This window comes from Anastrepha obliqua, chromosome 1 (genome assembly GCF_027943255.1).
Source record: "Anastrepha obliqua isolate idAnaObli1 chromosome 1, idAnaObli1_1.0, whole genome shotgun sequence".
Lineage (NCBI taxonomy): Eukaryota > Metazoa > Arthropoda > Insecta > Diptera > Tephritidae > Anastrepha > Anastrepha obliqua.
Genome location: NC_072892.1, coordinates 64,076,781 through 64,198,676, shown reverse-complemented (window position 1 = coordinate 64,198,676; position 121,896 = coordinate 64,076,781). Strand labels below are relative to the sequence as shown.

General features: G+C 37.4%; 3 protein-coding genes across 4 annotated transcripts; 1 reads left to right on the top strand and 2 right to left on the bottom strand.

Annotated features, from left to right (window-relative positions):
• Positions 1–1,226: 1,226 nt before the first annotated feature.
• On the bottom strand, positions 1,227–3,654 carry LOC129245536 (tubulin alpha-1 chain). The gene is made up of 2 exons (XM_054883748.1): positions 3,526–3,654; positions 1,227–2,793 (listed from the first exon to the last, which is right to left on the bottom strand). The coding sequence occupies exons 1-2, from the start codon at positions 3,526–3,528 to the stop codon at positions 1,444–1,446; spliced, it is 1,353 nt and encodes a 450-aa protein (XP_054739723.1). The 5' UTR covers positions 3,529–3,654; the 3' UTR covers positions 1,227–1,443.
• A 4,993-nt stretch (positions 3,655–8,647) lies between these two features.
• LOC129253068 (40S ribosomal protein S3) lies at positions 8,648–9,900 on the top strand. Its single transcript, XM_054891309.1, has 2 exons — positions 8,648–8,782; positions 9,071–9,900. Exons 1-2 carry the CDS (start codon positions 8,753–8,755, stop codon positions 9,773–9,775), a joined length of 735 nt encoding a protein of 244 aa, XP_054747284.1. The 5' UTR covers positions 8,648–8,752; the 3' UTR covers positions 9,776–9,900.
• A 20,660-nt stretch (positions 9,901–30,560) lies between these two features.
• Positions 30,561–80,417, bottom strand: LOC129253313 (ankyrin repeat and sterile alpha motif domain-containing protein 1B). 2 transcript variants are annotated; one of them, XM_054891620.1, is made up of 14 exons: positions 79,801–80,417; positions 56,934–57,353; positions 56,221–56,860; positions 52,781–53,195; positions 46,364–46,443; positions 45,944–46,261; positions 45,676–45,868; positions 44,415–45,576; positions 43,930–44,174; positions 42,108–42,404; positions 41,889–42,036; positions 41,276–41,473; positions 38,835–38,966; positions 30,561–31,219 (listed from the first exon to the last, which is right to left on the bottom strand). In XM_054891620.1, exons 2-14 carry the CDS (start codon positions 57,273–57,275, stop codon positions 31,061–31,063), a joined length of 4,329 nt encoding a protein of 1,442 aa, XP_054747595.1. In that variant the 5' UTR covers positions 57,276–57,353; positions 79,801–80,417; the 3' UTR covers positions 30,561–31,060. The 2 variants fall into 2 exon arrangements, with proteins under 2 accessions (XP_054747595.1, XP_054747596.1); XM_054891621.1 differs by lacking the exons at positions 30,561–31,219; positions 38,835–38,966; positions 41,276–41,473; ... (5 more) ...; positions 45,944–46,261; positions 46,364–46,443 and having other exon boundaries at positions 52,600–53,195.
• Positions 80,418–121,896: the final 41,479 nt, after the last annotated feature.

The window sequence follows — 121,896 nt, the reverse complement described above, 5'->3', positions numbered from 1 at the left end:
ACTTGCAGCCTGTCGGTTAGTGCGTGGAGGAAAAGGACAATGCGGCAAAAAATCAAATGACTCATGCCGGCTGCCTAGCGACAGCAGTGCAGGATATACATACATACATACATATATATGTGCATGTATCCTTGTGAGTTTCAAGGGTGTGCGAGGTAAATAAGGGCGTATATACCTCATGGATACATATGTGCATATACATATACTTGCATGAAAACCGTTACCTATTTCGGTTACCTCGCCCAGTGCCATAACATAACAATAAATAAGCATATACATACATATGTAAGTATGCACATACAAATGAATCAGGCAACCAGGCCCTAGGCCAGACAAAAAATATCAAATATTATACATATAGGTATACGTACATACATACATATATGAATCAAATACTTATATATGTACATATATGCATGTAAAATACTAACTTTTGCTGCATTGGAAGCTAAACGATTTTTATCGATTTAAAGCACTATAGCAATAGATATAAAATATGAAAAAAACATGAATCCATATCTTAACGCAACGCCTACTTTGATGATGTCATAAGCGCACAAATAACGTTGGCGTCTTTAACTTTGCCGGTGCCAACGTCGGCTGCGCTGTTGACGTTATCTCTTATTTAACGAAAAATGGAAAATAACAAATATGTATGTATATGTATGCATGAGTAATGAAGGCTCCAACAACTAGGCTTATGCGATGATTCATTAGAAATAACACAATGCATACCAAAAATGACTTCATAAAAACATTTGAGAACTGCACTATAGTCGTAGTTCACTGCCCTACGCACGGATTGCTGAAAAGCACTCCAGAAATATGAGTGCATAATACCCACATGTAGGTGCATCTGTATTTGTGTAGAAATCTATTTAAAAAAAACTTAATGAAACCAACGGCGACACCACACGGCCTAGTGCACTAAAGCATGAAAGAAGCTACAAACATCTCCCCTCTAATTTCGAATGGCTCAATAGAAAGCGGATGATTATTGCTCTGTCTAGTCAATTAGAAAGCGTAAAATGCATCGCGCCCCATGTGGACTGCGCTATAATTAGCAACAATTATACTACTGGGAGCAATGAACTTGTATCCCATATATTACTAAAGCGGTAGTAAAATCTTAAACATTTGAGGCAATGCAACCAATTCTCACCCTTTTCGATTTTTTTTATTCCCTTCCCCCCGCCACACCATATAAATACAAATGGAAAAACATATTTTTGAACTTTCAAAGCAATTTTCATTTAATTATTTAACTCTTGTTTTTAGTATTCTGGTGCATTCCTTTCTTTTCAATGTTCAATTTCTTTTTTCATCTTATAATCTTCAAAACATTCATTCGTTTGTTCCTTGATTCGTACATCAGTTTTGTTCAACTTAAACAAAAAATTTTTCAGCAGCGATGATGCTTCTTCAATACGCTCTTCATTTCGTTTAATATTCTTCGGCACCTTCGCCCTCACCGTCGCCAGAGTCCATGCCGACTTCCTCGTAATCCTTCTCGAGGGCAGCCAAATCCTCACGGGCCTCGGAGAACTCACCTTCTTCCATACCCTCACCGACATACCAGTGCACGAAAGCACGCTTGGCGTACATCAAATCGAATTTATGATCCAAACGAGCCCAGGCCTCGGCAATGGCTGTGGTGTTGGACAACATGCAGACAGCGCGCTGCACCTTAGCCAAATCGCCACCAGGCACCACAGTAGGTGGCTGGTAGTTAATACCGACCTTGAAACCAGTGGGACACCAATCCACAAACTGAATGGTGCGCTTGGTCTTGATGGTAGCAATGGCGGCATTGACATCCTTGGGCACAACATCACCACGGTACAACATACAGCAGGCCATGTACTTGCCGTGACGTGGGTCACATTTTACCATCTGGTTGGCTGGTTCGAAGCAAGCGTTTGTAATTTCGGCAACCGACAATTGTTCGTGGTAGGCCTTCTCAGCAGAGATAACGGGAGCGTAGGTAACCAGTGGGAAGTGAATACGTGGGTAGGGCACCAAGTTAGTTTGGAATTCAGTCAAATCCACATTGAGGGCACCATCAAAACGAAGCGAGGCAGTAATTGATGAGACAATTTGACCAATCAGACGATTCAAGTTAGTGTAGGTTGGGCGTTCAATGTCCAAGTTGCGACGGCAGATATCGTAGATAGCCTCATTATCAACCATGAATGCGCAGTCCGAATGCTCCAGTGTTGTGTGGGTGGTCAAAATCGAGTTGTATGGTTCGACAACAGCGGTAGATACTTGAGGAGCTGGGTAGATAGCGAATTCCAATTTCGATTTCTTGCCATAATCGACGGAAAGACGTTCCATCAAAAGGGAAGTGAAACCGGAACCGGTGCCACCACCAAAGGAATGGAAGATAAGGAAACCTTGCAGGCCAGTACACTGATCGGCCAATTTACGGATGCGATCCAAAACCAAATCGACGATTTCCTTACCAATAGTGTAGTGGCCACGGGCGTAGTTGTTGGCAGCATCTTCCTTACCGGTAATCAACTGTTCAGGGTGGAACAGTTGGCGGTAGGTGCCAGTACGGACTTCATCAACGACAGTGGGTTCCAAATCGACGAAAACGGCACGAGGAACATGTTTGCCAGCACCAGTTTCGCTGAAGAAAGTGTTGAATGAATCATCACCACCGCCGACAGTCTTATCAGAAGGCATCTGGCCATCAGGCTGGATACCGTGTTCCAAGCAGTACAATTCCCAGCAGGCGTTACCAATCTGGACGCCAGCTTGACCGACATGGATGGAAATACATTCACGCTGTGGAAAGAAAGAAATAAGAAAAAGTTTGGCATTAGACAATAAATCTAGGCAAAAGTACAGAAATATTTTAGTGCATTTAAGGCGAACCACGAATATTTCCCTTTCGATCGTTAAAATAATTTCAACCGGTATCCAAGACCCTTCCCCATTATAATCAAGGAATACTTTTTCTTTTGATCTACTCTATTAATTTTTCAATTATTTCCACCCTTTCTCATATCAATCAAAAATAACCCTAGTAGCTAAATGACAAACTTTTTACCCATCTAAAAATACCTATTCAAAATTTCAATAAATATCGCTTATTCGCTTCCGTACAAACAAGTTTCCTAGACTTTTTTCTGAACATGGTGACACAGAGCATAATCGTTAACGTCAACGCCGACGCTAACAGCGACTGCAATTGGGTGCGGTCACCGGTAAGCGGCGTCAGACAGACATGTACAGAAAATTTTCAGCTTTCGCTAAAAGAAAGCTTGCTTTTAATTAATCTTTCTTGCTCACTTCTTGAAAAATCTTTCTACATTTAATTTTCTTCACATAGTTTATATTCTCCAAAATTTTATTGCCCACGTCATCAAATCACGTTTTTTTATAACCGCAATCAATACTTTCACACTATCACTCCAATTTTTACTAAGTCGCTATAAGAATCCTTTCGTTGCCAAACTTTTTTTTACACAACATTTCGAATTTTGCACTAATTTGTTTATAACTTATTTCACTTACCATTTTGAGTTTTTAGTTTTAATATACACAAAATCACAAAGAGATTGGACAATTTGTTTAATCGACGTTCGGTGTTGCCGGTTATGAAGCTTACCAAACTGATATCGAATGAGTCAAAATTTTCGTTACAACTTCTATTTATACGCTTAGAAAAACGAAGACGAAGACGAAAACGACGCCTACTGCGCGTCGGTTTCATTGGCAGACATTTTCGTTAAATAAAGTATGCATTTCGATAGGTTTATTTTCATAGGTTGGTACTGCAGCTGTGTCTATCGTGTATTTTGGATGTGTTTAGTACATTTATTGATTTTACACAAAATAATGTATTTTATATAACCATTTTATTGAATGAATATATTAAAGCATACCAAAGGAAATAGCCAGGAAATCTTTTATAGTTTTTCTTTGGTGAATATAACATAGCGTTTCCAGTGATTTACAGTAAGCATGTGCACTGGTATCTGAGTGATGGGTGAGGGCGAAATGTGGTATATAAAAATAACACAAGCATTTGAAACCTAAAAGAAGATTATCCTTTTTCATGTGAGATGTAGAGATTATAGGTATAAAAGCACGTAAAAAGGTAAGATTCTGTTGTCAAATATTAGGTTAGAAATACACGTATCATAAAATGTGTTATAAGATGTACCGTATGTGCACCCCTTTATGCAGATATCTATCTGACACATCAGTAACACCCATCCAATAATCCCATATTTGACGATCAATTCACTCACCATATGCATCTGTACAATGACCATATGTTAACAAACACAATTATAAATCGAGATATCATCACTATATAATATCAAATAATGTTTTCAATCAGGCAGACTGCAATAAAATAATATTTTCTTAAGGGCAATTAAAACATTTTTATCATAAAGTCATATATATATATATATTTTATTATAAAATCATATATAGTGGTACATAATTGAGGAGAGTGTCTCTAAGCCAGAGCAGAACTCTATAGATTGTTATATCGACCAACCGATTGTTGAACTAATAGAAGTTGGTTGTAAATATGCCGTTTGTGGACCAGTTGACTAACCGGTTTCTCTGTCTGTAGCGAATTTTGTAAGTTGGTAAACTATAGTAGAGGCCGCCGTAGCCGAAGGGGTTGGTGCGTGACTACCATTCGGAATACACAGAGAGAACGTAGGTTCGAATCTCGGTGAAACACCAAAATTAAGAAAAACATTTTTCTAATGGTCGGCGCTCGGCAGGCAATGGCAAACCTCCGAGTGTATTTCTGCCATGAAAAAGCTCCTCATAAAAATATCTGCCGTTCGGAGTCGGTTTAAACTGTAGGTCCCTCCATTTGTGGAACAACATCAAGACGCACACCGCAAATAGGAGGAGGAGCTCGGCCAAACACCCAAAAAGGGTGTACGCGCCAATTATATATGTATGTATATATAAACTATAGTATTTGAACAAGAGCAGAACAAAAAAAAACATAGCAAAATATTTTGTTTTTGCTTTTTGGTCCTTAAAATGTCAAAATCTACAAATATTTATAGTTTGTAGCCTAGACAGACGGCAGCGTTAATCAGGATTACAGGCGCAGTTAATTCTGATTAAAACTGTCATGTGACAGACGGTTCTTACGCGGATTAGTGAACAGCTGATTTGTTTATTGGATGGTTTTGACAGTAAAAGCTAGACAAATACGAGCATTAGTTGCCCTGATATTAAGGAATAATTATTTATTAAAAATATATTGCATTGTGATTTCTCAAGCTGCTCCGAAATATCAAAACAATTTATATAATTTCGAACGTGTTAGTGCAAATTAGCACTGCATTCAGTATTTTTTATTCTTCTCTTTAAATGTTTCATTATTTATTATTATCATACAAAATCCGGTTAAATTATGAGAATTAAGTCTAGTCTGTGGATTGACAAACATTAGTTGCACTTAATTCCTGAGATAATTCCAAATTAAGTCGTTATTAATCCCGATTAAGTCCGCCGACTGTCTAGGCTATAATCGGTTTCTCTGTCTTTAACCAATTTCCTAAATTGGTAAACTAGTTGAACAAAAGTAGAACAAAAACAGCTATAGCAAATTGTTTTACAGCTTTTGCTCCCTAGAATATCAAAATATACAAAGATTGATAGTTTTGAGTAAGTCAAACCAAATTTTATAATTTAGAGGCCAAAAGAATAGGAGAATATCAAAATTGTAGTCTTGCTGCTAAAGGGTGTTTTTTTAGGGGTTAGGTTTTCAAGTTGGCACTAGTTTTTTCGTAGATGGTCTTTTTGACAGCTGTCACTTGATTTATGCTCAGTTTGGTTTGCCATTTCATAATGAATAGACTTACACCTAAACAACATTAAATTATATACGTTTTATTTCATCTTGAAAACCTAACCTCTAAAAAACACCCTTTATAACCTGTTTATTGCACGGTATACAGAATAAGGAAGGTGACGCCTTCTGAAACCCATTACTTTATTTTTCGTGATTTGATAGCCGCATGTTCGGGGCGGTACAGATAAACAAATGAGAGGAAAAGAGGTTACTTGTTTGTGAATATTCAATTGTATTTGGGTTGGTAAACTAAGCAAACTTATAAAAATGTAGTGCCGCGAGTTAAGTTGTGAAAGCACGAATTATAACAAAATCTCCAAATGCATTTTTTTTTTGGTTTTTTTACCGCCGTGGGAAGAAAGGGTGTGGGTGTGTGTATGCTGTTGTTGTAGCATTTCACCCAATGCGATGTAGTCACCGATCGTCATTGTCTAAATCATCTAATGGTAGGGCCAGGAAGCATGCTGTTTTGACGGGTTGGGGATGTTTCCCGACTCATTCGGGAGGCGGTTCAGATTCTAATAAATGCCTGCAGAGGTGATTCCAACGGTAACAATTGAGCAGAAATTGATTGCTGAACATTTTACTTTGCCCCTTAACCGGGAGCATGGAAGACTCCTTGTAATGGTGTTGTAGAGGAGTGATCAGGAGACATCCCATAGTTGTAACAGGTGTGAAGTTTTGCCCACAGTGCCAGGTGACTAGACGGGCGCAGCGTAATTTAGAACCGACCGGGTAATTGCTGTAAATGTCGCCAGCATCATTTCTTTGCCTTTCTCCTAGTCCTACCGACTAGCGATTTGAGGAACTTGTTACGGTTTTGAATCGACTGTTACTAGCACAGTCCTCTTATAGGGGCGCTTTTGATTAATCTGTTTATGGCGGTGAGTGCTGTGGTGGTACTGCGCACTCTACGGAAACCATGTGATGCGTAGTTGGAGCCAAGTGTTTCGTAAAGAGTGAGAGTAAGATGATCTCAAGTGTGCTTACTATTGGGGAAGGGAGAGTTATCGGGCGCTAAGACTCCCATTGGTTTGCTGGTTTCCCAGGTCTCAATAGGGAGATAACTCACCCTGCTTTCCACTTGTGGGAAGTTATGAGAGTGCCCAAGGACAGATTGAGGACCTTTGTGTGATATCCTACTGCCAATGGGCCCAAGTTTTTCAGTATCAACATGTTAAATCTCTTCGGGGTCAAAGATTTTGGAAGATTTCGCTTTGCTGATGACCTGCACTTCATTGTTGGAAAAACAAGTGGCACACACGACGCTTAAACCTATCGATCGGAGAATGCAAAATAAATTGTCGGCTAAAAAAACCGCGCATTTTATTACGGGATCTCCGGGATCGACCTGACGTAAGTAGTCACGCTCATTTGCTCGAGCAGCTGCTTCAGTTGGAAATTGGACGTATGTTCGGGATCCTTCCAACTGGGATGAAGCGAGCCCTACTGAATATTCGTAATTCACTTTGGATACTCTTTCTCTTCTTATTTTTCTTTCTCTTCTTCTTCTTATTCTTTGCTTAATAAGAAAAATTGCCAGCAAATGGCGGCAGACCGACCAAAAGGCCTTAATAAATTAGTTGCGTGGTTGCCGGAAAAACAGCCACATACTATAGTTACATTTTCCTTCAATAAAATGCCCCTCTATAATTCCTATTAGTCCGATTATTGGATTGCTAAAGAAAAGTCAAAAATGAATGGCTACATAACTTAATTAGTTCATTTAATTTCAATGCTTAATCATTTTACTTTACGTTTACACGTTCACACGTTACACTTAAGACTGAATAATTTGTTTGCATGAACCTCAACTTATATACATGTGCTTAACATGTATCGTAATTTCTAAATGTGGCAACTCGTATTTTTTGGCCACTTTTGTCTAACATCTGGCATTAATTTTTTTTGGTTTGACAGCTAATTTCGATAAATTTCTTATAAAAACTAGGAAGGCCAAGATTTGTTGTGATTCACGTAATAATTGAGACTGAATTATTTACAAATTCGATAGGTATTCGATTTCAAAATTGTGTATGGTGAATTACGTAATTCGGAGGGCAATTAAGAAATGAATTACTAATGAGAAAATGAATTACAAAAGGGAGAACGAATTACGTGCCGTGGGAACATATCATAAATTTTAATGAAATGAAATGCCACAAATAAATTGAAGATCTGCTGGTAAGAGATTTCGTCTACCACGCTAATCACGGTAGTGAGGTGGTAAAATAAATGTAAGAAGACTTCTTCCCAGGAAGAAGTCATAAATAAGTCAGGCACTTACACCTTTATGTTGTTCCACGAATGGACGGAGCTTTTACATTGCAGAAATACATTTATAGGTTCGGCATTGCTTGCCGAGGGGCGACCGCTATTAAAGAAAACTTTTTTTATGATTTTGCTGTTTCATGCACGCAGACTTGAACCTACGCATTTCCGAAATATGATCATGCACCAACTTATTTAGCTACGGCGGCCGTCTACATATTATTATTCTTTAGTGTAAAAATAATTGTATTGTTTTATAAATAAATAAATTAATTAAAAAAATATCTTAATAAAACCTTCCGTTTTTGCTTTTTCCATTAAGTATTTTCTGTGTTTCAGTTTGTTTTCTTAAGGACGGCATCTTGAAAATAATTGACCAGCATGTTGCGTTCAGCATGCGTCAATGAGCTGTCAATTCAAATAAGCTGTGTGATCCATTCGAAAGCAAAATCTTGAACGTGTAACTTGTATTGTATTATTCACAATGCATCTCTGTGTTTAAAACCTATCGATAACTCATTTTGCAGTTCAAATAATGGTATAGCAGTTCAATGTGACTGCCATGGTGCTGGTAAGGCCGTGCCTCCTTCTTTCTGTTTGACCACGTTCTGTGCGAGACGTATATGATACAAAATGAGCCTTAATATCTCAAAAAAACGAAAGGTAACCAATTCCAGATGTGTTTATAAATATAGTAACCTTAATATTAAACCTGTGATATTGAGTGAATGTGAAAAAGAGTAAAAAATAATTCCTACCGCCGGATTGGAAGACAAATGTTGTAGCTAACCTCAAAATGCAAACGTCAACTGGTTGTCTTGGAGCTGAGCAATTGAATGAAGAAAAATGAGCACCGCACAGAAAACTATACTTATTTGCTTAATATGCATACATATTTCTGCTGCATTTTTTTTTTAAATATTCAACCGTTTTGTTTCTATGTTCTTCTAGTTCGTTGCCGACGGCATCTTCAAGGCTGAATTGAATGAGTTCCTGACTCGTGAGCTCGCCGAGGATGGTTACTCTGGTGTAGAGGTTCGCGTTACCCCTGCCCGCACTGAAATCATCATCATGGCCACCAAAACACAACAAGTGTTGGGTGAGAAGGGTCGTCGTATTCGTGAGCTGACCGCTATGGTGCAGAAGCGTTTCAATTTCGAGCCTGGTCGCATCGAATTGTACGCCGAGAAAGTGGCTACCCGTGGTTTGTGTGCTATAGCGCAAGCTGAATCTTTGCGTTATAAGTTGACTGGAGGATTGGCAGTGCGTCGTGCTTGCTATGGTGTATTGCGTTTCATTATGGAATCGGGCGCCAAGGGCTGTGAAGTTGTTGTGTCCGGCAAATTGCGTGGTCAACGTGCAAAGTCGATGAAATTCGTCGATGGTCTGATGATTCACTCTGGTGATCCATGCAACGATTACGTTGAAACCGCTACCCGTCACGTCTTGCTGCGTCAAGGTGTTTTGGGTATTAAGGTGAAAATCATGTTGCCTTACGATCCCAAGAACAAGATCGGCCCCAAGAAGCCATTGCCCGATAATGTGTCGGTTGTGGAGCCCAAGGAGGAGAAAATCTATGAGACCCCAGAGACAGAATACAAAATTCCACCACCCAAACCACTGGATGAATTGGCGGAGGTTCCAAAAGTTTTGTAAATTTTTAATTTAAAAAATGCTTTTATGAAAAAGTGAAGGTAGAAAATCAATAAAAAATTAAATATGACGTCTTCAAGGGACAACAAAAATTCCTATGGAGAATTTTTGTATAAAATAAGTAAAAATGCATTTTGGTATGTGGTATTTTAGAGGACGATGAAGGTAAAGTTATATCTAATATATATTAAATTTATACCTAACTTAAAATTAATTTTCGTAGTCAGGGATACTTCATCTGTATTCTTAAAGCAAAAAAGCGATAGTTTTGGAGTTGATTACCAATTCATCAATTTAGTTTGCCAAATATGAGGCACAATCACACATATCACCTTAGAAAATTCAACGGCTATAAGGAACAGTTCAAAGGTGCGAAATGTAACTAATAACATCTTTGTCAGAACAACAAATTCATCCAACCATCTTTCAATTGCAATGATTTAAAGTAAGTTTTTGCTTATTTTTAAAAAAAAACCATTGAAAGTAATCATGCATTTAAATTGGAAGGTATCAATTTGTAATAAAACGTAACTTTTAAACTTAGGTTTAGTATAAGTATCCAGTTTGTTTTTGTTGTAGCAGCATGAACAATGTTGCTGAGGTGACAGTCCTTGGTCGGATATAAATCCGGGTCGTTCCGGATAAGTATCCAGCCTACTATCCTTACACGTACGAGCATTTGTGTTACAAAATCAAGGAGGTTGAATTTTTTTGTTTACTTATTCACCAAATATATACACCTACACCATCTAACAAATCTTCATACCATTTTAGCAGCACTTTAGCAGCAGAAACTGTAATAACGGCAACTTTTGTGTTTTGGGTGACTTCAATCTCAGTAATATTGAATGGGCCAGTATAGATGATAGTACTGCTCTATGTCCAAAAAATGTTAGTGGTACAACTGAAACCTATTTGATTGTTAATTTTTTAATTAATTAATTAATTAATTAAGTTTCGGGCTGGTTCAGATAAATAATTTCGCAAATAGTCTTTTTCGACTTCTTGATTTCATTTTTATTAAAGAGTTTTTCTTTACTAGAGCGCGTAGACCCTCTGTATGCTCCTGGTCTGCATCATAGCACTTCATATAGAATTTTATGAGTTCAATGTATTTTGTCCTGATAATGTGTCTACTAGTTTTTGTTTTAGACATTTTGATTTTAATATAATTAATTTAGCAGTTGATTCCTTATTTACTGGGTTGAAGTTGCCTAGTTTTCGACATTTTTAAGCTTAAGATAAATTATATCTGTAAAAATAATATACCTGTGTTAAGAAAAAATTAGTTATAGAGCACCGTGACCATACTAAGGAACTGATGAAACTTAAAATACTGAGAAATACATATTTCAAAAAGTTTTAAGTTTTCACACTTCCACTCAAGAAGGATAAATATTTACATTTTTCTAGAGAACTCACATCTTTGGATAGGACATCAAAGCGACATTATATTGTCACGTTCGAATCGGACTTAAAATTAAATCCTAGTTTCTTCTGGCGATTTGTTAAATGTAGGAAATCAGGCTCAAGTATTCCTTCTGCTGTCTACTATAATTAAACTCAAGCATATTCTTCCATAGGTACAGCTAATGTTTTTGCAGATTTCCTCCGTTTAGATTTTCAAGCAGACTCGTATTTGATTTATGCGTTTCACTTGAGTATGAGTTCCTCAGTCCATATTGGTTAATGTTTACTGATGTTGTAGATGGAATTCGCCAACTTAAGACATCATCAAAATCTGATGTAGAGGCTCTATTGTCGTATCTTTTTTAGAACTACACTACAATCGCCTATCCACTTTTATTAATGTTTAACAAATTCCTTGATTGTGAAGAGTACGATAACAACCATTAATCCATCCAGTATTCAAAAGTGGTAATAAGAATAATATTGCCAATTATAGACCAATCGTCAAATTATCAATATTTTCAAAATTATCTGAACTTATAGTGAAAGATAAAATTTAGTTTGCAGTTAATCATTTTGTCTCTTTAGACCAACACGTTATCATGAAAGGTAGATCCACTGTTTCAAATCTTGCAGTGTTTTCTGAGTGGGGTACGGGATACAGTACTCTAGACAAGGCTAGTTTAGTGGGGCGGCAGCCCTTGGTCGGGAAGAACCCGAGTCATTCCGGTAACGTAGAACCAGCTGCCATGGGAATGGTGTTTTCTGAGTATTTTATAATTGCTTTTCAAAAAAAAAAAGTTTAAGTTGACACTGAGTTTCAGAAACATTTAACCCTTTAGCCTATAGCCACGAGTCTGACTCGTGGTAAAGAATTTGTGCCATAAGCGAAAACAACGAGTCTGACTCGTGTTAAAGACTTTGTGATCAATTGATTATGATTACTTCCTAGACATCTTAAAATTACTATTTGTACCTAAACATTGTTTATTATTTCACAATTCCTTTCGTTGCATTGAAATATATATGTTACGAAAAGTATACACTTTGCGCCAGTTCGGGTACACGGCTGAACAGTTGAATGGCACGGCGCGCGAACGAATTTCTTGCGTATTATAGCTCGAGCAATTGGTAGATATCGTGTAGGCTAAGGGGTTAATAGGGTTGATCACAACGGACTATATAAATCTTCAATCTGATTTATTGTAGATAACGTCCTTGCTTTCGAAATAAGTTAGATTTAAATACAAGCAAGTGTTTTTATGTTTCTTACACTAAATCTTGCTCTCTTATATCCACTTCCTATCTCATTGGTGGTTCTAGTTAGTCAAATCTAAGTGAAATTATTGAATTCGACTCTAAATTCTCCCCTCAAAGACATTTAAATTACAGCATTGCAAAGTCATATTCCTTACTTCTTTTATCCGCCGTTTTAGTTCGGATTTCGTTGATCCATATATTTTCAAGTTGTTATATATAACTCTCTGGTGCGTTTGGACCTGGAATACGCTGTTATGTTTGTCATATTAGTAGGCTTGAACGTGTCCAGGAAGCTTTTGTGCGTTCTTTGGATTTCACTGATCCAACTCCAAACTCAGTTATTATTCTAAAATCAGTAGATAGCAGAAGGACTATCCTTAATTTTCGTTTGTGATTTAATAAGTGGGGCAATTAATTCCCCATTGTTACTAGAGAAAACCATTTTCAATATTCCTCAGCGAAGGTTATGAAATAATAATGCTTTCTGGGTGGTGCTGGTCAGAACTACTTATGCTTCCAATACTCCGATTTCTAAAACTGTGAGAAAATTTAATTCGCTTTAAATCATATTGGCCTAGATTTTTCTTCAACAAAGAACCACTTCAAATTAGATCTGTTCATGCAAAAATTATCCAGTAACTTAATTTCCGAGAATTCGCCCGCAAAGAGAAAAATAGTTATTAAAAAAAGTAAACCAGTAACAATTTGCAAGTTTTACGAAAGGCTGAATAAATTTTTCGCGGGAAAAATCACAAAACTTATAATTTTTTCTGTTGAGCTACCTCGTATTAAATTAAAAAAAAGGAAATAAAATGGAAAATAACGAGCATAGCATCTCATGCTGTTATTTTGTCCACAGTAATTTGTTCCATTTCATCATCACTGCCCAATGAAGAATGTAATGAAGCACATTGGATGGCCTCTACGGACGCAAAACGTTTTCCTTTCATGGCCAAATGTAATTTTCCGAATAGGTCGATGTTACAGGGAGTCATATCAGGAAAATACAGCTTCCTTCTTCGCGGTATTTAGGGCGAATTCGACGAATGCGATACAACAAACGCTTCAAAACGCCAAAATAGAAAATTGCATTGACGGGTTGGCTCATTGGCACGAACTCCTTGTGGACAATTCCCTTGGAATCGTAAAAACAAATGAGCATCGACTTGATTTTTGATTTTTCCAAACGCGATTATTTGGGTGGTGGCTCGTCTTAGTTTCAGGTTTATGTTGGAAACACCACGTTTCGTCACCAGTTACAATGTTGTAAAGGAAGTTCTCGTCTTTTATCGCCCTTTAATGAGGTCTTTCGAATCTTTAATTCTGAGCAATTTTTAACTTGTGCGGAATGAAACGTGCATAGACCTTTCGAAACTCCAAATGATCAAATAAAATGCGATAAATCGTTTCAATGCTTTTGACTTATATTTCGGAGACTGCAGCAAGGGTGACTGGTGGCTGTGGTTCAGAAGTGCATACCTCTTTATCATTGGCTGAAACCTGCTGCATGATTTCAAATAAACCTTATATATTTTATTTACAGTATATTTACTGAACGATTCCAGTTAAATGACTTCAAATAAACTTTATACCTTTTTTCTAAAATGTATTTACAAATATTCGTTATTTTAATCATAATTTTTTTTTTTAGTTTAGAATTTTGACTCAATTCGCAATTTTAATTATGTATTTTAATTTGCAATCAATAAGCCAAATGCTTAATCAGAGGATTATTAAAGCCTCGTTAGGCCAAGCTGAACTTAATGTCACAAGAGTAAAGGGATGTCCGCAAGGAGGAGTTCTTTCTCCACTGCTATGGTCCCTACTAGTTGATGACTTGGTGCAGCACCTAAACAATAAGGGATTTATAACCATTGGTTATGCAGATGATATATCTGTTATAATAAAAGGCAACCATGAAAGGACACTAACAGACTTAATGCAAAATGCCTTGAGTGCAACATGGGAATGGTGCAAAAAGGAGGGGCTGTCGATCAACCCTAACAAAACCACAATAATTCCCTTCACAAGAAAAAGAAAGTTAGAGTTTCCTGCATTGAAAATAAATGAAACAGTGATAGAACTAAAGGAAGAGGTCAAATATCTAGGTTTAACCTTAGATAAAAAACTCACTTGGGAATCACATATAAATAATATAACAAAAAAGCCACGAAATCCTTGTGGACAACCAAACAATTACTAGGGAGATCCTGGGGCCTCAGCCCTAGCATGGCCCTCTGGATATACACCCAAATGGTTAGACCAATCATACTGTATGGGGCACTAGTATGGTGGAGCAAATCTATCCAACAAACAGCGATAACCAAACTGGGAAAAGTACAAAGGCTTGCTTGCCTATGCATCACAGGGGCTATGAGAACTACCTCAACAGCTGGCATGGAAGCACTCCTTAATCTCCCACCACTTCATATAGCAATCCAAGAGGAAGCAGCTACGCAAGCACTCATGCTACACATGAAAGTAAATTTCAAATTGGGCAACCTCACCGGTCACCTAAATATCCTAAATAAAATCAATAACACCATAAGCATGACTCAAGTTTCAGACCACATTGACCCAACCCTCTCTTTCACAAAAGGATACACAGTTACCTTTCCTGAGAGGATCGAGTGGAAAACAAACCCGAAATGGATGAATGATGATTCACAAAAATGGTACACTGATGGATAAAAAACACCTTATGGTGTAGGAGCAGGTGTAGTGGGGCCCAGAATCCACAAATCATACACTCTCACCAGGGACACCACTATCTTCCAAGCGGAACTATACGCAATAATGGAAGCAGTAAACATCATGCAACGCAGAAACCACAAGAGAGTAAGGATTAAAATACTCTCGGACAGCCAATCAGTCCTAAAAGCTTTAGATAGCTATACATACAACTCAAAAACCCTCTTAGAATGCCACAAGGCACTAAATAATCTGGCATCCAAAAACAATGTCTCATTAATTTGGGTACCGGGACATGAGGGATATGACGGCAACGAAAAGGCAGACTTTCAAGCCAAAAAAGGGGCAGATGTAAACTTCATCGGACCTAGTCCTATGTTCGGATTCAACAAAAACAACCTAAAACAAAAAGTAAAATACTGGGCCAAAACTCTATTAAATCAGTATTGGAACAATGTAGAGGGTCTTAGACACTCCAAAAAGTTCCTAAGTTTCAACGCTAAAAGAGCCAACATGGCCCTCACGTTAAACAAAAAGAGCATTCGCACTCTCACAGGCGCCCTCACGGGTCACTTCACCTGCAACAAACACTTACATAAATTAGGCATAACTAACACCAGCACCTGCAGATTCTGCTGCGAAGTTGAGGAGTCTATGGAACATCTCATTATCGAATGTCCGGGGTTGACGCATAGAAGGAAAAGGTTTTTAAACAAGTTCATGCTTACAGATGAAGACCTTCAATCACTCCCTCAGAAGGAGCTGGTACAATTCATAAGCATACTTAACAGTCAATAGACAGCATAGGGTGCACAATAGATCAATATGGTCGCAGTGCTAAAGGGCCACACCTTAACCCTTTACAACCATTAACCATTAACCATTAATTTGCAATCAGCTGATTTTCTCACTTGCAAATGCTTACAAGTAAAATTTTGTCCAGTAGAAACTCACTTGCAACATCCCCTCAAAATGAAATGCCTTTTTGCTCTCTCACTTTCCCCTACTTTGCAAGTTTTTTGGGTACATGAACATCAAAACGTGATAATTTGTAAAAATTGTTACCAACTATTTGCTTCATGAACCGACCTATTGTTCCTAAATGAATTGTTGCACCAAATTCCTAGTATTTCCTAATATTCTTTCTCTGTAAATCATAAGAAATGTTTACTTTCTTTCATTCATTGCAATGAAACAAGGAAATTTAAGTTTAATTTATTTGTGATGGAATTATTTAGCATTAATCTGTTTTTCATACTCTGTAAGAAATACTGCATTTTAAGACTATTAAATGAACGAAGAAATAAATCAAACGAGAAATAAATCCACTACACGCATTTTATATTTGTTTGCTCATTTCTCTTTATTAAATCGGTTTGCTGGAACTTGTTTAAACACGCAGAACACTTCAAATAGTTGTTTATTAAACTATGTTTTAATAATGTATAATACTTTGTAATATTGATATATCGTTTAATATTTATTGCAAATATTACGAATATGCATTTGTTGTATTTTATGCAATATATTTATATATGTATGTATATGTATATGTAGTTGTGTAAGTACATTGTATAAAACTGTATTGCAGCTGAGGAAGCAATGGGCTCAGTTTGGTGTTGTGACATTTCCATGTATTAGTAGGCAATAGTGTTGATAAATATTATTAGCTTGGAATTTATTTATGTATGTATGCATGTTTGCGTATGGTATGTGGATGCTAAACGAATTTTGAAGCTACATTTGTATTCTGTATTTGCGACTATTGCTTCCTTATTTTGTTCTATTTTTTATGCTTGTATGACAGTTTTGACCATGAATATATATGTATATATGTATGTGTATAAGTAAACCCGTAGGAAGCTAAATACATGAATATGTATCATTAAATGCATATTAGTTCATTTCCACTGCATGTTTTAAGTCTTTAATTAGCAATTCTTAACTGTTTTTTCTCATTATTAACTTATTTATGTATTTGAAGTCTTGTAACTGGGGGTTTATGTTTAACTTTGTAATATATCAATTAGATTGTATAAATTTATAAATTGTAAATGTTATAGAATTTAGAGGTACCACAATGAATGCCACTCATCAGTGAAACAAGCCGAACTAATCACATCTAAAGCTTAATTATAACAGCATAAATAAGTTTTTTTTTACACAACAATGAAAAGATTTTGTTTCCATACAAATCGCATAATTGGCTTTAACACATTTATGTACATGTATGTTAATCTATTATATGCATATGTATATGTTTGCTAACATTTTTCTTAGATTTTTTAACATCAACAATTTAATAACAATTTCGAATGAATTTTTGTAGCTTACAACTAAATTTTTATAATTCTATCAAAAGGTAATGCAGAGATTTAATTTGATTTGAATTTATGTTAATTTTATTATTTTTATTTTTGTTTTGCAACTGTTGGAGTTGGATATCCCAAAACACTGTTATTTTACATTCGAAATAATGCAGATGCTTGTTTTTTATGGATTTTTTTATAGTTTTTGTTTCGGTATTAGTCCGTAAAATGTTGCTTAGAAGTATTAGCAGAGAACGTTGTTTTAGAGAGAAGGTTCAGGGACGAATGAGAAGGTTAAATGTTAAGATTTTTTTCTGCCCACATAAATATGGTAGATGCTGTATGTATTCAACACTTCGTAGTGCATGAATATACATAACACAGTCCTGCGAGGGTGAGTTTCTAGAATGGCTGTACTTGTTTCTTGTAGTTTTTTATGCGCTGAAAACGAATCTGACCTTCAAAATGCTCCATCACGTCAGGATTTTTGGTAAATGAAGCCTAAAAGGTCAAATAATGGCCATTTTAGCCATTTTTGATAATTTTTTTTGGGATAGACAATTTTTTTTTCAATTTTCAACGAAAAGGTCGCATAGTACAACTCTTTAGCTTTAAAACCCATTTTTTAAAAATATTGTACGATTTAAAAAAAAAAAGTTATGACATTTTGAAATTAACAGTTTCAGTTACGCCAATAGACGTTATACCCAACGTATACGTAACTGAAACTGTTAATTTCAAAATGTCATAACTTTTGTTTAAAAAATCGTACAATAATTTAAAAAAATGGGTTTTAAAGCTAAAGAGTTGTACTATGCAACCTTTTCGTCGAAAATTGAAAAAAAAAAATTTTCTATCCCAAAAAAAATTATCAAAAATGGCTAAAATGGCCATTTTTTGACCTTTTAGGCTTCATTTACCAAAAATAATCCTGACGTGATGGAGCATTTTGAAGGTCAGATTCGTTTTCAGCGCATAAAAAACTACAAGAAACAAGTACAGCCATTCTAGAAACTGAAAAAAGTTAAATTTCGCAGGCCTGTGTAATCATTTGAATAGTACAATATATTGTTGAATAGTAACTCTTGATGTAAATTAATAGTTTACAAGGTTAATTAAGTTAATTTTTTATTTGGCTATTTTGAAATAATTTTGATAATACACTTAATATCAAAAGAATCTAGCTAATTAGATACTTAAAATTTCACATTCATATATGAAAAGTTATATATGTATTTAGAAATAATTTATTCATTTCACAAGAAATAATTCATTTTTGCATGCAAACTGCCGCAAATCATGGCATTTTACATTTCAATGCAAATGCTATACATATTCAATTCTGTTGATTGCGCTCAGCTATGTTAACTCTCGTATGTTAACTTTTTTCCTGTCGTGTTGGAATAATGGAGAGAAAAATGTACAAGTTCTGTTGTTGTTTTATTTTGCCTAATACCAAATCATGGCATTTAACATTTTAATGCAAACGCTATATTCAATTCTGTTGACTGCGCTCACCTCTGTTAACTCTCGTATGTTAACTTTTTCCCAGTCGTGTGGTAATAAAGGAGAGCAAAATGTACAAGTTCTGTTGTTGTTTTATTTTGCCTAATACCAAATCATGGCATTTTACATTTCAATGCAAATGCTATATTCAATTCTGTTGACTGCGCTCAGCTTTATTAACTCTCGTATGTCAACTTTTCCCAGTAGTGCTAGAATAATAAAAAATTCTTAGCCGCGTTTTGTTAGCATTTGAGATTTAAACATCTCATTTGTTCCTGAGCCTTCTCTATACATCAATGTCTCTGAATTATTGTAAAATTGCTAGCTTTAAGATACGCATGATTTCCGTTTGCTTGTTGCATTTGCACTCATTTGGATTAGTAAAGAAAAATTTTCGCTTTTGAATTTTCAAACTAAAATGTTATACATACAAATAATTTTGTATCTGTAGAAAAGTGTATTTAACTGTTTGTGCAACTACATCAGATGGTGTGCGCTTTTTAACATTATTACTTTTTATAATTTAATTATTTTATAATTTCATGTGTGTTGGGCATCTCGGTATTGCGCCCGTTGCTGCGGTAATCTCTCTCACAATGTTAATAGCGAAGCTTCAGCTCTCACCGATCGGAATGAGTGGAAAGAATGGTTGACGCGCCTCACGCAGTAGCCGACTACTTTCTGCAGAGCATCAAACCCTAAACAAATTGTTCGTTAGTTTAACTAGTTATTAACTAGTTACAATGAAAGTGTAAAGTGTGTTGGGCATGATTTAATTAGCGGTAGAAGGAAAAAGGTTATTTTAAAACTATTTTTGGTAAAAAATATATTTTCATCACACATTTGCAACTCTCAAGCCTCCTAAGAGATACAGGTGAGGAAATATGCACACACATACAACCTTGGCCAAAAGTGCTACGCAACTCACTAAAATACAAGTACATAATTTCAAATGTGGCTACCAAAGGGAACTCTGCTTTTTGTGTTTAACTTTTGATTACAACAATAAATTGTATTACGGGAAAAGCCATGACACACTTGGTGCGTAGAATTTAAAGAGTTTCATTTTTAAAGGTATACTTAAAATGTTTTGGCCTTTTAAATTTGGAATGTGTGAATAATCTTTAGTGCAAAATTATCAAGCGGATATAAATAATTTCTTTTCATTAAAAAAGTTGCCTAAAAAAGTGAAGAAGGGGGAATCCAAGCTTTAAGTGAGGAAGGGAAGTCTCATGTTGAGACTGGCAATTTGGTGGGAAGTTCGCAATGTTCAAATGTGTAATTAAACGATTTGCGGAGACAAAATCCCATCATAATAAGCTAAAAAAAAAAAGATAAAAAAAAACGCGGTAAGACCGAAAACATATACGCCAGTCTCTCAAGCATCGTAAAAAATCCTCTTCTTGAAGCTGTTCTGTCGAAAAAATTTGGAAAATCCGTTAGTGCTCGCACAGTTAGAAGAAAGCTTCTGAAAGCAGATTTGAAAGGATACGAACCCCGAAAGAAGCCGGAAAAAGCATTTGGAATGGTAAATCGAACTTCGAGGGAGGCTTAGTTTACATTGTTTTAAAATATCAACAGCCATAGCATCTTACCCAAGTCCACTTTCGAGGAAATAGCACAAATAATAATAAAATATAAAAATTAATAATTAGATAATAATTGGGGTAAATCCCTACAAAACAGAACTAATCATGTTCACCAGAAAACACAGGATACCTGTTCTAAGCCCCCTTGAGGGAATCACACTGTCACTTGGGGAAGAGATGAACTACCTATGACTAGTATTAGATAGGAAGCAGCCACAGAACTCTATACATACAAAAGAATGAGGGCAAAATGGGGCCTAACCCCAAAAGTAGTACACTGGCTATATACAGTAGTGGTACGGCCTATCATGTCTTAGTCTGGTGGCCAACACTTGAGAAAAGAACAACAGTAAAACGCCTAGAAAGTATTCAAATAGGTGCTAGTCTCTGCATAAGCGGGGCACTAAAGACTACGCCCATGGCAGCGATGAATGTCTTGCTGCACTTATTACCAATTGAGGCCTACAGCAAACAGCTGGCGGCGAAATCGGTTAGGTTAAGAGAATCTTCTAACTTAACCACTAACAGAAGGGGTCACGCAAGAATACTAGACGAATACCCCTTCCTACATCAAACGACAGACTTTTTAACTCAGTAGAGTTGCATTTAAACACATCTTTTACCACAACTTTTCCAACGAAAGAAGATTGGGGCAATGGCGTAATGGAAAATAGAAGCGGAATCAGCATCTATACTGATGGTTCCAAGCCCAATTGATCAAGTAGGTGGAGGCCTTCATTCTGAAGGAATGAATGCTAACATCTCATTCCGGTTACCGGATCACTGCAGTGTATTTCAAGCTGAAATTCTGGCTATCAGGGAAGGTCCGCTAGCGCTAAATAAAAGTTTCTCACCACAAGAGATATAAACACATATTCAGATAGCCAATCGGCCTTGAAAGCTTTAAATTCGCCTAATATTAACTCGAAGACAGTAAAAGAATGTATCGACGTTTTGACAGAACTATCACAGTAATTTGTAATAAACCTGCTCTGGGTGCCGGTTCATAGAGATATAGAAGGCAACTGCAAAGCAGATGAACTAGCGAGATTGGGTACTACATTCCCGATCCAACCAGACAAAGCGAACATACCAATACCTTTAGCAACTTGTAAGATGCTAATAGACAAACACACTATCAATGCTGCCAACAGGCTATCGTCTCAGTCCCTGACCTGTGCAACAAATATGATAGAACGACGTGGCCGGAATGGAACATGGGCCGCACAAACCGATTGTTGAAACTAAACAGAAAAAACATGAGAAATCTTCTCGGGGTCCTGACAGGGCATTGTCTGATTGGCAGGCATGCCAGTAGACTTGGAGTACCCTATAACGACTATTGCAGAAGCTGTAACGACATTGAAGAAGAAGAGACTATAGAACATTTCTATGCGGGTGCATGGCTCTGGTTAGAAGAAGGTTCAATATTTTAGGAAAAAGTTCCCTGAATAACTTAGCAGAAGTAGCCAATACAAAAATAACAAGCTTTGTTAGATATATTAAAGCCACAGGTTGGTTCAATGAGGACAATGTAGAGTCAGAGGGGACAGCCCTGGTGGTATCACAATGGGCCTACAGCAGGCCTAGGTGTGTCAACCGACAACCACTGCCTACATAATAAATAACAGACTTAAAAAAATTATAATAAAAAAGTAAAAATAAAGTATTTAGAGCAGTCATGTCTCATGCCGATATTAAAATAATAATAATAAAAATATATTAATAAATATGAAAAATGTATTATATTAAAAAAATAGTAATATTAACAATAGAAAGAACAAATAATAAATTATTTAGTGCAGAAATCTCTCTTGCGTATAAAATACATAACATATAAATAATTCCATATGAACCTATCTCCCTTGAAAATAAGTATCACTCAATTTTTAAAAGGAAATTAAGCCAACCTACATGTCTGTTTATTTACTTTATTTTATATGCGTCTTTTGCTTTTGAACTAAAAAATGTCGGCACTGTTTTCATAAATTTTGAATCGTAAACATTTTGCAGATTTTAAATTTACTTTGTTTTCTCGTACACATCCGACGAGTGTTGGTTCGCCATTACCATTATCGACTAACAAATGACTGCTGAATAGACTTGTTTATAGTTTTTCAAAGCCTTTTTTCTTTGAATTGTGAGTTAAACCAGATCTAATGGCTAATGACTGCTAAAAATTAAAATAGAAAATTTCGTATTGAAATCAAATAAATGTTTTCCATAAGATTTTGTCTGTACTTTCCAATAAAAATGTAAAAAAATTAAAACTTTTTTGGTAATTGTGTTTGTACTTTTTGTAATTTTAGCTTGTTTTTAAATCGTGTTCAATGAGCTTGGAGTTTTTCCTTTAAAATAACGCCAAAAATTGTTTGCGGAGGCTACATTTCGAGCTTGAATTTTGATCTTGAACGGACTTTCTTTTTTACTTTGACGAAATAAAATTGTTTAAAAAGTAAAAATAAATAAATTGGCGCTTACATGATTTTTGGGTGTTTGGCTGAGCCCTTCCTTCTAAAATTGTATACCGTTTTTAATTATTAAAAGCACAGCAACGAGCTGTTTTTACCCAATAGTGATAAATTTGTTCTATTCGAGTTAGCTTTCCAACGCGAATTCAAATGTGGGGAATTTTTAAAATACTACTGTGGGCAAAAAGTAAGGTGAATTTATTTGTCAAACTTCTGGGCCAACTTTCATGTGAATGTCATTATCAGTAATATATTTACGCTTGTGTTTACCAAACGACCAAGAGTGCATTTTTCGATTTTTACAATGTCTGATTTGATTGAGCAGAGAAGTGCCATCAAATTTTGTTTGCTGAATGAAATTTCGGCTGCGGAAACGTTTAGCATGTTGCAGAAGGCATTTGGTGATTCGACCATGTCGCAGAAAAATGTTTATAAGTGGTACACAGACTTCAGAGAGGGTCGAGAACGTGTTGATGACTTGGAGCGCTCCGGACGACCATCGACGTCAACAGATGGCCAACACGTCAATAAAGTGAAGGAGTTAGTGCTCAAAAATCGTCGGTTGACTGTTAAAGACCTTACTGATATGATCGGAATATCAGAAGGATCTGTGAAAACCATTTTGAAAAACCATTTGGGCCTACGAAAAGTCAAATCTCGTTTGGTACCGAAAACTCTCAATCTCTTAGAAAAAAGTCGTCGCTTTGATGTGTGTGAAACAATGCTTTCAGACTATCAGGACAAGCTCAAATGCATCATTACGGGAGATGAGTCTTGGATTTATGCTTGCGACTCTGAAACAACCGACCAATCAAGCGAATATCGTGCTAAAGGCGAGGCCAGACCGAAAAGAGCACGTCAAAGTCGTTCAAAAATAAAGATCATGATGACAGTTTTTTTCGATTTTCGTGGTGTGGTGCACTATGAATTCCTTCCACCTGGCCAAACTGATAATAAGGAATATTATTTGAGCGTTATGCGTCGTTTACGTGAAGAAATTCGTCTAAAAAGACCAGAATTATGGGCCAACAACTCTTGGCTTTTGTATCACGATAATGCACCGTCTCACACTGCACTCGTACTTCGTGACCATTTCGTCAAAAATTCCACGCATATCGTTCCGCAACCACCGTATTCGCCTGATTTGGCTCCGTGTGACTTCTGGCTATTCCCAAAACTCAAGAGACCACTCCGGGGAACGCGTTTCGAGTCGATTGAGGAGATAAAAGCTGAATCGAAGAAGGTGCTGATGGCTATACCGGAAATGGACTATTTGGCATGTTTCGGGGATTGAAAAAATCGTTGGCATAAGTGTATTTCATCGGGAGGGGATAATTTTGAACGGGATGAAATTGATTTACAAGAATAAATAAAGATTTTTTCATTTTACAACCAAATTCACCTTACTTTTTGCCCACAGTAGATCAGATGCAGAGAAACTCACAATTTCGAATGCTTGAAATTAGTTTCGTTGGAAAGCTGAGCTAAATTTTCTTATTTTGTGCATTTTTAATTCTCTTGCATTTGTTTTTTTTTTTTATTTTTTAATGTCATTATACAATAGTTATTATTTTTTACATATTTCATTTTGGTTTTTACTTTTTATTTATTGTAAGCAAATTGTTTGTCTTTGGAGTATATCGCTTGAATCGCTTAAACACATACATACATAAATATTCTCAGACTTAATATTTTGGCTTCTGTAGTTTTCTGAAGTAAATTCTTTAACCGCAAAATATGTTTCATAAATTTTTTTTAATGTAATGGTTATGGTTACTTAAGATTTCTATGTAAATAGAAGTGAGAAAATTTTGATTGCCAGCAGTGAAAAATAATTGGGGTGAGAAATTGAAGCAGAAGCGTGGGAAATTTTTTTTACCGCGCGTGGACTGCGTAGTCGCAATATCTCATTCTACTGAAAACTTGAACTGAGCTGATGCAAAAAAAACAAAATTTAAGAAGTATATGCAGCTACATGATTGAGAGATAGGCTACTTTAGAAGCATTAAGCTTTAACAAAATTTTTGACCAACTGATCGGAAATTTCATCAGATATATGGAAATCGCATCGAAATTCATAAATATTCATGTAGTGAAATTCGTAATGCAATGATCCCTGTGCTAAACATTTCTAGAAATTTCGAGATATCTATTTTAGATATGGCGCCCTGGGTGACCACTAATCCACCTGGCCGGGAAATCTATTATGCATATTTGTCTAAGCTTGAAAACGGTAGGTCAAGTGCGGACGTCTTTGGGCGGAACTATAAAATATTGATACCAATGAGCGATTATCCTAAGGTCTTTCAAGCGAAAAACTATGGCATAGAAATTTGCAGCAGAGAAATACGCTACTTCGCTAGGTAGCCCTATATTAGGTAGCCTGCAGTGGCTCACACAATAACATAATTGAGAAATCCTTTACTGTCCTCAATACCCTGGGAGCAAGAAACACCTTCTTGCTGGGCTGGGTACCAGGACATAAAAATTAGGCACGTCCGGGGACATCTCTTGAACTACACTGACGATATCCAGGACAAAAAATAATTACAACTAATAGATCGGACAGTATGCAGACAAACACTAAACGACATTCATGGGGAAACCCTTACCATCTTCCTAAACTTTCGACCCCTGAATGCCGTTATTGGAGTTCAACCATCACCTGTTGCAGACGAAGAGATTTAGCTGCCTCGCGAGATCCGCGTAACTTTGGCCTAATTGCGTTCTGGGTACTGTAGCAGGTTAAACTCCTACTTATCCAGAGTGCACCCCGACATACCCAACATATGTCTACCAACTAAAAGCACAACGCACGACACTAACCATCTATTCACATGTCCCATCAAACCTACTCATCTAACATCCCTCCCTCTCCCTCTGGACCCAACCTGTCGAAACAGCAAGTTTCCTGGGCCTATCGTTAGATGAGTTAGACGAAGATGACCGATGACTGCACCGCACTGACAGGGTTTAGTAAGCTGCTACCACAACAACAACAACATTAAGACGGCAACGAATAGGTGAAATACCCAGCGAAATTAGGCGCTACATAAAAGTTCCATGGATCGAAATTCTGTTGTGCGCTTACTAAAGCCACATAAAGGATGTTATCAAGGACTGGGAAGACACTATGACACCGGATGGTGAGTGAAGGATAAATTCAGCCTACACAGCTTAAACTTCCTCCCAGAAGAGCTCTGAGTAAGCTCTTAAACATGGATAGAAAGAACTTACGAACTCTCACTGAATACTACACTGAAATGATCCGGCAAACTAAGATTAGTAAATCCATTCAATACCAATTCTAAGTCCACCGAAATTAGAAACACTTTTGAATGTACACAAGTAAATTTAAATATTACACCTATTTGACCTCTTTTTTCGGGTAACGACATATGTTTTTGTGTACCCTTATTTTTGGGTAGTTTTATAGCTTTTCGATTCTGCACTTATTCTCATTGATCCAAAATGTTCGCTGTAATAAAAGATGCAGACCTATTGGGACGTAAGATGTAAAGGTTTTGAGCAGTTACAGTTTAAATTTGAAGAGAAATCACAAAATCAAGCCATTCTGACAGATGTCGATTCGTGTAAACACTTTGAAATAAATTCTTAAAGAAAAAGAGAAAACTTTTTTCATCTTTCTTCTCGTAGTTCTCCAGTGAAAAGAAAGTAAAGGGTTGCCTCTAAATTATTATTAAGCTGAGAGGGGTGAGAGAGAGAAAATTTACTCACAACGTAACGGGTTGAGGTGGACAAAAAAGATATTTCCCAAAATTTTGTAAGGACCTAGAGTGCTCAAGACCATATAGTACCATTATTTGGGCATGTATTGGTATTTTTAAGCCCAGTAATGTTCTTCTAATTAAGGCCAAGGCATTAGACCCAGAAAAGATGCTGCTTCGACTGTGCCAGACTAAGGAGAAATGAGCTGATTTAGCTTAAGAATATATGCATTTCCCAAGGTTCCCTTCGGATACACGTTCCCTTCAGGTACACACTCATTCGGCTATGACATTCCAAAAAGACAATTGCCTCCAATTGTCTGCAATTATTGTTAATTCGTTGCTAATAATGGCTGAGAGTGTTTGTAGAGCGCCTAATGGTGCAAATATCTGCATCGCTTAGACTTGGCGTAGTCCTTATTGCCCAGAATGATTGGAGGAAGAGGAAACTGTCGAACATGTGGCGTTTTATTACATAAGGTTCGCAAGGAACGCAACGACCTAGCAAACACAACTGACGTGTCTCTGACGTGCCCAATAATATAGTCCCACTCAAGCATTTGAGTCAGGTTAAAAAGGGAGGGTGGCGCAAGCTTTTGCAACCAGAATTATCATGGAACTGGCAACATTGATTGGAGGCGAAGGATGCTGGAACGTACGAGGTGTGTTCAAAAAGTTTTGCGAATTTTGAATTTTTGCAAGTTATGTATATTCAAATTTTGATTTTTTTGTGGCGATATGTTGGTACTCATGTCTCTCACTCATGCCGACGAGTTCGGCCTTTTTGAATGTTCAGTTAATTGTTCACATCTGCTTTGCTTGCACGTGTTTCGGCTCGTCTTCGCGCGGATGCACTCCGAATGTTGACTGTGCCATACGAGGAAGCTACTTTGGACCAAAGCAACGTTGATCGGTGGCACAAAATGTTCTCAGAAGGCCGAGAAGATGTGAACGACGAAAAGCAGGCCGGACGCCCGATCACTTTAACAACAGACGAAAAAATTGATGAAAATGGTATTGGCCAATCGTCGAATCACCGTTAGAGAAGTTGTTGAGGTCCTAGACATATCGATTGCCTCGTGCCCTTTGATTTTTTCCAATGATTTGGGCAGACATGAGACAGGTTGCCGCAAATTTCGTGCCAAAACTGCTCAATTTCGACCAAAAGCAGTATTGCATGAACATTGCAATTGAGATGTTGGACTCTGTCCGCGACGATCCAAATATGCTCCAGAGGATCACAACTGGTGACGAATCGTGGGTTTATGGTTATGACGTGGAAACCAAAGCTCAGTCATCTCAATGGAAGCTGCCGCACGAACCAAGACTGAAAAAAACGCGCCAAGTTCGGTCGTATGTAAAAGTTTTGCTTACCGTTTTCTTCGATTCCAGGGGCGTTGTGCATGATGAGTTCTTGCCACAGGGTAAAACGGTCAATAAGGAATATTACCTGCAAGTTGTGCTGAATTTGCGCGAAACAATCCGCCGGAAACGCCCGGATTTGTGGAAGAACAAAAATTGGCTCTGGCATCACGATAACGCCCCTGCTCACACATCGTGTCTTGTGCGCGACTTTTTGGCCAAAAACAATAAACTAATAATGCCGCCGTAGCCGAATGGGTTGGTGCGTGATTACCATTCGGAATTCACAGAGAGGTCGTTGGTTCGAATCTCGGTGAAAGCAAAATTAATAAAAACATTTTTCTAATAGCGGTCGCCCCTTGGCAGGCAATGGCAAACCTCCGAGTGTATTTCTGCCATGAAAAAGCTCCTCATAAAAATATCTGCCGTTCGGAGTCGGCTTGAAACTGTAGGTCCCTCCATTTGTGGAACAACATCAAGACGCACACCACAAATAGGAGGAGGAGCTCGGCCAAACACCTAACAGAAGTGTACGCGCCAATTATTTATTTATTTATTTTAATAATGCCACAGCCACCGTATTCCCCAGATCTGGTCTCCTGTGACTTTTTCTTGTTCCCGAAACTCAAGAGGCCTATGAAAGGACGACGCTACGCTACGATTGACGAAATAAAGACGACATCGAAGGAGGAGCTGAACAAGATAAAAAAAAAAAATGATTTTTTGAAGTGCTTCGAAGGTTGGAAAAAACGTTGGCACAAGTGCATACCCCATGGGGATTACTTTGAAGGGAACAAAATGATATTAATGAATAAATAAATAATTTTTGAAAAAAAAACAAAATTCGCGATACTTTTTGAGCACACCTCGTATGCTAGACGAACAAAGCAGTAAGAACAACTGCCGCGTTGATAAAATGTAGCAAGACGAACAGCAGACGTACATATGTAACTGACGATTGAGTTTACTGCTCACGAGGTTCTCCAGACGTAATTACCAAAACGGTATCCCTATCTCGAGGATATCAACAATGCCATTGCCATTTAGATTAAAGAAGCTCACTTCAATGCTTCTATGTATTGGAATGCTTAGTACTGGAATTACTAGCCTTTGAGAGGAAAAAGTTGTGGGCATTAAAGAACGAGAAGATCGAAGAAGGAGTTAGCAAACCTGCAGCGCACGAAATAAAGTACGAAACGATAAAACACCGTTGGAGAAACGAAACGCGTGGCAGATGGGCGGCTAGGCCAATAAAAGACATCGCTACATGGTACAGCAGGAAGCCTATTTTTATACAACCCAAATATTTTCGGGGTACGGATATTTCCAGAAATACCTGTTTAAAATAAGGAAATGATGCTACCGAAAATGACGCGGAACACATCTTTTTCCAATGCACGCGTTGGGGAAAATTAAGTTCGAACGCTGAAGAATGCAGTCGGTCACATAACCATGGAAAATGTAATCGACAAGCTGTTAAGCAGCGAGGAAACGTGAGAAATCATCAGTCGTTTCGAGGAAAAAATTCTCCGAATGAAGACGCAAGACCTGGAAGCAGGCACACAAGCACAGGCCTTGTAAATAGAAAAATGGAACGCCACTCTGAAGTAATGCGAAAGCGGTTCCTGGGTGGGCGACGGTTCCAAACGAGGCGGAGTTCTTCAGTCTCCGGACATACCATCGCAGCGACGACAGCTTTGCTTGTGCATTAGGCATTTTCAGCCTCCCCATCAGCAAAACATAAAGAATACAAAAATTTATTGGAGTGCCTTTGATTGGCAAGCCTCTTTAGATTGGCGAGCACTGGTTCGCGGAGTCAATAGCGGATCTTAGCCTTTTGATGTCTAGTCTATTTTTGATGGTTTATGATAACTTTTTTCGAATTATAAGATTAGCTCGCTTTTTTAAATATAACTACATAAATTCTATAAATAAAGTTCTACTGTCAAGTTGTCAAGCCTCGATTGTACAGAGATATATACAGAGTGGATCATGAGTAGGCACCCTATTTGAAGATGGGCACCCTAATTTTTAAGAATGACGCCATCTGTCATCTCGACACTATCCTTTTTTGGCCGCTCTTATTTTCTCTAATTTAAAATGAAAACAAAAAAACAAAAAAAAAAATACAACTTATTATTATACTTCTGCGCCACCTTGTATGTATGTTCGAATATAATATTTATGGGAAAGCATTAATGACTGTCTTTATATGGATACTCTTATAAACTGTCAGTCTTGCAAAAGTGTTCGAGGTTTAATTTAGTTTATTTAAAGATAATTTGATTATAACTTTTTGATGAGAGTTCAATAAAGGAAGCAACTTGAATGCAATAACTTGATTGTTTGATTATTAAATGTAAAAATTACTAGAAATTGGTTACAAATTTAATAAATATGTAGGTACATACACTATTACTCATATAACATTACTTTACATTTTTTTTTACATTGTATACAAATTTAGCAATTTCATAAAAAAAGAGATAACCAGCATAAATTCTCTTGGTGTTGGAACGGAAGTGTTTTTTCTGCTAAAATCGTGAATAAACAATTAAAATCCTATTTAAAATGTAAATTCTAGGCATTAAAAATAATGCAAAATTCGCTAAAATCTTTAATAAATACAAATAAAAATTTATTAAAATGCGTTTTTTTTTCTTTAAAACATTACAAGGTGAATTAAGAATGCTTTGAATGCTTCTACCTAAACCAACTTAGTACGTATGGTATTTTTTGTTTTTGGTATTCAAGCACAACACTTATGCACTTTTCTTATTACAACTATATTTTTTTTTTAATTTTTCAATTTTACCTTGCAGATTTTGGCTAAATAATTTACTTTTTCGTTTTGTTTTTTCTTTTTCTTTCATTTCAATTCATTTTTACACAACTTTAATTTGAGCTAAATAATTTAACAATTTGTCTTTTCTGTCTTCTCTGCTTTGTGTGTGTTTGTTTTTTATTCAGCTGTCACTGCGTCACCGGTGCTGATGCCACTTAGTAGTAAGTTGCCACTGAACGCTGCCGCCGAAGTTTGTGTTATGCCATCACGCAAAGCCAGCTGGTAGGCCACCTCAAAGGCTTGACCTAGCGTTAGTATGATATCGGTGGCCAGGTCCTAGGGAAAATTAAGAATATAGTTTGAGAGTTTAGAAAGTGAAGAAAAAAGCTGAGGAGTTTATAAATTAGTATTTTGAAATATCATTAACGGCGACAGCTTTTTGAGATGAAGTTATTAAAAAATATCTAAATTTTTTTGAACACGCAAACGACGTTATCATTGAAAATGATTTTTGCATGCTATTAGTACATAAAATTAAAAAGACAAAAATATGTAACTTGTTTTATATTTATTTTATTTTTATTTTAAAACTAGCTGACCCGGCGAACTTTATTCCGCCCTAGAGGCAATAAAAAAGCAGATTTTTGATTTTATTAAGTTAATTTTTTTCTTAATCAAGTATTTCAATGATTTTATAGCTTTAATAGATTGCACTCTTCAGTTAAGCACCTTGTGATACACGACATTTTTGAAGTGAAAACTTCTTTAGAATCGTTGGGAGTGATTTGAGAAAAAGTGAAACGAAAAAAGCGACACTGTTGGCTACGAATATTACATATACACGTAGCGACGAACTAAATAACTTTTAGGCCAGCGCCGACAGCATGGCGCGGTAGCCGAGCGACTAGCAATGTGAGCTTCCGATCCAAAATCCTTGGTTCGAATCACAAGAAAAAAATTTTTTTTATACAGTTATTTTATTTTATTTTATGATATGTTTATGAGGAGCTTTTTTTCATGGCAGAAATACACTCGGTGTTTTGCCATTGCCTGCTGAGGGGTGAGCGCTATTAGAAAAATAGTTTTCCTTAATTTTGGTGTTTTCACCGAGATTCGAACTGACGTTCTCTCTGTGAATTCTGAATAGTAGTCACGCACCAACCCATTCGGCTACGGCGTTTGTTTAATTTTACTGATGCAAAAATGAGGAAAAATATATGAATAAAGTTTGCTTACTGTTAACACATTTTCCAAAGGTGACGCAGAACCAAAAAAAAAGTCGATTTTCAAACAAATACGAGTGCACATGTGTAATTGTGTTAGAGTTTCGGTCACGCCCCAGCAAAACCTGCGTGCATATGTGTTTGTAACATTCAAAAAAATGTAATGTAGAGTTTCGGTCACGCAGGTTTTGCTGGGGACGCTCATAATAGCAACCGCGTGTGTATTTTTATATTCGTAAATATTTTCATTTTTAAATATTTACCGCAATTATGCCGAAAAATAATGCAGAAAAGTGTCGTGAATATCGACAGAAAAAGAAAAATCAATAAATAGCATCACGGAATTCATTCACGAAAATTTAATAAAGTATACACCAAACAATAAAGTTCCAATGATTTTAAGTGGCGATTTTAACGTAAATTTTGCATTGGACACAGCGGTTCCTTTAATTGACGTTCTCAATACAACATTCAATTTAAAAATGTGTAACAATCGCACTGAATCGACAACACGATCAAAAACAACCATTGACGCGGTATTTCAAAGATATGTTGACAACATCGAAACCAAAGCATTTGTATCATATTTTAGCTATCATAAGCCACTCGTATCATTTGTTGAAATTGAAAACATTGAGGATGAATAATAATAAAATGAAGAAAATAAAATATGAACTTTATAGCAATATTATAATGAACCTATAATAATCCCGCTCCTAATGCTGCTTTCGTCTTATTCTCTCTCAGTTTGTTTTACGGAAGGTTTCACTTCTATCGCGTCTAACCGTTAGACTGGTGTTTTTTTTTGTTTTATTATCAGGTGCAAGAACAAACAACGCAGATGGTTTTCAGACTCGTGAGCATGCCACATATAATTGACCATGTGAGAAACATTGATTTTCCAAATTCAGACCACAAACTTTCAAGGATTGGCCTTGTGATTTGTTAATGGTCATGGCGAATGTAGGACGGATCGGAAATTGAAGTCTGTTAAACTCAAACGGAAGATCGGTTGGGATCATCGGGATCCTCGGAATGAGAACTTCTTCACCTTCGAATTCTCCTTTGAGTATCGTTGCGTAAATCACATTGTTCATCAATTTATTTACCACCAAACGCGTACCGTTGCAAAGTTTTGGTTTATGTTTCGAAGCATAATTACTATGGAGCCAACTTTTAGGCGTAAATTGTGCGGTGGTAAGCCAGGCACATCCAAGGAGTTTAAAAATTCAATTGGATAGTTGGTGGCTTCGTCTTCATTTGTTACACAGTCAATGGATTTGAATGAATGCATTGATGCATGATTCCAATGATATAATTTTGAGTTCTGTAGCTTAGGTCATCTACATCTTTATTCTTAGCCGCTAAAATTGTTCGCTCACTCAACCATTCATTATTTTTGTAGTTATTAATGATGTTTGGGAATACTTTATTGATAAGGTCGTCTTTCGATGTGGCAAAGTTACAGAAATTCTGAGGAAATGAAATCAATCCGCTCGATTCGTCGACAGGTACTCGACCGATAGTCAGTAATTGCTCAGAGAAATCTTCAGTAGATGTATCATTAAGTAATGCAACTCTCATGCTTGTTGTCAGCTGAAGTTTCTTCACATAGCGCCATAGATTCGATTATTTGAAGCAAGCGTTTATTTCGTCAGCAGCCGTTGATCTTGGAATTACTGGCAGTGTTATTATTATCATCAAATTACTATTATGACACCGCGTTACACACATTCTGTCCGTCCTATGAACCAAATATAACTTTAAACGAGCAATTCTTGTATGCATATCTGTATAGCCACACGATCTCAGGATTAGCTTAACGGATTTGAATGAAATTGGGCACACAGATAGTGTATCACATTTCTAGACTTTTCACCTAGGTGTTGCCACTGACAATGTTTCACAGGGTTGCCACCTGTTCGAAATTAAAAAAAAAAATCGCATGAGATATGCCGATGTGGGTATCAAAAGAAAGGTATTTTACTCCGCATTACAATAGAGATATAAAACCCCGCATTTTTTTATTAATTTTATTATATTAAAATTAAAAATTGTTACATTAAACATTTTAATGCTTTTAAAGAACTTAGGCCTTTTATTTTTGCGTTCGTAAGCATTTGTGTCAGTATCGCGACAAATAGACCAACAGTATTCGCCAAGCATATGCGTAATGTCTTGTCCTTTAAAGCGCTTTTCAATAGCCGCAATGTCCTGATGGAACCCTTCGCCATTTTCATCGCTACAAGCTCCTAAATCACCAGGGAAACAATCTAAATGATTGTGAAGGAAATGGATCTTTAGCGACATTAATATGCCCATTCCGCCATATGCCGAAATCATTTCTGCAACAATATTTTTATAATTGTCAGCTCGTTCGTTGCCAAGAAACTGCTCAATAACGGCAACTGTGCCTTTCCATGCACGTTGTTCGATAGCATTCAATTTTGATGAAAATTCATAACTTGCAACTATTTTTTTTATCTGCGGACCACTGAAAACACCTTAAATTACACATATCATTAAAAAAATAAAGTTACCGTTGAAAAAAAAATACCTGCATGAATCTTTGCACCGCTCAGTTTCGGAAAAATATATATTTTTTTAATTTTACATAATAAAAACATTTCCACGAGTCTGCCTGCAGAAATTCAGCGCGATTGGATTACGGAAAAAGGGTTAAAAATTGATCCAAAGTTTTTCACACAGGCGGACTACGAGCTCTATATTTTATACATAAAAAAAAAATTCTGACGTGTACATGAAAATCGCCGATACACGTGTATTTTTATTTTTTCTCCTCTTTCCGAAAAAGTAAATTTGGTTCATAGGACAGAAAAAAAGTTCGTTTTTGTAACGCAGTGCTATTATCAAATTTTCTACTTACCCATAGACAAAATTACGTTTAGCTGTCATTTGCGTTTTGTTATTCCATATCAGATGCGTTTTTGTTATACCACATTTTATAGCGACTTCACGGAAACGCGTTCGAATGGGATAAAAAGTATCCTATGTCCGTCTCCTGGTTCTAAGCTACCTCTCCACCAGTTTTCAGCCAAATCGGTTCAGCCGTTCTCGAATTATAAATAGTGTAACTAACATGACTTTCTTTTATATATGTACAATATATAGATTTGAAAGGTTTTTAAATTGATATTCGGTATTTTCGTTACTGCTTTCATCGACATTTTTAATTTAAATTTTTCGGATGGTTGTACATACTCAGATGTCAGATATATAGATTTAAGTTTTTCAATATGAATATCTTTCAGCCGATCGTAGCCGCAGATATCAAGAGATAAGTCCAAAGTAAACAACGCTCAACGCGTGAATGTAAGAGTTTTTTTCTTTCAACCAAGTTTTTTCATTTTTTTTCAACCATTTTTTTCTTTTGAGTTGAACAGTTGGCGTAATTTTGGCCGGCGTTACTTGTGTCGTGAAAAATTTTATACCAATACATACATTTAGTTTGGTATTGTTCATATAAACACTCGAGCCTGTGATGTGCTTAGTGCGCAGTTTTTCCCAAAATACCTTTATCTTTATTGATTTTAATATTTTGCGATGCCATGTTAAGCTTAAATTCATTGGATTTTGTAGGCATAAAACCTTCGAATAATGCCTTAGCAACTCGGCACTTTCCGCGTGCCAGTTATATTGAACAGTTGGCAATAAAATGGCGACCCGATGTTTGCCTTCTAAAGCTTTGATATTATGCATAATTGTTTTTGTGATACGGAAAATATTTGAAGTTATACAAATTTAATTTTTTTTATAATTATTGAATACCATTGAATCTCTTGATTACTTTCTTATTACATTTTCTGCCTTCATTGCCTTGCACAAAATACGCTGCCACATCTGCCAAAATCATTTCCAATAACAAAATAAAAATCTTCACTGGCTTTATTACGTACTAGCAAACCCGGCCCGCTTCGCTGGGCAAAGACACGGCGGGTCCACGTTTTGGCATATATTTCGAGACCCTATTAAAGCACTTATCAACAGCTTTCATTTGATACCCATATTGTACATATACAACCAAAGGTTACCCGAGTCCACGTTTTGACCTATATCTCGAGACCCCAGTCACGGAGCGGCATGAAAAATACTCTGTACTAAAGCATGCACCAACAGCTTCAATTTGATATCCATATTGTACAAACACATTCTAGGGTCCACGTTTTGGTCTCTATCTCGAGACCCTAGTCACGGAGCGGCATGAAAAATACTCTGAACTACAGCATTCACCAACAGCTTCCATTTGATGCCCATATTGTACATACACAACCAAAGGTTACCCGCGTCCACGTTTTGACCTATATCTCGAGGCCCCAGTCACGGAGCGGCATGAAAAATACTCTGTACTAAAGCATTCACCAACAGCTTCAATTTGATATTCATATTGTACAAACACATTCTATGGTCCACGTTTTGGTCTCTATCTCGAGACCCTAGTCACGGAGCGGCATGAAAAATACTCTGAACTACAGCAGTCACCAACAGCTTCCATTTGATACTCATATTGTACATATACAACCAAAGGTTACCCGCGTCCACGTTTTGACCTATATCTCGAGGCCCCAGTCACGGAGCGGCATGTAAAATACTCTGTACTAAAGCATTCACCAACAGCTTCCAGTTGATATCCATATTGTACAAACACATTCTATGGTCCACGTTTTGGTCTCTATCTCGAGACCTTAGTCACGGAGCGGCATGAAAAATACTCTGAACTACAGCATTCACCAACAGCTTCCATTTGATACCCATATTGTATATACACATCCGAAGGTTACCCGGGTCCACGTTTTGACCTATAGCTCGAGACCCTTTTTTTTAATAAGAAGTATCCTATTTTACTTCTAACACCTCCAAAAACATGTGTACAAAGTTTCATAACAATCGGTTAAGTAGTTTTGGCGTGAAAGCGTAACAAACAAACTTACATTCACATTTATAATATTAGTAGGGATAGGGATAGGGATTTGTTATTGTTATTAACTTCACTGACTTCACTGGGCTCTCCATTTTCGCTTTCTGGTTCTCTTATCTACTCTCAAGGAGCATGTTCTTAGTAATTTAAAAAGTTTCAGCAATTTATCTCAAGAAATGAACGGTGTACTGAGTATGACTGAGAGTGAATCATAAAGAGAGTATAAGAAAGTGGTTGCATATTTCAAGGGGCCATATTTGTTTATTTTTTATTTTGTGTGTACTTTGACGTTCCTTCCGTAAAGAGCTTATCTGAGTGTAGCCTATGTGAAACCTTTGACCGAGTAATTTGCTGGAATATTTTATCCCACTAGCGATCCTTTAAAAGCTAGTTTATTTTAGGCTTTCAAAAAATGGAGGTATAAATTACCCTTTGGTGAGTGAGCTACTGGCTTAAAATGTTCTACAAAGTTATTCCTCGCGAAATTTTACTTTATGTACCCAAAGTAAATATTTCGCTCCAATATGAATTTTAATCCTGTTTTTCCGACTTATTCTAAAAAGACTCAGACAAAAAATTGCATATTTAATATGATAATCAAAATAAAACTTTACCTGAGAATGCAAAAAGATTTGGAGGTGAACTCTGAAATTCTAATAACAGTTTCATCTTTTTGGTATGCAGAGATTCGAACATTTTATCGGGCTTAGAATTCTCATTTCCCAATAGTAATTAAAAAAAATTAACTAAATTTGGTTGCAAGTGAATTAAAATGATTTGCGATGGATGTGTCGATGAGTCATGATTTACTTTCACACTATATACTCATATATAATTCGTCGAGCTTCTTCTCCCATTTGATGCTATTCCTCAAATGGAGAGACTCCGGCTCCGAACGGCAAATATTTTTTATGATATTTTTTATTTTTTCAAGGTAGAAATACACTCGGAGGTTTGCCATTGACGGCCGAGGGGTATCTGCTATTAGAAAAAACGTTTTCTATCATTTGGTGTTTTAAGCAAAGATTTTCGCATCTGCGCTTTTCCTCAGTAGAGTCGCACCCCATTCGGCTACAGCGACCAACGTTTTCACATTAGCTTTGGCTAATATTTCTATCCAATGTTTCGTGAAGTATCGATCAAACAATTTTAAGTTTATGTTCGTTGTCAAGGTGATATTTCACACTGAAAAAACTGTTCTGCTGTTGTTTCATTCTGGTGTGAGAGACAGGATGTTAAGAATGGAATGAAAGAGCTAAAATTCGGTACATTTTAAAGTTTTTCTTTGATAAAGGCGAAAATGCAAGCCAGGCCGCTAAAATTGTGAATGGTGTTTATAATGCTGGTACTGTGTAACAGCTAACAATTTTGGCTTCGGGGACTCCGTTCAGGCATTTTTGATGTTAAAGAAAATGTCAAAAATGTCGAATCGAAGTTGTCCTGCATATTAGTAGTCATAGCGTCGCCCAGAATCTAAAGATAAAAAAGTTTTAAACCATTTGCACAAAAATTTAACGCAAAAATAATGGATTTCATTTTCCCCATGTAGGATTTTCAAAAATGGTTAATGCACTTTTACTCAGCTATTATCTGCTTATTTCCGGCCAATATCGGAAAATTATGCCCTTTGAAAAATGTATCTTGAAACATTCTTGAAAATTTCAAATGAATTATTTTGAAAAAAATATGCTAAAGGTTAATATGTAGTAATACTTATGTACCTCAACTTCGCTCTACTTACTACTTTATAAAAATTTGAAAAAAGAGAAAGAGAGAAAAATGTTACACCCACCGTACTCTCGACATAGAAGACATGGCAGTAGTGGATATCCAGCTCCTTGGTGATGTAAGCAAAATGCCGTAAATCATCCGAATCCTGGCAGGCGCAGTTGATATTTTGTATTTCATGTTCACAAATTGTGTGCTGAAAGAATCGAAAGTAGAAAAAAAATGTAAACTAGTGGCTAAGTTTGGGCGACACCGAATTTTATTAAATATTGCCTCAAAATATGCATGAAATAGAAATACCTATGCCCTTTTAGAAAGATTTTTTGTACATGGAAGCGCGGTCTAATTTTATGAATTTCTCAACTGTACTTAGATAAGAGACAAATGTATTCCTACCTGAGGGTGAGTAAATGTGACAGAAATTTAAAAAATGAACACTTTATTCGGAAGAAAAACGCTTCATTTCTTAAACACAGCCTCCTTTTACCATGGTGAAAAGATTTTTTAAAGGTGTACTACGTACCAGACCGTTGTTCGGCTCTGAGCGAATTTGACAGATGTGCTAATGTGAGTTGGGATGTGTTTCACAAAATTTAGTTTGTGGTAGTGATAAAATGCTCATACCTTTGGTTTGTTTACGAATGCGGTGAATACAAACGTGCAAAGCGGCAAATTGTATTTTTTAAATTAATATTGATATTTTAATTGATATTCAAATATAGCTAAATTTGATTTAAAACACACAACTTTTCACAATTGGCCAATCACGCAGCAGTATTCGCCCACCATTTCGCACATTTGTATTCTTTGCATTCGTAAACAAACCAAAGGTATGAGCACTGACTGTGATGATTTTTATCCTATATCATTACAAGCTAAATTTTGTGAAAGATATAATAAGTGACGTGGAATCCAAAGTTTTCCTCAAAAATTAATTTTTCACCATACCTAACGAGCAAACCTGGTAATCTTTCACCTTTTCCCTTTTACCTCGTTGCGTAAAGTATCCAAGCAAATATTTGTATGCCCACTAAAAATACGATCTCTCGCGGCTCTCAAAATATTATATAAGTATGTTTGTTCCTCTTCACTTCATTTGACCCAAATTTTGTACCACCGAGCACAACAATTCACTTTGAACTGGGAAATAATCGCAGGAGGAGAAAACTGGAGAATATGCGGGATGAGAAAATAATTCGTAACTACTAGTGCAATTTCGCCATTGTAATTGTGAAGTTATGCTCCAGTGTCTTGTGTTGACGGGAGAGAATTTTTCTCCTGGCTAAACGCGATTGGCTAATCGCTCAATGCAAATGCTATTACAAAACGTGGTTTTTACTTCAAATCAGCGTCGAATTGATCAAACAGCTACGCATAAAAAAAAAAACCAATGATCGTTTTTCTCTTTTCTAATCGATGCAAATAAGAGCGCGCGTATCCAAAAAACTGTCGTCATGGCTTTGTTGGCCCGCAAACCCTCATTAGTCTTCTTTGTCTTCGGTTTATCATGCAAAGATTCATATTCCTCTTGCTCTGTTGCGTTGTGCTGACTCCTTGTTTCGTCCAAAATTATGAAATGGATTGTGTGCCGTTCGTTAAACTTCGTTGAACACTTTTCTGAAGTTGTGAAACCATTGGGGTTGTTTTCAATGGCCATTCATTTTTGGTATAGCTTTTTTACATCTCAATAAGTATGAAAACTGAAATAATGTGAGCCTGTATCCTCTTCAAGCCTTCGTAATTTTACTTCTCATAGTCCAACTTCATACTGATTTTATTAGCCGTTTCCGGTGCAGCCCGAAGTTGAGTAAACCACTGACGTATGATTAAAATCGATGGCGAAGAGTCTTCATAGTACTTATTAAGTGTTGGTTTGGTTTGTCAATAATGAGCACACGATGACTCGATTCCGTTTAGTTATTAACAAATGTACGTAACAGATGTATATGGTTTTTTATGCACAGCTTTTTCATGTCAGAAGTGCATTCGGGAGTTTGCCATTGCCTGCCGAGGGCGACCGCTATTAAAAAAAACTTTTTCTACCATTCATGCCGACCTCGGACCATACCAAATGATAGTTACGCAAGAACCCATGCGGATACGCCAGATTAAAATACCCTAATAATTAACCCCAATAACTAATCAAAAATAGAAGAAATTTTGATTTTAAACTAAATTCCCTTTAATTTTTTTTTTAATAATTATTCCATAATTTTCCAAGAAAATCTGGAATATTTGAGGCTCGGAAACTCATCTTGCCAATAATTTTTAAAATGAAATTTTCATACATAAGAGACGGCCATTTCACGGATACAAATTTCTTCTTTAAAAATAAAATAAAAAAGTCAAACAAGAAAGAAAAATTTTCACACAAAAAAAACCATAATTCACCAAACCCATTAGTAGTTCATAAATGATCTCTACAAGTTTCTCATATTGCTTTTCAAAACTTATTTGGGTGCTATATAAAAAGTATATATTTAGTACATAAAATTTGTATCTCACCTTACTATTCACATCAATGAATTCTACGCCCAAATGCGATATGGCCAAGCAAACTAGCGCTGGTTTTTTCTGTTGCAATTTCGCTGAACGATTTACTTTTTGTTGTTGTTCATCAATATCATTGCGTTTGAGTTTTTGTATTGATTTACGTGTCGACTCGGTGCCACGTAACTCCTTCACAACCGTCGAGCCCAGGTACTGCAGGAGTTTAAGAATATTTTAGTAAAATTTTAGCTAAGAATCGCAAGGTGTAGATTTATAAAAGGTTCCAAGGAACTAAATCTGAAAAAGTCTTATGAAGTTCATAAAAGATATCACGAACAGCTAACTTCACTTATGCTTAATATATTTCATGTTTTCCACAAATGGATGGACCTACAGTTTTACACCACCTCCGAACGGCAGATGGGTTTCGATGAGGAGGTTTTTTGTGGCAGAAATACATTCAGATGTTTGCCATTGTTTACTGGGAGCCGACCGCTATTAGAAAAAAAATTTTCTATAATTTTGTTATTTCGCGCCCACAGCGGGTTTCGAACCCAAGTACTACCGAATGGTACCATTTTATATAATACAAAAATATGTTTAGCAATCAAATCTTATAAATACTCACATAAACTTCATATTTGATTTGTTCGTTGAGCAAAACATTCGCCGAATGTCGCCATTTTGTGCGTAAATTTACTGGTAAACCGAGCAGCAGTTCGGAAGGTGCACGTATTTGCAATTGTGGCTTCTCAGTTGGTGGTTGAGGCGCGGGTCTGAAACGAAAGTGAGAGAGGTGAGAGCGATTTTACGAGAACCTCCAGAGAATCTCAATGAAATGGCTTACCGATTTTTTCTATAACCCGTAACTGAGGTTCTTTGCTGAGGCTGTGCCTGTTGTTGTTTTCTTGGTTGCGGTTCTTTGTTGCCACATTCGCCATTCGCGGATGGTTCGATTTTCGTGACTTCGTGGTTTTCGGCTTCTCCACTTTTGTCTGTTTTATTTGGCTCTCGTATTTGTCTTATGTAGGCTACCGATTGGAGTATGCGTCGTCGATGGCCGAGCTTGTTGATCTCCAAAACTGTTTGCAGCTCGACATCCCATACTCCACAAACACTATCGATAGTGTTGTACAGATGTTTGCTGGGGGTGGGGAAAGGGGACGTATTTTTTAATATTAAATATAGCAATTTATGAGAAATAATTCATGAAGAGTCGTGCGAGTTTTTTATTTGAAATACTAAGAGATATTTTTATGATTTCGTTTGTATGATGTCTGTTTGACTGTTGTCAAATGAGGTTTGGTTCGGTAAGATGGTTGGCCATATGAGGGCCCATTTAAATGCCCTTGTGAGGGTAAAGAGGAGAAAGGGAGGAAAGAAAGTGTGCTAGAGTTGAATTGCTAGAATGGCTCTCGATCCTCAAATTGTTCCCCTATGTTCCCAGGCAAGTGTAGCGCTTTCCAAGCTGAGATCTACGATATATAAAGCAGCAAAAAAGATAAGACTAATGGACTTACCTCCAGAAAACCCTACCATTTTTGTTGAGAGTTAAGCAGCGATCAATGCATTGGCCACCACGCGCATTAACTCAAGAATTGTTAAAGAATACAGAAGGTCGCTCTCGCTTATCTAACAACACAACACCACACTTTGTTGGGTTCCCGGCCACTCTGGAGTGGAGGGAAATGAAAGAGCGGATTGGTGTAAAAGGAAAGGCTCTGAGCTAAAACTTCAGCGAGTGGTACAGGACATAAGCATTCCTTTAAACGAACTGCGATTGAATTGAACGTAATCGCGGAAACCAATAGAAAATGGTCTCTGTTTATTAACTGCATGATCTTCTAAGCGCTTTGGCCAAAACTAAATCTTAAAAGTATAAAATGTTTGCTTGGATTCAACAGATGAACTACCAGCGTCCTCACAGGTGTTATTATGCGTATCTGCAATATTGGCATCCTAGCCAGTAGAATGGGTGTACCTCACAATGACTTCTGCAAAACTGTGGAGATGAAGAAGAAATTGAGTCCTTACGATACCTCCTCTATGAAAGCCCTGTACTTCAAAGACGCCGTGCCAAATATCTTAGGGACTATTTCTCCGATGACCTGGGAAATTTGTAAAATGCGTCACTGGTGGGACTAGTTACCTTCTTACCTTAATGATCTAAGTGGTTTAAGGAACTTAGTTAGGGGATGGAAATAAAATGCAGGTACCACAATGGGCCTTAGGGCCACCGAGTGTCTTGTCTTAGACAAGCAACCTGGCTAACTTAACTTGACTTTGTCCGCTAATAAGTGTTTAACGCATAAAATCTCTACTAAAACTCAGTACACAGGATGGCTGTTTTTACAACATACAAATTATTTGGTTCCTTATATGCAACCAGATTAGGAACTCATTGAAACTATTGCGTTCGGAGTTGTTGGTGAAAGAGGAGATCGTTGAGCAACCGTTTGGCAACTGCTAAGCACTGGTTAGACAAAGGGTTAAAGTGCTCGATATATATTTCTTTGAGAAGTCATATAATCTTAATTTCAATTGGGCTTAGGTGATATCATTCGCGGTATCCCGAGGAGTCTAGAAGCCTGGAGCTTAAGTGCTTCGCATTATGAACGATTACCTAGCTTAACTTCACCAAAACAAAGGTATCATAAAGTCGAGACTACCTGAACGATTCGATGTACTCCGGCAAGCTAATACTTTGCAGCCATTCACTTAGCGTCGTCACACCCCTCTTCTCTGCCGCTGTATCGCTATCCTTAGCTGTTTTACTCTCTTTTTCTTTATTTGCGGCAAGAATTTGCGGCTGAAACTCTGCCTTCGGTAGTGTTCGCACAAATGAGATCAATTTACTTGCATCTGGAGCTTGTATATCCATCAGTTGAGTGTCACTCGGCTCAAAGACGCCATTCTGGAAGAGGAGTAAAATAAGATAGTAAAATGCCAAAGCTATGGACTTCGCTTCCTAATAAAACTCTTGAAAATGGCAAGCGCAAACCAAGTTAGCAGCATCAACGATAAATTTTTCACTCACAATGAGTCACAAACTTAACACATTCATAAATTCCCATAGCTTGGATATCACATTTCTCGAGAGTTTTTCTTTTGCCGATTGCCATTTTTTGCTTACTAGCTGGATCTAACCACTCACCACAAATCTGAAGTTGTCGTAACCATTTTCGAAGAGCATGCGCTCCAAATGCAGCAATCCCACATTCCTTAGTCGCACGGCTAACTCACGCCGTTCGCCTGGTTCGATCGCTTCATCGAACTCTAGTTCAATATCGTTTGTCGGTGTTAAAGTCGAATTCAAGATGCCGCTGCCGAAGGACTCGATAATCTCCGAGATCTTCTTGCGCGCCTCTTCCGCATTGAAAGGACTAAGTATGCCACTGCTTTGGGTGGTGGATGCCGCGTCGATATCCTCATTTCCATTACTATTGCCGTTACTGGTACCATTACCATTACCATTATTCTCATCATTTTCGTTTTCATTTTCATTGCCATTTCCATTCTCACCCTCCAAGCAGATGCTCACATTTTGACTTACGTGACTAGAATTATCACCCCGTATTTCTCCTTCTTCACAACCTTCTTGAGTGGTGGATACTTTGGAATCCTTATTAGGGACTGTTAACGATTTGAGCACTTTATTACATTCAGGTAAAACGGGTTTGGTCGGTATAGGTGGTCGCATTCGTTGTTGCTTCTGCTGTTGTTGACCCTCCGCTGCCGAGGCGGATGCGCTGCGTGCTGCCAATGGGATCCCGAGCTTGCGATTGCCCATTGTACGTTTCTCATGGCGTAAATTAACACTCGATCCCTTGAAAAGACCCGCAAAGGGTGCATCGCCGACAAATTCCTCAACACAATCGGTGGAGATGCTGTGATCGGAAAGTGAAACGCTAGAACTTAGCGAACCTGAGGAACCTTGTATGCCAGTGCCGCTGCGCCGCGCATGCGATGGTGTCGTTGTGGGTGAGGCATTGGTGCTTGGCTTTGGGGATAAACTGCCAACGGGGTAATCGAATGTAGGCGTCGGTATTAATGCAGTCTGCCAATGCTTGGCAGGTGATGTGCTCGAATCGATCATGCTTTTACTGTGTTTCTGCTGCTGTTGTTGTAACTGTATGAGCGCCGATCGTCGCTTGTACTCCATGCTGAGCGGACGTATGCGCTCGTGTATAGTGCGTTCGGCATGACTGGAAGAGGGTGGCGGATGATCAGGTGTTGGTGGTTGTTGATAATTTGTCGGACTGAGCGGTATTTTCGGTTTGGCATCGTTCTCCTTGGTATCACTGATGCTGAGCGAACTGAAAGAGAGAGAGTAATGGAATAGTAAGAGTTCTAAGAAAAATTCTGTGTTTGATCAGCTCGGCTCTTATTCCATTCTTAACATGGCCATTACTTACTAACTGTTGCGATTCCTTTTAAGCTTCCTATTTGGATTGTACGACTTCAATGTGGGATTTTCGCAATTTATAATATCGGTGCTCACATCACGCGATTTGTTCAATGGGCGTTTCATAGAATTGGATGTAGCAACACCATCCGCGGAATCGGCGCGCTCTTCGCTGCTATAGTTCATGCGCTCCAACATGTCATCTAAAATAAATGAAAAGAGCGTACCGTTAAATTAATGTCATCACTAAACTAAGAACATTCAAAACTTTGCATTACTTGAACTCGATGTCAAGAGTGTACCCGTCGTCGAACTTGCACTCTCTCTAGTACTCGCATATAGACGATCACTTCGCTGACGCTCGCGCAACTGGGTTGTCTCATCAAAACTCATACCACCCACGCTGCTATGATGTTGCTGGCGCGTGCGCGCTTGTGGTTGTTGTTGATGATGGTTTGGTGAGGTGTAAGTAAATTGCTGCCCTGAGTGGGTAGGCGAAACGGACAAGTTGCGTCGCGGTGGTTTTTTGGGTGGCGCACCTGGTGCAAAAGTGCTCATATGCATCGGATTGTTGGCTGCCATAGCAATTATGCCGCCTATTGTGTAAGTGGTGGGTGTAGGGAGAGACAAGAGTTGCAAAGTGTGGTGAGTTTAAACTTGAGTATGTGTTTGTTTGGATCTATTTATTCTACAATTACCCGTTGAAGAACGTGAACGTGGTGACACCGAAACTGGCTCAAAACTACTCATCGACGATGACGGACTCACACCCATTTCACTACACACATACGTCAAGTGTACGAAGTGATGTGAAGTAAAGCAGTGAGGGGAAGTAAAAGAAGATTTGTGAAAGATATGCCAAAAAGAAAATTGAGAAACAAATTTACTAATATATTTATTATAAATTAAATAAAGCATTCGTAATGCATTTATCGATTTAAAAATAATTGAGCTAAGAAAATATTAATATTGAGGCATGCATGGAATTGCTGTGTGCTGTGCTTAAACTTTTAAAATTAAAAATAACAATCTTTTAAATACTAGTATTAGCTTTAGGAGGTCCGTTAGGAGATTTCGGGTCTTGAGTTTTTAGGGGGAAATAGCAACAAGCGTGCGTCGTTCTACAAATGGATGGATCTACAGTTTCAAGCCGATTTCGAACCGCAGATATTTTTTTATTTTCATGAGGAGCTTTTTCATGACAGAAATACACTCGGCGGGTTGCCATTGCCTGCCAATCTACGTTCTCTCTGAACTCCGAATGGTAGTCACGCATCAACTCATTCGGCTATGGCGGCCGCTGCTGGTGTTTAGCTCGTATTAATCCCGGGATCCCACCAAATTTCAAATATCGAATTGATAGAAGTAAAAATTGCTTATTACAACAATAATATAATAATAATTATTTTTTTTTAATATAACTTCTGTTTGTTTGTTCAAAATAATAGCAGTGATCTCAACATAAAACAAAAAGTTCGATTTATTAAAAAAAAAAAAAATTTTGTTCAGCAATTTTTTTAGCACAAATTGTTCATTTCATACAGTTCCTCCGTGTATTTAAACTATTTTATTAATATTAAGACCAATATTTCAATACAAAAACTCAATAATTCACTGTTCAAAATAAGAGGAGTGTAACACAAGACTCAGCCTCGGACAATCTCTCTTGCCAACAAATGCTACTGTGAACTAAGTAGACAAATGAGTAGTAAAGTTATCTCTCAACGAACAAAACTAACACTCTACAAGGCTCTCATCGGGCCTATCCTAAAATATAGCGCACAAACTTGAACGATGACAATATCCGAGGAGGCGTCCCTTGGGGTGTTTGAGAGAAAGATTCTGCGGAAGATTCTTGGATCTTTGCACGTTAGGGACGGTGAGTATCGCAGGTGATGGAACAAAGAGCTCTATGAGCTTTACGGCGACATAGACATAGTGCAGATCCAGCGGCTACGTAAGCTGGGTCATGTCGTTCGAATGGATACGAACTCTCTGGCTTTGAAAATATTCGATGCGGTAAAAGTTGGTGGTAGCAGAGGAAGAGTAAGGCCTCCATTGCGTTGGAAAGAAGATCACTTGGTGTGTCCAACTCGGTGTCCCGGTTAGCACGAGAAAGAAATCACTAGTGCGCTTCGTTAAACTCGGCACAAATCTCGTAAGCGGTTATTGCGCCAATTAAGAAGAGCACAGTTAACCCACAGTTAACCCGCAGAGCATTTAGTGTAGCGAATATATTGTGAATGTCCGCCGAGCTCACATTCGCTGCGAATTCGAAATTAAGTGACCGAATTAGATTAGACTTTTTTTGCATGGGATTTTTTGGCTACTGTACATGCGGGCTCTATGATCAATCTGTCAGTCGTCCTCCCAATGAAATTTCCTTTCAATCTCTCGTTTCCCTGCTTTTATTGCTTTCAGTGCAGCCGGTCTGTGAAAGAAGAAATTGACGTTTTTCCTTCGAGTTGTGCCTTCAAGCAGTGTATTGGAAGTGTTTGACCTTCAATAATTGCGGCGGTGTTAAGCTTTTCCTTATATAATATCTTGCTCTTGTTCGAACTCCGGCTACACTGGCCACATCATGCGTTCGGTTAAGAAAATGTTGACAATACGTTGTTCATCACTAGCATCTAAGGAAGAATGGAATAAGGGATTCTCTCTAAACAACTTCGACACTACATTCTATACAGATGGTTCTAAAATGGGTTGTGGTGTTGGAGCTGGTATATATTCTCATAGACTTAAAATTGAAAAATCTGTGCGTCTTCCGGCAATTGGGGAGACTGGGTTCGGCTACAACAACCTCTAAAGTGGTGGAACAAACTAGGAATAGCCTCACCGCCTCAAGTGAAAATCATAAAGGTACGAGAAAGCAGATGAACTTGCAAGAGAGGCATCTGGCGTGAATGACGCTCTTGCAGAACCGATATTCACACCATTAGATGCAGTTAAGAATGCAATTTCCTTAAAATACCTCCGAAGCGCGGAATGTAGATGGAGAGGCCAGACGAAATAAAAAATTAGCAGAACGTTATGGCTCACCTACAACCTCAAGCAATCGTCCACATTGATAAACATGAAACGACGCGACGCCTGTAGACTAACGGCAGTCTTAACTGGCTTTTGGTCTGTCGGAGAACAAGCCGCCAAAATGGTCATCCCTCACAACACATACTGTCACAGTTGCAATCAACCGGAGAAAAAGGAAACAATCTCCCACTTCCTCTGTGAATGCCTTGCCCTATGGAAGGCATTCCAGTTAACCCTGGGCCAACCGCGGTTCGAGAGTCTCGAACAACTGTCTGACTTAGACGGCAAGAACCTAATGAGGTTCTTAAACCGCACAGACGGGATATAGTCATGCTGTAAATAACCGTTAAACAAGTTGGTAACGAGGATGGTGCGGAAGTGTTAGTTGGATTCTGAAAGAATCACCACTTTAACCAGCCAACCAACCAAAACTTTCCCAGCGCAATTGAGATAGAGAACGAAGAGTGAAAGTTTGTTTTACCTAAGTGCAATTTTAATATTTAATAAAAATAAATGATTGTTTTTACGCAAAAATTAAACTCGATTGGAACCAAGATATTGGTTAGGTGTTGACTAGACTTAAAAGAAGATTATGATTTGACGAAGAAATCGGTTGTTTGAGACAAAATATTGGACAACATGATTTTCGCGCTTCAAAGAACCAACTCCAAAAGAAATTCAAAAGCATCGCCCCAGTCTATAGGGTTAGTCATGGCTGATGCGAATTTTATATGGCAGTAATTTTTTGTGATATGCTAATTTTTACTTTTTCCAGAAAATTTGTACCAACTTAGTCACGTAGCGATACTCAGTTGAATAAAGCACAAAAGTGATTCAAACGATTGTGCAAGAAGTTCATTTCGCGTATTGCGTGATTGCGTGATGAGGCACATTTTTACCTGAATAAGTAAAACTGATGCATTTAGGGTTCTGAACACATTCATGTTAAGAAAAAAAATATGCGCTTATTAATCATTGCTTGGTGGGGTTTTTGAGCTGGCGGAGTCATTGGACAGTATTTCTTCGAAAATGATGTTGGTAAAGTTTTTACGGTGAACATTATCGTGATATAGAACAAAAATTGTCATGGTTTGAATTAGATGATATGGACTTGGGTAATATGGTTTCAACAGGATGATGTTACTTGTCACAAAGCGTATGAAATAATGGGTCTATTGGGGGGAAAAATCGCAGGAGCGTGCATTGTAGTCTTCTGGGATTGTAGTCTTCTGGGATCTTACGAAGTAACGAGGCCAAATTGTCGCCGAGTTTTTGTGACTCGAAACCTTTATACTTCTTTTTCATGGGTTACGTGAAAAGTATGGCCCATGCCCATAAGCAGGAAACGATTCCAGCGTTGAAGTGTGAAACCATAAGCGTTTTAAACCGCTGAAACCATAAGCGTTTTAAAATATATACAGCCTGAACTAAGCCATGGAAAATCTTGATATGCGTGTTCTGTGTTACCAGAGGAGTCATGGTGAGCATTTTACTGATGTTGAGAAAAAAAGAAAAAAATAATAATTTCGATAGATGGTGGCGTGTTTTTTTTATAAAAAGAAAACCCCTGTGTTATTGAAGCACTTCTTACAAACTTCTGGCTGCCTTTCTTCCTTATCTCATCAGTTATTAAATAGGTTGAAACTTCCACACCTCTCAAAATTCTTTCAAATATTGCGTAGTGATAGGCGAGTTCGAGAGACTTAAGTTATTGTCTCGATTGTTGCAGCATCTCTATCAGATTTCGATTTAGATTTACATTTATTGGAGGTTTGCATTTCGCCCTCATGGTCTTTTATGTCCTCTACTCATCACAGTACTTCATCCGGGGAGGTTGGGCTGAGCTAAAGTGCCTTTCTTCTGGCTGCAAATGATCGAGATGTCTCAATCTTCTCCATGCTATAGCACTGCATTCAAGAAGAGCGTGCATTGTAGTCTTCTGGGATTAGTCACAGAAACGACAAGAGGCAGTGGATCATATCACGATCATATGCAGATGACTATGCAGTCTGCAATGGCGAGGAGGTCTATGGGATTTTTAAACCTCTCGGTTTTACTCTCCCAATAAGGGTTTCGTGTGGCGTAGCCCAATAGTTTGGTGCCAGCTAATCTCTTTTAGTTTTAGCTCTTCCCTCCTAAGCTTCTCCTTGAGGGTGTGTTGTCCCACAGCAAAGAAGCACACGGGTCCTATTAATGATGAGGCCGCAACCTCTCTTACCAATGCGTCCGCTACTTCGTTCCCAGTTATACCCCTGGGTCCTGGAACCCAAATTAACTGGATGCGATTGTGCATGGCTAAGAGATTCAGTTTCTCGATACACACAAGGACCAATGAGGACGTAATCTCACAATCTCATCTCCGCCGAGGGACAACTACTATCATTTCGTGTTCCATGCTCGGGAATTAGTAGTCCTTTCGGATACGGTGGTCGCCATACAAAGAGAACATAAAACGACGAGCTTTAATGTTACGAATAGTAATTAAAGAGAAAATCGATATTTTCAGTAAATTTTCTTTATCCCGTATACTTAGTATAGGAGTAAATAATGTAAAATTTATGGAGGTTAGCTGACTCGAAATAATCGAAAAACATCTCGATGGTACAGTCGGCTGGCGAGCGGATTATTGACTCGATTGTAAAGGGTTTTCAATAAGAGGTGTTATTTCCGTAAAATATCAATGGCTTCGTTGCTTGTGTGGCGCGTAGCGTCGTCTTGTTGAAAATAAACGTTGTCCATATCAGTGTCATCCAATTCCGGCCATAAAAAATAGTGATTCATCTCTCGATAGCGAAATTCATTCACCGTAACTATTGCTCCAGCTTTATTTTCGAAAAAGTAACGTCCAATGACTCCGCTGGACCATAAACCGCACCAAACAGTCACACGTTGATAATAGAGAGGCTTTTCAACAATAAATCTTGGATTTTCTGAGCCCCAGATACGGTGTTATGACGTTTGTGGAATGCCTAATTCCGAAGAACGACGAGGAATGGACAAACCTGGGTTTTCCTCACACTTTCGGCTACAACAGCAATATTTTCTTGTCCCAACAGCTCGATTTTTTTCACAAATTTCTGTATTGCGGTCCGACAAAGTGCTTCACGACGACACAAAAATATTCGAGTTTTACGAACCGTCTCTGCCAAATGTTCACCATTTTATAGTGAATTTTAATAACTTCAATGCATTGTTTAAGTGTGTATCGTTCCATTTTTATTAATGGCGTAGTTTCTATTTGTCAAATATTAAAAACTGACAGCTTCAAAAGTGGCATCTACCGAATAGCGGGCTATTCAAAATAGCACCTGTTATTGGGAAACCCTATACTTTTACATCGATGGCGAACGTTTAAAAATTTGCGACTCACTCGAGTATTAAGTCTGTAACAAAGTTGCAATACTGCGGTCTAAACTTTTACTTCTTCAAAATGTATCCCAGCATTGCCAATTAATGTTCTGTATGTGAAGAAGTCACGTTCGATTTTGAGAGCCTCTAAACATGTCCACTTAAGCCAATTCACCTAACACCCCTTTACTCTTGGACCGAACGCGCCGAAACGGCACGTTTCATGGGCTTGCGGATAACTTCAATGATACCAGTTAAGGCTCACCGAGTAGGCAGAGTTTCTTAATAAGGCTGGTGCAACAAAAACCAAGACTAGTACATAAAAGAAAAGCTTGAGGTAGTAAAATTATTCAGGCATTATTTATAAAATGGCACACAAATTTTAGTTAACGGTGAATAAATGGTGAGTAAACTTTTTGAGACATGCATATAAAATTAAATTGAAAAAACAAATATCCATAAAATATACAAAACATTTATTTTTGTTAAATACAAGTTTACATACAGTAAATAAATAAATAAATGAAAAATCTTAGAATTGTGAAACGAGTAAATCAAAGCGTGAATTATGGTTGCATAAAAAAATCAAATAGTGATGTGGTTATTATGCCTGCAAAATGATGTTAAACTGTGCGAAACGTTCCATTCCATTATTCATGCACAAAAAATGTTTATTTATTAAATAACAAAAAAAGAGAAAAATCAAATAAAACTCTTTCATTTCATGGTTGACATACTTCTGCGAGTTGTTGGATGTGCTGTGCACAGGAGAATTCACTTCGTGATAGCCACCGCGTCCACCGATGCCATACTGGTCCGGCTGTAGGCCACTGTCCAGTGATTTGCCACCATTGAGATTTGTGCCATAGCGTTGTTTACTGTTACTGTTATTGCCACCACTGCTACCGCCACCACCACCACCACCACCGCCGCTTCCGCTTCCACTATTGTTAGCGTACGGGGAAGACTGCTGCAGTGAGTGCGTGTGGTTAAGTAAATGATTATTTGAGTTAAAGTGGTAGTGATTATTGTGTTGCTGTTTCTGATAGTGACTGAGGCTGCTACTTTGTCGCTGGGGTGGCGGCGGCGGGTGCTGATGGCGAAATACCACCACATCGTCGTTATCATCTACGTCCATTTGATTGCGGAAATCTGCAAAGGATGCAAAAACAAAATAGTTAAAAATAAAATGCTTAAAGTCCATTGGTTACTATGATCTTATATTAAAATATTCGGCCGCCGTAGCCGAATGGGTTGGTACGTGATTACCATTCGGAATTCACAGATAGAACGTAGGTTCGAATCTCGGTGAAACACCAAAATTAAGAAAAACATTTTTCTAATAGCTGTCGCCTCTCGGCAGGCAATGGGAAACCTCCGAGTGCATTTCTGTCATAAAAAGGCTCCTCATAAAAATATCTGCCGTTCGGAGTCGGCTTGAAACTGTAGGTCCCTCCATTTGTGGAACATCATCAAGACCCACACCACAAATAGGAGGAGGAGCTCGGCCAAATACCCAAAAAGGGAGTACGCGCCAATTATATATATATATATAAATTGAGTGACGTTAAAAGTAAAGGGTCTTTTAAAAGAGGCGTCTAGATGTTGTTTTAATATAAAACATATAAAAGTTACACAATAGTGACGGCCACGGAAAGATCCTAACCGATATTTCGGAGCTCCCAGGAATGGTGGTATATGCGCTCCGACCTACCACTGTCATCATACGAGGGCGGTTGCATAAGTATCCGTGTTAGAAATACATTTTTTCAATTTTTTTTTAATTTTAAACATAGTCCGCTTTTAGGAAGATACGCTTCTCCGAACGCTCCGGCCTCGAAAAAATAGGATTTGTCGAACTCTCCAAAATATGCCTCAGTCTCGGCGATGAGTTCCCCGTTTGAACTAAATTTTTTTCCCACGAGCCATTTTTTCATATTAGGGAACAAGAAAAGGTCGCAGGGACCCAGATCGGGTGAATACGAGGGGTGCATTGGCAACTCATAGCGCAATCATGCAGTTTGGCGGCGACAACTTCGGATGAATGTGCTGGCAAATTTTTTCTTTCTTTCCGTTCCTTTTTCGTTCTTCATTTTTCTAAAAAGTCCATTGGGATGACGCCGTTCGCGTCACAAAAAATCGTCGCCATGAGCTTTCCGGCCGATGGGACTGTCTTCGCCTTTTTTGGAGCAGATTCACCGAGAGAAATCCATTCAGATCCAACGGAAGATTGTTACTTAGTTTCTGGTGTGTAATGATGAATCCAGGTTTCATTAACGGTGACAACTTGATGCAAAAATTCCTTCGAATCTCGCTTAAATTGCTCCAAACACTGCTTCGAGGTTAACAGCTGCATCCGCTTGTTGTTGCTTGTGAGCAATCGCGGCACCCATCGAGCGACATTTTTTTCATCGTCAACTTATCATGTAAAATATTAATTGCCGTTCCGATCGACATATCTATGACCTCTGTTACTTCACACGCTTTCGTTCGTCGATCAGCGAGAACCATGTCGTGGACTTTTTGAATGATTTGCTTGGTAAGCACATCTAAAGGGCGTCCTGGTCGGTCGTCATCAAAAACGGATGTTTGTCTATAATTAAATTCGTTGAACCAATATCCAACTATGATCATAGACGGTGAAGCGTCCCCATAAACAGCTGCCAACTTTGCTTTTATCACCTCGCATTTTTTCCATCCAAAAACAAAAAGCGGATTACCGAACGATATTACGCTTTTTCCATCTTAGCGAAAATCAGGAATCACGTTTTACTCGAATAGCTGCCAAATCCAAACTAACCAACAATCAGTCTTAAATTTGTTTTGCCGTCGTTTGTTAGATGGCAGCACACGATGCTCTTTGTTATCAAATACGGGTAGTTATTGAACCGCCCTCGTATAGTATAATATCCTTTATTTCCGGGTGAAGCTTAAGGCCACATACCACCATAACGCTTACGATCCTCATATCCTCGAGCGAAGAGTAGAAGCAGGACGTTGTGAAGCAATGCGAGGCCATTAATGTGTGCACAGATAGCTCACAGCTCGAGGGCAAGGTGGACGGGGGCGTATATCGTACTTCGTTGAAATGTCTGTAAAATTTTAAATATTTTCAATTCATTTAAGCTCTGCTCTCCCGAAGGTAATCGAATATTCGGTTTAAGTCCCCAGGTAAGCAAAACGTATTGGCCGCGTCAAAGAACACAGCGGAGGCGAGAAAACACCCGCGGTTAACTTTTGTGGCTTCACTACATACACTACAGCTACCCAGGGAAGAGGTGATATCACGCTCATCAACTCAGCACAGTGTGGAATTGTTTTTTTTTTTATAATCGGAAAAATGTTCATTAGATAGATCCATAGACAAGAGCTTGTCGAAGGCTCTTCTAATATCTGGGACGGCACACAAAGCGATTCCGTTACATTTGGTTAAATCTGCTATCATCTTTTTTTAATTTTTAAACTGAAGGAGATTCGATTTATTACTGGTGGGAAAGTACTTCTCCCCAGCCTCTTTTAAAGAACTTTACCACCTCCTCATAACTAATAGGAAGGCAGCCATCATAATCGTATGGGACGGTATGTAACTATCATTAGGTAGTGGACGGGTTCGAAATCTGCTGCCATCTCTCGGCGGGCAGTAGTAAGCCTCCGAGTGCAAAAACTCCTGATATAAAAAACCGTCTGGAATTCGACCAAATATTCAACAAATGACTTTTTCTATCGTGAAGACTTAGAAAGATTGGTCATGAAGCACTAAACAACTGAGAGTGGTCAATATGTCGGGTTATTTTTAGGAAGGCGATCCTCCTCACTTATTCTGATGCTACTAACTCCTAGGCGTGTACGGCCCATATCTTGCAGAACTCTTCGGCAGAAGTTGGTGCCTCTCTCCAAAGGAGGTCTTATAGACACATATTTTAAGCACATCTTCAGTAGAGATGCGCATACGCTACGTGTTCAATCAAACATTGAATTAATAAAGGGAGAAATCCGAACGAAAACACTGCGAGGGACAAGAGCTTCCGGCACAAAAACTAGAGCTGCTTGCGTCAGTTCGTTGTGTTTAAATTTATAGCCAGTTTAGTTTCAAAAGAAATGGATATCGGCACCACCCAGAGTGAGTTGAGACCTTTTGCATACAATTTCTCCAACATCCAATGACAATTTGACTTACTATTGATAACAGCAATAATATGCTTGGTCACATGCGGTGGAAATTCCTTGAGTATATCCAATGCAGTGCGTCCCTCTGCATCGGTCGCATTCAAATCGATGCCAGCCCTAAGCAGTGTACGCACCACCGACTCTTTGCCGCAGAGTGCCGCCTCGTGCAGCGCCGTACCAGATGGTGTGAGCAGATTAACACTAACCCCTGCAGCCAACAACACCTCAACCACGTTCTTATGTCCATTACGACTGGCCACATGGAGGCAGGTATGTGGAAAGATGTTCCGAGTTGGTGTCGCAGGCGAAGAAGTTATCGATGGTGATGAAGGCGAAGGAGTCGAAACTGAACCGGAGTGTGGTAATGGTGAAGAATGACGCGATTTCTGACTCTGTTGTCCAACGCAACCACCACTACTACTAGACACCCCCTCAATTGCCGCCACACTGTAGTGCGCGATCAGTTCGGGATGTGCGCGTATCAGCATCTGTACCGCCTGCAAACGGCCATATTGTGCCGCCAAATCGAGTGGTGTTTCGCCACGTGAATTGCGCATATTTGGATCGGCATTGTGTGCCAACAGTACCGCCAATGCGCCTGTGTGGCCATGTTGTGCGGCACAGTGCAATGGCGTCTCGTTTTCGATGGTCTGCAAGTGAATAAAAAAAAATAGTTTTATTAAAAAAAATGTTTGCTTAAAGCGTTTACTGATTTTTACGCACTTGCAAATTTGGCTGTGCCGGCTTATACGGATGTGTAAGCAACATTTTCAAAATCTCTTGATGGCCCGCCCAAGCGGCTAAGTGCAGTGGCGAAGAGCCACGTGAGTCAGGCAGATTCGGCGAAGCTTCATTGTTTAGTAGTAGTCGCACTATGTCGCTGTGCCCATTAAGGCAGGCGTGATGTAGCGCTGAGTAGCCGCCGCTGTCCTGCACATTGACGCCGGGTCCACGTCGTAAGCTGGCTAGTGGGCCGGCACGCTTGGCGCGCTGACTGAGCACCTTTTCGATATAGGTGATGTTGCCATTGCGTGCTGCGTCCAGAAATTCTTGATCCTTACCCATAATGACTAGAAGTTGTGAAGGTTGATGTGCGCTTGTGAAATTCTATTGCTGTGGTGGAGAAGTTGATGAACGTCAAACCTGAAAGTTAGTAGAAAAAAGCGTGCATGACTTATTCGAATGTTTAAAATTGAGGAAAGAGTTAATGTATTATAATGAAATTACAGTATTTAGAATTCGAAGCGATATGTGCATAATTCCTAAATATTGCTTTGGTTACATTTCTTCTCGGTTCACACTACGTATTCTGCTCTTACAACTTGGTGGCTTAAAACCATTCCTCATCTTTTAAAAACAGAGTAAGTCAGTTTTTTCGCTTCTGCACCCGACAGTTTTTATGTCACTACCATTCGTGAAGGTTCGGGCTTGAAACTCACTGGATGCATTAAACACCGAACGATAGAAAAGGTTTTTCTAAAGCGGCAGACCCTGGTCGATCTCTGAATATATTTCTGCCATGAAAAATCTTCTTATAAAAATTATTTGCTATTCGTAAGCGGCGTAAAACTGTTCGGGTCTTCATTTGTATGGCCTAAACTATCTGTGGCGTAAACTATGTTCAGCAATTTTATGAAGAATAATGCAAGGATCTTTTTTTTGCAACAAATTAATGCAAAAATTAAAATGATATTGTAATAATTTTTCAGTTTGAAGAAAATGTATGGAAAATTGTATACAAATCGTGAGAAAAAAAAATGATAATAAATAAGCTACAAATTTCATAATTTTTAATGCAAATTCAAATTTTTGACATTAATGTCATCAAAATGCAAAAACAAAGTTCATGGGGGTTTTTGCAGTTGTGCAGGTACATAATATCACGACGTAAAGAGTGCAGAATGTGAATCCTCCCGAAACCCGATACTTTATTTTTGGAGAATTTCACAATTGAGCGACGCAAGTAAAGAAAATAAACCAACCTTTGTGGCAGTTTAACTTATTTTTTCCATTTTTGTTTTTGAAGTGAAACTTCTTAGGCGTCGATGGACGAGCGAGAATGGAGAGTAAAATTTCAAGGCCAAGCAACGTTTTGGGCATTTTCGTTCCGCGAGAGAGAGAAAAGATATAGCGTAGAGGAAAAGGAGAGAGAGCTATATCTTATATAGGTATATCTTAGATACACTTTAGGCTATTTTTCATGAGTTTGTCTTTGTGGTTGCTAATAATACTGCCTACTTTTGGCGCTTGTTTGTTGTTTTTTTTGGAGCCTACTTTTTGGCGCTTATTTCCGATTTCTGGCTGGTACTTGTGCGGATTTAGTGCTATTGCCTTGCGATAATGTGTGCCGTTGCTGCGGTCCTGGAATCGCTGCGTTTATGCGGGTGCGTTAGTGCGCGTTGTTGCCACGGTTTGTGTCCTGTGTTTACCTACACCGGTCGACCATTCTCCGTGTTTTGTCTATACGGATTGTCTGCAAATGTTGTAAATTTATTTATATATATATTCTTTCTCTCTCTCTCTCTCATTCTCTCTCGGGTCTCTCCCTCTTTTTTTGGCTGCCTTGAAAGTTTCACTTCTGTTATGTGTACACGCTACACGCATTTCTTTTTTTTGCGTTATCTTGTATTCTATCATTCATGAAGTACAGGGTGATCATATTGGAGGAACTTTTTCCAATACAGTTTTTTGGACAGATCACGCGATCATAGTTGTTTTTTAGTATTCACTGATATTTTATCATTGCAAGACTTACGCCTTAACAAAGTTTACAAATCGTACAATCGTATTATCAAAATCGATGTTTTTTTTGGCTTAATGAATACACATAGTAGAAAAAGTCTGCGTTCACCTATGCAAATATTCTTTGCATTAGAAAAAGTTCAAAACAATAAATATTTCAGAAATTTTTTTTAATGAGTTTTATTTAGTTCACTTAACCGTAACTATCACACATATTTCGCTACCAATAACAAAATCAAATTTAAAATGAGATCACATAAAATTAAAAAGGCCATTCAAACTAAACGGAAAAAGTTTGCGTTCACTTCAATAATAATAAAATAAAAGGCTTAAGATCATAGAAATGTTTTAAAATTAATAGCTAGTTGGATATCCACGCCTTTTTATGACTTCTAGAATGCGTCTTTTCATTGATCCAACTAGTTTGGCTGTTATTTCTGGACTTATGGCTTCCCATTCCTCTTTAAGCGCGTTCTTAAGCATTTCCTTGCTAGTTATTGTACGCTCTCGTATTTTTTTTTCTAGAACGTCCCATAAGTGCTCAATGGGGTTAAGGTCAGGTGATTGTGGGGGTGTGCGAAGTTGTTTTGGAACATTATTATACATCGTTGTCCTGTTGGAAAACCAATCTTTCACCGAGTCCCAGTTTGATTGCACTTTCTCTCGAATTCGTTTTTAAAATATCGAGATAATCATGTCTGTTCATTATCGACTCAATAAACTGTATATTTCCAACGCCCGAACTAGCCATACACCCCCATATCATGGCACCTCCTCCCCCATGCTTTACCGTAGGTACCAGATTTTGCTTTCCAAGTGCAACCTACGACCTTTTATCCCGAAAATGCAAAAATTGCTCTCATCTGAAAAAATCACACTATTCCAAAACACAGGTGGCTTGTTTACGTATTCCTTGGTGAAAGCCATCCGCTTAAGTCGATTTACTCGCGATATGAAGGGTTTTTTTTTGGGCCACTCTGCCGTGAGATCCGATTCTTTTGAGAATTTTTCTTACTGTATCTGGATGTACTTTCTTTTGGTATTTTACTTCTATGTCTTTTGAAATTTGGCTTGCTGTTAGTCGTGGATTAGACTTCACAAGAATAGTTATGTTGCGTTCTTCTCTTTCCGTCAGTTTTTTTGGACGCCCTGAACGAGGCTTAGACTCCAAACAATTCGTTTGCTTGAAGTTGTTTATCACTCTTTGGGCCGGGGAGTATTGCCTCCCAACAATTTTCGCGATTTCACGATAGTTCTTCCTTTTTTGCCACGAACTTACAATGATTTTCCTTTCACCAATATCTATTTCTTTTCGCCTTTGGTCCATAGTAACAAAAAATTTATTTCTAATATCAATTTTTCCCTCTTTAGATTTGTTCTTAACCGCGTCAACTACATGAATGATTTAAAATTAAATTTAACGTAATTGCCATGCAAATAATCGTCACTATTCGAAATGAACGCACACTTTTTCTGCTCAGCCTATTTAAGTAACTGTACTACAATCCCGTTATCTGAACACGACGCAGCTCAAACTCCAAAAAAGTTTGTTCATACCCTCTACGAATAATTTTCTTTGAAATAAGTGAAAAGAAATAACTGAGAGTTTTAAGATAAACACGTTAAATTATTTTAATACTTTATAACAGTGGGTGAACGCAGACTTTTTCTATCATGTGTACGTCAATGAACGAAATTGACGCAATTGAGTTGAAGAGCAACCCAAAGCCATTAAATCCATTGAAAACAACCGTTTGGTGCAGCCTATGGGCTGGAGAAATCATCGATCCATATTCCTTAAAAAACGAGGCTGGTGCCAATGTAACATTGAATGGCAAACGCTATCGCGCCATGATAAACGACTTTTTGATGCCGGAAATTGAAGCCCGTGATTTCTACATTTCCTACAAAACGGCGCTACTTGCCATACAGCCTGTGAAACAATGGATTTACTGCGTCGTCGTTCCGGTTAGTAATTTATCTCTGGTCTCGGCCAAGTAGATTAGCCACAAAAATCGTGTGAGAGCACACCTTTGGGGTTTCATTTGTGGTTTCATTCAAATCTAAATGCTTTGTGGATAAATTAGCTTCGATTGAGGCATTGAAGTCAACATTACTAAATTCATTCAAGACATACCGACTGAAGTCCTCCAGTGAGTCAATCAACATTTGAAAGGGATTATCTTTAAAAAATAAATGTTATGAAAGGTTTTTCACAAAAATAATAAAGATTGCCTAATCAATTTGAATTTTCTCTAAATTATCACACTGTATATAATACCACGTTGATATATTCCCCCTAAATCTAATTGATTACATTGGATGAAATATGAATTACACCTACCATAACTACAGGGTCTCGAGGTGTACAATTTCAGACCCCTCGCGCAGCTGATGCATGGGCATGCAGCTGAACTGAAAATATCTGTCCGTAGCATCTACTGCATACTGAAAAATGATCTCAAAGTCAAACCTTACCAGCAGCTACAAGTGAAACTTGAGAGACCGAAGCGGCCAATTTCCGAATATTGTGTTTTCTGACGAGAAAATTGCTCAAATTGAGCAAATCGTAAACTCCCAAAACTATGGGGTTTATTTGACCGACCGTTCATATGAGAATTTGAGTCATCGATTGGTCACCAGGAGGCAGCACCCACCACAGGTAATGGTTTAGGCTGCTGTAACCGCAGATGGGCGCTCTCCAGTCATTATCATCGAGCCTGGTGCCAAGGTAAATGCGAAATATTATGGGGAAAGTATCCATGGACTCGGCACCGTCTGACATAGCTCGAGTGAACCAAGAATGGCTAAAAAACAACGTTCCGAACTTCATAACGTCCACACAATGGCTCTCAAATTCACCAGACTCGAATCCGATGGATTATTCTCTTTGAGCCATTTTGGAGAGCAAAGTCCGAACTAAAATATTTCCCTGCCTCATGGCGCTGAAAAAAGACATTGTCCGCGAGTGGGCCAAAATACCTGCAAGTCACATTCGGGCAGCTTCCGATTCATTTCTGGACCGTCTCAAGGCCATAGTTAAGGTAAAAGGTGGTCATATCGAGCAAGAGTAAGTTGATGCTTAATTTTGTATTATTTTCACACATTTTCACTTTGAATTGCATAAAAGTAATTTTTCAAATTTTTGAAATCCAATGTGCCTTTTACAAGCGCCCATATACATACAGTGGCCGACATAACTATGAATACCCCTTGAAGAAATATTTTGTTATGGAAATAAGTCTGTAAGCTGCTCCTCAAATTTAAGATTGTACACATTATTTTTCAAAGTGTGAGCTAGCAAACCAGCGCCGTTAAAAATGTGTCGTTATCTTTTCACATGGCACAACAATTTTCACTAATTGCGTCTCAGTTGCTTTTCGGATTCGACAAAAGTGTGCATACCACTAAAATATCCACGTGGGTTGTACTTCGTTGTAAATATTTCCCAAATTCGTAGTGAAAAGGTAATGGAAACAATGTTTTGGTGATTATTTTACCTTGTATTTTAAAACAAATATACTTTTAGCATATTGTAATGCCTAAGTCGAAGGAAATAAGCATTGATTTCAGAAAACTAATTGTTCAGGACCACAAAAATGGAATGGGATTTGGCAAAATTGCTAAAAAATATAATAGGTAGATGCAAGTCAACAATACAGAAAGTTATAAAAAGTTTCAGAAAAAATGGCGGCTTGGCGAGCGCTCCAAGAACAGGTCGGCCAAGGGTAAACAATTCTCGTGATGACACGCAAATAGTAAGGGAAATTAAGAAAGACCCGACAACTTCGGCAAGAAAGAAAGTCTTCAAATTAATGTAAGCGAGCGAACAATTCAGCGGAGAATTCGTGAAGAGGGGTTTTCTAGTCATTAAAAGATCAGGAAACCTTTCATCAGCAATAAAAACATGAAAGAGCGACTAGCATTTGTCAAAAAGTACTTCAATATGCCCTTGAGTTTCTGGGAGAGGGTTATATGGAGCGATGAGAGTAGGTTTGAGTTAAAAATACAAAAAGAAGAGAAAAAGTATGGCGAAAAAGTAATGAGAGGCTCCAATCAAAGTGCGTGCAAAGCACAATTAAGTTTGGCGGGGGAAGTGTGCTTATCTGGGGCTGTTTTTCCTATAGCGGTATATCAGATCTGGTAAATATTGAAGGAAAAATGATTGGGGAGTCCTACGTCAATATGCTAAGCACATTCCTAGAGCCCTCGGCACGAAGAATGGGTCTTGCACACAATTTCATCTATCAACAAGACAACGACCCCAAACATAACAGTCGCGTAGCAAAGGAATACTTTAGACAAAACTCAATAGAGCTTTTAGAATGGCCCGCTCAAAGCCCCGACTTAAATCCTATCGAGCACTTATGGCAATATTTAGACGAAAAAATCGATCGATCAAGTTGCCGCTCAAAGAAAGCAGAGTTTTTTCAGAAACTGCAAGAGACCTGGAATAAAATACCTGAATACCTTCTTAAGAGATTAGTTCACAGTATGCCACGCCGCCTTTTGGCTGTAACGTTATTACTTTTACTATTACTAGTAGGGTACAAGGGTACGCAAATTTTGTCGCTACGAGTTTCTGGGCATTTAGAAAAAAAAAATGAAAATATTATTTTATATTTTGAATTGAAATATTTTGATTTGTGTTTTTATAATGTTACTATATTATAAATAAATTAATAAGTTAATCGAAATTTAAATGATATAATAGAAAAAAATATTTGTGTTTGAATTTTCCCTTAGGTAGGGTATGAATAGTTATGTCGGCCACTGTATGTTTCTCTATATGTAGGTGTATGCATAAGTAAGTGGAAATTCCTCCTTTATGTTGATGATCTTCAAATTTACTCCACCATATCGAATGCTGAATATTCAGTTTTATTGCAATCTGACATAGACAGAGTTTATTCTTGGTGTGAGAAAAATTATTTGTATTTGAAAGCAGACAAATGCTTTCAAGTGGATTTTTTTCAATAAAAGCAAATACCATATATTATATCTATAGTATTTTGGGTACTAAACTGCAAACTGTAGACCAAATTAAAGATCCAGGGGTATTTTTTGACTCTAAAATATCATTCATTAACTATTTAAATTCCTTAAATCCGAATGCCTAGCCTTCGTCTGCTGTTATTGTACACTTTACTCAGATCTTTATATTCTCAAAAAGTTGGATGTAGAATTTTTTAGGCCTAATTTAGAATATGCTGATTTTATCTGGCGGCTCTTCCAAACTACTCACATAGACGTAATTGCACGTATGCAAACAAATTTTATAATATTATATTTGCGTAGCGGTCGCTAGTGTCCCCATACGATTTGCGGCATTGAAAAACTTAGTTTCATGTCATATACAAAGTCATAGCTCCTATTTAAAAGTGCATAGCCGGAAGGAATATGATTGCATTCTTTAGTTAAATAAATACAATATATAAATATTAACTTCGTGTTAAGGGGTTATATAATATACCTTGTGTTGGACTAAAAAATCGAACATTTTTTATGGCATACTCTAAAAGTACATCATCTTAAAGATATAAATTCAAAAAATCATAAAGATCGGAGCACTAGAACGAAAGTTACAGACCGTGAAAGCACGCAAATTATCCATAAATGAAGTGAACGCAAAACTTTAGATGCGATTATCTCGAAGTCGTGTTTTCTTTGAAAATTACCGTCGCTGTGATCAATATTTATCAAAAACTATTTGACCGATTTGCATAAACTTTTTTTTTAATTATTCGAAGTTACAACCTCATGAGTCTGAAGGGTTCACTTTTTATAAATATTTGCATAGTTCGCTGGAATTAATTATTTTTTTAATTTTTCAACCCCTCAAAAATCGGTTTTTGGAGCAAAGCGGTTTTCATATCGAGAAAAATCTTTTTTGGGTAAATATGTAAACCGTTCAGATTCACTAAAAAATATTTTTCTACAATAATCATTTAATTTTTTTGATTTCAGTTGAGCTGCTCATGCGCTACCCTGATCACCGCAAGCCTCTTCTAAAAAACGGCGTTTCGGTGGAGAGGCGATATCTACAATAAATAATAACATTTTTTAAAATAAAAACACCAAAATGTATTCTTCGAGAGTTACCCTTCAGTATGATATATGCCTCATTTGAATAACAGTTCTAAAACATATTGGAGGTTGAATTAGTTTTAAAGGTTTTTTTCGAAGATTTGGGGAGTTATTGTGAAAAAACGGTACAAAATATTTTATTCGAAGTATTGGCCATCGCTAGCTACAACTTTCGCCCATCTTTCGGGCAATTTCCGGAGGCCGTATCTCCAAAATTCTGGCCGCTGCTTGGCTATCCATGACTCAACCCATATTTTGGTAGCCTCGTACGAGGAGAACCGCTGGTCCGCCAAATCGAGACTCATATGCCGGAACAAATGATAATCGGAGGGAGCTATGTCTGGACTATACGGCGGGTGGGGTAACACTTCCCAGCCAAGCGTTCCAAGGTATTTTTTGACAGGTTGAGCAACATGCGGCCGAGCGTTGTCATGTTGCAAAATAACCTTGTCGCATCAATTGCAGTCGGTAACGATCCCCCGTGATTGTTTCGCCCGGTTGGAGCAGCTCAAAATATACGACGCCGACCTGATCCCACCAAATGCATAGCATGACTTTCTTGCCGTGAATATTCTGCTTGGCCGTCGACGTTGATGCGTGGCCGGGCAAACCCCATGATTTTTTGCGTTTTGGGTTATCGTAGTGGATCCATTTTTCCTCGCCAGTCACCACCCGATGCAAAAAACCCTTCCGATTTTGTCGCTCGATCAGCAATTCGCACGTAAAAAATCGCCGTTCGACGTCGCGCAGCTTCAACTCGTACGGGACCCAATGTCCTTGCTTTTGGATCATTCCCATCGCTTTTAGACGCTTGCAAACGGTTGATTTATCAACGCCCAATGATTCAGCAAGCTTTTCTTGGGTTTGGCACGAGTCCTCGTTTACCAATTCCCCCAATTCCGCGTCCTCGAACTTTTTGGGCTGGCCAAGACGCTCCTTGTCTTCGGTGTGAAAATCACCACTTTTGAATCGTCGAAACCAGTACTCACATGTTGAAATCGACGGAGTATGGTCTGGGTAGGCCTCCTGCAGCAATTCAAGGGCTTGAGCTGTATTTTTTTTCAAATTGAAGCAGAAAAGCAAAGCTTCCCGCAAATTGCGTTTCGACGGCACGAAAGTTGACATACTCGGAGCACGAAAACACTGCGTTGTTTATACTTCAGCGAAATGACAGATACTGATAAACAAAGCCTAGGGATGAGGCTTTGTCATGAATATATATTCAGTATTGCCAACGCGATAAAGTGATAAATAGCGCCATCTGTGTGTCACCTTTAAAACTAATTCAACCTCCCAATATTTAAAAAAAATTATGACAATCGTCCATTTTTTCGGGCTCACAAGGTGTATAACCCCTTAAATAAATTGACTTTAGAGCTATGCTTCAATGGACTTTTGTTTTTATAATTTTGTATACTAGAAGCCGAATCTGCTAACAACAATGCTGCGAAAAATTGACCCACCCTAATGTACATATATGTAAGCATATATTTTGATAATAAAGTAGTTTGTGCATCACGTAAAATTCCCATTCACAATCAATTAATTGCATGGAACACCCAAAAAATCCCTTCATTATTTTTTCTTTGTGAGTGTGTATTCGGCCTTCCTTTGAGATTAATACAAGCCGTCTGAAACGAAACAGCCGCCAAAAGAATTATCCTACAAATATTAGGCGGGCAAAAATAAATACATTGGAAGAATAAAATGTAAGCACAACGAATTCCACACTTTTTGGTGGCACCTATGGAGTGTTCCATAAATGCGTGCATGCCACAAAGCGACTAAATATTCGACATAATTATCGCATTCCATGGCATTCTAAGAATAAACAGATTAGACGATACAATAACAAAATAGCACGCGAGTTTTTGAAGAGGATTTTAAGTATTAATACACACAACACTTGTCTATGGGAATGCTGTAGGTGTGGTTTATTTAGAGTAGGTGTAAATATGCCGGCATACCATTGCAAGCATATTTATTTAACACCTCAAAAATAAAATATTTACTTAAAAGAAATGAGGAGTAGAAAGATAGGCACATCTGAGTTGCCTTTGCTAGCAGCTATTTACGGTTATGCTATGTCGCCATGGCAAGTGTAGGGTGGGCCATGTAAAATTTGCTTTTTGAATCGGCTATAAAAAAACAAAATTAATCAATATTTTTTCAAACTTTTTTTATTTTGAATATTGAACATTGTCATTTATGAATAAAAAATAGTACCGCTCAAATGACTGACACGACTGGCTTTACAGTAGGCCATTCGATCAACCCAATTTTTAAGCACATTTTCGAGTGTTTGGGCTCCAATTTCATGAATGGCAACTTCGATTTCGTGTTTTAAGGCATCAATCGTCTCTGGATGGTTCGCATAGCAGTTGTCCTTAGGGCTCCCCACAAAAAATAGACCAACGGGCTTAAATCACAGCTCCGAGACGGCCAATTGATATCGGAATTTCGGCTGATTATTCGGTTTTCAAAAACGGTAGCCAAAAGTTCGAGTGTAAGTTTGGCAGTGTGACAAGTTACACCGTCCTGTTGAAACGAAATGTCGTCCATGCCATCCTCTTCAATTTTTGGAAACAAAAAACTCGTTGAGCATGTCACGGTAACGCTCTCCATTTACTGTAACCGCGGAAGAAGAAGAAGACTCACCACTTTGGAAATAGGTTTTCAATATTTCCCAATTTTGTTCAAGCGTATAGCGTCCCATTTCGTAAATGTTAAACCGTTAAGTAAATTATGAACACATTTGACATGTCATTTGTGTTACCATTCTCAAAAAGCAAACGCTATATGGCCCACCCTGTATTTCGCTCTCCCATTCGCAATTGCCTCTCTCGTTCGCCTCGTTGCCTTCAATTACTCTTCGAATTACGTAATTCGAAATACAAGGTTTTGAGAGCGAATTACTTCATTTGAAGGTAATTTAGTGTCAATTTCTTTGTGAATTAATAAGAAATGGTTGCCTTCGCTAATTTTGATCGGAAACTTATTGGAAGCTTTATATGCGTCACTGTACTTCCTTCTCGTTGAAATGCAGCACAGCAGCACAGCATTAAGATTGAACACTTTAAAGAAGTGAACAAATAAGAGTTGCAGTCACGAAAATATCCTGATCGCTATTTCGGAACTCTCCGAAGTATTGGACTATACACTCCCACTTACCACTGCCACCACAACGTTCACGATCCTCCTACCCTCAAGCGAAGAGTATAAACAGGACGTTGTAGAAGAGGCTAGCCCATCCATGCACTTATATATACAAAATGGCTAAAAGCTCAAGAACAGGCTGAACGAAGGTGTATATTTCGGTACATCTGCGGTTCTGCTTTGGTTTTCGACTCCTTGACTATTGACGGATGGCAATAATTAAGGCCATGACACTGGTGCTTTGTGAAGAGATACGGAGAAATGGTATCTACATTTCCACTATCAGCCAGACGGCGATAAAATCCCTCACAAGGCAGTCGAGAACCCCCAAGGTAACCATGAAATACCGCACATAACTTAATGAGATGCCCGAGTCATCTCGCCCAAATGAAATTTGGGTTCCTGGCCATTGTGACATTGAGGAAAATTGTAGGGCCAATGAACTAGCGAGACTCGACACCACACTTTATAGTGGGAATATTGAAAAGTTTGTTGACTATAAACATGTAAGCTACTTATTTTAGCGAAATTTTTAAGAAAACCTTATGAAAGGTGGCGTAGCGAAACCACCTACAGAATCGTCCGACAATTGCGGCAGACTTTTAATGCGAAACGCACAGCATCTTTCTTAAGGAGGGAAGCTGGTCTAGAATTTAAAAAAAATCGAAAAATTTTTTTTGTCTTAAAAGGTGCTTTAGGGTCTTAGAAATAATATACCAAATGAGGGATGCCAGCAAAAATGTCTAAATGCCCAAATTTTTCATTCGACGGCAGTGCCTCGCAGGTATGCCCCGAACGCTATTTACAACTTTAAACGCGTTTTTCTCGAAATCACTTTTTTTAAACTGGCCGAAGACATAACTCGAACAAATCTTTACCGATTCTTACGAAATTTTGACAATACATTCGAAATACCTTTCTCCGGAGACGTACGTAGGATTTTTTATTTATATTACATAGTTTTTTTTTAATCAACAATTTTATGTCGTTCTTTATAGTGAAAATTGTAACTTTTTGTTCAAACGTGCACCATTTCGCGAAAAAACAAAATATCGAAAAAATCCTACGTACGTCTCTTTCTGTTGTTATATAGAAACTAAAAAAATTTTATTTTTTGATCCAGGACAAAAATTAAGGAGTTTACGTCTTCGGCAATGGACCCACTAGAAAAGGCGCCTTAGGAGAACTGCTGGACAGCGGCCATTTTGAAATTAATTCAGACGAAAAATTTTGTATTTGTACCATGAAAGCTATATTATTAAACCTATTTCACAGATTTTCGATTGATTCCTTTGTTGAGTCAAAATAAATTCATAAAATATGCCAATTTTTTGCGCTCTAGACCAGCTTCCCCCCTTAAACCGAAATAAGCATGGCTTTAGGTACTGATTTCTGTTATAATTGGGTATTGTTTTATAGGCAGACATACTAAGCATACAGACACATGACTTGTGCAGAAGCTTTCGAAAAGAAAAAGAGGAAGTGACGATCTTGCAGCTTCTCAAAGTCTGAAAATTTTATCTGCAAGAGAGTAAGCCCTTTGAAAAGTTTTTATCAATTTGTGAATATTTTTATAAAATATTTTTTAAAAACTATTTTAGAATTATCTGGGACTATCTGGGAGACGGACGGATGAATTTTGTTGTAAAAAGCACAGAACGAGAATAAGAAGAGCTACCAAAGTGAATGACGAGTGCCCGGTAGAAACAGGGATATTCGCGAATTACTTAGAGAGCGAATCACGTAACGTGGGAACATAACGTTAGTTAAACTTGGATCTTCACAAACAATATCAATAATTTGCCTACAGGTAATGATTTCTGACGTTGTACTTTTTGGACGTCCAAATGTTTAAACTCTGCCAACTATAGAGCAACACAGTTGGAAATGAAGGAACGATTCCCTTAACATATTTAATTTTTTTTTAAGTTTTTGCAAACAATTTTGTCACTGTACAATATTCGTTTCTTTCTTTTGTAAACAATCACTGACACGTCAACTTCAAATGGCTCGTAAATAAAGAATAAAGTTTAATTATTTTCTAGGTTGGTCCATCTTTTTTTATGCCACTTTTGCATAAAAATGAGTTGAATTGCGCGCAATCTGTCAGATAATCGATTTCATGAACTGTTGTCTGACTGACTGTCTTGACTCGAGACGACGTGGACAACGCTCCAGACCTGCCAAGGTACTGAAATCAGGACAGTCGCGAGATGAATTCTGATGGCCCCCTGCAACACCTTCACAACGAAACTTCCGTGCTCCCGATTAAGGAGTACAGCAGAATGCTCAGCAAGTAATTTCTACTTGGATGCTAAGGCCTGAGCCCCCTCCCAGGCGTGTCAGGAGGCATCTCTACAACTACACTGACGAGATCCAAGACAAAACATAACTACAACTACTGGACCGCGCAGTACCATATATAGACAGACACTAAACGACATTCATGGGGAGACTCTTACCATCTTCCTAAACTCCCAACCCCTGAATGCTGTTATCGGAGGCCAACCACCACCTCTTGCAGGCGAAGAGCTTCAGCTATCTCACGAGACACGCGTAACTTTGGCTCATTTACGTTCTGGATATTGTAATGGGTTAAACTTCCACTTATCCAGAATCGACTCAGAACGTGAAGGCAAACCGCACAATACTAACCACCTATACACATGTCCTTTTAAACCTACACACCTAACCACCTGTTCTTCGGGACACAACCTGTCGAAATGTGTTAGACGATGACGATACAACAACAATAATAATAATGAGTTGCAACCCAAGAACCAAGGCAAAGTCGAATTAAGGCAATCAAAAATTATAGTGTTGTCGAGCGTTTAAAAAAATATTTTAGTTTAACAATGAAGTGGCAACCCTATTCGAAAATATTTCTGAACTAAGATTTTATCAAATATTTTTTGCTGGCTATTCATGACGTAACACTTAATGTAACTTATTTAATTATTTTGCATTAATTTAGATAGGTGGCAACCCCATTCAAACTTTATAAAACTATATAAAAACTTTCTATCAAACTCTATAAAAACTTTCTATCAATGTTATTATATCTTTTTACTACTTAAATGCCGGAAGCGATTGAGATATCAAAATGAATTATTATCTCCCTCTTGAAATTGCATGATATTCGATTCATTAGTTCGCGAGTTATTGTGCTAAGAGTGATGCTACTTTTGTTATTTTCAAAACAATGAATCGAGAAGAATTTCGTGCTTTAATTTTACATTGCTTCTTTATAGGAAAAATACCATTCAAGCGAAGCAATGGCTTGAAAAGTGTTATGGGGACTCCGCTCATCAGAAACAACAATAAAACGATGGTTTGTTAACTTCAAACGTGGTTGTAGAGACACCGATGTTGCGCAACGCAGTGGACGTCTAAATGAGACGGTAACACCAGAAAACATCAAAAAGATCCACAACAAAATCGTTTTGAATGATCGAAAAGTAAAGTTGCGAGAGTTAGCTGACATCGTAAGGATATCAAAAGAAGGTGTTGGCTCTATCTTGCATGAGCATGTGACTATGAGAAAGCTCTGTTCAAAGTGGGTGCCGCGTGCCATGTTTAAATGTAATAAACTGGAAGTTTTGTATCGACATGTGACAATGGATGGAATATGGCTCCATCACTTCACTCCGAAATCAAAACGATCGTCATCTGAGTGGACAATAACTGGTAAACCTCGTCAGAAATCACAATAATCTGCTGGAAAGGTTATGTCCTCGATATTTAGGGCACGTGGTGTAATATACATCGACTATCATGAGAAGGAAAATACCATCAACAGAGAATATTATATAGTGTTATTGGAGCGCTTGAGGGCCGAAATTGCAAGGGAACGTCCGCATGTGGCAAAGAAAAAAAATTAATATATTTCTCCAAGACAACGCACCGTGTCACAAGTAAGTCAAAACAATCGCAAAACTGCATGAATTGAATTTCTAATTACTCCCACAGCCACCGTACTCGCTAGATTTGGCTCCCAGCGACTGCTGGTTGTTCGCAGATCTAAAAAAATGCTCGCCGGTAAGAATTTTCGCTCGAATGAAGAGGTTATCGCTGAAACTGAGGACTGAGGCCTATTGCGAGGCGAGAGATAAATCGGTCTACAAAAGTGGTACTGAAATACTAGAGCGGCGCTGGAATAATTGCGTTGTTCTGGATGGGATTTACGTTGATGAATAAAGCTAATTTAAAAAAAAAAAACATGTTTTCTTAGTTAGACCCAGGACTTTTAAGCGCATGTATTATATATATAGAGTAATTAGTAGTAGTAGAAACAAAAAAAATGTCGCTTTCAAAATGCATTATTAGCGCATTTGCTATCCTTTACTTTAACCGACATATGACAGCTATTTGGGAGATAAATGAAAATAGTTGGATTTTAGACGCCATACACACATACATCTTTTTATAATCTTTCACCATTTCATATCAGAAATATCATTCAAGCTTAAGCTATTTATTTGCAGAAACAACATAGAAAAAAATTAAATTTCATTGTCAAAGGGAATTTTTTTTGGGATACTCTATCTTTAACATATCTATAAGCCTTGCACACCTATATTATTTCACCCTGAATTTGAGAAATCGACTCTATAGATATCAAAAACAGTGTATGAAATAGAGAGATAAACACATCAAAGAATTTTTCTATGTATTTGTCTATAAATACATATAAATGTTTTGTGTTGTTGTATTTTTTAAGCCTACAAGAAAATAGAAAGATTAAGAACACACAAAAATAATCTTCTCAACACACCTTTGTAGTTTATTTTTGCCATTGGAAGCAATTTCTACAATCGTTGCATACAGCAAGGCGCTACAACGTATGCACAAAAATCGTATATGCGTGTGTAGTGAAGTGTAGATGTATCTGTTGTGCGTAAAACCTGCGCACACATACTCAAATTCGGCAAAGGGTAGGTTAGGTGTGCTTTGATAAAAGGAAATTCCAAATAAAATAACAACAATAACATCTAAAAGGCAACAAAAGCACATGAGGCAGGCTAACAAATACGAGGCATCAATGGGACAACTCCCAAAAATGTGATACTACAACACACGACAGACAATGGGACACGAGGTAATATAAAAGTGACAACAAATTGCATGCAACACGATTTTCTACGCTACGCTAGAATGAAGTGGACATTTACACGAACAATTTTGTGGCACTACGGAGGATAGGGAAGTAAACGAAATGTTGTTGAAAAGGACGCAATAGAGTGAGAGCGCGATTCAGAGAGAAAGAGTGTCAGAGAATTAGAGACGGAGGGAGTGTGGAGTCTGCGGCACTGAGCGTAAAATGGAAATTGATGTGTCTGTATGTATGTATAGATGGCGCTGTGCATGTTTTGATAAGAATAGTCATTCAGACAGCCAGCTGGGTAGGCAGAGCGGCAGACAGACAGACACTCGTATAGTCAGTTGGCATAATCGACGAACCATCAGATTGCCAGTTTGGTAAATAGTTGGCTGAATAAAAAATGAAGTAGGCAAATAACTATAGCATACTTTGCAGCGTTGTTTGCTTTTGTCAGACGGGCAGGCAGCCAAATTGACTGGTCACCGAAATCATGGTGCAGTCAAGCAGCTGCTAGTTCAAATATACTTTCCGTATACGAGCCATATCCGGTGACGAAGGCGGCAGGCAACGGTAATTTTGATTTATTGGACACGAACACTAATAGATATGTAATTTAAGCGCAAACGGTTTACTGTCATAAAATTATTTGTGACACGAAATTATTCTGAAATGCCCAGTGAATAACCACCAACCAATTTGACATCGGTTATGGCAAATAGTAAGCGGGGGAAAGCGGGGAAAACGAGTAAGGAACTCAGATGCGGAAAAGCATTGTTAGATCTGGGTCAAAGGATATTGACCTAGAGTAGGTACACAAACGCATTTGCACACACACAGGCATACATACACACTCCCACTAACAAATGTTACGCTCTGTTTATCAAAGAAAGAAATGGCATCCATAAAATTTGATGATTCGATAGTTGAGTCGAGAAAAACAATTTTTCACGATTATTTTGACAGAAAATAGTTTTTTTGTAAGGAAGTGATATTGTCTGTGGTATTTACATATATACGCAAACTAATGCATCTACATATATATGTATAAAAGCGTCAAGGCATATACCGGATTTGAAACATTCTGAATGTAGTGAAATTGAAACGAAATGGAATGAAATGTAATCTAATATGTAGAATGATAAATATTATAACAATTCAATAAAAAGATGTAATAAAAATAAGTTGAATTGAAGTGCAGAAGAATGAAATGGATTGGAATAGAATGGGATGGAATAAAATAGAATGGAATAGAATGGGTTGGAATGAAATAGAATGAAATATAATGGAATGGAATGAAATAGAATTAAATTTAATGGAAAGGAATGAAATATATGGAAAGCAATGAAATATAATGGAATTAAATGAAAGGTAATGGAGTGGAATGATGTATAATGGAATAAAATGCTGTGGAATAGATTATAATGACAAAATGGAACAGAACAAGATGCAATAAAGTCAAATATAACGAAATAGAATGAAAAATATTTTAATCAAATTGAATAGAATAGGATGGAATGAAGTGGAATATAATTAATTTTTTATTAAATGAAACAAAACATAAAAGGCTTGGAGTGTAATGAAGATAAAGCGGCCTGATTCTTAGGAGAGAGGAACGGAATGCTATGGAATGGAATGAGCATGGAAGTGAATGGAATAATAGCTTGGAATAGCATAAAATGGAAAGGATTATGACGCAATGAAGTGGATGACAACATATTCACTTAAATTATAGTGGAATAAAGTATGATGAAATGGAATAAAGCGGAATGGAATATAATTTTATTTAATAAAAGGAAGTACAATGATTTGGAATAGAATATGAAGAAAGAATGTGGGAAGAATCGGACTGGAATAGAACTGAATAGTATGGAATAGCGTGAAATAGAATGCTTTGGATTGGTATAAGATATGGCAGATAGAGGGGCATGGAGTGGAATGAATTATGATACGAGGGTTGCCTTTTATATTTTGCGCCTTTGCAACTGTGCGTGTGATGATGTAAAAGTGTAAGTGAGTAAAAAGTGATATGTAAAAGTTATTAAACATTTTTTTTTTTGTTTTCACTTAAGAGCTTTATCTGTTCTTTTTTTAGTGAGTTGCGAAATTCATCTAGCTCAAAAGATTTATTGCCAGTTCCGACGCAGATTATCAAGACAGGAGTGCATTGACTAACTTATAATACTTCGACTTTTGGTGTCGAAATACATCATCATCGTCAAACATAGCGCTACAGCTCGGTGTGAGCCTTAGCTTCCTCCACAATTTTGCCCCATGCATTTCGGTCCGTAGCTAGACTACGATAGTTGGCCACTCCTATGCTTCTTAGATCATCTTCAACGTCGTCTAACCACCTTTTCCGGGGTCGCCCTCATTGATTTCTTCCAATCATGCGAGTATCCAAAACTTTGCGAAGTATTCTCCCATCTGGCATTCTGAAAACTTGTCCTAGCTATTGGATGCGCTGCCATTTAACAAACCGCACAAAGTTTTCGCCTTGTAGGAATTCCTATAGCTCATTATTATTTCTGATGCGATATATATAATACTATTTTCTTCCCGTACTGGATCCAGCATTCTTCTTTCACATGTCCATAATTGTGTAATCGTATCTGCTTTTAGTGTACTCATTTGACATCCATATGTTGCCACTGGTCGATTCAGTGTTTTATATATTTTGATTTTCGTTCTTCTACTCAAGAGCTTGCTTTTTAACACTTTAACCCGGGTAGTCCGAGATACATATTTAATTTGATTCACGTACTCTAATTTATGTTTACCAGTTATAAAGTCTGGCGCTTTGCTCAGGGTGTTAAGGGGGGGGGGGGTAGGGTCACAAAATCGAAATTTTTTTTCTTCACTCATCTTATAGTAAATCATTTCAAGAATGTTGTGTCAAAATTTTAAGTGGATCGGAGCAGAACTCTCAAAGTTATAGCCTTTGTAGGCACTCTACCTCGAATGCGGAGCATCGATAGATGCTTGGCAATTCCCAAGGGCTCGGCTGTCGGCGTCATTTTTTCAAACGCGTTTTTCCCGAAACGACTTCTTAAAAGTCGGTGCCAATCACAACTCCGAAACTATTAAACCGATTCTTTTCAAATTTGGCACACGTTTTCTAAATCAAAAATACCTCCCTTCCACTGTTTTTTTTTATTTTTTTTTTTAAGGTTGTTTTTCACTTACAAATATGGCGAAATTTTTCGCTCGTTTTACGTTTTTTTGCCACCAAAACTATTACAAAAATGAAAAAAAAAAAAAAAATTTTATTAATGGGGGTGGGGGGGGGGAGCATTACGTCATACTTTAACTGAAAAATTCGACTTTTTTAATTTCAGATGATTCTACGACGAATGCCGATTGGTACCGCAGAGCACCTCTCGAAAAACATATCTCCAAAAAAACTTTGTCATGGGCTTATTTGTCAATATTTTATTATTAATATTTTTTAAAAACTTATTGAAAAGATGTACAATAACATGCAACTGATTTTATTAAAGTATCTTAAGCCATATTTCTGTAAAAAATTCAAAAAAAAAGTGTTGTTTTTTAGCGCTAAACCCTATCACCCCCTTAAGTCTTCTGAGACATTTCATTCTGCTTTCATTGGTCTTTAATTCAAAGAATTTTGATTTCATTTGGAGTGCTTGGAATACTTCTTGGAATACACTCAAATTTGCTCGCGCGGAAGACCGGGTCATCAGCGAAGCCACATATTTGGAAAGCTTTGGTAATTGTAGGCTTTTATGGATCAACTTCTTTAATTTCATGGCCTGGGGTCAGAGTAGACAACGTGTCTGCCTGCCTTACTCCTGTACCGCACTTAGGCACTGGGAACCCTTGCAGCAACGAGTTCCAACGTGGCCGTTGATCCTTGCAGGATGAGTTTCGTGAAGGTCACACGAAAACGGTTGTTGTGCCAGAAAAAATTGATACTGTGCGTCAATTGATAAAGTAAGATCGTCATGTGACATATCGCGAGATAGAGGCATCCTTAGACATTAATGGAACCAGAATACGCTCAATATTTCGTGAACATTTGGCCATCAACAAGATTTTTTTCTCATTGAATAGCGCAAAATTCGACAATTGCCCAAGAAAAAACACAATTCAGCCGCCGTGGTTCAAAGCATGTCTGAGATATCGTAACAGATAACGAATCTTAGACCTATGCAAATGAGTCCGAAACAAAACAGCAATCGAGAATACGGGGGTTCTAAGACGAGCTTATTCCAACCAAAGTGGTTCATGGACGAAACACTTCAAAGCAAAGAGGCGGCCATTTTTACGGAAAGTTTAGTTATATTGCAACTGTACCACTAGTATGGTATGTGAATTGTACATAACCATTTGTTTGCCGAAAGTTTTCGGAGAATTGAAGAGAAGCAACCGCTAAATACTAATCATCCTTCACCAAGACAATGCGAGCTCTCACGTATCGGCTCACACAAGAGGCTCGAATTAATGGGTCATCCGTTTTACAGCTCTAATTTCACACCTAATGATTTGCTTTTGTTCACGAACATCAAAAATAGAATGCTAGGTAAACGTTTTTCAACGCCTGAAGTAGCTGTTGAAGCCTTTAAAAAGGTTATTTTGTAGGTAATCTACTTCTGAATGACAAAAGAGCTTTGAAAATTGATTCGAGCCGAAAATTTTGATTATTTGAATATTTCGAAAAACAAGCCGTTTTCATTAATATTTTATTGTTTTCATTATTGGGCGCAAAAAAATATAAAAGGCAGCCCAAGTGGGATTCAAGTGGGATTATGCATTTGAACCTCAACCTAACCTCAAAAAGTAAGAAAAATTGAGAAACTGACGAAAATTTTTTCCTATATTTCATTTAATTCGAAATGTCATTAATTTTCTCAACCTAACCTCAAAAAGTAACAAAAATGCGAAAAATACCAGAAATGTTTCCTTAACTGAAAACATATTTCATTTCATTAAAAATTTCATTAATTTTCGGAAGTTTTCATTAAAATGCTAGTTTTATGAGACTGTAACTTAACCCCACCCACCTCATAAAATAGCAGAAATTACGAAAAAAGCAGGAATTTTAAAATAATTCATAAATGTTTAATGTTATTAAACATTTGGTTAAATTTCGGAAGTTTTTATTCAAATTCAAATTTTAAGAAATTATGATAAATGCAAACTGTCCGCCAACTTGAAAACTAGAAATATATTACTTATACGAGGGTCGTTTGAAAGTAAATAAAACAAATAAAAACTACTTGATTGTTTGGAGTACAAAAAAATTTGCGCGTTCACTTCTGTTAAGTGTTTGGCCGAGCTTCTCCTCCTATTTGTAGGCTTGCGTTTTAATGTTTAATTTACGGACCTACAGTTTTATCCGACTCCGAACAGCAAATGGTTTTTATGAGGAACTTTTTCATGGCAGAAATACACTCGGAGGTTTGCCATTGCCTGCCGAGCGGCGATAGCCCATACCCCATTCGGCTAAGGCGGGCCTCTATTGTTTAGGGTAAACCTTTTTATTTTTGGACACATTCTCCAACCCTGTTCAAGTTTGTTGAGGATTTGTCTAATTCTGAAAAATAGCCATTCGTTTCTGCAATCATCTCATCGTTTGAATAAAATCTTTTTCCCCGCCAGACGTTTCTTCAAATTGTGGAGCAAATAGTAGAGCGAGGGATCCGAGCGAGCCAATTCAGGAGAATAGGTGGGATGTGAAATAAGTTGGAACTCTATTTCCATTAATTTTCCAAACACAACTGCTGAGGCGAGAGCTGGTGCGTTGTTGCAATGGAAAAGGAAAATCACTCGCCTTCTTCGAATCAAACGAATGCTAAACACAAGGAAATTTACCGATTCGACTGAAACTTTGTGTTCGTTCTTCCAAGAGATGCTACTAACTAAACATAACCCCGGTGCGCGCCAGTAGTGCCATCTCTCTGACTTTGCACGGACTTTTCAAACGAACCTCGTATAAATTTTCTCTATTTTCTTAAGACTAAAACGTGCAATGGGTATATGAAGTTTACCTACACTCGAATTTTGGTACGTTTGATATTATAAAGTGTTGTAGTAGTGCTATCAGCGCTTAACGTACTGCCTCAACACCTGCTGCAATACCTTCGCCATCATGCATTGGGTATAACGCAGGCTACTACTTACTATTTATTAATTCAATTATTCAAATTTCCGTAGATAGTTCGCAAATTGTTCGTTTTAGGTTTTCTATTTTCAGTTTTTAGCAACCGCATATGCAAATAACTGTAAAATCCTCACTGATACTGACTCACTTGGGGGGCGGACAACAATAACAAGAATGCTACTATTTACACATCTAAAATAATTAGTAATAGAAAAATGTACAAAAATGCACAAACCGACTTATACTTTTCTACATTCACATATGTACATACATATATGTACACACATACATCTACATACTTGCCTAACTAACTACAAATGTATTCTATTATTTATTCTGTTGGCGATTTGAATTTTGCAGTTACTGTTTCTAGGCTGTCCTACCATTTAAGGCTGCGCTTGAAATTCCTGCTCGTTTTTGTTGTCCGTATTGCGCTTGGCAGTTATCGGTTGGGCGCTGCTTAGCTGGCTTAGCTGGAGCTAGCAAACTAGTGGCTGATGGCTGAAGGCTTTGCTGGCTTTAAAAGGCGTGTTCCCGTTTTCGTTTCACTTTCTGGCACATACACATTTTTTGCTTATACTACTCCACAACAACAACAGCAAGCACAATACGGTTCAAGCGCTTCAACTTCGTTGTTGTCGTTGTCGTTATTGTTGGCGTCGTTGTCGTCGTCGTCGGTGTCGTTGTCGCCGCCACCCAAAAGTGTATCCCAACAGCAGGCAGCTAGCAAAGATTTTCTTCAAGTACTTCAATTCTCAACGCGCATACACACACACACACATACGTATATACACACTCACGGAAAACATGAATTTTTCACGCTTTTGTTTGCTCTATAAGGGATTTGCATTTAATTAATTCAATTGAAATCAATTATTTAATTCACGTCTTTCACATTTCATTCAATTATTGCATTTTTATTTCACATTTCACATTTTCATTGTCATTGCATTATTTCACATTTATTTGAATGCTCGCCTGCACATTTTTCTCATTTCTTTCTTTCTGTTCTTATAACGCGACGCTACGCTTCTTAAAACTGACTGAATCTTGATTGCTCCACTAAAGTGTCAGGCTGCCCCAGCTTGGCGTGTCAGTGAGTGAGTGAATGAGCGAGCAAATGAGTAAATATCTACGCACACATACATGCACACTTCAGTGATTGAGTATCTCTGCGCCATAGCGCCACAAATTTGTTGTGCGTTCTATTGGATGGAAATTATACATACACACGCGCATATGTACATACTTAGAGTCGCTTGTACTCTTGTGCTGAGAGCAGTGGCTCGGTAGTGTTGACAGTAGTGATAGAGTCGGCGTCAGCGTAGAATTGTTCCGCTACTGGTGGCAAGTGCATTGGCGAGTTGGGGCGCACTCCAATCATTGTTGCTTTCCTATTTGTGTGTGCGTGTGTGTGAGGCAGAAACGCGTGTGGCGCTACGTTAACACCCACACATACTGCGAGAGCACGCGCCACGAATGGCTAGAATGACAAAATGTGGTAGAGAGCGAGAGTGTTTTGTTTACAAGTGTCTTCTTAGCTGGGGATTTACAAGTGAAAGATATTTGGGGTTGCCAAGTGGTTGCTTTCAATGCTAGAAGTATACATATATAAGGCTGAAGAAATATGTACCAGGTAGATTTCATAAGGGTAAGACTCCGTCACAAAGTAAGCAAAATGCCAGTAGTGTTTACATATTTTTAGATTTTTGAAAACTAAAGGATTAAAATTAAATTAATTAATTTGGCTAAACTTTCCATAACTACTACGATATATTTGAATGGGGTGCGGAAGGGGAGGGGGGCGTGGCACCACCCAACACGCCTAATAGAAAGAACAAGGTCATACCATTAAAACGATAAAAGTCCCAACCTCCTAGAGTTCCTATAGAACTCCCAGGAAAAGTTTAAAAATTAGGTTTTTTACGACCGTATTTGCATCTTGTACTGAAATATCGTTGAAGAGAAATGTATAAAGCAATTGTTAACCCAGCAAGCATTTAGCTTAGGTTTTATAACTTATGCTATTTATGATAATTTGCATTATCGTAAAATTTATAAGTGACTCTGGCGAAAAATTTATTATTTTTATAAAAGTTTTATTTGATTAACAATTTTTTGTTTTCTTCAGATTTAGAATAAAAATCGCACGATGCTACAAAAAAACAAAAAATTGTTTATCAAATAAAACTTTTATTAAAAAAAATAAATTTTTCGCCAAAGTCACTTATAAATTTTACGATAATACATACATATATTTAAAATTAAAGAGCGCTTTTTATATAAATATATATATATTTTTTAACATGTATATATACATATTGTAAATTCCCAAGTAAGAAAACGCGCAGGTGAAAATTTGGCAATTGGAAATTAGCGCGATTTTTTATTCCAAATTTTCAGTATTTGTGAAAATAATGATTTATCGATTCATCGTGTGATTTTTTAGTCCAAATATTAAATATTATGAGAATATCTTTTTATCGCGATTTTTTAGTCCAAATTTTCACTATTTTTGAAAATAATGATTTTATCGAAGGCCAGAGGTAAATTTAATACTTTTAAAAATTACAAAAGTTCTATTGAACCTCATTGTTGGTTGACTGGGTTGTTTCGGTTTCACTTTATTCTTTTCTCACTATCGCTCCTTTGACAGTTCGTCTCGCACGGAATTACAAACGTTTAGAAGAACAATTGTAATAATAGAATTTTAATAAAATTCATAGTATTATTGAGTAACAATAGCTTTAAATCAAATTTAGAATTAAAAAGAGTATTTCTAATGGAGTATTGTTACTTTCCTGTGCTTGTACAGGGTTTTCCAATAACAGGTGCTATTTTGAATAGCCTGCTATTTCAATAGATGCCACTTTTTATTAAAATTCACTATAAAAATGGTGAATATTTGGCAGACACAGTTCGTAAAACTCGAACATTTTTGGGTCATCGTGAAGCACCTTGTCGGACCGCAATACAGACATTGGTGCAAAAAATCGAGCAGTTAGGACAAATTAGTGATATTGCATGCAAAAATATTGCTGTTGTAGGCGAAATTGTTGAAGAAAACCCAGGTTTGTCCTTTCCTCGTCGTTCCTTGGAATTAGGCATTCCACAAACGTCATTACACCGTATATGGGCTCAGAAAATCCAAGAGTTATTGTTGAAAAGCCTCTCTATCCTCAACGTGTGACAGTTTGGTACGGTTTATGGTCCGGCGGAGTCACTAGACCTTACTTTTTCAAAATTAAAGCTGGAGCAACAGGTTCGGCGAATGAATTGCGATATCGAGAGACGATAAACGATTTTTTATGGCCGAAATTGGATGGTATTGATCTGGACAATGTTTATTTTCAACAAGACGGCGCTACGTGCCACATAAGTAACGAAACCATTGATCTTTTACGGGAATAATACCTCTTAATGGAAAAAAGTAAAATTAGCGTCTGTGATAGGGTATTTTTTTAAGCTTATGCAAAACCGGTTTTTATGATTTTTTGCAAATTTAGAAGGGCTGAAGCTTCTGCAATGAGGTGTTCCAACTTCAAGTCAATCAGAGCAAATCTGAGCGAGCTAAAGCACTTTTACTGAGATTTGACAGTTTTGTTGTTTGACAACCGGTTTTCATGATTTTTTGCAAATTTAGAAGGGCTGAAGCTTCTGCAATTACGTGTCGAAATTTCAAGCCAATCAGAGCAAAGCTGAGTGAGTTGTAGCACTTTTACTGGAAGGTGATATGTCAAAGTTTCAGGCCAATCAGAGCAAAGTTAAGGGAGTTACATCACTTTTTCCGAGAAGATTTGACAGTTTTGTTGACATTATCAGCGATAACGTGGTAGCAATGGAAAGCCTCAATAGGTTGGCTAATTTAAGTTAAAGATTTTTTGAAAAGAAAGACGGTGCTATTCAAAATTTAATGCATGGGTTTTAATGAAAATTATAGGCAACACTCAAAAGGCTAACTTCGAACTAACTACGAAAGCTGTGGGTCGTGAAATTACGAAAGGGTGAGAGGAGCAGCTGGTGTGGTGCCATGTAGGTTACTCTGCGCAGCGCAGTGCAGGGTCCGCCACTCGAAGTGTAACCAACTAAAAAAGCCATACTTTTATTCAATTAGTAAAAAAGTAAAAAATGTGTGAAAATAATACAAAATTAAGAATCCATTTACTTTTGCTCGATATGACCTTTTGCCTTGAGACGGTCCAGAAACGAGTCGGAAGCTGCCCAAATGTGATTTGCAAGTGTTTTGGCCCACTCGTGGACAATGGTTTGTTTCAGCGCCTCAAGACTGGTGAATATTTTAGTTCGGACCCTGCTTCCAAAATGGCCCAAAGAGAATAATCCATCGGATTCGTATCGTAGAAAAAATACAGGATATCATATTGAGAAATCGTTGAGTGACTGAAAGAGATTTAGTAGAAGCCCTAGGTATCTCATTCGGCAGTGTAAGCAGTATTGGGCTTCAGAATGGAACAATGGATCAAAAAACATTCGAATGCGATTTTCTCAGTAAAATTTAGAGCGTTCTCGAAAGAGTAAAGTGAATTATGTGCGCCGATTCAACACTATTCGCGTCTAGTGAATTTGAGAGCCATTGTGTGGACGTTATAAAGTTCTGAACTTTTTTTTAGCCATTCTTGGTTCACTCGAGCTTTGTGAGACGGTGCCGAGTCCTGTTGAAACGTCCATCGTCTGTCACCAAAATGTTTGTCTGCCCACTGCTTCAAAGCAATCTCCAGAATACTTTCCCGATAATATTTCGCATTTACCTTGACGCCAGGCTCGATGAAAACGATTGGAGAGTGCCCATAAGCGGTTCCAGCGGCCCAAACCATTACTTGTGTTGGGTGCCACCTCCTGATGGTTAATCGATGATTCAAATTCTCGTATGTACGGTTGGTAAAAATAAATCCTATCGTTTTGGGAGTTTACGAATTGCTCAATTTAAAAATTTTCCTCGTCAGAAAACACTATTTTCGGAAATTGACCGCTTTTGGCCAAGCGAAGCAACTCCTTCGCTCTCTCAAGTGTGGCTTGTTGCTGCTTTGATGGTGGATCATGCGCCTTTTGGATCTTGTAAGTTTGACTTTGAGATCATTTTTCAGTATGCGGCGGATGCTACGGTCAGATATTTTCAGTTCTTTCGCCCTTTGATTGACACTTCGTTGGGATTTAGCTCAAGTCGCTTCTTCACTTTTTAAACCATTTCACGTGACGTTTCACGATGCTACCAATTTCATTGTAACGAGAAATGGTGCGATAAACAAAAACTTTATTTACTTTAAGGTGCTCGAGCTCACGAACAATCGCTGGTGGTGATTTTCCAGTCAAATATAATGCCCCGGAACGAACGGTTTCAATAATATTAATGCTTAAGAAAATATTAAAAAAATGACCTCAAATATGTTTCATCAACAGTCAGTTTCGTCAGTCACTTGCCTTTTTTTTTAATGCATTATCCATTTGATGGGCAGGGACGTTGGGCACTCGTTAAGGACGTAGTTTCGAGCAGACTTTAGTAAAACTCAGTAATTACATTATTTTATATAGTTTTGGCATAAGACAGATTATCTGAGGCCTTTAAAATACGGACCAGACTTAGACAAGATGACACTCTTTCTTCAACCATTTTTAATCTTCTACAATGGGCGAAGTGACTGATGCAAAAAGAACTGGCCATCTAATATACTTAACATAACAACACAAATATACGCGTACGCGGATGATATTGCGATAATCGGCAAGAACTTGAATGCATTATCAAATACTTTCTGTGATATAGAAAAAGCAACCGGTAAAACTCGATTCAGAATAAACAAGGGGAGGCAAAGTATATGTTGATCTCCACAAAAAACGATGCGGTACTTGGTACAATCAAACTCGGGCATATGAATTTGAAGCGGTGAAAACTTTCACGTATTTGAGCTTTAATTTAGCCACGACAACCCAATGAGTATCACAATCCACGAAAGAATACAAGCAGCATATAGAGCATTCTACTCACTTATTAAACTTTTTAAATCAAACCTGTTGAATAGATTTTGCAAAATTTCGTTTTATAAATCTATAGCCCGACCAGTTCTTTGCTACGGAGTCTTGAACAAAAACAAAATCCAAGTATTCGAGAGAAAAATGTTGAGTCTAATCTTCGGTACAGTCAATGAAATGAATTGGACCAACTTATAAAAGGGGAAAATGTTGTGCGGTTCATCAAAGAGTGCTAGACTCTACCATAAAAATGGACCCCACGAGAGTTCAACGAAAAATAGTTGACGCTAAAGCACTTGCAACGAAAGCAAGAAGGAGGCCAAGATCAAGATGGATTGACGAACTAGAAGGCAACATTCAGAAACTCAAGGCCAGCAACTGGAAGAATTCTACCAAGGATCGGGGCAAATGGAGACATTTTGTGCAGCCGGCCAAAGTTCACACAGAGTTGTAGCGCCCAATGATGATTTCGTGAATACAAGAGATTTTTGAGGGATATATAAGCTTTGGCGTATTTTTGGGTTGATTTTGTTAGATTCTTCATATTAAAGCCTTTTTTAATGCCAATTGGAGAAGCTTACATACCAATTTTTTAAATTTGTTGGCAACTTTTGCACGAAACGCTCCCACTGTAGTCCAGTCAAAAGAGACAAAAAAAATAGCCAACTAAGTAATTTTAGGAGTATGCGAGTTTATGGTTTTATTATGTAAAACCCATCACTGTGAACTTAAATTTGAGTTTTCGGGGTCGGGGGTTGTGTCCCGCGGCCGCCATCTTGGAAATAAGGGTGCAACTGGTTTTTTGCGTTTATCTCGTGAATTATGAAAGTTACGAACATTTTGTAAGATACTTTTTTGTAGACAATATTATTATCTACAACTTTCATTCAAAACTTTTTATTGTAAAATTAATAATAAAAAAGTTATAAACAAAATTACGCGAAAAATTAAGGGATGAATTGTTTTAAAGCGTAATAACTTATTTTTTATAGATTTTATGGAAAATATACTTTAGAGCTTTTTTATAGAGCATTCTTTTGTGAACATTTTTGTCTGAAAGTTTTTTCCGCTATCTTTATTTAGTCGTATGATTTTGAGCTGCTAAGCGGAGCAACCAATACATTAGCGGAGCGCGTACATGATTACACAGGCCGACAAAATTTAACCAACATTCAGACCCAGAAACCAGACTATATATTTCCGAAGGTTTATGATGCGTTGAATCCAAATCTGGCCTCAGAATTGCTCTATCTGCTCTGGTTTTTGAGATATCCTAACCTAAAAGTGCAAAAAACACCATTTTTGACCATATTTGAGGTTATGTAGCCTTGCAGATGTTTTCTTTCACCAAAATTAAAGGATGGCATCTTTAAATACAAGCCGTTTTTTTTGAAATGGCGTTTTGTTTGCTCAAATATCATTTTTTTTCGCAGAGATATCGCATTTTGAAATTTTCATGTTTCTAAATTTTCCTACACCTGAAAATCGATTAAGATATATTAACATAGACATGATATAGTCGATTACTAATTTTCTTGGGTTTGAGGGCCTGAAATATATGGATTAATAGTTTGTAAATTTGGAGTTTGTGGGTAAACCTGCTTGCGATTAAGTGGGTTAGCCTGCTCGCGGTATGATAGGGGTGGTTTCTAGGGGTTAGGGCTGTGTGTGACTCGGTACCCAAAGGTTAGATAGTGTAGGGGTGTGGTGAGTCAGCACACTTATGGTGTGAGACAAAATTTTAAGAAAAATAAGACTCAATTCAAGAAAATTAGTAATCGACTATATCATGTCTATGTTAATATATCTTAATCGATTTTCAGGTGTAGGAAAATTTAGAAACATGAAAATTTCAAAATGCGATATCTCTGCGAAAAAAAATGATATTTGAGCAAACAAAACGCCATTTCAAAAAAAACGGCTTGTATTTAAAGATGCCATCCTTTAATTTTGGTGAAAGAAAACATCTGCAAGGCTACATAACCTCAAATATGGGCAAAAATGGTGTTTTTTGCACTTTTAGGTTAAGATATCTCGAAAACCAGAGCTGATAGAGCAATTCTGAGGCCAGATTTGGATTTAGCTCATCATAAACCTTTGGAAATATATAGTCTGGTTTCTGGGTCTGAATGTTGGTTAAATTTTGTCGGCCTGTGTAATCATGTACGCGCTTCGCTAATGTATTGGTTGCTCCGCTTGGCAGCTCAAAATCATACGACTAAATAAAGATAGCGGAAAAAACTTTCAGACAAAAATGTTCACAAAAGAATGCTCTATAAAAAAGCTCTAAAGTATATTTTCCATAAAATCTATAAAAAAGAAGTTATTACGCTTTAAAACAATTCATCCCTTAATTTTTCGCGTAATTTTGTTTATAACTTTTTTATTATTAATTTTACAATAAAAAGTTTTGAATGAAAGTTGTAGATAATAATATTGTCTACAAAAAAGTATCTTACAAAATGTTCGTAACTTTCGGAATTCACGAGATAAACGCAAAAAACCAGTTGCACCCTTATTTCCAAGATGGCGGCCGCGGGACACAACCCCCGACCCCGAAAACTCAAACTTAAGTTCACAGTGATGGGCTTTACATAATAAAACCATAAACTCGCATACTCCTAAAATTACTAAGTTAAATCTTCTTTTGACTGGACTACTGTGCGTAAAACAAAACTGAAACAAGATTTCTATAATATTAATGCCTTTGAATTGAGGTATGAAAAAGTAGTTGTGTCTTTATACCACTCACCATTGACTGCGATTTTCTTATTGTTATCAGTTTTAAGGCGGTATGAACCAATAAGGCTACCGAACTGAGGTGAAATGGGTTTTTAACAAATCTTGTGTTATATTGCGAAAATCGCTAATAATTTTTCGAAATAGTCGCTCGATAAAGGAACATGGACATAAAGTTCATTTGTTGCCCGATAAGCTCCTCGAGTTGAACAGTGTTTGAAAAAAGAAAACAATTTGTACATTAGAAAATATTGCTTTGGCGTGCAGAGTGAAACTGAAGGATCATTAAATGCCTCCAAAATATGACTGAAATTTTTGTTGCGTGGTATGTTTCTAGAGCACTGAAAGAGAGAAAATGTGGAACAGTCAGAATCCTTCCTACTAGTTTTTCCGAGAAATGGATATTTTCGTGTTGTATGGTAGTAAATAATCAATTCGGAACATAGAAGAATTAATTATATTTTCCCACTTTCAGACTAACCCAAGATCAACTAAAAGAACGTAGTGGTTATATGCACTCGTTTTTTTAATTTTTTTTTAATTTCTTTTCTATGTTTTCCCCTTTTTCATTCCAGAAGGAAAATAATCAAGCAGGGGGATTTGCTAGTTTTAGAAGTTCGCTCGGGCGCCCCCGATCTACCCGTGGTCAGAAGGATCCCGTGACTTTGCACGATTGCGCACTAGTCCAGCGCTCGTTGCGTTGACTTACTTTGTGGAAATATAATTTAATTTAACAGTTCGGCTGGTCTGCCCCTTTGTTATTCTTTTTTTTTGTTATTTGCTCATTCTGATATTTAATTTGACAGTGATTCCTTTCTCTATCAGTTGTTGTTGGTAAATACACCAATACCTCGCTTTGCGTGGTTTCGTTTTGCGTTTTCCCGAAGTTGCGTCGCTGCTTAATTAGTACTAATTTTCACTGTGCGTCGTTAAACTTTCGAGGTTGCGTTGTTTTGGGTTCGAGCCTTTAATTTCTTTTTTTTTTAATTTTCTTTTGTTTCTAAAAGATGGCAACACTGTTGTTTCTAATTGCGCCATGCCATCAAAACTCTGGGATCCCCTTTTTAAGTAAAAATCAATGCAATTTTAAAACAGTTTTATTTTCACTTTGTTTTGCTAATTTTAGAGTTCAGTTTCAATTACGTAGTGTGTTGTGCTTTTTTAAAGAGAATAATAAATTTATATAAATTTTTACGTGTTTTTTCTGGTTGCAAAAAAGGTAAACATTTTCTCAATTTATTTATTGGCATAGTTATATTATTTTTTTTACATTACACCCGCAATTTTTTTACCAAATGAGGGGAAAGTTCGCTGTTGGTAGAATTACAAAAAATAAAAAAAATATCATTTAAAAACTATTTCCGTATTTAGAAGTTATTACCTTCGACGAACATTTAAACTTCTTTTAAGTGAGACTAGCGGACAAGATAAGCCTACCATGCTAGGGTTTTGGAAAAAGTTCAACATCATTAAAGCCATAGAAATTATTTCCGATTCGTGGGAGGAAACAAAACCTTCTTGCATGAATGATGTTTGGCGCAAAATATGGCCTGATTATGTTCACCGAATATGCGCCTCAGAAGTTGATACATTAGCTGTTTGTCATGAAATTCCTAATTTAGTTAGAGAGTCTAATTTTGATGGTATGGAGAAGAGTGACATAAATGAATTGCTAACCTCGCACAACCAAGAATTCTCTATTGAAAAACTATTGCAACTGGAATTGCGATTTGCTAATGAAGAAGATGACAGTGACCATTCAAAAGAAATATCCAAAGAATAAAATTTAACCTCCAAACAAATTTCCAAAGCGATGTGTATGATTGACGAGATTAAAAAAAAAAGATCCTGATAGCGGAAGGAGTTTTAAAGTGTCCCAGGCGGTAGCTACGAATATTAGCTGCTGAAGAAAATTTATTTTATGTTGAAAAAAAGCTGTTAGCAAATATTGAACCAATTTGGTGTGAAAGAAAGCCGACGTACGACAACAGCCACTATGGATACATACATTTTAATTTTGTTTTTTATAAATTAATGGAATAGTTTATTTTGTTTTAATTGAATACGTTTTTTTTTGTTTTATGTAGGTATATATGTAATAAACTTTTATATTATTTTTAAATGTTTACTTTATTCAATTTTCTTCTTAAAAAGTAGTGTTTTCCTAACCCTGGAACCTATCTTCGAACTTTACATGGTTTGTTATAGAAAATCTTAATTCACTTTGAGTCGTTTCAATTTGCGTTGTGTGTTTTTGGAACGTAAGCACGACGCAAAGTGAGGTATTGGTGTAATATGTTTACGAAAATTTATCACTAATTTTTGAATTATTGCTGATGCTTTCCATTTCAATTCAACCGGGCTATTCGGGTCATGTTCTTCGATTTCGATGTAACTGAAATATGTTGCTCTCTGGTCAAAATAATGAGACACGTATTTTTTTGTTCGCCCGAAAAAATTTTTTTCAAGAGTTATCGGCAATTTTATTTTTCGGCTCAAAATCGATTTTTTTTTAATGTCCATAACTTAGTCAAAAATGAACCGATTTTAATAATTTTGGGTTCAAAATGATCGTCATTACTTACAGGAGCGATTTCATGTAGAAACAATTGCAAAAAAGTATTTGAAAATTTTTTATTTTGCAAAGAACAAAAAGTGCGAAACAGGTTTTTTACTCAAAAATTCATTACTCAAAAACAACTCATTTTAGCTACTGGGCATTCAGCTTAATTGAAGTTTGAAGTGTCCTCTTGATTTGGAAAAAGTTATAAAAAAAAAAAATACACTTTTTGAAATATTGAATTTCGAAAAAATCTCAATTTTTTTTCTTTTTTGCTAAATAAAAAATTTTCAACTACTTTTTTGCAATTTTACTACATTAAGTCGCTCCTGTAAGTAATGACGATCACTTTGAACCCAGAATTATTAAAATCGGTTCATTTTTGACTAAGTTATGGACATTTAAAAAAAAATTTTCTTATATAATTAAAAAAAATCGAGTTTGAGCCGAAAAACAAAATTGCCGATAACTCTTGAAAAAAATTTTTTTCGGGCGAACAAAAAAATACGTGTCTCATTATTTTGACCAGAGAGCAACATATTTGAGTTACATCGAAATCGAAGAACATGACCCGAATAGCCCGGTTGAATTGAAATGGAAAGCATCTGCTTTTATCTCGCTGGACCAATTTGGGTCACTAAAGTGAATTATTATCGCCTCCTTGACAATACTTATTTTGTTTAATTATGCGTTTATCAATAAATTTTTCCCAACTTTGTCGTCTAGGGCAACTTTGCCGAGCTCTGACTAAGAATTTCGTTAGCAATTTTTAGTAGTTTCCAAAGTTGTTTTTCGCAAGCTTCATTGTATTAAAAATATAATCTTTTAATGATATTTTCATTTATTAAATGTTAAAAATCTGTTAGGCAAATATTAATGTTTTATGAGTTCAACAAAGTAATTTTTAATAAAATAAATTTGATAAAAAAAAAATTGTTAAAAAATTCGTTAAAATTTATTTTTTTAGAGCTGTTAGACAAACATTTTGTTTTCTGGGCTCAACAGTTTATAAAAAAATAAAAATTTCTTAATTCTCTTAATAAATATTTACTACTAAAAATTCCTATTAATATTAATATTTACGAAGCACGCCACATGCAATTGTAATTGTAAACAAATGGAGAGTCAAATTGTGACATGCGCTTTTGTGCTTGCTTTACACCCTCAGATTATACACGTAAGTTAACGTGTGCTGGTGAATAGTGGTTGCCACATTTTCATTTCATTTGTTTACTGCGCCAAATATAAAGTTCACTTCTGGCAAAATGTGTTGCCGGAAATGCTTACAGTGGAGGCTAAAATATTTCGAATCCTGCTCCTTTCATAAAATTATATAGTTACAAATAAGGGCTGTTGCAATATTTGGAACTATTTCTACAGGTCAAAGTACTAGGTTGTTCAATAAGTTTTGCGGTTCGATAAGATAATTTTTTGCTATGTTGTTTTGTCGCTTTACATGAACGTTTGTGAAGTTTCATTGCAATCTGTCAATTTATTCTTTGTTTAAACGCCAATAAGTACCGACGTGCCACAGTATTTTCTACAATGGAAAAAATCAAGTATCATGCAGTGATTGAATTTTTATTTTTGGGAGGTTTAAAAGCAAAGCAAATTTATGACAGAACGTTGAAAGTGTATAAGAACTTTTCGCCATCACTGAGTACAGTAGAAAGATGGGTTGCTGAATTTAAACGTGGTCGTACACACTTTGAAGACAACCCACGTCGAGGACGTCCAAAAACAGCAACAAGACAAAAAATCGTAGAAAAAATACAGGATATCGTATTGGAGAATCGTCGAGTGATGGAAAGACCTTTAGTAGAAGCTCTAGGCATCTCATTGGGCAGTGCAAGTAATATTTATACTCAAGTATTGGGCTTCAGAATGGAACAATGGATCAAAAATCATTCGTTTAATCACTATTGATGAGACTTGGTTCTATCACCGCGATCCTAAATCAAACGAAGAGGCTAAATAGTAGTGTGAACCTGGTTCTTCGGTCCCGAAACGAGTTCGTGTCCAGATATCAACCAAGGAGATGTTAGCATCAGTGTTTTGGAATGCGAAAGAAATTTTATGTTTGCATTACTTGCAAACTGGTAAAACAGTAAATTCCGAATATTATTGTAATCTTTTAGACCAGATGAGGGAAAAAATTCGTAAAAAAATCCAGTTTGCAAAAGAAAAAAACTTTTTGTCATCAGCACAATGCCCCGAGTCACAAGAGCATTTTGACAATGGCTACAATCTATGAAATAAAGTGCGAATCGTTGGAGCATCCACCGCATTCACCAGATTTAGCTCCTAACGACTCCCATCCGTTTCCAAGCCTAAAAAAATTCCTGCGTGGAAAGCGTTTTTCATCAAATGATGAGGTCATAAAAGCTGTGGAAGCTTATTTAGCAGCCCTTGTAGATTATCATTTCAGGGATGGAGTTTATAAATTGGAATCTCGTTGGAACAAGTGTATTGATCTTTAGGGAGATTATACTGAATAATAAAGTGTATTTCAGAACAATGCGAGATCTGGCTTTTACCCGGGCATCTATTCTGTAAAATTCAAACTTCTGTAAACAGATTCCTCCGGCGTATTCTCAATGTGTGGTGTCCAAACGTCATCAGCAATGATGAGTTAGATAAAAAGTGCAACTTGCAGCCAATGGTCAACCATGTAAAATTACGAAAGTGGCGGTGGATAGGCCACACACTGCCAAAAGATGCAACGGAAGCCGGTCGATAAGTTCTTGATTTGAGCCCGCAATGAAGATGCAAATGGGGTTGACCTAAGACTACATGGGGAAAAGCGCTACAAAAAGAAGTCGATGAATGCGAGAAATCGTGGAACGCACTAAAATTGCTAGTCAAAAACAGGACTAGGTGGAAATGCTTTATTGAGACCCTATGTTCCAATGGGAAATGAAGGAAATGATGATTTCTTATCCAACCGCAAAATTTATTGAACCACCTAGCATTAGCGATATGAAAATTTTTTGAAAACACAGTGAATAATTTTGATATTCATTCTATGTTAGAAAGTTTAGCTGGTTTGATAAAGTGAAAAATCTTCGGTTCTTTATAACATTTGAAAAATTTTCAATTATGCAACTATAATGCATTTAAAAAAAAAAATTGGAAAAAAATTGAAAGAACAAAATTTTATTACTAATTTATTTTTAAAATTATTATCAATTGTTTCTTACTCCTATTCAAATTCTCCAAAAAAAAAAAAAAAATAAAAAATATTGGTATTTGTGTGTATGTTCGCTGCATGTTAACTCTTCAAAAATAACGAAAAACAAAATATCCCAAAAAACTTGAAAAAAAATATTTAAGAAAAAAATCTGAAGGAAAAGTTTTTTTTATTTAAAAATTTGGAAGAAAAAATTTTTTTAATATATTTTTAAAATAATGTTTTTTTTTCAAATTTTTAAATAAAAATTTGATTCTTTCAATTTTTTAAATACAATTTTTTTTTATTTCAAATTTTTGGGTGTCCGGACTCGAGGGTAATTCGAATTATATGAATTAGACATAATTGGAAAGGGCCCGCATTTGCAATTTTCCCCCGGGACCCGGATATGCTCTCTACAGCCCTGGCTGTATGCTATCTCTTCAAAAATAACGAAAAACAAAATATCCCAAAAAACTTGAAAAAAAATATTTAAGAAAAAAATCTGAAGGAAAAGTTTTTTTTATTTAAAAATTTGGAAGAAAAAATTTTTTTAATATATTTTTAAAATAATGTTTTTTTTTTTTTCAAATTTTTAAATAAAAATTTGATTCTTTCAATTTTTTAAATACAATTTTTTTTTATTTCAAATTTTTGGGACATGCTGTTTTTTTGTTATTTTTGAAGAGATAGCATACAGCCAGGGCTGTAGAGAGCATATCCGGGTCCCGGGGGAAAATTGCAAATGCGGGCCCTTTCCAATTATGTCTAATTCATATAATTCGAATTACCCTCGAGTCCGGACACCTCTGAGAACTCCGGGCCCAGGGTAAAAAGTCCCGATCCCCCGCCCCCCTCTCGTCGTACCTGCATACAGAGTTTGATTGAAAAGTAATGAGCCTTATTTTTTTTTAAGCAGTTTTATTAAATTAGGCTTATACAACTAATATTCTTTAAAATAGGACCCTTGAGCGTCAATACACCACTGGTAGCGGTCCTTCCACTGCAGGAAACATTTTTTAAACTCATCCGCCGGAATCGCGTTCAATTCGGCTGTCACAGTTTTTTGGAGCGCCTCGATGGAGTCTAAACGCCTCCCTTCAGCTTTCTTTTCAGGCGCGGGAACAAGAAGAAGTCCGGAGGGGACAGGTCTGGGCTGTAGGGAGGGTGGGGAAGCACCGGAACCCCCATCTTGGCCAATGCAGAGGTGCAGAGGAAGGCGGTGTGCGCCGGCGCATTGTCGTGATGAAGGGTCGGGCGACGCGGTTTTTCAGCCGAAGGAGCACTTCTTTGTAAAATGCCGCGATTACAGTGCTTCCTGGAGGTACAAACTGCTTAGCTTTACACAAAATTTGATCGAGTAACGTTGCTCCAACGATCGCTGCATTTTCGCCACTGCAAAATTCTAACACACTTTTGAAACAGCTTTCACGCGCGGAGCGATGTTGACTGCACCGCTGTTGCCAGCGAACTGGGACCGGTTTCTAGTGGAAGGGAAGGTCCAACGATCATTTTCCCCCACCAGCCGATTCGGTTGATCGCTTGGCAGACGCTCCGCGTGGGAAGGCTCATTACTTTTCAATCAAACCCTGTACAGCAAACGTACACACAAATACCAATTTTTTTGAAATTTTGTTTTGGAATATTTTAATAGTAATAAAAAAGAATTGATAATTTTAATTATCGCAGAATGATAGTAAATATTTTAAAGTTATGGAGCAGGAAAACAGTTCTCCAATCGGTTGCGCCATTTGTGATTTAATGTAGTTAAAAGTTAAATGTATGATTTTTTAATGCATTTTGTCTCGTAGACACGCCCCTTCTGTAAGTTTATACAATTTAAGCCGAGAAAAGCCAAAGCTTATCCAAATGAGATAAGCTTCGAAATACAAAAACCCGGTGAGGATCCAAGCATTCCGTGCAAAGTTATTAACAAGCATATATATTTTGAAAATTTATTTTATAAGATTTAGATAGTTATAACAAGACCACTTGCTGAAGCAGTTCAGATTGTTTTTCTCAACGGCCGTCTGTTTATATTATATTTCTGCCTTCCTTTTATCATACAAGCAGCTGAAGGTGATTACAGCTGTTGCCGCTGTACCGCAAATTAGATTTTAGGGTAATTATTCAAATAAATAAATACTTTTAAATGAAGTAGATTGCAAGTCCACTGTTCATTTGTATTGCACAGAGTACAAGTAATTTCCTCTTGACAGCCATTTACACGCCTTACCAGCGTCACGTCGTCTTATTTGAATAACTTAACCAAAGAAGAAAAATAAAATCTCTCATTACCCACTCAATTGAGCAAACATTTTCCTAAGGTTCCTAGGTAGGCGTCAATCGTTTGCTTATTACCTTTATTTTTATACTTTTTAACTAACCACCGCAAATAATCAGGAAATCGCAACAAATATTTAATTTTCATTTCCTTATAATTCAAATTTCTTCATCCATTTTGAATGCGCCTAATTATTTTCCATTGCGGCGCCTGAATTTTTTAGAACATAACTGCCAAATTATTTCGACATAACACTAAAAATTAATTTTCTGTAACGGCAACTGTCAGTTTGTGGTGTCATAAAATGCAAAATGCGGCTCCCCTTGATTTCATTGCCCAATTGGGGGCGTTAATTGCAGCGGTCAGCCAAAATAGCGAATGAATGGCAATGACGCCTTTGCCAGTTGCACAACAAATAGACAGTCGCAGAAATAAATTGTTTGTGTAAATAGAAAAACAGAAAAATGTTGTGAACATTTAACGTTGAATAGAATGAATATGCAAATGCCAACGACATTCTTGCGGTCAAGTGAGCTAATGAGTCATACTCGCGCAAGTAGTGGTACCCAAGCAGTAGCGGAGGTTGAAAATTGTTTAGGAAGCAGAGCAATGGGATTTTTTTAATTTGTTCTATTACTTAGCGGATTAAGGAAATTATCTCATTAAAATTAAACGAATTACTTTTATGAGCACACATGAATTTTTTCTGCAAATTAGTAAATAAATAAAAAAATGGTATTTGCAAACTAAATTTTAAAAATACTTTCCCGCGTTCATGAAATATAATTTTTTTTCAGCTCTCAGCTCTCATAAATCAAAAAAATGGTATTTGCAAACTAAATAAATTTTAAAAATATTTTCCTGCGTTCACGAAATATTATTTTTTTTCAGCTCTCAACTTTAAATAGTCTTTGATAAAACACTGCGAAAGGGTACTTATTTTAAATATTTCTCTGTAGAGAATACCTTTGGAAGATCCTTTTAATTATGGGTTAGATTTTTATTATTTAAAAATATTTATTTAATGAATTGGTTTTAAAGAACTATTTGCAAAAAAATTTAAAAGGCTTGTGACATCCAATCCATATTCAAAAATGGTGAAAAAAAATTCCTACAAATTTGGAAAAATAAAATAAAATGTTATTCTAAAAAAATAAAAAATATACATTTTTTTATCCAATGTCTAGACAAAGTTAAGGTTGGATTACCGCAGAAACAGGGAAGTACCCTTTCCTACTGTTCTAAAGTTTGCAGCGCCCATCATTTTCTATGGTTGGAAACCTGGAAGGTGAGTTATCTATTCATTCGGGTGTCTATCTCAACTATTATGGAATTTGTAATTTCTGATGCTAACGACAAGATTGTTGCTTGACTTCCTTGAAAGATGGGTGCTTTTGTACAACTTCGCAGTTCTTTTCCAATAGAGACGTAGGTATAAGTACATCTAGTACCTCGAAGAATACCTCTACGCCTTTGCCACTGTCCTATGTGGAACTATCGGTATAGTGTCACGAGGATTCTCTTCATTTACTCTGGCTCTTCTCAGTCGCTACTAGTCGCTAATATAACGGATCCTTCCTCCTCTAAGTCTTTTTTTTAGTTTCAGGAATTGTCTTGGATCGTAGCAGCCATACCAATTCAGTCTTTCATATAGGCTCCAGATACAAGAAGCAGGTGTAATGGTTTAGTTTTTGCTCCACGAGAAAGAGCTTTCCTGGCTCATCTAAAAAATGGTCTTAAGATGAGACTTTCTTACTATTATTCGAGGTTATAATGCACATTAAGTGCATCGCTCAGAATCGTGTTCCCGTGCAATATAATGTCAGCAAATTAATCAAAGAATGTACCAAAGCTATACCTTTTCACTTTCTTTGGGATCTTTTGTTACACTTAGCAAGGAAGGAATATTCGGACACGTTTCAGTACTTACACATCCCTTTTACTAGGGACTAAATACCTTCTTCAAATCTACCCAGATTTTTGATTAAGCTTCAAATTCACAACTACGGAAATTTTCTGCAGGGCAATCGCAGAGCTCAATGAGTCAGTTATAGTTGCATATATGTATGTGAACTATTTTTGCAGAAATTCTGCGCAACCTAGTACATTCACATGCACATGATTGTCTGCTTTTTTAAATTTACTACACCCCCAAGATTTGTCCGTTAAGAGTACAACTGGTGTTTTGCGATTCGTTTTTTGTCAGTTTTATGACAGGTTTAGCGCATTTTTCACCCGCCATAAGCACCATTAAATGGTTCACCGCTGAATGAAGTGATTATTGCATATAATTTTTAAATGCAAAAGAAGTGGTACAAAAAAAAACACTTCACAAAACTGTTCTACAAAATCGTGTTTTGCATATCAATGGCAGAGCTGCGCAGCGATCCATGTGGCATGCTGCAAAAGTCCGGCAGTGAAAAGCCAAACTAGTCAGCAAACATTGTAGTTCATGCACTGGTATTTGAAGGAAGAAGATATACTGGTCCGAAAGTAACTAGTTTTTCACTAGTTCTAAAATGATCCATGAATTATATGTGAAAAAAGATTTTTGCTTTTGAATATTAATATTTTATTTTTTTAATATTGTTCAGAGTAAATAAAAATTTTGTGTAAATTAAAACAAAATCTTTGAAGGTGAATAACAAATTCCAAGTTAAGAAACAAACCAATGCAACAACAGTCATGTAGTAAAAAGCCAAAATAATCAGCAAACATTTTAGTTCATACAATCGTATTTGAAGGAAGAACTCATATTGGTCTCAAAGTAACTAGTTTTGCACTCGTTGCAAAATGATCAATTAGTTGGATGTGAAAATCATATTTTTAAACTACGTTTTCAAGTAGCAAAATTTAACTTTTTTTAATTTTTTTCAGAATAAATAAAAGTTTTAAACATGTAAATTACCAAAAAAATGTTATTGAATACGAATAAAAAAGTTAAAGATAAGAAACAAATACAACAACAGCCCTGTAGTAAAAAGCCAAACCAATCAGCAAACATTTTAGTTCATACGAGGGGTGCCTTTTATATGTCGGGATTAGAGAACAAAAACAAATTTTAATCATCGAAAATCGCTTTATTGTTTTTCAAAATATTCTCCATGAAGATCTATACACTTTTGCATGAGTTTGAACCAATTGTCGAAGCACTTTTGCCACTCTGAATGAAGTACCTCCAAAACATGCATTCTGAATGCAGAAAAAACAGTCGACCATTTGCTTGGAAGTGCTTCGTGCGCGAACAACTTTTGTTGGATTTGGCTCATCTTGAAACACCCATACAGTCGACTGCTGCTTACTTTCGGGCTCATACGCGTAAATCCATGATTCATCACCTGTCACGATGTCATAGACGTGTTTCGAAGCCCCGCGATCGTATTTTTTGAGCATTTCCTTCGACCAATCGACATGAGCCTTTTTTTGAGCGATTGACAAAGTGTGTGGGATCCAACGCGAACAAATTTTTTTGACAGTCAGATGTTTATGCAATATTGAATGTATGCTGGTCCCACTAATGCCTAAGATTGTCTCAATCTCACGATAGGTCACATGACGATCTTGGAATATCAGTTCGTGCACAGCATCAATGGTTTTCGGAACAACAACTAATTTTGGACGACCTTCACGAAATTCGTCTTGGAGTGAACTACGACTACGATTGAATTCACCATACCATCGATAAACACTGATCCTTGATGGATCTTCATCGCCAAAAAATGAATTAAGTTCATCCATGCAATGTTGCTGAGTTAATCCACGTCGAAAGTTGTAAAAAATAATCGCACGAAAATGTTCACGATTTAATTCCATTTTTGGGCCGAGATGAATCTTTTAAGTTACTGTAAACAACACAAATAGCGCTGGTATTTCAAAACGTTCTGAGTACGTAAAAGCCAAAAAATGTCAAACTTTGCGATACAACTGTCAGTTGCCAGATTGCAACACCAGGGTTGCCAAATCCTGAAATATAAAAGGCACCCCTCGCACACTGGTATTTGAAGGAAGAACTCATACTGGTCTGAAAGTAACTAGTTTTGCACTCATTGCAAAATGATCAATTAGTTGGATGTGAAAAACATATTTTTACACTATGTTTTCAAATAGCAAAATTTAACTTTTTTTTTATTTATTTTAGAACCAATTAAATTTTTCTACATGCATCATAAATTACCAAAAAAAAGTTATTGAATACGAATAACAAATTTAAAGATAAGAAACAAATACAACAACAGCCCTGTAGTAAACAGCCAAACTGATCAGCTAATATTCTAGTTCATGCACTGCTATTTCAAACAAGAACTCATACTGAACCGAAAGTAACTAGTGTTGAACTAGTTGTAAAATGATCAATGAGTTGAATGTGAAAATAAATTTTTATACTATATTTTTAGGTAGGACAATTTAATGTTTTTAGTTTATTATTATTATTATTTTTGTTTTTTAATCAGCAAAATTTTGAAATATATAAATAAAAAAATCATTGAAGACGTACAACAAATTTAAACATAAGAAGCAATTTTGTATACAATTTTTATTCATTTACCAATTTTTATCTACTTTTACAACTGGTTCAAAACTGGTGATTTTCGCCACAATTTGGACTGGAATATTTTTTATCTCCTATAAACTACTTCATAAACTGTTGAAAATCGTGCAGAGGCTGACTAGTTCATTAAAGGGTGTGTATAACGCTGATGCATCTCAGTGGCAATTGACATTTCGTGTGATATCGCCGTGTTAAAAATACCAGTCACTAGCATTGAAAAAAGATAGAAGACGAACTAGTTGAGTTGCAGTAGTAGTGAGGCAGCAAAGTAGTTCAAAACTAGAAGCCAAGTTTGACTGCAGGGATTCAGCAACTCTACATTGACATAGGTACATACACAAAAATTACACTCGTTTACATACCAACCGCCATTGACTTACCAAACGTGCTGCACAGGCATATTCTCCCCAGTCGCGCATTACTACAAACATTTAATTGTGGGAATGCTTTTGTCCGTTCGGTTTTGAAATATTTAATTACAAATAGTCAACAGCTGGCTGCTGCAAAATTTTCTCTGCACTTTACGAGCGTATCCTAGATTTCAAACTCGCTGCATGAGTTTCTCTTTTGCCCACAGCAAGTTGCATAAATTGTCATCAAACTGTTGGTGTTGTAAGCTGATAGTCGTGGTAACGGATAACTTTTTTTTGTATTTCTTTAATTCTGATTTTCTTTTGCTACCGTTTCGATTTGTTGCCGATTGGGACACACCCGGGTTTAAATGATTAAAATCAACAATTTTGATTATTATTAATTACTCAAGTTCATAGCCAATTAAGATTTATTGCTATCGCAATGTGAGACAACATTATGTGGCAACTAATCAAGGTATTGATTCGTGGTCATTTATTAATCTTTTGTGAAATGCACACTGTTGTTGTTGTTGTTGTTCTTGTTCTTACATGTGCGAATTGCGCTGGTTTGTCTTGGAAATTGAGTTAAAAATTAAAAAAAAAGGACTAAAAGATAAAGAATTAGTAATTAAGATTATTTAAAACACGCACCCTATTTCACGCTTTTGCTTTAGTGTACGATAAGCCACGGCTGAGGGAATACAGAAGGTTGCGCCTTTCGCGATACCTTTACCCTATTCCTAGTCGTTGCGGCAATGTAATTCTGGAGTTTTGTTAAACTTTTTTTTTTACCAACAAATTTTTTCTATTCCCTTTCCGTAATTTTCGTTGTTTACATTAACGTAACCTTACTTCTAATTTTTTTCTCAACTTTTTAATAAAAGGTGACCATTTTGAGCCTCCCGTCACACACGTCATTAATTTTTCCTTCCGTCTGCTCATTTTGGTATTCTTCATTTTATTATTGAATTACACGGTGTGACAAAAAAAAAAAATTAAATATACTTTTATGGAGACCTAGCACAACTTGTAAGTATAGTAAAACTAAGAAACATGGTATAGGAGAAATTTCCAATACACCCCCAAAATCTCATTTTATGGCCATAAAACCGTTTTTCAGTAGGTTGATGTGAACAAACTCCTAACTTCGCCAATTTCCATCCGCTTTCGAATTTGTTTTTTTAGTTCGAAAGAACAAAAACAAGCCTTTTTGACAGTGTGTTGACAATTTTTCTGAAATGACAACTGACGAGACTGTAGACGGAAGTATTCGGAATTTTTTTATTTTTTCTCTATTTTTTCAACTTTGACATCATTTTTGCGATATTATCCGATATTGAGGATTTTTTTAGTACACTACTGTTATAGTAAATTTAATTTCGGGTCGAATGAGCTATATTTGACTGTAATTGAATTAAAATTAAAAGAGTTGTGTGAGTTTTAAGATTTTATGTTTTTTTTACTAATTTGGTATGAAGGTATAACTTTACGCTACATGGGAATAAGGACGTGTTTTGATGCGTTATTATAGATACGTAATATTTATTGGAGTGTAAATGTATACATAAGAGTACACTTTACTGCATACAACAGAACTGGTTAGAACTTACGAAAATATCTGACATATCGCACTTGTTACGTTAAAGCGTAACAACTCAAAATCTGAACATTTTCAGTAGAGACGAAAAACTGTTTCCGTAAATATTAATAATATAGGTATTACAAGGGAAAAAATATGTAATTGCACGAAAATATCATTAAAAACAATATAACGCTTGTTTCATTCTTATTTGTTTAGTAGTTGCGCTAAAATAACAAATTTTTGAGTGGTTACTCTTTTCCTTTTCTTTTTGAGTTGTTACGCTTTAACGTAACAAGTGCGATATTATAGCACATTTTTGTTTCAATGGAAATATGAAAAGGCCACACTGTACATTGATTAAGAAAAGAAGTTTGTTATTATAATTTAACCTTATTAAAACGTCAAAGTTTTATTGTTTGTTTCATTGAAATTCAAGAGATATAAATCAAAACGTTGCCAGAAAAGTCGAATTTCTCAATATTCTCCGATGATGTGGCATCGTTAGCCTTATCATAAACCAGATGATTGTTATTTTTATAAAACGGACGTAAACGGCCATCATTATAAAGCGCGAAAGCACATAAAGTGTGCTGATGTTGCAACTGTTAAGAACCCCGTAGTCTTGGACGATATGATTGACTCAACTGCAGGACATGAACTGAAGGAAGTTCAACTCATTGCTGATGATGTTCAAAGTGATAACAATAAACCTGATGATGAAGAGTACTTTCCGTCTGGTTCTAAGTCTTCAGAACGACACATTGTATCAAATTCAGATTTTCAGGATCTTTCTCGTGATTTACTTCTATCGGGAAGACAATCTGAAACGCTCGCTTCTCGATTTAAACAATGGAATTTAGTTGATGACGACTTCAGATGAATGATGATGATCGAATTTCTTATAGAGAAGTACTCAAAACTGATGAAGAGAATGACAAATGTACCGTACCATACTAAACTCCAAAGGGCCGTTTCCAATGCATTTTTTAGTTTGGAACCAGTTCCGTTGTGTACTGCACCGTACCGCACATACCGTACAGTGCTGCACTGCACAATACTCCAATAAATATTATGTGTTTATAATGACACTTGTTCTCATTTTCATGCTTCGATACCTACATATCAAATTAGTAAAAAAAAAAATAAAATCTTAAAACTCACACAACTCTTTTAATTTTAATTCAATTACAGTCAAATATAGCTCATTCGACCCGAAATTAAATTTACTATAACAGTACTGTACTAAAAAAAATCCTCAATATCGGATAATATCGCAAAAATGATGTCAAAGTTGAAAAAATAGAGAAAAAATAAAAAAAATCCGAATACTTCCGTCTACAGTCTCGTCAGTTGTCATTTCAGAAAAATTGTCAACACACTGTCAAAAAGGCTTGTTTTTGTTCTTTCGAACTAAAAAAAACAAATTCGAAATCGGATGGAAATTGGCGAAGTTAGGAGTGATTGTTCACATCAACCTACTGAAAAACGGTTTTATGGCCATAAAATGAGATTTTGGGGGTGTATTGGAAATTTCTCCTATACCATGTTTCTTAGTTTTACTATACCTACAAGATACTAGGTCTCTATAAAAGTATATTTTTACTGTCGCACAGTGTTATCTTACCATTCAGGGGCAAAAAGTATTCCATTAACTTTTCATTGCCTTTCCAGCGATTTATCGATTATTTTTTATGAAAAGAGTTTTAGTTTAGTATTATTATATTTTTTTTGAATTTAACGCTAATGTAGAAGCCTGGAAATCAAATGAATTACAATCAATTCAGTGAATCAATTCTCATTTCACATTTCTGGCCCTTTTCGATCTATTTCTAGAAAATTTCGTTGATTAACGATTTTTATGGCCGGACTTGGATGGTATTGATCTGGACAACGTTTATTTTCAACAAGACGGCGCTACGTGCCACACAAGCAACAAAACCATTGATCTTTTACGGAAAAAGTTTCCGGACCACCGAGATCTTGTGATTTAACACTTTGTGACTATTTTCTTTGGCGCCACGTGAAAGAGAAAGTCTACGCCAACAGACCAGGGTCGATTCAAGACCTCAAAGATGAGATTCGTGAGGCTATTGAGGACATAGGGTAGCCGCTTTGCAATTCGGCAATGGAAAGTTTCATGGAAAGGATATTATCCTGTAAGCGTTGTTGTGGTGGTTATTTGCTGATGTTATTTTCCACTATTTCCTCTTTATAATGAAATAAACATCCGTTCATTTATATTATATTAAAAAGTAGCATTTTTCTTTGAATATCAAAATAACACCTTTTATTGAAATTTGTTTGTATTTTGTATTTCTTGTTTTTGAATTTCTAAAATGCTTTGATTGCCTGTGTTGGAAAATCATATTTAATTTTTTATTATTCAGTTACAATCGCCAGCTGGTCAGACAAGAGACCTGTGAGGTACTTACCCACGCGAAAGGAAAGGACTGCGATCCCCCTGACCACCTGCGCTCTACTCCTGTAACGATGGGCTTCTCATCAACTCACCGAGCGCTGGGCAAGTACACGAACTTGTAAGGTCTTCTGACTACCCGAAATCCTTCTGAGGATGGCAAAATCTCAGTTCTCACAGAACACTATCCGCGAGGTATGTAGGCTATGAGCCTTGGAATTACTTCGCGTACTTTCTGCGTGAGCTGTATGGAGGATGAGGTGGAATCATCTCAGCACCTTCTCCTTAGCTGTCCTGCTATCGCGGGGTTAAGATTTCGGCATCTTGGTTCTCACTTCTTTCCTACGACTGCTGATACAGAGTTTGATTGAAAAGTAATGAGCCATCCCGCGCGGAGCGTCTGCAAAGCGATCAACCGAATCGGCTGGTGGGGGAAAGTGATCGTTGGACCTTCCCGTCCACTAGAAACCGGTCCCAGTTCGCTGGCAACAGCGGTGCAGTCAACATCGCTCCGCGCGTGAAAGCTGCTTTAAAAGTGTGTTAGGATTTTGCAGTGGCGAAAATGCAGCGATCGTTGAAGCAACGTTACTCGATCAAATTTTGCGTACAGCTAAACAAAACTAGTACCGCAACTATTGGGCTACTCAAGGAGGCTTACGGGGACCAATCTCTGTCCAGTGCCATGGGAGGCCTTCGACGACGCAAACAGACGAAGATGTGAACCGCCTTCCTCTGCACCTCTGCATAGGCCAAGATGGGGGTTTCGGTACTTCCCCACTCTCCCTATAGCCCAGACCTGTCCAGTCCGGACTTCTTCTTGTTCCCGCGCCTGAAAAGAAAGCTGAAGGGGAGGCGTTTCGACTCCATCGAGGCGATCCAAAAAACTGTGACAGCCGAATTGAACGCGATTCCGGTGGATGAGTTTAAAAAATGTTTTTTGCAGTGGAAGGACCGCTACCAGCGGTGTATTGACGCTCAAGGGTCCTATTTTGAAGAATATTAGTTGTATAAGCCAAAAGGTTTAATAAAACTGCTTAATGAAATGAGACTTTTTTTCAATTTCAAACGTTTATTAACAAAAAAATGGTTACAAATTTAATCTTCAAAATTAAAGCCATCGCTAGCGATACATTTTTCCCATCACTCAGGCAATTTGTGGGTGCCGCGCCAAAAAAATTGGCCGTCTTTGGCCGCAAACCAATCATCGAGCCACTTTTTGGCTTCTTCGTGAGAATTAAAGCGCTGCTCGGAAAGTGCATGGCCCATCGATGCAAACAAATGATAATCGGAAGGCGCCAAGTCTGGTGAGTAAGCCGCATGCACCAGCGCTTCCCAATCGTACGTCTCCACCAAGTCCCGAGTCGCTCTTGTTCGATGTGGCGGTGCATTGTCACCTTGTCAGTTTATGCGGCACCCATCTTCCGACCTTTAAAATCATGCCCTTGTCTTTCAAACGTTTTGAAATGGTTTTTTGGGTCACTCCCAACTGCTCTGCCATCATTTCTTACGTTTGACCATAATCTTCATCCAACAATGCTTGCAATTCGGCGTCCTCAAACTTTTTCGGTGGTCGGCCACGGTCCTCGTTCTCCACGCTAAAATCACTACTTCGGAATTTTTTAAACCACCTGAAGCACTGTGCTCTACTTAGAGCATACCCACCATAAGCTTCTATAAGCATTTGATGAGCCTGAGAAGCGTTTTTCTTCAATTAATAACAGAAAATCAAAGATGTCCGCAAATCGTAGTTTGAAGGCTCGAAATTCGACATTTTTAAGAGCGAAAAAAATGCATTGTTGGATGAAACGTAACAAACAATGCATTGAATATTGTTGACAGATGACAGACGGAAAAAACAAGACATTTGGGAAGGTTTAAAAATACTCCTAGCGATAGCTATGGACTAATAGCTGAACGTCTCATTTCATAGGTAGATGAGGCTATGAACAAAGCTACTTAATGTTTTGCGTAACAGTCACACCTTTGCTTGGCATAAAACTCGACATGCCTAGGAACCCAATAGAATGCTAAATTCCATAACTCAACCTACACCGCAACTAGAAGCCGAAGCAATTTAAGGAGATTGGTTGATAGCCAAATAAAATATTCGTACCTTCACTTAACTAAGAGACTTGATGAATTCAGGAGAAAGCTCATTTTACTAAGTACGTCAAAATAACTACTCATGTACGAATGCTTGTATGTACGTATGTATGTAAGTTGATATTAATGCAAAAAGCCAGACAACTTATAAATCACAAGCAATGAATAGCAAAGGAACACGTGAATAATCAAGGTAAGCCAAAATTCAGCTGGCCTCAACATTTGGCCAATTTCATAAAAATTATGACTTTGTGTGCGCATTTACTTGCTACGAATTTGCATAGTAAAAAAGCCGAAAAACTACGATTTAAATAATAATAATAATACTTATAATATGGATGTGTACAGACACTACATTTGTACCTATAATTGTTTATGAACGCGTGTGTATGTGTTTGTGGAGTATCGAAGTCTTCCCTGTGGGAAAATCTACTAGTACCGAACTGGTGCGCGTTTTGTGATTTTAGTACCATAACTAATTGGCATTCCTTCAGCGTTCTATGCACTCATAAAGGGTCTTTCAAAAGTGACGCCTAGATGTCGGTAGCGAATAATTCCTAGACAGTACGTTTTTTTGTCTTCTCTGACATTTTTTAAGTAGACAGATTTTCAATTCTATACCATAGAACAACGCGTTAAAGTTATAGAAAATTATTATAAAAAAATTAAGAAGAACATATCGAAAAATTCGTGATTTTTTTGGTGGAAATAATCGCTTAAATGAGTCGACAATTCAAAGGTTCAAGAAAGTGGTTCTATTGAGGATAGAAAAAGGGCTGGCAGACCTAAAACTAGGCGTTCTGTTCAGAATATGGCTGCTGTAGCGCAAAGTGTTGCTGAACAATCTCCAACATCGATATCTCGACGTTCTCAGCACTTAGGTATTCATGAATCGACTGTTTGGCGGACTTTACCTGCAGACGTGCGCTGGTCACGGTGGACATTTAAATGTTGCCATTTTTCACATATAATAGTTAAGAAATTTTGAATAAAAATAGTGAAACCTGAAAGCAAATGTTCACATGTTTTATTTTAAAACCACATCTGGGCGCGTTGGTTCGAATCTCGGTGAATGCAAAATTAATACAAACATTTTTCTATTGTAATAGCGGTCGCCCCTCGGCAGGCAATGGCAAACCTCCGAGTGTATTTCTGCCATGAAAAAGCTCCTCATAAAAATATCTGCCCTTCGGAGTCGGCTTGAAACTGTAGGTCCCTCCATTTGTGGAACAACATCAAGACGCAACCACAAATAGGAGGAGGAGCTCGGCCAAACACCTAACAGAAGTGTACGCGCCAATTATTTATTTTTTTTTTTATATCCTATGAAGTGTAAATTGTGCCCCGTTGCATTTCTTTTTCGGTGGTTGAGTGATTTCATGTTGGGTGGTCCAAGTGTTTCAGACATCATCATCTGATTGACTCAAACTTTAAACTGCCTAGGCTTTTTCAATTTAAGAGAACCGCTAGCGTTCGCTATTACCCCAATATCTGGCAGAAAGTGAACTACCTTTACTTCTTACCTTCTCTAGATTTAATTGGTAAACAGAATGCAGGTAACGCTGCTGCTCGGCTTGCCGTAACTAATCAATGGCGCCATAGGCGTTGAATACTTAGCCATAATACTCGGTGTGGGACCAACAGCCTTGTTGACTTTAGTTTGGCGTTTACTCTAAGCAACCAAAAGTAATCGTTTCGGCTCATTTTCCTAATCTTCTTCTTTTTTTCGCATCACAGTTCTTGGTGAACCATTACTTCATTCGCAACCTTGCGCCATCTGTCTCTATCTAAGGCTACCTTCTTCTAGCGCCGCACGCTTAGCTTTTCAAGGTCAACTTCCACGTGCCGGACCATCTTATCTGCTTAGATTTTATAAATCTTATCACAGTTTCGTTGGTCATTCCTTATCCGAAGCTGTGTTTGAGTCGTGATAGAGCTTTTATACTGATATTAGGGTGTCATCCTAAAGACCAGTGCCTTTTCAGGGGAGGGCTCACCTATGTTCTTTTGTTCCTATTGCTTCCATTGAGGTTTACAACTTCAGAAAAAGCTGCCTACTCGGTCTCCTCCATGAGGAGAAGAAAGAGTCTACCAGACATCTTCTCTGCTGCTGTCCCGCGTGGCATGTCACTAGATTTAGATACTTTGGCTCATCGTGCTTGAATGATACGGATGATATTAGGAATATTAGTGTCAGCTAGATAAAAGGGTTTGCACTTAAAACAAAATGATTTAACGAGGATCGGTAAGTGAGTTGGTTTAGACATCGACTGCCACTTCTATCTACCTACCCAACTACCAGCTACTATTAATTACCAAAGCAATGACGTCTGCGAAACCGACGGTATCGACTGTGCTGTCTTCAGTGTATTTTAAGACACGGTTATCCGTAGGACTTCTTATTTATTATTCTACAGTTTTATGTTAGAGCAGCTAACTTTTTTAGTGCTTGAAGGATTTGCTCCTAATCTGCAGGATTGTAGATGTTAAAAACATTCCGAGTCACCATTGCATATATAATATGTGTTTTCCTCGCCTATCCACAGCCTTCCTGTTATCGCATCTGTAGCGATCTGTGCCAATCTCTGTGGTCCCGTTTTGTTCTTGTTCTGCCTTTCCGCACATTTGGTACTACTTCCTACTCGAGGGGAAAGGGAAGCCATCACTTTTGAGAAAAAATAGAGAGCTCCAATAATGGCGGTTTTCTGCTCCGTGTTTAGTGTGCCGTTTGGATCAGGAGCTTTACTGTTTCCGACCATCTTTGCAGCTGCTATGACAGCTTTCGTTGTTGGTCGTTACTTGAAGTACTGTCCCAAAGCTAGAAAAGTTTGGTCATAAAAAATGAGCACATATTGTTTTCTTTTTGTTTTTTTTTTTTTTTTTTTTTTTTTTTTATTATTTTATTGTTATTGTTGAAATCAGTTTGTACTACGCAAGAAGGGCGATTTTTTACATTAAATTTTTGGCGTTGACCTTTCTACTCTCTAAAAAGACATGCTGTTCCTCGCGTGAGTATCGAAATTTGTTTATCTTGCTATGATTTTTCTTGCAGGGTATTTATAAATGTATACATGTGTGTGCGACACAGATTCATGCCCCAAGAAATGTTCTAAAACAATAAAGGTTAACCGATCGACAACAACAATCACTAAGAAACTAAACTAAAGCAAATCTGTATAAGGCAAAAAAAAAACAAAAACAAGAAACAAAGAGAACACAAATCTACAGCTGGGCTATTTTGGCAACAGGTGTGCAGCGGCCGATATGCTCGTATTATGCTCGCTTCAACACCAACGAACCTTAGTTTAATATATATTTAAGTATGTACAATTGGCTATTTTTGCAATCTTCTCTCTACCGCCTGTGGCCAACTTTGGTTGCAACCATTAACAATACACTGCCCTCTTTTACAGGGTGTGCCAAATAAATTTTCCTCTAAGATTCTGAGTGATTTTGGCAATGGCAGCTTTTTCTGCTCGAAGTCTTAACTGTCAAACTGTATCCGAATTATGGGAAAGTAACCATTCCGAATTGGGAAAAATTGTAAGTTTATTTTCTTTCACAATCTGCTCATGCAAACTAACTGATATTAAATCGCTATCGGGTAATAGCACCAGAATCGAAGGTAGCTGTCGAATATGGGAGGCTTTTGAACGAAATAGCCGCGTAGTGCTACACTAATGTGCGTAAAATGGGTGCCCTTATATAGGGACACTTCTTGAAACTGTAATACTAACCAGCTGGCAATTAAGAGGACCAATTTACCGTTAAAAAAGATCTGCCAAGAGCTCAAACGTTTTGCTTTCTTAATATAAAATCCACTCATATCGCCTTTCAATGAATTAGAAAGTAGTGTATGAGCCTATAAATCCTTGTGTTAGGGTAAACTCCGTTGAATGGTTGAAAAAGGTGCAATTTGTTTCAAGTAGCGAACCGGCTGATGAGTTGGCAAATTGCGTTTCCTTGGAGTGTCCAATTTGTTCGGATCCAATTTTGAGAAACATTCGGGTACATCATTCGAGTTTTCATAAGCTGAGTTCACAAGAACTAAGTGATTCTTGGAAGGCCTGATAAAGTGGTAGCGAAATTCTTTCTCAGACAAAGGAGCAGTGAGTTACGAGCACTGATAAGACTAATTATTATACATAGGTATATGGAAATGGATTCATGAGCGGCCGCTGTAGCCGAATGAGTTGGTGCGTGACTACCATTGGGGAGTGCGTAGTTCGAATATCTATGCATGAAATAGCAAAATTATAGAACAACTTTTTTGTAATAGTAATGATAAACCTCCGAGTGTATTTCTACCATGAAAAAGCTCTACATAAAAAACCATTTGCAGTTCGGAGTCGGCTTAAAACTGTCGGTGCCTTCATTTGTGGATCAACATCAAGTCGAACGCCACAAGAGGAGCTCGGTCAAACACCTAACAGAAATGTACGCGCCAATTACAATAATTGTTTTATTTTTTTTCAATGGGAACTGTGTAGAGTTTGTTTGAAGGATGAGAATACTACTGAATCTTTTTTCTGCCGCCGTCCGGCTTTCGCCAGAATTAGATGATACATTTTTGGGTCGGATGTATTGAGAATGAATAAGCTACATTCTTTTTCCTTCGACAAAAAGCCACGAATTTTAAACAAATCTGGGAAGTTTGCAGAGGAGGGATGGATTACGGATGACTGACTCTGGAATATTGCGATTGCGATTTGCGTTATCGCCGGAAAACTCCCTATGGGTGTACATGCCCGAGAAATTAGTCATCTTTTGAAAGGCTGGGAGCAAACCGATCGAAGGAGAAAAAAGCTAATGAACAGCTTCAATCCATAGAAGAATGGTAACATAGATGGGATATATCAGTCAAAGGGCGTTAAACACTGCAAGTGCTACTTGGTCACCCATTGCAGGTGAACAATCTGATACCAGCCATGAGTGCATCAATCAATAACTGGAATGCTATTAAGAGATATGCAGGGAAAATAATCCAGCACCTCTGATATGCGGAGTGGTTGGCTGAAGAGTAGGCACTCTTGAGTAAGGCTACACTAATTGTTTGACTTGATCGCAGGAACCAATTTTAGTCAATAGACATAAACGCGGCATAGATAGAGCCATAAGAGAACGAACCTATAGCAGGAAGCTGGCTACAAATATGGTCGAATCAGACGTGGGTGAATAGAACTGGTCCATTTCAATGGCGCAGAACCCACCCGAAGTAATGCAGAAAGTAGTTCCGGTAAGGGAGTCTCTCCAGTAAAGGAGGAGGGATGGTTTAAGTGGTCACACCACTTAACCAGTCGACGACGGTCGCTGTAAGTGCGAAGGCGTTTTGAGTCCTACTTCATCCACCAAAAAAAAAAAAAAATAAAACCAAAAAAAAAGGTAATTGCTCCCCTACGGAATGTTAATAACATCCAATCGAAATCGCTGTTATTCTGAAACCTTTAAGTTAACTGTCAAGCTAAGTGGTTAGGTCCTCAGCAGAGTCTAGAGTCAACCAAAATAGTTCTCAGAACTTCCCTGCAGCCAAATGGAAGCGATTCCCATATCTCACAGCAAACGTCCATATTAAAGACTCACTATTTCCTCTCCATGCGATAAATCATAAGTCAAATACCCGAAAGACACATTCCCACTTTTTTAAAACTTTTTGATAATGTGACTTCCCCTTTTTAAATTCTTTTAATTAAAACCACGAATACTTGTTTGAGTTAACTACACCAAAATTGCTGCCGCTTAGTTTGCGACAATCGATTTGTTAAGGCATAATCCACTTAACCCTTTCGGTACGGAAAGCCGCTAACGGAAATACAAATTATTTTATATGTTTAATAGTTGCAATGGGTGAAATAAAAGTCTTTTGTCCCATCAAAATTGTAGGTATCTTCAAACATTGCCGGGACATATAAGTCCCGTTCGGACCGAAAGGGTTAAGGAAGTGCTCGAAAAAGCAAACATGGAGCCGCTAGATGTTTTGATTAGAAGACAGAAATGGAAGTGGATTGGTCACACTTTACGCAAGGAAGAAGAAGGCAATGGAATGGAACCCATTCCCAGACCAAGGGAAGCTTGGAAAAGAACTGTCTATCGCGGGACGGCTCAACTCGGGTTAAGCGGAGAGCAGGTGAAGGCGTTATTCAGTATTCGGACGAGAAGGCCCATATGTGTTGTTGGTGCTCTTTGTCCCACTAGGGATTCAAGGAAACAATGATGATGATGATGATGAGTGAATTCCACTACACGAGAAAGCACGCATTTGAGCCACCCTTTATTGCATGTTTCCTATTTTTTTCCATTGTGTCGATTTCATAGTTTTGTGTGATTTGCATTTACTTTAACGGTGCTTTATTGACATTTGTTATGATTAATGTGTTCGCATTGTCCGCTGCTGCTTAAACACTAAATTAGAATAATCAATTTGCATTGAGTTGGCTCATACCTCTACTCCTATTTCGTGCGGCAACTACAGAAATGAAACGTTCAAAATTCGCATAAATAAAAAGGTACTTAACGTACTCGCATGTACACCAGAGTGCTCAACTATGAGTTGGTGCAGAAAATTTATGTAAAATATGCATTGTGCATTAATTTTCTGTTTATTTGACTTCCGTAAGGGTTTTGTTTGTGCCTCGTGGCGTGCAGTAGGAGCAGCCGCCGCTTACCCAGGCTGGCTATTATAAATGTCAACAGTTTGTGGCAACGTAAATCAAATTGCCTATAAACCGCGGGGCGCTTATACAAATCGTTTTGACTATAATCGAGTTAATAAATGCTTACTTAAATTTTGTATTTACTTTTTATATATTTTAATATTTTTTTAAAGGTGATAAATCTTCTGCGTTTTATTAAAATTTGAATACAATTTAAAATGGTTAGAAGCTGAATTTTTGATTTACGAGGCTAACAACGAGTAAGCAATGTTTGGTTAAGCACACATACATATGTACATACAGTGTCAGGACAATCAGAAGTGTACTCAACGAAAATATGTATCTTACAGAGCAGAGTGAAACGGAAAATCCTTACAACTCTAAAGCGAAAGCAAAAAATTCAGACAACGGGACTTTATGCCTCTGGGAAAATATTTTATATAAATTGATGTAATATTTATTCCACGAAAGTAAATTTTAAATATTTAAGAGAAAATTTCCATCGAGTATTTGTGGAAGCAGTTTAATCCAGAAATAACACAGAGGAACATTTCCAAGCAGCACAACCTAACTGGGCTTTATTTGAAGAAAGGAGGCAAATCATTCCAGTCCGGGGAGCAAATCATGCTAGTCCCCAGTCTTCAACTAAAGCCCAGTAGATTTGTCCAAATCATTCTAGTCCCCATTCTTTAATTAATAATAAAAAATCTTATGCGATTAAAATGTACAACGAAGATTAAATAAGTTGGCAAGATACAATAGAAGATAAACTAAATATAAAGAAGTACGGAAGCGTTAAATTCGGTCTGGAAGAAACTTTATATACTCGCGGACATTTTAGTAAAATTCAATTTAGGTAAGTTGTATATTCTTGGAATTAAACATGACATTAAAGATCAATCCTCGCTGGGCCCGAGCGGTGCTTTTTCTATTCATATATCTGCCGCGCCAGCCAGGCGGAAATTAGGGCTTTGGGCTCGTTGTTTATGCGTCCGAAATTAGTCCAGGAATGCCTGACTTCTCTTTGGCTTGCACCTTGGCAACGACGAATATCGCAGGCGATGGAACGATGAGCTGTATGAGATTTACGACGACGTAGACATAGCGCACCGAATAAAGATCCAGCCGTTTGGTTGGCTGGGTAATGTCGTCCCAATGGATGCAAACGGTCTAGATCTGAAAGTATTTAATGTGGCACCAGCTGGTTGAGGCAGAGAAAGAGGAAGGCCTCCTCTGCGTTGGAAAGGTCAGGTGGAGAAGGACTTGGCTCCACTAATGCCGCGTCTAACTGGCCTCGGTTTGTTAAACTCGGCCAAAATCGCGGAAGCGGTTATCCCTCCAATCGAAAAGAAGAAGAAAGCGGAAAGCAAACTTTATATCCTCGGGCATATTTTAGTAAAATGAAAATTTATTAAGCAAATTGAGAGTTAGCAAAAAATGAGAGTTATAGCAGTAAGATTTGTCAACAGAGGTACACTACACGAAGGCGTTTTATGTTATTATGCAGAGGATTGGTTCAACAATTGTACTGCAAGCTGTGTTCTGAATGTAAATCCCAATAAAAGAGAACTTATCTTTACTATTAATAATAAGATACAAAGCATCAATTTCTCCAAGCGGAATGGTATCAGGCTGGCACTATCACCACAAGCAAAATGCCTTGGCATAAGCAAGATCCTTCTGCAATTATCATCATTTGCTAACGTCATCACCTATCTTCATTAAAGATTTATCTTTGGGATTTCCATCTGAAGCAGATTGGACCAGCAAGTAAATCTAGTATAATTGCTATGTAGCAATCATCTCCGACCAAGATTGCTATATTTACGGAAAGGCAAGGACAGTAAACTCCAACTCGCTTAGCCAATGGCTTGATATTGAATGAGTTCTTAGCCACTGGAATATCGAAGGTAACGAGCAGGTGGATGAGATTGCTTGCCTAGAATCTTCCTAAAGTCCGACGTTAGCTGAATCAGGAAGACATGTCCTGACTATAACATAGCAAAGACCGAACAACTGCTTGGGTATGGCCGACCCAACACTTCAAGAGCAACCGCTATTCTCACAGGCTACTGGAATGTAGGTGAGGATGCGGCGAGGTTAAAAATATCATACAACAAAAGGGAACTCCTGTTCACTATCTTTGCAATTGCCCGGGTTTATTAAGAGCGAGATTACGAGTTTTCGGCAAACCATTTCTTAGCAACACTGAGGAAATTTCAGGCTTGGAATTTAGGTATCTTTTTCCCTTTCTGGATACAACAAAGTGGTTATGGTAAATAGCAGTCCTGGAATCTTAACTACCAAAGCAACAGAACATTGTGGCAGTAAAACGTCGCTAGAAGCTAATTAAGTGTCATCCAGTTCCGGAAAAGAGACTACAATATGGCTTGTACGGATTTTAACTAGGTATTATTTGAAGAATGGTAACACTTAGCTGTCATCTGATTTGACAGAAAATTAGTTTTATTCTTCCGCTGAACGAAAATGGTTGTGTATACGCTCAAAGAACGCTGGGAAATATTGCGTTTTCGCTTCGCTTCATGGGCTTGGGATCGACTTGAAGAAAATGAAGACTTTTACCGAAAAATCATCTTTTCGGATGAAGCTCATTTTCATCTCGGCGGGTATGTTAACAAGCGAAATTGCCGCATTCGGGGCTCAGAAAACCCGCACGCACTCGAAGAAAAGCCGATGCATTCACAACGGAGTCACTGTTTGGTGCGGATTTTGGTCGAGAGGCATAATTGGTCCATTTTTCTTCGAAAATGAGCGAGGAGTGGCCGTAACCGTCAATGGAGAGCGTTACCGGGCCATGTTGAACGAATTTTTGTTCCGAGAAATTGAAGAGGAGGATATTGGTGGCATTTGGTTCCAACAAGATGGCGCTACTTGCCACACAGCGAATGCTACGATCAATCTTTTGCGCACTGTCTTCGAAGATCGCATTATCAGCCGAAATTCTGATATCGTTTGGCCGCCTCGGAGCTGCGATTTGACGCCGTTGGCTTATTATCTTTGGGGTGCCGTCAAAGAGCAGTGTTATGCCAACAAACCAGCAACAATTGATGCACTGAAGACCAACATACGCGATGTCATAGCTGAAATACAGCCGCATACAATCGAAAATGTGTTGAAAAATTGGACCGATCGTATGGGAGGTGCATGGCTAGCCGAGGCAGCCATATGAATGAAGTTGTGTTCCATCATTAACCGGAAGGATTGTACTTCAAAATAAAAAAAACAGTTTGGAAAAATATTGAGTAGTTTCTTTTTTATAGCATTTCAATTCCGTAAAGTTATATGGCGGACCCTGTATTATAAAATGGATATGGTTTTTGTCCGATCGCAATAAAATTTAAAGTTTGGGCTAGCAAATCAGTTTGAGGTATTCGGGTCACAAATTAGACTTAAGCTACGAATACTCAAGTATATGTTCACGGATGGGTCGAAGTTGGACGGAATAGTTGAATAGGAAGTATTTGGAGCAGCTCTCCACCAAGCTCAAATTTAGTGGGTCGGTTGCCTATCTCGGCAAATATTGTACAAGGGGTAAATATTTACTCTGACAACCAGGTGAAAATTACTTTTTTGGGCTCTTTATTTGTTCGCTCGAAATTAGTCGGAGAATGCCTGATTTCTCTCTCGATTACATCCGAATAATAGACACATGTGTGCCTCCGGTCACAGCGGCATAGCGGGGAAAAGCTGGGCATATGAGCTGGCCACCAGACAGGGGACCATAGAGACGGTTCCATTACAAAATAAGAATATTGGGATTCTCTTACAAACCTGTGGCCTGCTCCTGAAAAGATGGGCCTCGCGTCAACTCAGTGAACGTTGGGTTAGTGCGAAGACGTGCAACGACGCGAGATCCTTCTGTTCACGGGTAGATCGCCGGCACTCGAGGGAACTTCTGAGACTAGCAAGCCCGCAGCTCTCAAATTGGATGAGTGTCCTTAGCGGGAATTGACCATTAGGTGACCATGCGGTGAGACTTGGGATTGCCTCAAGTCCTTTCTGCAGAAGCTGTTTGGCGGACGAGGTTGATTCACCTTCTTCTTTTCAGTTCCCCACGCAAAAGCAATGGGATTTGAATTTAGTATTCAAAGAAAATACAGCATAAATTTACACAAATGGATCCAAGATGGATCGCGGCGTCGGCGCCGGTGTATATTCGAAAAAACTCGAAACTTCCAAGTTCTTTCATCCGGGAAATTGGAATCGTATTTTTCAACTAGAAATTCTCGGTATAGGGTAAGCTTACAGCATAATTAAAAACCATCCACAACAACTATCGGAAGTATGTATTTTTTCAGATAGTCAAGCAGTCAACTTAGCTTTTAAGTCACTTTCAACCAATTTAAAAATCGTCAGAGAATGCAAAGAAGAACTTAATGCTTTGGCGCGCAGTCATCACTCTCATCTGGGTACCTGGGTCGCATAGTCGAGAGCTTCGGCCATTGTACTTGCTGCTACTCCAGATTGTATGCTGGGCAGTAGCATCACAACATAGGATAATGACCAGATTGCGCCGCTCACAGAATCTCACGAGACTAGTGGCCTTCCCATGTGGTGGCCTTTCCAGAGCGTCGTAAGGAAAATAAGCAGGAGCAATCACAAACTTCGACCATCCGCGTCTACGTCTACAACACACCTCAGCTGCTCCCAGGTCTTGGCAACAGACCTCCAGACCAACGAACTCCTGTCATATAATAATGTGGTCCCTTTCAAAGCACTTAAGCCACAGAGGCGGCCTCTAAAGACTCAGGGGGCTCTTGCACTGTTGTTAAGTGGGGTAATGTGTGCAGCTGGGCATGGGAACAAATAAGGAAATGAGAAATCTGATGAACTGGCAAGGCAGGGGCAGGCAAAATAACTAAAAAAAAGGTAGCCCAATTTCAACAAATCCAGAACTGATGAGTTGTTAAGAAGGCCAGACGAAGATATTTGCAGATTTACGTCAACAATAACCGGCCACTGGTCTCTGGGAGACCATGCCAGGAAGATGGGGTGGTCGTATAGCGATAGATGACTTGAGAGAAATTACAGAAAAGAAATAGATGGTGTAGGCAGATTCATAGACAAATCAAGATATAAAAGCAGTGGTTCTATGGGCATCTTTTGTGTTAATTGGGTCTGGACTATGCCACTCCGACAAGGCCTTCACCACCATGACTGACCAGCAGACGTGCTCATGGAGGACATTTAAATAATGCCATTTTTCACATACAAGGTGAAGCCCAAAATAAACAAGACTGAGCTAAAATAGAAACGACAGGACCTTTGTTCTGTTAACTTCGAGTTTATTTATTCAAAAAAGTTCCCTCTGGCCTCGATACACTGTTTTGCCCGATCTAAAAGCTTTTCGAAAGAGTGTTTCAGTTCATGGACCGGAATGTGCTTCAGGATGTCGGTACAATTCTTTCGTATGGCCTCTACGGACGCAAAATGTTTTCCTTTCATGGCCAAATGAAATTTTCCGAATAGGTAGAAGTTACAGGGAATCAGGCGAATATGATGAGTGATTGATGGTTAAAATGCAATTTTTGGTAAAAAAATCAGTCAAAAGAGTGAATCGATGAGAAGGTGCATTTTCATGCAATAAGCGCCAGTTTCCTCTTTCGCGGTGTTCAGGGTGAGTTCGAAGAATGAGATGCAAGAAACGCTTCAATTGCACTGACGGTTTGGCCCATTGGCGCGAACTCCTTGTGGACAATTCCCTTGGAACCGTAAAAACAAATGAACATCGACTTGATTCTTGATTTATCCAAACGCGATTTTTTGCGCGGTGCCTCGTCTGGGACCTTCCATTCGGCACTATGACGCTTAGTTTCAGGTTCATGTTGGAAACCCTACGTTTCGTCACCAGTTACAATGTTGTAAAGGAAGTTCTCGTCGTTTCTAGCCTCCTTAATGAGGTTTTTCGAATGTTAAATTCTGAGCAATTTTTGGTCCTCAGTTAAGGGGGGAGTCTGGTTTATGAGGTCTAAAAATTGCATCTCTTTGCGATTTTTTTTTTTAAGGAAAAAATTAATTTAGCACTGCAAAGTTTTTTCTATCTTTTAATGAACATTTAAAAAGTATAAACAATTTTTGTACTGGTTAAAATAAGTTGGAAAAAATGTTTAACATAGAAATTAGTAGAGCGCTGCAACGCTGGAGTTTCCAACTGGCGTGCTCGTTATTATTATCTAAAGCAAAAAATTCAATTGGATTTCTAATTATCATGATTTTTTATTCTAGATGAACTAAGAAAACTGAGAGAAATTCCAACATTTCAACTTTTTAGAGGTTTTAAAGAAAAAAATGTCTTTCTATAAAAAAAAAAATTCACTTCAACTTGGTATAAAAATTTTGAAATTTTTTTTTATCTATTTTGTTTGTTCAAATAGAAGAGAATTTAATACTGAAGGGAACAAGCTATGATTCATTTCAAAAGGTTCATTAGTTTTTTTTCATTCATGTATTCCAATTCAAAGAAATCATAAAAATGAAAAGTCGAGAAAAGAAGACAAAGTTTGTACTATAGCTGTCCGGTCACAGCGTAACTTCCTAACGCTCGCCTACCTTTGGCTTTGCATCTACGGAAATATTGAGAATTAGGCTCAGTAACTTTGTGTGAATATTCTGAAATATATTAGGAATCGCTCAAAACGAAAAAAAAAAATTGAGTTTTTTGACCTTATAAACTAGGCCCCCCCCTTAACTTGTGCGGAATGAAACGTGCATAGACCTTTCGTAAGCTCAAATGATCAGTTAAAATGCGATCAGCCGATGTTTTGGAGATATTCAACTCCTATTCCATGAATTTCATCGATTATTTCGGTTCATTTTTTATTAAATTTACGAACAATTTCAATCGAGTTTACGGTGATTACTGATTTTGGGAGGCCCGTATGTTTATTTTCATTTATGTCCTTACAACCATCTCTGAAACGTGTAAACCACTCATGAACTCTGGCACGAGATAGATAATCATCGTCATAAACTTTTTTCATCAATTCAAATATTTCGGTAAACATTTTACAGATTTTAAAACAAAATCTGATATTAGCTCTTTGTTCAAAACTCATTTTTGTACCGATGACACAAACATACTGACACTGTAGGCGCAATAACTTCGCTTCCACATAACCGAATGTCACCAAGCTTTCACTGGAAGTCAGCTAGGGATGTAACTCATTAAAAAGATGGCGCCATCAAAAACATTTTTATGACGCAAGTCTTGTTTATTTTGGAAATTTTTATAATACATGTTTCATTTTAAAACAATACCTAGGCGCTGTTACCTACTGTTAACAGCAAAATTGCGAGTGGGTACAATGAACACTCCTGCTGCTGGAACCTTTAAATGCTTTATGTACACAACTTAATATTCTGCATTCAGTGAGATGGAAAAAACTACGAAATGGGTTCAGAAGTGAATGTATCTAAATATTGCCTAAAAATTAGCAACAATATTTTGGCGGTTAAATCAATTTGTTACAGAATATTCCTCTGCAGCTTTTCATTATTCATGATGCAAGAATAGGACACAAAATTTATAGTATTGCGATCATATTCATATAAATATTGTTTAGTCAAAAACTACATATTAAATGCCAGTCTCTATGGCCAACAAGTCAACGGGGTGAGAAAATCTCAGTTAACAGCCAACTGCTGCCTTTTGGTATAGCGAATATGACTTTTAATATTTTTGCACTTTGCCTACTTTGATTAGCTCATTGCAAGTTTGTGGTAGCGTTAAAATATTTATTTAGGTAAGACTCGTATAGAAATATTACCAAATATTTGCAGGCAAAATATAGGTCAGAAGGACATTAAATACGTTTGTGTGCATGTACCTACCCGTACCAAAGCTTTTCAATGCATACAAAAATCTATGCCAGCCGCAACAATACTGCCAAAAGTTTACATTGTAATTAAATATTAAATTAAAAATTTAAATTGCCAAAAATATAGTGTAGAGGGAAAATAAAGTGGGGAAAACGGAGAGATAAGCAAGGCAAGCAAAAATATTATTTTGCACGGCTGAAACATAAATTAGCAAGTTAAATAATTTTATCCATGAAAAATTATATGCCAA

Bases quoted from the DNA above. Each gene is read 5' to 3' on its own strand.
- LOC129253313 (XM_054891620.1), bottom strand. From the start codon at position 57,275: ATGGGTAAGGATCAAGAATTTCTGGACGCAGCACGCAATGGCAACATC. The intron at 46,262-46,363 runs GTAATTGTAGAA...CTTACACAATAG, and splicing joins ACGTTCACGTTCTTCAACGG to GCGGCATAATTGCTATGGCA. The intron at 41,474-41,888 runs GTGAGTATTTAT...AAACTCCTGCAG, and splicing joins AAATCAAATATGAAGTTTAT to TACCTGGGCTCGACGGTTGT.
- LOC129253068 (XM_054891309.1), top strand. From the start codon at position 8,753: ATGAGCCTTAATATCTCAAAAAAACGAAAG. The intron at 8,783-9,070 runs GTAACCAATTCC...ATGTTCTTCTAG, and splicing joins ATATCTCAAAAAAACGAAAG to TTCGTTGCCGACGGCATCTT.